This window comes from Epargyreus clarus, unplaced genomic scaffold (assembly GCF_041222505.1).
Source record: "Epargyreus clarus isolate Ecla_fem2 unplaced genomic scaffold, WU_Ecla_fem_2.2 ptg000031l, whole genome shotgun sequence".
NCBI lineage: Eukaryota > Metazoa > Arthropoda > Insecta > Lepidoptera > Hesperiidae > Epargyreus > Epargyreus clarus.
This window is the reverse complement of record NW_027332236.1, coordinates 8,719,218-8,828,273: the sequence shown is the minus strand read 5'-3', so window position 1 is coordinate 8,828,273 and position 109,056 is coordinate 8,719,218. Positions and strand designations below refer to the sequence as shown.

Here is a 109,056-nt window from a genome sequence, read left to right as displayed (position 1 = left end):
TTAATGTTTGTTTGGTGTGTGTAGTTATAAGTCGGTCTAATATATACATTATATTATGTTGGGTAAAAACGAATACCTCAGTCTTATTTATTAGAGTTGCGCAAAATGTATCACTAAAGTGAAAAGAGTGATATATATCTTTTGAACTCAGTGATATATATCACTCTTTTAGCTCAATAGCTCACTTTAGCTCAGTAGCTCTGTAAAGATACGCGACATTTTATATCAGTATATCAGAGAATCAGATCAAAATGTTTTGACAACATTTTTGATTCCTATAATTAATACAAAACTGGCAAGAAATTATATATGAATTATCACAGCCAACGCTATTTGTATATCCCGGTTTCCATGTTCTTAGCAATAAAATATTTTAATTTAGTGTTTAATACGTAACCGTAACTGTTATATATCTCAATCAACGCATTTGACTCGAATCAGGCTCACTACTCACTCTCAGTCAGTCGCTCATTTGACTCATCGCTCACTCGCGAGCTAGTATAACACTGTTGAGTTGAAGAAGATCTTATATCCGGAATCGTTTGAATCTATGAACTAAACCATGTGATGCGGATATAAAGATATAATTCAAATCCGTCGGAGTTGATGAGTGATTAGCTCTTTGGTGAAGATATATATCTTTTATATCACTCACTCGCGAGCTACACAATTCTATTATTTATGCTGCATTCGGTAACTATTTGTACGAATTAGTAAGACCCACGTGTACCAACTTTTTACTTCTACTTTTAAAATAAGTTCTATTACAGTTTTATTTTGTATTTTCAACTGAATAACGTAAAATACCTATCGTTTGTAACGTAAAATTAATAACTATCTTTAACATCTTTTATTTGACAGTTCAATTATTTGACGGATTGTTTAAGACTTTTATGCGTTTAAAGTTACACACGGCGACTTTTTGGAGCGATTCAATGCGTTTTGCCATTGCAAGTTTGCATAGTTTATGCGTAACTGTTGCGGGCGACATTAGAGCATAGTCGCGACAACATCGCGTCTGTATCGCGATCGTTTTGCGATTGAATCGCTGCAAAAAGTCGCCGCGCTACTAATTTAAAGAATAAGTTTCCTACTCGGTGTAAAGTATTTGTGTATTTTAAATTTTTATACTCAATTAATGGCTTAATTTAGCAAATATTCTATAAATGGCTTTGTTGGTACTTTCCGCGGTAATTCTAAAACAGGTTTAAAGGTCGTAAGATTAATTTTATTTAAATTTATTAACTTGATTTTTAAGTGGCCGAAAGAGAACGCTTTTCTATAATCATATGCCATATTTTCCTACCATTATATTTGTATGTACGATAATTTAAAAGAAGCTTTTTTGATTGCTTTCCTCAAAGACGTTTATAGTTGAAGCCGCTTTCTATATTTATTATATTTAATGTCACAAATCCTGATCAAAAGTGTTCACAAATAATTTCAAATGCGGACTTAGAATAGAAAATTATTCAATAAAATTTATAGTTTCAAGATGACTTAATGGTCGAGGATCGAATCCGGAACTAGTTCACGTGAAACTGAAAAATATTATGAAATTCTAATTTAAAATTCATTCAGGTGACACAAAATTAAAGTCATCAGTAGGTATTTTCAATTGGTAGCTTTCAATTGGTAGGTACCTACGTAAAATAAATATAACATTAAAAATAACACATATTTCAATTACATTTATCCAAAATACTAGTGTGGACTATAATGCTTACGAATGAAATAGACATTGGCACATGGTAACGTTAAAATAAATAATTAATGATAATGCTCTCTGCACTTTGTCCTATTTATCCTACTATTGTGTCGGGGATGCCATGTACACACAACGATGAATACATACACACCCAGACCCAGAACGTAAATCTAAATTTATCATTTAGTTATCGAACCCAGAACCCGCTGCATGTAAAACGGTAGTGTGATCACGCGGGTTCTTCTCTTAATACATCTAAATCTATATAACTCAAAGGTGACTGACTGACATAGTGATCTATCAACGCACAGTTCAAACCACTGGACTGATCGGGCTGATATTTGGCATGCAGGTAGATGTTATGACGTAGGCATCCGCTAAGAAAGGATAAAATAGGGGATGAAAGTTTGTATTGTACTTCTTAGTTAATAATGTTACTTCGTAACGCGAGCGAAGCCGCGGGCAAAAGCTCGTTCTTACTTACGTTCCCAAACATTACCTTCCGCCTTACGCAACCCCATAACAAATCTATAAATATTTCCAAATAGGTGCTAAATTTACCAAAACTATTATCGTTTAGTATATTTTTCAATGGTTGGTAAAATAATATATTTTATGTTTACTTCTCTTTCAGAATTGACATAATAAGTAGGTTATTTTTTTACTTAAATTTCCTAATTAACGTCCTGAAATATTATACTGAAAATTATTTGACGGTCAAAGCATTGAAAGCCACTGATAAATATTATAAAGTTAATATAACTGGGTACCAAAAATAAATAAACAAAATGAATATACTTACCTAATTACTAAAATATTTTCAAAAACAAATCGCAAGCCACTCTTATTGTCATCATTATTTGTACCAATTTCTTACAAAATTTAATTTATTTAAGTATTTAGTTGTATGTCTTATTTGCTTACAAAGTAGGTAAGTACTCGCAGTATCTGTGATATGCAAAAAAATTGTTAAAATTATTTTTGGATGTAATCTTTAAAAAAAAGAACACTGTTAAAAATTAAATAAAATTAAAAATCGATGTTCAATTAGTGTTAAAAGCATTTGAAAACAGTATTTAGTTTCGCAATTAAGTCGTATCTGTAAATTGTAAGTCTTACTTGGTGACTTTCCCAAACGGTTAAGGATCCTGAAAAATGAAACTCAATTATTGATTGAGACTTTGTGTAAATTGTAATTGTACTTATCTATGAACTATTTTCACTAGCAGAAGTAAAGATCCTTAGATTTATCGAAGACTAGTTTTTGCCCGCGGCTTCGCCCGCGTTTAAAAGAAAATAATATGACATACTAACACACATACCTGAAAATTCGTACCTTCATTGGAAGGAAAGTGGCGCCATCTGGCGAAAATTGGTCGTACCAACTCTGAAATCTTCGTGGGCTCATGGAGAACAACTTTGCTAAAGATCATCACTTGATCGAATGCATAATTTACGATTCAATCGTCACTAATATCGATTAAAATAATCGACTTTTTGGTCCAAAAGATCGATTCTCCGATTAATCGATCTTAGATCGCCATCCCTAGTTACCGTGGGATTTCCGGCATAAAAACTATCCTATGTCCTTTCTCGGGTCTCAGACTATCTTTGTACAAAGTTTCATTAAAATCGGTTCAGTGGTTTAGACGTGAAGAAGAGACAGACAGACAGACAGAGTTACTTTCGGATTTGTAATATTAGTAATGAAGTAAGGATAGTAAGGATTGTCAATAAGTTATTGCCTATTGGTTACGTTGGTAGGTAGATACACAAGGGTCACAAATAACCCGTTAAAAACGAAATATCAAATTGTAACTAAAGGAGACCTTTAATTATAGACGGAATTAAGTACCTATAGATCATCATCGTCATCAGACCATTAAAATTTCTGTCTTACTGCTGCCAGCGTCTTTATCACAGTGAGAAAGGCAAACTCACCCACGCTTTCTCCATCATACTTAAGTAGGTACTTAGGTACCTACAAAATCCTAATACGATTACCTAACCGATTATATAAATTCACTTTAGATTTATTACTTAAAATACGTTGTGATAACGTTAAAAAATGTTAAAAACCTACACTTAGGTAACTTTGCTTTTACTTTGAATATGTAGGAGGGAAACTAGATACTTGGCGTAGGTAAAGGCAATTCATAATAATGAATCCGATAGCAAATCACAAACATATGCCTATATTATAAAGAAATTCTTTTAAATTGTCATGTAACAAAAATACAACAGTTTTATACAATTTTTGATAAGTTTAAATCTGTAATTTTAGAAAAGTTCCTATGTAAAATAAATACACATCAAGGATTGATCTATCTAATTTAAAAGTTTCGGTACCTTTTCTAAAAGGAAATATTTTTTTATTGATTTATAACAAAAATATTGTATGTTTAAATAAAAAAATACGCTTTCTGTAACATTAAATTACAAACTAATATCAGAAATATATCCCTATACCAAAATCACACATAGAGGAGAAAAGAAAAACCGTTTTTTTATCGACCAAGTCTATATACCTATTAAGGTATACCAACGGAGACCCTCTTTAACATAGGATAATAATAAAAATCAGCCACTGTTATATTTTTGACAACATATATTTTTAATGTTTTTCTATGTAAGTCGGTCATATATTCGGATCAAAAACGTCCAAAACTAACTTCGCCTTAACACGAAAGTGAAAACTAAAGTTGTTTGCAATGTTACCTTAGTGCGAATCACCGAACACCACTTCGAAAACTTCAATTTAAACGGCTCTCACGAAGTGTTGATACCGTCGACTCTTATTAGGTACAAACTTTTTATGATCTTGCTATTAGCGATGTGCTAAATATTCGTATCCGTATTTGTGTTATCCGAAGGAGAAAAGAGATCCGTATCCCGTGAACTAGACACTAATGATCCGTATCCGTGTCCGTATCCGCGGATATTTTTTTTATGATCCGACACATCACTGTTTCCTATGTAAGGTAAGGTCACCAAATAAAGCCTACCTTAATTTGATTAACATAACTAGCAGTTTTTTAAGAAAAATGCACAGATCGTTTGAAATACTTCCATTTATTTATTAAACTTTGTAATAAAAGCGATAAAATTGTTTCAGAAACAAAAATCACACTTTTGTGAAGTCAAATAACTAAAATATCATTTTGGCCTTATCGGAAACGCTGTGTCTTAATAAAGTCTCAATAAAAACAAATAATCATTCCAACTTTTGTATAGGTTGAATCTGGCAACAAACTTAACTCATTCCACTTAACAAATTCGGTATATATTTTTGTGTAACTTTGATGATAACACATTAATGATATTATTGAGCTCTTCTGATGATAAAATAATTAGTTTTAAACCTAAAAACCTCGCTAAGATCGCACAAGAAAATTATTTAATCCTGACGATCCTGATGAGGCGAATGGGACTAAACTATTAAAATCGTGTATTGTCGGTTGTTGATAAGTGTTCAAAATTTTAAATTAATCGGGCCGTTCAAAGGGTGTAAAAATCGAGTTCAAAAATTCCCTTACATACATACAAGCTAATAAAAGCGTGGTAATAAACATTCTCATCATGTTTAGGCTGGAATCCGTTTTAAAAACTTAATAAGGCGGATGTCTATCTAAGCACTTTTAATGTGTATTAAAAGTGGTAAGGTGTGTACCTAAGACACTCGTATACATCTTATATATAAAATTTTCGTGTCACAAAGTTAGTTACCGTACTCTCGAAACGGCTTTACCGATTTTCACCAAATTTTATATGCATATTCAGTAGGTCTGAGAATCGGCTACTATCTATTTTTCATACCCCTAAATGTTAAGGGTTGTTCACCCTTAACATTTTTTATTTATATGGCAGAACAACGTTTGCCTGGTCAGCTAGCATATATTTATTAAAAAAAATGGGAAAGTGCGAGTCGAACTAGCCCATGGAGGGTTCCATACCACCAATTTTTTTTAATATTTGTTGTTATAGCAGTCATTGAAGTAAATGCATTGTGAAAATTTTAATTACGATGCCTAGATAAAGCGAAAAACGTAAAAAAATAGCGGTTTCTTGTATGGCGACCCCCGTTTATTTTTAACTTTTGTTTATTTCTAGTATTTTTTATACATATTCCGTAAAATTTCAATTGTCTATCTATTACGGTTAAGGAGAAAGAGTCCTGTGTCAGACGGTCAGACGGACAGACAGCAGAGTCTTAGAAATAGGTTTCCGTTTCGTCATGTATCTTATTAGTAATCTTATTAGACTTAGAGACATGTGTTTTTATTAACTTATATTCATAGTACTTAGTGCTGGGTCTGGGTATAAACCTAATACCTCTACCTATAAAGGCATAGATAGATACTTAGAAAATCTTTGCCTGTCTTTGTGTAAGTACTTGGCATCCAAAATACACGAAATCTAATGGACTTATGAATATAAACTGTCATTAATATTTTTACTATTTCTTAATATAATTAGTGCAATTTTGTACGCAGTTTGGCAACCAGTAGGTAAGTAATACTTTGAATCTTTTTATCTCAATCAAGTAGCTAACTAGCTACCTACACAGACACACTTCGTAAAGTCCTGATAAAAATAACGATTACTTCACGAACAGAATGCAAATTCATTTACCAGTGCACAGTTAAATACTAACTTCCTTTAAGTAATTAGTAAGTAGGTATTAAAGTAAAAGCTGTTTACTTTAAATTTAGATCAGTATAAGATGCTTAGTTTCCAAAATTCTAATTCATAAAACTGAAATTATATCATGTCAGCACATCGTAATGTCCTAAAAAGAATAACGATTACTTCACGAACAGAATGCAAATTCATTTAGCAGTGCACAGTTAAATACTAACTTCCTTTAAGTAATTAGTAAGTAGGTATTAAAGTAAAAGCTGTTTACTTTAAATTTAGATCAGTATAAGATGCTTAGTTTCCAAAATTCTAATTCATAAAACTGAAATTATATCATGTCATCGTATACGAGTAGACCTACTGCATGTATGTTTACAACCTACAAGCATAGATTAGTATAGATACTTCGCCGCCTTGAAATTGAATGAAACCACAAACAGCTTATTTTAGTAAGTTCTTTTTTTTAATCCTTGACAAATAAAAACATTTTTAGAGAAAATTTACGAATAAATAACTAATTTACGTAATAATTACGTAATTTACGTAATAACTAAATAATTATTACAAATATTTTAAGGACATTTTAGCACGGTGACGTGGCAAAACTTTTTTACGTAACTATTTCAATTCTCAAAACAGGGTACATTTCTTGTTAGGAGTGAGTAATCTTTACTAATCTATGCCTACAAGTTACACTTGAAGGTACTTTAAAGATAACGAAATCGACACGAATTGCAAACCTCTTCGTTTTATTTTTGAAGTCGGTTAAAAATATAAAATATTTTCTCTAAAATATTATTAAATAAACCTACTTACGTAGACGTAAACTGAATAATTTTAATTATGATCACAAAAGTATTACGAATCGTAAAACAAATTACAACTTAATCTTTAGTACCTACACACAATTTCCACGGCCGAAAGCCTCCATCCGAACCGCGAACCATTTCTTCATGATTAAAAAGATTTCTAAAGAAAGCCTTCGAGCACCCTTCGGTCTTAAAAACGGACCAATGACATCGAGGGGGTGCGAGTGAGACGGCGAATGGGGGGGTCATTTTTGCCAATACTTAAACGAAGATAGATAGAGACCACCCGCCTCCCTGTTTTAAGAAATTTTAACTTTTCTTTATTCAAAGCAATACCCCCGGGGGTGGGTGGCGCCCCCACGGGGGGTACCCATTTTTCTTCTACTATTCTCTTTGGCCAGTCTCAAAGGGAAATAACAGTGTGCTCTGCTACTAAAGTATTTATTAAAGCCAGCATTCGTTGAGAATTGCTAAAAAAGTGCTTCCCATTTATAACGATATTCCGCTCGCGCTTTGTTTCAAATTAAATGGGAATTAAAAGAATTTATGGTGTTGTTTGTTTGATGAATTTCTTATTTGGTTAAAGATGTTGTTATTGGGATTCTTCGTATTGAAGTAAGGTGGTAACGCATCTGGTTTGTAGGCACTTGGGTATAACATCAATGTCACTTCTTTAACTTATGAATATCCAATTATTGAGCGTGATCCGCCACCACGCTGGTCGACTTTATATTAAAATACTAGCTGGCCCGGCAAACTTTGTACCGCCTCAAAATCTATGTCATATAAAATACTAGTGGTGCCCGCGGCTTCGCCCGCATTTTAAAGATATAATATGACATACATAAAACAGAAAATTCGTACCTTCATTGGAATGACAGTGGTGCCATCTGTCGATCTTACCAACTCCCAAACCTTCGTTGGCTCTTGGACAACAACTTTGCAAAAGATCATCACTTGATCAAATATAGTTTCCGATTTTATAAAATGTATATAGACAAATATTCATTTTTATATAAATAGATAGATGATCGACTAACATGGATAAGTAAAGTAACTGTAGGTAAATTATGAAAAAATCGAATTTCGATCTTCTGGGTTGAAAGATCGATTCACTGAATCACTGGAGATCGATTAAAATAATCGATTTTTTGGTTCAAAACATCGATTCTCCGATTAATCGATCTCAGATCGCCATCCCATCCGTAGTTCCCGTGGGATTTCCGGGATAAAAACTATCCTATGTCCTTTCTCGGGTCTCAGACTATCTTTGTACAAAATTCCATTCAAATCGGTTCAGTGGTTTAGCCATGAAGAAGAGACAGACAGACAGAGTTACTTCCACATTTATAATATTAGTAAGGATTAGTAAGGATTAGTAGTAAGGATTTGCTGACGGATTTGCTGACATAATTTGTTTGATCCTGATAACCTTTTTTTTTTCGCTATCCTCGAAAAAGATCGAAGATAGAATCGATTCTTAGGGCCTCAATTTTTTTGTGAATCGATTTATTGCACTTCGATTCGAATCGATTTAAAAATCGTTCTTTTTCGGAAAGAATCGCCACCATTAGGGGTATTATAATCCAAATAATCTATATAAACAAATATAATGTGCAACCGTCTCCGATTGCAAGAATTGATATTTTTAAACTCATGGTTATTTAGAGTATGCCAAAAGACCCACAAACGTAGGTAGGATCCATTACTGGAGCCCGATTAAAAAAATCTACTTTTTTTGGTCAAAAAGATCGATTCTCTGATCTAAGACCGCTATCTGGGATAAAAACTATCCTATGTCCATTCTAGAGTCTCAGACTATCTTTGTACATAATTTCATTAAAATCGGTTCAGTGGTTTAGGCGTGAAGAAAAGACAACCAGACAGACAGACAGACAGACAGACAGAGTTACTTTCGGATTTATAATATTAGTAAGGATAGCCTATGTTACTCGTGGATAATGTAGCTTTCGCATGGTGAAAGAATTTTTAAAATCGGTCCAGTAGTTTTTGAGCCTATTCATTACAATCAAACAAACAAACAAAGGTTTCCTCTTTATAATATTAAGTATAGATAGATTACGAAACAACTATGTAGAGTCAACATACGTATTAGATGTCTTTATGATTTTTTGTTCACTATTAAAAATATAATAAGCTAAACAAAACTATATGATTCTGAATCAACGGTAAAAATCGTATCATAGATTCACTTCACATCATCATGTTTTCAGAACATAATATGAATTGAACGGTTCTAATTGAGGTCAACCTCACTATAGCATATCTTGCTCGGATTTTGGTTTGATCCCCGATGATGCAAAAGTCTAAATTCAAATTTTATATTTCTGCTCTGGATTTGTGTGTCTATTGGTTTTTTGTCATGTTTAGGCTATGAGTATTGCTTTCAGACTTATTTTCATTAATAGTTAATAAATTTTCAATGACAATATTACACACCCATGCATGTTTGCATGGGTGTGTAACATGCATCATTTTCTTCATCCATGTTTTGGCATATAATATTATTACCTAAGTATTAACGAGTGATCCTATAAGGGTTTCCATTTTTGTTATTGTCGTACGCAACCCTGAAACCCTAGAACAGTTGATGAAATTTAAATAAAACCATAGTTAAAGTATTTTTATTCCTTCACAAAAATGTTGTATTTTTTTAATAGTCTTTTGAAAAAAGTACCTACATAATAAATGTAAGCAAATCTTCATTTTTACTAGGGATTTATTTGTAACGTTGCTTTGAGAAAAAATAAAGATTTGGCTATAATTTCTTTGTGTTTTATTTATATAATATTTACCCTAAGGCCATAGATTAGTAAAGATACTTCACCGCCTTGAAATTGAATGAAGCCACAAACGGCTTATTAGTAAGTTCTTTTTTTGAATTCTTGACAAATAAAAACATTTTTAGAGAAAATTGATGAATAAATAACTAATACTGCGTAATTTACATAATAAATAAATAATTATTTCAAATATTTTAGGGACATTTTAGCACGGAGACGTTGCTAAACTTTTTTACGTAACTATTTCAATTCTTAAAACTGGGTACATTTTCTTGTTAGGAGTGAGTAATCTTTACTAATCTATGCCTAAGGCATAAGACACAAAATGACAATAACTCTGTCCTTTCAATATTATTGATTTTTATGAATGTAATTTTGAAAGCAGCTAAACAGTTTCTGATATTACTTTTACCTAAAAGCAAAGCCATATTACCTACCTGCATGCTGATATTACATAATTGTTTACTTTTATTTTAAGGTTTAATTGCAAAAATTGAAACACAAGAGTAATAAGTAGTATTATTAAAGGTGGTAGAACATTTTGTGGTTCGACTCCGGCGGCACCACCGCCACACCTATTTCTGCCTAATAACAGCAGTGTTAGGCTCTGCTGTGTTCCGTTTTGAAGGGTGTGGTAAGGCAGACAGACTTTTCCGAGGCGTTCCAGCTTAGTCCTCAGGGGTAGCGGCGCATCTGTGGCCGCCCTCAGGCAGGAATATCTAATCCCATCTGGGGTTGATTACAGTTGTCCATGGGCGACAGTAGCTACTTACCATCAGGTGGAACGCATGCTCGTCTGCTACTCCTATATTATAAAAAAAATGTACCTGTGTTAGTCCTACTCAACAAAAACTATAGTTATGTACTTTTCTATGTTACGCCGAACTATATATCTGTTAGTGGTATCAACGTCATCTGTGTTTTTATTTAAATACTATTTGAATATGTATATTAACATCATTTGATATAAGTTCAATATATTAACAACAGATGGCAGATTTCAGATGACAACATCAAAATGTTATAATAGTTATAACTTATGTCACTAGATGTCACTTCTTACACATAAAAATATATTTTGTCGTTTTGTCTTCATTCCTTTTGGTTATTAAGTTATATTCGTTTTATAAGTATTTTTCTACCATTTGTTCTAATTTTTAAATTTAAAATCGTATATTAAATTGTTCATTCTTTTTGGCAAGGGTTTGCTGATAATATTAATGGCGGAGCCACACTTGGCCCATAATTATGAAGTAGCACTGAAAGAGTTATCATTAATATAAAATAATTATTTGCTACAACTACAAGTAAAGACGTATATGGACTAAAACAAAATCATTATACAAAAATATTGAGAAAAATACAAATTTGCTCGTGTGCCCTTAAACACATAAAATAAGTATGACAAATTGGTGGATCAAAAATATATTCCTTTATTATTGACTAAATATTTTGGTAATTACTACTAATATGGATACTGCATTAAGCTATAGTACTTACACTATACTCTTTGGTACTTACTATTTATGGAAATTATACACTATATTATTATAGTACGGTAAGTGAAGAACCACCATAACTATAAATGTACATTCGTTCGTTGCAATCACTTATCACATTCATTCTTTTGAATCATTAACTCATTCATCCATCTCAATCTTCAGTTCGTCACTTCACTAACGTATGTACTTGTTTTTTATAATCTAGTTTTGTTTGATTGAATTGAAGTAATTTACATTAAGTTTTCCTCTTTAAAATTACTTCAAAAGTGTCCGAAACCATGTTTAAAATATGATTTCATCGGTAATAGTGTAAACCAACGTGATATAGTAGACAAAAGTTCCAGCAAGTACATAATCGGGTAAGTATCTGAAGTTCTCAATACATAACTGTTCTCCCATCACACATTGAAGAGCCCATATTTTATGGTTTTATGTTTTCCACCTCACTGCACAATGCACGAGACTAGATTTCTGCGTTATTCTACGTAATATTACTTGTTTTTAAATACCATACGCCTAATTTCATGTACACTAACCTTTCATGGAAACTAAAGAATTCACACGAGTGAAAGGTAAAGAAACGTGTTTATATTTGATTCCTTCCGCGATCCGCGATCTAATAAAATACAGCTTATTTTTGTCTCATTTAATCTAAATGTCATGGTAAGTGTATGACTTAGGCTCTCGCACTCATAGATAAGTACTAATCTATGCTCGCACTAAATACATTTATAACAGTACCATTTTATGCGTGGTGATTTTAAGCTATTATAATAGAAATATATAAGTAATCACAGTCTTATCGTCTGTCTTAATAAGACGCAAATGAAAAAAATGTACCATTGTACTATTCAAAATACGCCGGGCGTACATAGATAAGGGGTAGTCCACCCCGGGCCTCCAAACACACTTGCTAAAAGAGCTCATCAGACCCAAACAATCTATGAAATGTGAATCACTCAGCGAAAAAGAAAAAGGTCACCGAATTACAGGTGAATAATTCTATGACACATTGTCATTTTGTAAGGTCAAAGAAACTTTTTACAGTTTTTGAGGAAGCCCCCCATTAAACTTTCCGCCCCGGGCCTTCAACAACCTATGTCCGTCACTGCATACACTTTCATAAAGCTTTCCAACTTAGTCTTCAGGGGTAGCGGCACATCATTGGCTGAACTCAGGTAGGAATATCTAACCCTATCTGGGGTTGATTACAAATATCTGTGGGCGGCAGTAGCCACTTACCATCAGGTGGAATGCATACTCGTCTGCTACTTATATGTATGAAAAAAAAATTAACCATTATTGGACGTGACTTGTAAGCTCACTCTGTATGAACTCAATAAGAACTCTTCATTCACAGTAAACATGGAAGCCCAGGATCAAATGGAAATGAAGTACAGTTCAGGAGAAGTGGGGGGGTTAGAGCTGTGCATAGTTTGTGGGGATCGCGCCTCTGGGAGACACTATGGTGCTATTAGTTGTGAAGGTAACTTTAATTATTAAATTAATATAGTATACAGGGTGAATTTTTCAATTAGGCCTTCAGGGCCATATCCGAAACTATAAGGATTAGTGAAAAATGCTAATAGGGGTTATGAGGCTGATTATGATAAAAACTAAAACTCCATCATTAGTTTTTTAAAATATCTTTTTCTGCACGGAATTGAACAAGTTCCATTTGAAAAAAAATACATCCTCTATATTATTCCACTATCTGATAGTGTGGCTTGTAAGGATCAAATTTCGCAAGTTTGTATGGATAGCTAAATCTTAAACTATAAGGAATAGTGTACATTTCTAAAAAGAGTAACAGGACTGGTTTTGATGAAAACAAAAACTGCATTTTTTTTTTATTTCTTTGGCTAAATATTAAGTTCATTTTCAAATAAAAATATTACAATATTTTATAGAGAGTGTGTTTATATTACAATATTTAGAATTTGTGCTATTGGATGGCGTATAAGTAATAAAAAATGAGAAATGTAATGGTGCAAATTATAAATGAAAATATTTCAATCAAAATGCTCATTTATCTCTCTCCAATTCTTCTGCATTGTGATGATTTTCAATACATAGCTGTAATGTAATCTAGGTTTTAACCATCATTCAAAGCACTACCACTAATTTTACGTATTAATTCTAACCCAACCCATACCTGTAGCACTTTCCTCATTGCAGGTTGCAAAGGGTTCTTCAAGCGCTCGATCAGGAAGAAGCTAGGCTACCAGTGCCGTGGCAGCATGAACTGTGAGGTGACCAAGCACCACCGCAACAGGTGCCAGTACTGCCGCCTGCAGAAGTGCCTCGCTTGCGGCATGAGAAGTGACTGTGAGTATTGAATAGGTGTAATGTAGTTATAGTCCGCTCTGAATATAGAAATGAATGGCGTCGCCATAACAAATTGTATGACTACACCTGCTCGCAACAACTTCAGAGCGGACTAGCAGTTTGGCGCTGACTATACATGTTTATTTATTTGTATTTTGCGCTCTTATACAAACGGTATTCTACTCCCGATCGAAAGAAATTAAAAAGATCGAAAAAAAAAGAACAGCCATGTTTTTCCTAGCTTTTTTTTATTAGTTTTTTTTTAATTGTCTCCAGTAATTTTCTTAACAAATAGTATAAAAAAAAACTAACAAAAATTACATACATACATTTCAACACACATTAACTATTAGAAATTGTCATTTTCTATTTGGTATATATCGTGGTACATTTATATACTGTTATCATTTCACTCAAGTTAGAAACGTATTTCTTGAGCACATATATGTTAAATTCTCTGATCCTTGTCTTCTACAGATAGTATAAAACTTTTTATTGTTATATATAAGGTACGTATATAAGTTTATTCGCGATCTTTTCTTTCACCGTTAAAGCCAGTTGTAATTACGAAAAATCAGAAAAATGTTGTGCTTGGAATTGCTTAGTTAATTCAGTATCTTGGACACCAAATACTGAGTTAACCAAGCTACCATTGCTCAGAATATTTTAAGACCTATAATATTCAATATCGAGAATAAATCATTGCTTTCAAAATTGTCCCCTTTATAATATGATACAAACATGTAGTATGAAGTAATCCGATGAGCCATAATTCTTGCGGTGTGCCTCACCGACAGCGGTCCAACACGAGCGCAAGCCCATCGTGGACAAGGTGAAGGGCGAAGCGCGGGACGCCCACGAGCGACAGGCTGCGTACTCCAAGCTGCTGGGGTTAGCTGGACAGGCACAGTCCGCGCAGGTTGGTTGAACTATCTAGCTAGCTTTGTTTTGCTATAGTACGTATTATTGTGGTATTTTGTAATTTTTATGGTTTCATACCCAAAAGGTAAAAGCGGTACCCTATTGCTAGCGATAGCCTCCGCTGTCTGTCTGTCTATTATAGGGCTGTATCTCTTAAACTGTAATAGATATACACTTGAAATTTTACCAGAATATGTATAATGGTGGCAGCTATAACAACAAATACTATAAATAAATAAGCTTGAAAATAGAAGGGGGGCGCCATACAAGAAATCACTGTTTTTCGGCATTTTTAGTTTTATCTATTGAACCGTAATGGGTAGACACTCCTAATTTTCACAATGTACTTCATAACTGCTCTGAAGTGAGACCATGAAGGGTCAAAAAGTATTTCGGTAAAAATTATTTCTCTTATAATAATAGAGGTAAAGACTCCTGTGTTATACTTTGAATAGTGTGGTAAGGGAGAGACTCACTAGTAATGAAGGTTATTCTGAATTGTTGCATTGCATTCCAGATCAATCCTAAGGAGGAACCGAGTGATGCATTTGGAGCAGTTTCTCCAGCAGCTCCAGCGTTGAACTTAGCATTGGCTGCGGCTGTTGCTTTCAACAAAGGGAATCCAGGTAAGACACAAGTATTGTACATCCTTTATCATATATAATATATATGAAGACGCGCTAAATAATCGTGACAACAAATAGTCACAAGCAGTGATAGTGTAGTGTAGATTTCTAAACTTATGGTAAGCAAAGTTTTAAATGAATTACTAGTAATATACTTCTAATATTTTTTAGCTAATGGGTGTACGCAAAACAAAATAACCTTATTTTATTGATGATTTTGCAAAGAGATGATAGTTAATCTTGTTCTTTGTATTAAAGCAGCTTATTGATTTGCCGATTGGTACAAGATAATAATGTGTAAAGCAGCGCCATCGGAATCTAATCTTTAAATTGATTTAATTTTATTATTAATATTATTTCTTCATTCCAGTGTCTCCATACTTGAGCGCCGGTGCCCCCGCTGACGTGGAGGGCGCTCGCAGACAGCAGTTTATGTTGCAGACACAACTCGCTAAGAGTTTGTTCAAGTTTGGACAGTTCGGTAAATGCATGTTTGATATGATAAGACACTGAATGCTCAAGTTCGAACCTCCCAGAGACCTACCTCTAATACCAGTACTCAATTTTAATACAATATACAATTAAAACTGAAATCTTTTATATTTTGACAGTAAAGGAAAACATTATGAGGAAACTATATACCTGATAATACATTAAAAATTGGTTTTAAAGGTGTGTGACCTACAGTCTAAACCCTTTTTACCCTTAATCATCTAGTGCAAAGAATCAAGAAGTTTATTTACTGTTATAAATATAATATTAAGCATAATATAATTTTATAGGTACAACAATCAATGAATATCTTCAATCGGCATATGCTGCTACTCCCCCTGAAGTACCACTTGCAGCTCTGCATACAGCTGACACACAACAAACTGAAGGTAAGTTGCTGTTTATGTAATTTAAAAACTGTAACAGAACGTCGTACTATCGTCTTACGAACGCACACGCACACATTGACAATTACGATAAGAAGATGGTGGGACGAGTCTACGCACCGAACGCACACAGCGGCGACATCAAATGATATAAATAGCGCGCGCCGCTTGCCGAGATTCATTCGCTAGTTAGATAGCAACGAGTGCGATAGCCCCGCAGTCCACTCGGAGTATTCAGCTTAACTTGAGCGGTAGTCACGCAGCCCTCAAGGAAAGACAGCTAGGAGGTCAAGGGATGCGATAGCCCCGCAGTCCATCCCAGGGACAATTCATAGGATATTTCATTAGCTAAGCAGCGCTTGACTTGAGCAGTAGCCCCGCAGCCCTCAAAGAAAGCATTAGCTAGGAAACCATTTCTGTATGTTTTATGTACAAGTATGAATAAACATAGTTCTTAGTCATCTATCTGTCGTTTTTCTCATCACACGTCATCATAAAACAATATTCTATTAAACTTGAAGTAACAAGTATGCAGTCCATCTAATTGCCTACCTGATGTTCAAAATTACCATTATAAGACAGGAATAGGCATGCCGCTACCACAGTCAAGTTGCATAAGGATCTAGTTAAACTTAGCAAATACTAAGGTTTTTAAATTTAACATGCAACAATTTTTTTTTTTCATATACTATGGGAGTAGCAGACGAGCATGCAGTCCACCTGATGGTAAGTGGCTACTGCCGCCTATGGACATCTGTAAACAACCCCAAATAGGATGAGATATTCCTGCCTTAAGTCAGCCACAGATGCGCTGCTACCCGTGAAGACGAAGGTAGAACGCCTCGGGAAAGTGTGTTCTCGTTTGAAGGGTGTGTTAAGGGTACCACACCCTTTAACACTAGAAAGACGGGAGCAGTCATTTGACCGGATTTTCAATTTAAAAGTTTGTTTATTCCAAAACTTTTTGACTAAGTTTACTGATAATTTGTGACTTTTATTATTATGAAAAGAATCCTAAAAATTCATGACCAAAAGATTCTCAAGGTCTTTATTTACCTTTTAAAGTGCTGATATACCGACAAAGACGGCGACAGTCATTTGACTGCTGTAACTTAAGTATTGATTATAATTGTAATATGAGGGTGTTTTTGTAAACATGTGAATGGTTATGTTTTATTAGTCAGTCGCTAGAGTAACTGCCTTCATATAGTACGTATTATTTAGAATATTGTGAATAAATTAGTGTAAAAATGTCTCGAAGACTATATAATAACGAAATACAACCTACCAAACGATCAGTCGGAATGTGAATCTGAAATTGCAGTACTTGACAGCGATGATGACATTGTGTTACCTGCTGTTAGTTCGAACTCTGATAGTGCAGACTCTGACCCAGAAGATCAGGTACCCCTTTCGAATTTACGTTACGTTAATAACAATAAACGTGTTCGTGGCAGGGGTAGGGTAGGGTAGGGTCACCGTTTGCTTGCCTGTACTGCTCACGAGCAGGATCGCCATTACACGGCTACAGACGGGGCCACATGGGCACTTCAGACGGTATCAACTCCAACTGGTCGTCGGGCTCGACAGAATATTATTACTGAGCAAGCAGGACCTACATCATTTGCAAGAAGGAATTTCAAATGAAATGTAGCCGATGCATGGAGGGCTGTACAACAATTTTTTAACATTTTAGATCTAGTAGGAATCAATTCTTACATTATATATAAGAAATTTACAGGAATAAAAATAAAACGGAGAAAATTTATTTTGGATTTGGCGAGTGCACTTAGTGGAAATACTGAAATTGAAACAGTACTTTCCGGTTCTGATACTTTATATGTAGAACCTATGCCTTCAACTTCTCAATCTTCGTTACCGATTATCCAAGAGAACCGAAAAGGGCGAGAATGTTATATTAGTAAATGTAAAAATAAAACTAATAAAGTATGTTATTCTTTTAAAAAGCCACTTTGTGGTTCTTGTAATGAAATTAAAAAATTTTATTGTAAAAATGGCAATTAGATATGTTAAATAGTATAAATTATGAGCATTATATTACAATCATAGTAACATTCATAGTTCATAGTTCATAGTAGCATTTTTTATACAAATAAAGCATTTTCTGAAGTTTCTGAGTACTTGCAGTCATTTGACCGCCCGCCGTCTTAGTAGGTAGTTAAATTTTGCCGTCTTTCTAGTGTTAAACCAGAACATAGCAGTGCATAACACTGCAGTTATGAGGTAGAAATAGGTGTGGCGGTAGTTCCGCCGGATCGAACCATATAGGGTTCTAGCACTTTCACTTGTTCATATTCGCCAGCACGTAAACGTTGCATTACCGTTCCCAATTCTAGCGTCAGAAGCAGGCATCCTGAGCACACCGGAGTCGCTAACACTCCCCCTATCCCTACCCGGGGGAGCTGCGGTGACTGCCCCGGCGTTGCGTCTGCACACGGCGTGTGAGGCGGCGGCGCGACTACTGGCCGCGTGCGCTCGCTGGCTCCGCACCCTGCCTGTTGTAGTTGCACTGCCGTGAGTGGCTTATTTATATGAAGCAGAGCCTTTTACGCTTACTTTGTGAACAGACTATTTTTAGGATTAATTGTTTTCTAGTGCTCCCCAAAATTAGCAGTTCCGCCGATCTTCCTGAATGTCGGCAAATGAAAGTTAACACTATAACAATCATCAATGTTAACAACTGCATGAAAAGGATTAGGCCACAGTCCATCGCGCTGGCCAAGTACGAATTGGTAAACTTCACACACTTTCAAGATTTTTTTTTTAAATCTCTCGGGCTATGTAGGTTTCCTCACGATGTTTTTCTTCACTGTTAATGCAAGTGATAATTAATTTATAATACGCACTTTTTGAAAATCAGAGGTGTCCGGGATTCGAACCTTGGACCCCTCGGTTGAATGACTGCAAACAACCACTAGGCTATCACTGCTCTTCTGTACACTAATAGGGCCAAATGTGATCAATGTGCTTGCTTGGTGTTCCCAGGTTCGAGATCCAAGTGACACTGCTCCGCAAGTGCTGGCCGGAGCTGTTCGTGTTGGGGCTGGTGCGCTGGGCGGGTGCGCTAGGATTGGCCGCGTTACTGCCGGCACTGGCGCAACACCTGCAGGCCGAGCTGCGGGACCGCGCGGAGCCGAGACACCAGCACCAGCAGCAACAGCAGTCGTGTGACCTCGCGCAGCCCGAGGTATGTTTGATTCATCACACGTCACCAGCAGGTGAAGTAGCTGTGCGAAGTCATGTAACTAACACTAAACCGACGTACACCACTTTGGTACTTTTTTTAATTCACGTTTGCAATTAAAACTGAAAAATAGCTTTGAATCTTAAGGCCCATATACACCCATAGACTGACACGCACCGTTAAAAGACGTTTGGTGCTATGGTCATCAGCTATATGTGGATTTATGGACTGTCAGAAGTAAGCATGATTATTGATTTATTAACTACTAGATTAGTGACCTCATGCAGTCGAAGTGACATGTTCATTACTTGCTTGGTCTAACCTACTCTAACTGAACAATTTACTGTATTCTCGATAAGGAAAGTGATTGCTATGTAGTTGACCTTGGCCACTTTAGTTATTAGTAAGTAACTATTAAGTATAAACTATTTTATTTTCCATAGGTAACAGCTTCAGACTACTCAGACGAGCGCGTTGCCGAAGTGAGCGCCACGTTGTCGAGGCTGCACCAATTTGTTGGTCACATGGAGCAACTCAGGGTCTCCGATAGGGAGCATGCTCATCTTCGGGCGTTGTGCTTGTTCTGTCCAGGTATGTTAATATTATTTACAATAAAGGCGTTACACGAACATGTCATGTTAGCCGAACCATAAATTTGTTTATTGCTTCAGTGTTTATTTTTCAAACTAAACAACTTTTAATGTTATCCACTTAAAAATTTGTATCGCTATCGTAGTTCATTTTGTTAAATATTTCGTGACGGCATATGCCATGATACGAGGTTTGTCCCGTGACCGACTGATTTTTGCGACATTCTGTGTAACGTAATAAAATATTATATTTTCAATAATAAATAGCAATTATTAAAAAAAACACGCAAATAATAAAACATTCTCCTAAAAAAATTTCAAGTATAGTACTGCTAGTGTTTGGGTTGTATGTATGTATGTATGTATGTACGTAACAGAGTAACGGAATCTTTGAACCCGATATATATCCACTTTGAATGTTCAGTTTAATTGAAAATTTTGAAGAATTATCAAAAATCAATGACTATACACGATTTTAATAATTTTGTACCATTGTCCTTATCAACATCCTCAGGATTAACGATTTTCGAGGCGAAATTGTTCAAGCGCCTTAGAGAAAGTTCATCGCAAATAATTATTGCTTTTATGTTTCAATAAGGCGTAACTGTTATAGCGTGATTTTTAGTTTAGAAAATAATAATGTTATTTTTGTAGACGGCGCGCCAGACTTCCTAACCCGCAAGCTCCAAGAGTACCAAATGGTGGTGTTAAGGTCTCTTCGCGCGACCACTCCGGACGACGAGCGCGTGGCGGCGCTGCTGCTGCAGCTGCCCGCGCTGCGCTCCTTCACCAACACCTTCATCGAGGACGTGTTCTTCGTCGGCTTCCTCGGCGACGTCAGCATCGACGAGGTCGTGCCCTATCTGCTCAATGCGGAGCGCTGACTGTGTGGCTACTGACGGATACGATGCCATCTTCAGTATGCCCTACCGGCTTAATGTGGAACAGTGAAAACAATGTAGCTACGAGGAATGTTTCCGATATCATCATCAACATTGTCCCACAGCTGCGCATTGGTCTACTTTCAAAATGATAAGAATATTCCCCGTAACTGAAGTCGCTGTTAAATATTAAAATTACCCATAGACACACATGCAGGCACACAATACTTTAATGGTGAAGAAAAAAGTTATGTAGACATCTATGAGCCTGAGAGGTCTCTGAAAAAAATATGAATATATGGTTATTACGTGAACTTTTCTCCCACGGAGATCTGTGTCGAGCAGTGGGACAAAAATGGTTTTATGATTAACACAATTTAGGTTGTAAGAACAAACTTGTTAAAAAGATAACTATATCAAAATGTTTAAGATCACTATAACCTCAAGAATGTGCATAATAATATTATATTTTTATGACGCGCACAGACACTTGTGTACATTATTATGTATAGAAATAAGAGAGTAACACTTTATCTAATAAGGTAATGTACGTTCTTAGGTAGTCTTCCAGTGTTTTAATCTGAGTTTAAATTATTAGTTTTAAGAAAATTATACTGTACTGTAACATGTAAATATTAACTACTGCATGTTTATCGCCGAAATAAAGTGACTGTGCTATTGCATGTGGTAATATTGCTGAAAAATATATAACAGTAATAAGCCAGCAATATTCTTTATGTAATGTGTTATGGTATTGCACAGAACAAAATATATCGTCCGCTAGACATGGAATGCAGTGTGGCTACATAAAACTATAATTGCACTTACATACAGTTATTGCAGCAATAATTGCAATATATTTCGCGACGTGCACGGTTATACGACGATTATACAATTGCAGTTAGAAATTGCAAACGAGTTAGTCCCATAAAACTGCTAAAGTCGCTAAAAATCTATCACTCATTTATAAGATTATCTCAACGTTTTAATTTTATGTTTAAGCATAGGCAGCTTTGATATTTATGCCGTCCGGATATAACTTTATTGATAAATAATATTAAAATTTAAACTAGACATAAGTATCATTAGATTTAGTATTTACTATACTGAAAATATTATATTTTTAGACAAACATACTGTATACTTCATGATAAATAAATAATTAGTTTTAACACTGGTTATTTTTATTTAATTACCCAAAAATAGCTTAAGCTAATTAACATTCATAACATTCAATTTGTCTAATCTAAACTAAAGAATAGATTTGCGTCGAAGTTTAGTAATGGTATGGTAATTCCGAGTATGCTAATGTAACAAGGCCCATTACATTTTAGTATTCTACACATACTGTATAAGAAAAGAAAACACAATCAAAGGAAATTTTATTCTTTAATCACAAAATATCACAATACATTATCTTCCAACTACTCAAAAAAAAGGTTTTCAATAAAAGCTAATAAAGTAGGTGTTTTATCATATTGCCTATGTTATTAATAACATTGTTACAATTTATTTAAACATTCATCTTCATGGTGATTTGTATTTAATAGCTCATAATCTTTTTCTCATGCAAGTGAACCAAAGAAAATATTTTCATTGTAATCTATATATTCATAAATGCAGGACTACAATAAATATTACAAAAATGGAAAGTTAATATATTTGCCAATATTACATAGCTCTATACAACTTCAAAATTGAATAAATGTTATACTTATTCGCCTAACAGTTAAAATATTTGAAAATAGGCATTCTTAGTTCTTATAAGTACTTTTGATTCAACTACCTATCATATTACAAAGGCACTTATTTATAAAGAACTCTTTGTCAAGTGACAAGTATAATACAGTAGCAATTGTTCAGTATTTTGTTTACATATGATTGTCACGTAATTAAATAGCATCTTTAGTAAATAAAGCACTTAAGATAAATTTATTATGTTAAAAATATCTTTAGATATATACATACATAATATTGCTAGCGGCTTTGCCTATTTTCCTGTATCATGATCAAAGTGTATTATGAGTTATGACCTAGTATAATTTGTGCATTTTACACACACAAAAATTTAAAAACAAACAACATATTTTGTGTAGTTAACTAATAGCCTTCCATTCATTTTAAAATATACAAAAACATGCTTTAAATGTATTTTATTCTAATTTGTTACTATAAGCAATGTTGTGATATTAAATTATTGATAGCATCTTACAGGCACTCATAAAAATAATCTGCTTGCAACATATGTAAACATATGAAATTGGCTTAATCCTTATCAATATTCAAACTGTGCTTTTAACTTTAGTATTATAGTAACCAACCGAAGATTTGGTTTCAGCAAAATTTTTATTGTTTACCTAAGATTATGTTGTGTGTTTGGCTAGAAATTGGATGAACCTTTCAGTTTAAAGGAAACATATTATGTTCCTAAACTTTCTTCAGTAGAGACAATTTATCCAAATACTGCAATGATTCTGTATGCCACTAAATTTCAGGGAATTGTGTAGAATTTAAAATAAGTCTTGGTATCAGTTTAGGCCAAAACTAGTATAGAAATCGAAGGTTCTGTTTGCTATTTGTCTTAGCTGAAAACCCAATTTTGGTCGGACACTATCTTTTATACAGTTTTTAAGGTTTCTGCCCATCCCAAGCGACAATCCTCTTGTCAAACCAAACATATTGTCCCTTAACAGAGTCCGGAGCATCCAGTGCAAGGAAGAGTGGCGCTACAGCACCTTCATCAATAGTCAGGTTGCCTTTATGAGATGACATATCAGTGTCCACGTAACCTGGATGTACAGCATTCACTTTGATATCTGGAAAAGGTATTATTTTATAGTGATGATTGTGTATCTTATTTGTAAATAACTAACTTCAAGGTAACTCTTTGTGGTTGATCTCTGGAGGCACCACTGACATTCCTATATCTGTCTTATAACAATAATTTGAATTGATGTGGTGTTATTTTAAGTAAGGTGTGATAGAGGTGAGGCTTATGAGGTGTTCCAATTTAATCATCAGAGGTAGCAACACATCTACTGCTGACTTCAAGTCATTTAATCTTATTTACCCATTACTGTCCCACAGATGTCGATGTTGAATGTAGATTGGTAAACTTCACAAACAATTCCTCAGAAAGTTTTTCTTCACTGTTAAAATATTGTGTGATAATTAATTTCTTATATTTTCATAACTTTATAAACTTATTGCCCACATGTATTTAAGATAATTTATGTTTTTTTAGATGTACAGAAATTGAACATTTAAATAAAATTACCTCTATCATGAAGTTCCCTCTGTTGAATGATGGATAGTGCGGTGACTCCAACCTTAGACACAACATATGAGGAGTTGCCCCAGTCCGCAGCGTGGGTCCCTTGTTTAGCCGCATCTACGTATTGCTGCATTAGCCCAGAAAGCTCAGCCACCGTCAACTTAGGATCCTTGAGCTTTTCACGTAGCGTCTCACTGGGGATCAGGGACAGATGTCCACAAGAACTAGATATATTGACAACTCTAGCGCCGTTATTCAACAACGGGAATAGTACTTCACAGACAGAAACAAGGGAGAAGTAGTTGACGAATAGCGTTTGTTCTGCTTGCACCGCGACAGGGTCAGGCGCGTTGGATTTGAACGCAATCGCTGCGTTGTTCACTAGAACATCAATACCACCATACTTCCCTTTCAAATAATCGCGGAAAACTTCAATACTTTTCCTATCTGTGATATCTAGCTGGTGGTAACTGGGTTTGAGACCTTCTGTGGCAAGTTGAGCCACAGCTTCCTTACCACGCTCAACATCTCGCGATGTAAGGTAAACTACTCCTTCGAAACGCTTGCAAAGTCCACGAACTATCGCAAAACCTATCCCTTTGTTAGCGCCGGTCACAACAGCTACTTTTGGACTCATTTTCTATGTTGTTTCACAGAATTTCGAATTCACGATGTTATTAGTTATATGTTTGACGATAATGAAACTAAATAACTGCTCGAGTACAAGTTATACACTCTTTGAAGCACTTATATCGTTTACTTGATTGTAAAGTTTTATCTTATCAAACAAAAAATTGACATTTGACATTGACAGTAGCTTACTTATGTAGGTACAGTATAATCAGTAGGGATGTCGAATGTCGATCTGAGATTGATGAACGACAATCGATTTCTTGGACTAAAATTATCGATCTTATTAAACAATTACAAACATTACAACTTATAAACATTATACTAAGTCATTAACCAATCTCTACTACTTTATAATTAATATTCGATTTTTCTTTTGTAATTCTAATTACATAGAGAACTTATTATTTTTTCACAAAATCGATTATTTTCGTCGAAACACATCCGTAACGGACAACCGATATCTCTCCCATCGATTGCTCGCAACCTCTATAAAATAATTAATAGCCCTCATGTAACAGTACGATTTTTCCTGTGTTCTTCGAACTATGAACAAGAAGAATACAAGCCCAGAACAGAAATCTATAATTCATCATTTAGATGTCTGTCTGTTAGAAAGACCAAGTCCCCGGAACAATAAAAACTAGTTGTTTCGTGGTCATACAGATGGTACAAAGGAAAGTAATAAAACAATATTTGTTACTCCTTCCTAAAATTTATTATTACTAAACCGTTACACGTAACTTAAAAAAATTAGACATTTTTGATTTATACCACTTAAATTATACAAATACATACATTTTATGATTCGTAATCTCAAAATATATTTTTATAGTGATACTACATATAACGTAATAACATTTGGTATGTACTATCCCCGATTGTTACAATTTTTGAGGAGCATTTTATTAATAATAAAATCAATACTTTTGCTTATATACTGGGCAAACTGGATGATATGTGGATGTTTAGTATTTACAAGTTCTTAAAATCCAAATAAGATATATTGAGCGACGCATCTTATTTTGTTATTGCTTCAGTGGCTTAGTGCAGCTAGCCTGCAATGTGCGATGATACCGTGAAGAAAATATGTAAAAATAATTAAATGACTTGTAACACATAAAACTTAAACAGTAATATTTTGCATAAAAAGTAGAGTAAGAAAAAATATTACAACTCAGCATTTATGCAGCGAGCTTTGTGTCATTATACATTTAACGCTAATATAACACGTTTGAAAGCCCTATTCCAATGTCTTAAAGGGTAATCGCTACAAAATTCCATACAAAACTCCAATCAGGGGGTCTACCACCATCTTTTAAAAACCATCATATTTCAGGACAGTTTTATTTCCTCCTTAAAACAGTTAAATAGTCCGTCATACACAGTTGAACAAACTTAAACCCTTATTAATTTTTCGCTTATCCATTGTATAAAACCAACTAAAATTGTCATATTTTGCTTAAAAAGTTAAATTTCCTGCAAAAAAAAGTAAAAGTGTGATTATAATAATATTGTTTTCAGAGATGGTAGTAACCCCCCAGGGCCAAAACTCCAAATATTACCTACAATTTGGTATGAATTGGTACAAACGATTTGGTACGAAAATTTGATGTTGCGTCACATCATCCAACTTACCCAGGCTAACTAACAATAATACTAAACTAAATACTTTTCTTGCACCAGCAATTATTATAAAAATATTGACTATCATATTTTGGAAGAATTACTTCGAAGTTGGTTCAAATTTTAGTCACAAGTTGCAATACAGTTTTATTTATAGACACAAATGAATTTTAAGATTTTTCATACACATTTAGATTTTTTCCATAAAGAGGTACTTAAATAAAAAATGTGCATTTTATCCAATAGATAATACTTATAACATAACTTTGATTAACACAATTTGTTTTAAAATTACATTAGACAACACTAAAAATGTATACATTTAATATGTTAAATTTTGATTTCAAAAACTTGATTGCATCCGTGACTAAAATCCGTTACAGAAAAGCGTTCCTATGAATATCTTATAAATATTTATGTAAACATTTGCATTTGCAACTATCCCTATACTACATGAGTCCAAGTGAAAATAACCGACTACCCTCATGGAAAAAAAATATATAAACTGAAAATTTTCTAAATAATTGTGCATTGATTGCATATTTTTTTAATGAATCAGGTATAAATATAACATTACAGTGTTTAAACATATTGGGAATATGCTTGAGGAGAACTAATCCATATTTCGAGGGTAATCGGGATATTTAATAGTCGAAAGCCGTGATTCTTTAGCCAATTAAAAATCAATACATAAAGAATGTTATAATCTGACTGACAATATTAATGTACATACATCAACGCATAGTATAATACTTCATTTATACAATTCGCTTTTTCAATTATTTTTAATTCAATTTCTTCACAATACACATTACAAAGTCACAATTATTAACCAATTATTGGATCTTGAAATTCTGTACAATAATATGTTATCCTTTCAGAATTAAGTTTAAAATTCAAATTTGAAATACCTTTCACCCAAAGTGTTAAGCATTAACTTAAATTTAAATATAAAAAGAAGTACACCTTGTATGTTGCATTGAAGTAAATAGGGTAAATTGGGGAAAGTCGGCGCTCGGATAAAACCATATGAATGACATTGCAGGTAATCATACACTATGCCATTAAAATGATGTCGTTGTCATCATTACCCTATTATTTTTTCTCCCTCCTCCCATTTCAGAATGAGAGGGCTTTAGGCCTTAGACCACGCCTTTTTTACAAAACTCTAAAACCTGCAGGTTTAATTAAAGGTTGAATTTAAAATACAATTTTCATTCACACCGTTTTACCCCAAGCGCCTATTTTACCCCATCTTCCCTTACACTTTGGAATCGTTAGATATTATTGTACAAAACTTACTTTAAAATATCGATATTTATAGATCCATTTCTGGTAATCAATAAGTGAATTATCAACATTTATTTTTAAATAAACATTTCTTAATGGATTATATATTATTTATATTTATGTCCAAAAGTCAAAAAATGCCTCTCCATCGAACGTACAAGCGCTTGCAAACCTAGACAAACAAAGTCAAACTCTCTATCCACACGTTTGTATTTGTGACGGCTTGTTAAGATTTGCCAAGCGTGTGGACGCCACATAATATATTACCCATTAAGAAATGCCATACATTCAATATCTAAAGTGATATTACTTACAATGTAATTATATTTTTTAATACAAAATTGAAATAATGTACCAGTCGAGCTTCGATGTAGTTATCAATTCCTTTATTTGTCTCACCGCGAGAGTATTTGCGCAATATTCTTCATATCTTTAAAAATAATATGAATTAAGTCTGACACTTTTCGCTTTTCGAAGATATCCAAGGGATTTATTAGAGGAGTTGACATTTAATTCCTGTGATCTATATACTGTACCCTCTGTGCATTTTGGTGATCTCTAGGGTAGACCAGGCAGATAAGATAAGGACAGTTATGTATATTTTTCATATATTAGTTGGTGTACAATACAGCATTTTTGTATTGTATTGTATTGTATTGTATTGTATTGTACAGGAGAGGACTTCTGAGCTGATAGTTACTTAGTTACTTTATATAGCGGGTTATAAAGAAGAATGTTGGTATTAGAAAAGTTAATATATAGGGACACTATGAAAACAAGCAGTTTAATTATCGCGGTCGAGGTCCAAAAAATCTGTAAACATTCTATGATGTGCAAGATGTAAAATTGTGTTCTTTTTGTAATAGATTAATGTCTGTTCAGACTTACTAGTTATTATATTAAAGAGAATCATTATTTCTCAACGGTGAGACAGGTGCCTTAAAAATAAGGCTTGTGTAGACTAGCGATATAATATTAATACAATGGCGTTTCAAATTAAACCAACGCTCATTATATGCACAAATAAATTAGTGCAGTTACCTCAATCAGATCATACTACTACTAAAGATTGAGTTTAAAACTTGTTAAGATTTTATCCGGCTTGAAGGACCAGATTTACTAAATGAAAGTTTGGTCCTCCGAGCCGGATGAATGAGTGTTAATCACAAAATCGTGTTTGAGCCTGATAAAATGAAACAGGTAGGTAGATTCTAAAACATTATTAAAAGTGGGATTCCAAATTTGACGCCAAATATAGACCATATATGGCGTCAAATTTGGAATCTTCGTTTGTGAGGATGTCCTCATAACATCAAGACCATATGTCACTTGCATGCATTGAGTTGCGTTTCGTTTTATATGCATTCTCAAAATCATATCCAACGTGTTACGTCACAGACAAAAAATCTGGTCCTTCGAGCCGGACTGCGTTTTAATAACAGTATTACCTATAGTTTTAATTACAAAATCTGTTTAACATCAGTCTAATCATTTTAAGAGCTAACACGAAACAGAAATTTTTATTTTAGTTAAAAACAGCACTACAGGTAGACATTAAAAAAAGCACATAATTTAGTATGTATTAAAGTTCAAAATGTCAAAATGATTACAGATTATAGCTAGATTTAGTTAAGAGCGAGAGAAATTAATAACAATAACATACATTAGTATAATTTAGATTGAAATTGTTATACCTTAGGCTTAAAGCTTAGTGTGTAGAATAGAGATATGATTAGTACCAGTGAGGTCGTTTCGCACTATCATTCTGTCGTGGTCTATTCACACTACAGTATTTTTTATTATTTCAACCAATTTCTTTTCTTAGAATATAGAAGTAGCAGATCATGCAGTATCTGATGTCAAGTGGCTACTGCCCATGGACATCTGTAATCGATCCCAAATAGGATTTGATTCCTATCTGAAGTCGGCCACAGATACGCCGCAACCCATTAGCTAGAGGCTTACCCTTAGCTAGCTAGAGGATTAAGCTGAAACAGCTCGGAAAAATATAGTCCGCGTAAAACTGCTAGTCCGCATGAATATAGAAATGAATCGCGTCGCCATAGCAAATTGTATGACTACACCTGCTCGCAACAATTTCAGAGCGGACTAGCAATCTGACGCGGGCTATATTAACACATTGTTGCGCATGTGTCTCTCAGAGCGAGAGGGGCTTAGGCCATAGTCCACTGTGCTAGCCAAGTGCGATTTGCGTTACAACCAACACATCCTTTATAAAGTTATATTTAATACCTCTTATATAAATTGACCACGACTGAATTATAGCAGACATAGAACCCTAACTAAGTGTTGCGTGCAAACCCCTTTTCAAATAGCTTGTTATTTTTAATGACTTAATAAACGCGTTCATAATAAAATGACGCCATATTGTTTCATGCCAAACTACAAATGTACAAGAACGTTGATATATGCCGTTCCACTATCCTTTTTATTTCATAAGTTTTTTTTTACAATTTCTGACATATTCCCTGCGCAAAAATCTCTACATGATGGCAGCATTTAAGTGGAACTCAAATAGTCGTCATATCTTATAAGTGGAACGCATCTCTCTGTCAAATGTGACAGCTGTCATCATGACAAGCAACTTGAAAAGGCTTCTAACAATAAACCGCGAAATGCACTTACAAAGGCTATATGCGAAAGTTATAGAAGAAAGCTTCAATTATTATAATTAATATTTTCATACAATTTATACAATTATCATTAACATAGCCCGATGCGTCGGTGGGCGTAAATCGATATATCAAACCGTGTACAGATTAAAAAAATGTCCGTCCGTGTATAACATACAAAATCCATATATAATAAAATGTAAATGCAGGTTCGTGCGTCTCTGTTTAAATAAAAAACAGCAAAATTTGAGTCACAGTTCGTTGTTACGTCACAAAAAAGTCACCACTCATTTTTCAAACTCAATATAATCTGGAGGCAAGGCAGTGCCTCCGCCAAGTCGAGCTAGATATTTCTCAAAAGAAATCACTTCAACTCACTTTCTAAACAAACACTAACGATTGAAATTAGTATAAAAACTATTCCACTGTACCCGGTACTAATTACACAATGATTTTTAAAACTCACTCTAGGTTACTTCACTTCATTTTATTTGTATTTCAGAGCTATTCTCGATAGATGGCGCTGTTTAGCTTGTGATATTTTCGTCTAAAAACTCGACGTAGGTGAAAGGAAAATGGCCGACTTTCCCATTGAGCTCGCCTTCCCATTGGCCGTTTATGTTCATCTTTGTTACCTGTAAAAAGGAAAGTTATTAAACACCTTTAATATTATACATACAATGTCTTTTCTCCTTGTCAAACATAATCGCCTGAATTTTAAGACCTTAACCTTATTCTAGGCAAATAAAGAATTATGATTATTTATTAATTTATATAACAAATAATAATAGTAGTAAACTGTTAAGATTTTGATGTAAAGAAGAAACTTATCAAAAAAACTTATCAGGCTTGTATTTTCTTACACGAAAAGATTCTGCATAGAAGTTTCGAAACTCAGATGTGTTCGTACTTCTGAGATCTCAAAGTTAGTAATTAATATTATATGGCATTTTGGGAGATTATCCGATCCAAAAATTCTCAATTCATGTTACATAAAAAGTGAATATACGGGGAAAAGCTCAAACTTCAATGCATAATAGAAAAAGGACAAACATATAGGGCAAAAAATAACTTTATTATTAGACGTATGTACCTTGACTATATCACCTTCTTCCAGCTTGAGGGCGGTCCGGTCATACGCATTGGGCACCCGGGTTTGTCTGACTCTCGCTAACGCCGGTAGGGTACGCTGAAACGCATACAAATTCATATCGCTATTAATTTTATAAGAAATGGATATTCATATTTATTTATCCGTATTTGAGTATTGAGGTGGTAGAACCTCTTGTGGTTTGATTCTGGCAGTAACACCACTACACCTATTTCTACCTTATAAAATCGGTGTTAAGTACTGCTGTCTTTTGTTGTGGTAAGAAAGATATACTTATCCAAGGCGATCTGCCTTACTCTTCAAGGGTAGCAAGTTAGCATTGCACATGTGGACGACCCTAAGGTCAGCTAAGATTAGAGACCTTAGGAGGTCTCAGATGTCTAAGGGATGCAGAAGTCACTCTCCATCAGTTAGGTCACTTCTATATTATTTTTATTTCAAAAATCAAAAGCCATCCGTAGGAAACTTGTTTGCTCATGTAACATAAGATGTTACTTAGCAACACAACTGTTGTTGACAGTGTTGTTAAGATAATGTCACTTACTTGCATATTAGTGCGTTGTTGTTGATGTTTGTTGTTCGGAGGGCTGGGGGGGTCGCCCAGCTGGCTGAGGGCCTCCGACGGGGGGTACGGCATGCCTTGTGGGTCCAGAAGCTGGAAATATAATAACATTGATATATAATTTGATATATTCCTAGAGTTCTTTTTTTATAGCGCTATGCTTGTGGTTCTCAATCTTTTTATTATTAAGGTTTAAATATAATTGATTATTATATTTCTAATATTAGATGTGTGATATTATATCTTATAATTAAAATTTACAGCTTCAAGCAACATAATTCACAAAGAAGCCTTATTTCGCATTCAATATTGAATATTAAACACTGGCAGAAAATGCTATATAATGCTATATATCATTTTCTGCCAGTATATACCATATTTCCGCCTTTGTGCTTTTACATTTCTGTAATGTTCATAAAGAATAAATAATTCATCATCATCATCATCATCATCAATCCATTACTGTCCCACTGCTGGACACGGGTTTCCTCTCATAATGAAAAGTATTAGGCCATAGTCCACCGCACCGGCCAAATGCGTATAGATAGACTTCACATACCTTTACGATTTTTTTTTTATATTTGCAGGTATGCCATGTATGTCATATATGTGAAATAAATAAATAAAAAATAAATACCTACATTTTTATTGTAATGTACATTGTACATATAATATTTAAGAACTAAATCATTTGTGGTAGCGACAATACTTATAAGGCCTACTACGTTACGGGAGGTATAAATGTACCAACAATAGTGTAAAGGTGACTAAACAAGAACAATGTGTGAAAATCATTGTGTTTTTACCCAACATTACGCATTACCAAAGTTTTCAACCACTACAATCATACTTAACCTTCCTATTATAGTATCCTTTAACGTACATTATTGATAAACAATCTATTCAAACCTACCAAAGATCGAAAATTGACAATTTTTAGTATAAAGAAATTGTCTAATGCCGATCTTTGGTACGCGAAACATTGGAAAGATTGATTATTAATTACGGGCGTTATTCACGAGCTGACGAGATTCACGAGCACTAAATTAGAATACTCTACCAAAATAAAGAAGATTTACATTTGAACTTGAATACATCTAAAGTAACGAATGACGATGAATAAAGTTCTTGATATATAATGATATATCAAGAACTTTATTCACGTTACTTTGACTATGTTTAATAAAACATATTGGTCGTCAAGCGTTATTTTAATTAATATTTTAACTACTTGAAACTAGGAATTACTGAATAAGAACAAAACTCTACAGCTAAAAATATATCCTATATTAATCCCATAATTTAGATCAGACGAAGCCAACGACATCTCATACGTTAAAATCCGGCAAGCTGATTGCGCTGTATAGCGTACCAAAGACTGAGGTACATACATAGGTTTGAAAAAATTACCCTCCGCAGTTGGGTAAAAAGTCTTTAAACATCATATCTGTCAAGCGTTACCAATAAACTATTATTAAAAAAATACTAAACTAGAACATAAAAACATAGCTAAAATAGTACATTCAAATAACTCTAAAACCTATGAAGTTTTGTATGAAGTGGCGGAAAGAATCTGGTGGAAACACCTACAAATTTTGGATATATTTTGGATATATTTATAGGAAAAAAATTGAAAACTACGGAGTTTTATATCAAAACGTAGATAGCCTTTGAAGGTGGTAGAACCCTTTGTGGTTCGACTCCGGCGGCACCACCGCAACACCTATTACTGCCTCATAACAGCAGTGTTAGGCGCTGCTGTGTTCCGGTTTGAAGGGTGTGGTAAGGAAGACATACTTTTTCGAAGCGTTACAGCTTAGTCCTCAGGGGTAGCGGCGCATCTGTGGCCGACCTCAGGTAGGAATATCTAATCCTATCTGGGGTTGATTACAGATGTCCATGAGCGGCAGTAGCCACTTACCATCGGGTGGACTGTATGCTCGTCTGCTACTCCTATATTAAAAAAAAGCCTTATGAAAAATACTGTAACTTGTACCGTGTAAAAAATTTACACATCTATATGAAAACAAAATTTAAAGACCTCATAAAATAACAACTCACCCTTTGCACGTAAGGCACGGGTATGGAGCCGGTGTTCCCGGCGCTGTTCCTCGCCGTCCACCACTGCTCCTCGTCGCGGTTGATCACCATCAGCCGCTCGCCGCGACGGAACGGCAGGTCGTCTGCGTCCTGGGGGAAGAGAGTCACTGTTAGGAACAAACCTGACCGGTTGGGTGCATCCTGGGAATATGGTATTGTTAAGAATAGACGTGACAAGTTGGGTGCATCCTGGGAATATGGTATTGTTAAGAATAGACGTGACAAGTTGGGTGCATCCTGGGAATATGGTATTGTTAAGAATAGACGTGACAAGTTGGGTGCATCCTGGGAATATGGTATTGTTAAGAATAGACGTGACAAGTTGGGTGCGTCCTGGGAATATGGTATTGTTAAGAATAGACGTGACGGGTTGGGTGCATCCTGGGAATTGGGGAATATGGCTAATATGTCGTATTTGTTTTTAATAACATACTTTTTATATTTATAGCCACTGCCCCTGCGTGTCTGCCATTTGGATTACTTGAAGTTTAAACCATAATCCACAAGTGGATCGAGAAGAAATATCAGTTTTACTTTTTCATTACTACTGTTCCGTGATATGCCAAACACATAAAGCGAAATAACACCGATTTATCGGTAAGATTTAGATCGTCATTACCGTCCATTTAATGTCTAACAGCACACTACTCCATCCGATGTTGAAGTCAACACAACCCCCACAGATGAACATTGAAAATATGAAGTGAAGTATAAAAAACCTTGTGCAAGGGGCAAAATTTTCCCAAGAATTTGAAATATTTGATAAATGGCTCAATTTTTCATCGGTATAAGTCAAAGCGTCATAAAAACTAGTCCAGTCTAAACAATTTAAATATAGACTAGATTATTTAGGTTTTGCATTAGGATGAGTATCTCAGATTTCGGACAGTGTTCCGGAATTTCCGGGTTTATACAAAATATTTTTTGAATCATCGTTATTCACTCGTCAATCTTCAATCAATCATTGGCACTTTTAACTTATATTTTTAACTATATAAACAGGCCTCAGCTTAGATATTTTACATGGAAAACCTAACATAGATGTCTCTCGGGTGAGCACGAATTTACTCTCAGAATGAAGCAAAACAAAAAAAAACACTAAACTTAAATTTAAATGCCTCGTGTCTGAGTTGTATGTAAGTTTCGTTTTAATAAAAAATACCTTGCCTTTAAAACAAGCTATAATTAAATTGCGATATGCACTATATGATTTATAAGTGTGTGAGGTTAGGTTAGGTTAAGTTGGTCGGACCGTCAGAGTGAATTACCCAAGTTCAATACCACCATATCTACATATACAGCATGACTTGACTGAATTATTTGTAACAAAATACTGAAACATTAAATGATTGTACAAGGAAGTAAATAAAGATGTTAGGTAATAATTATGTCAAGCGGAGATTTTGAAGGTTTTCCTTTGCAAAATTTGAACCTTGAGGCGACGGTATTCGATGACGCATAATCCTGTATTTTTTAATGAATTCTTTCCATTCCGGTGAAAATAGATTAAGTTTTAAAAAAATTATGCAACTTTCAGGCTCTTTAAAAAGGCGCAAAAAGAGCTCTTCGTCAAAGCCAGCGATGCATTAGAAGACACTGGTTTTTCCAAATGTCGATAGACGATGGTGACTGCTTTCCATCAGGCAGCCTGTCTGCTTTATCGCTGGGTTTACGTATAAAAACGACACGGAATAGGCTACCCTCGGCGTATGTTTGCCGAAGGTGGCAGACTCGGTAACGAGCCATTAGCAAAGTATAACTGGTTGAACGAATGCATTGACAACGCCATTGTCAATTACTTATATATTTAGTTAATTGACTGCTTGTTCTAAAGAAGCAGATTAGATACAAAGACTGCTGTTATGAAACAAATGAGTGTGACTTTTGTATAAAAAAATAAAAAAGGCAATGCCGCACGTATACACTTGAATTCTGTGAAGTCATCTGTCATCGTGTTCATCGACCCGCGTGGCGGAGCGGTTACCATACCGGTCTGACGCGCAGAGGGTCCCGGGTTCGATCCCCGCCAGACAGAAATGTAAATGATGAATTTAGATTTCTGTTTCCGGGTCTGGGTGTTTGTGTATTTGTCTCTGTGTGTGTCCATGGTATCCATGATACAGGGAGTCCTAGTGTGGGGCTGTGAGTGTAGAAAGCGTTTGCTTTTTGTCATACCTTGTAAAAGCTGCATAAAAATCGTGCTACGTTAATTTCCCCCGGACTCATAACAAATATCTATCAGGCGATTTCTGCCTCACCTAGAATCGAACCAAGAACCTCTGCTTATCAAACTACAGGTTTCACTATGTTTCGGGTCATCTACTATTACCCCATTAATACACAAAACTCACTGTTTTTTCGACGGCTATACGGAACTCTAAAAGCGAGCCTGCATGAGCCAAAAGCATGTTCAAATCGGGCCAGCAAACTAGATTTCTAGGTCTGTTTATAGTAACGCTGACATACCGTACTGGCGAATATCTGCTTTATTTATAATTTGCAAAGCGTAGTATGGAAACAGATATGAAATAATGATCAACTTAGACGCCCACACAATATGAGGAAATCTATTTATAGTGATGCTGACTATACTATGGAGATCATTTCGAAAATATATCCGGTTTCGTAACAAGGATATAAATAAATGATAAAAGGGAATTATTTGTATGATGATATTTCGAAAGAACTGCCAATTCCTAAGTTATATTTTCTATTATCTTAAAATAACATTAAAGATTTATTACAAAAAAAAAACCCGACTGGTTAAAAATATAGCCGTTTTGAATATGAAATAATGCAACATATATAAGCTCACCTTACATGTGAAAATCCCTTTGGGCGTGCAAACAAAGAGGGGAAACTGACGCTTCCATCGAAGTCAAATTTCGCAATGACGACCTCCAACACCTGGTGTGGCTGCTGCGGTGGTGGGGCTGCAGTGTGAGCGCTCGCTTGTGGTAGGGGCGCACCAGCGGCGTGGTGTCCACGTAGTGGTGCCGGTAGAACGACAGCAGTACTGTACTACTATAGCAGGAAGAGTAAGAGAGAAACTCACGCTTCGACCTCTAGTACTTGGTGCGGCTGTTGCGGTGGTGGGGCGGCGGTGTGAGCGCTCGCTTGCGGCAGGGGGCGCACCAGCGGCGTCGTATCTAGGTAGTGGTGCCGGTAGAACCACAACAGTACTGAATAACAATAGCGAGAAGAGTAAGAGAAGAAACTCACGCTTCCATCGAAGTCAAACTTCGCGATGACGACCTCCAACACCTGGTGCGGCTGTTGCGGTGGTGGGGCTGCAGTGTGAGCGCTCGCTTGTGGTAGGGGGCGCACCAGCGGCGTGGTGTCCAGGTAGTGGTGTCGGTAGAACGACAGCAACGCCGGCATGTCCGCGAACAGCTGGTTCCCGATGCGGAAACGGGTCGTGCCGTCCGGTGACACGACCCGGTTTATTATGTAGTGGGAGACGCGGTCGTCTTCCCTGCAGACAATCGAATACACACAGTCAGTATAAGCGCGATCGCCACATAAAATTTGGGGGGAGGGGTCACAGGGGACATTTAGTTAAATTAGACCACTTTTTCTAACTTTCAAAGTTTAGTATTTATTGTATAGTCCAGCATATCCTCTCCGCTACCCTCGCAGCAGAGGGAAATCCATTCAGGGTTTTGTAATCTATTACAAGTATGATTATCTTCTTGTTATTTAGCGACCAATGTAATTTTAGTACCACTGCATTCGAACTACGAAATATCCTAAAATCACAATGCACACAAACCTGACACACAACACGTAGTCCCCATGTATCGTCCTGGAGTCCCTGACGAGAAAGATGCCGCTCTCCGTCTCGTTCAGCAGCAGCCTCGTCGCTTCAGCCCGCGACAGCACGCCGAAATACCAGCTGGAAGAAAAACAATGTATCTTTACTACCAGATTCTTTATAACATGGAAGTTGCAACTTTATATGCTCTTTTTGATAATTAAGAGTTATCATTAGGAGTTACTGTAGGCATTTTATATAAAATCAGAATCATTCATATTAAATTAAATAATTTTAAGTAAATAATTTTTCGTCCATTTGCAACTGAAACTACTACCCGATATCGATGGGAGAGATGATGAATGTTTTCTATAAAACTAACTATTGCATACCATTTTTATATGAAAACTAAGAATGGTATGCAATAGATTCCAATCAAAACCTCAAACGACCATGTAAACAATGTCTTTGGCAATGGGACATCTTTTAGCTAGTGATGGGATGCTGCTTGGAGAGGGAGTACACTACTCTAATTTCAACCCGGAGCTATACAAAATGTTTAGAAACTTACCCATGACGCCATCTTTCATCAAGTTGGGGAAAGTAGGAAAACAAAATTAAATTTGTTGGCATTGAAACTCTATCTGCCCATATTTACTAACCCGTTTTACACAACCAGTGCACAGGGAAATCTAAATATATAAAATACATAATACGTAAAATATGTATAACACAAAAAGACAAATCGAAGTATATAAAACTTTCAAGTCAATAGTTGTAAAGTTTTAAATTACAATAATTATTTGTTTTATTACAATTCAATTTTTTTATATTTGATTCGAAATAATAAAATTGACTACATTCGTTTTTGTCCGCGTAAAATATTTAATTGTTCAAGTTCGATGAGTAATTTCAATTAATTACAGTATTAATTGTAATTTATTTTCCTTAACGATACCAAACTAAACGTTTCACGAAGTGTGGCTGGCTTCATAGTAAATAGTAAATGAATCATACATAATATCACCGAACTGTTTGAATCATTTAAAAAGGTGGTCGAACTTTGCGTTCAACTGTGACCAGTGCTCAACTTTCTATCACAAAATAAAAACGTTTTTATCTTTTAACAGCAGTGTTAAGTGCTTTAAGCTGTGGTAGCGTAGTAGTTGATACTCGACCTCTCTATCGATGGGTGCGAGGATCGAATCTCAGGCACCTCTGCTATTCCAGAGTTATGAGCGTATTAAAAATATTTATCACTTATTATAATGGTTAAAGGCAACATCATGAGTAAACTTACAACCCAAAACGTTTTTCAAAATAAGTTCTCAAAAGGTGTGTGAATTCAGACTTGACCATCATGGTGGACTATGAGTTAAACCTCTTTCATACCGAGAGCAGACCTGTCCCCAGCAGTTCGGAAATAATGGGTTGACGACAAGATGTTAAGCGCTAGTGTGTTCCGATTTAAAAGAGATGGTATGGCATACATGTGGCGATCTTAACCCCTACTTTATTGCGTTACTTAATCCCTATATTAGTCGTAAGAAACGCGACTTCCATATAAATAAATTCAATTAAATTTAGTTTGTAGATAGTTACAGATATATTGCCATATTTTAACCTTTTAAGTTAATATGTAAGGTATTAAGTTAAGATTAAAACTACTTCGCAACAATCCGCTACAAATATGTATGATGGTATATATGTATGTAATATGTATATATGTATGTATGATGGTATATATACAACTATACATACTGCAGTATGTACATACTGCATGTTTTAAAATATATCATCAAAAAATAAAAAATAAAAAAAATATATACCATCATACATATTTGTACCTGACTGTTGCGAAGTAGTTTTAATCTTAACTTAATAGCATGGATTTCCGCAAAGTAACCCCTGATACAATTAACTATCTAATATGTAAGGTGCTTATTTATTTATACGTTTTTATATAGATAACTTAATCTTTTCGTATAAGACTTTTACCTAAAGTTTATATATTTGCCAGAGTAAAATAATTTTATTTTGACCTCCAAAATATCTTAAAATTCTCTTTATTTATGAAAAATCCGTGCGCAGGAGTGTCAAACAAAGCCGCTCGGGAGTTCTCGCTAACTAATAAACCCACATAAACTGGTAACATACAAATAACCGTGTTTATTAACGAGACAGTTAACCTGTCGAATCTGGGGCGGTCGTTAAAATCAAATATCTGTATTAATATTGTGAAACCGAAAGCGACTTTCTGTTTAGAATGCCACATTATTTTGATAAATGAGATTATGTATGTGACATCTTAAATTTGATCATGAATTTTAAACAAGGTAGTAAGTGTTTCGACAGGTTTGGAGGCATTAGCGCTATACTAATTTCTGCCTAATGAGGACAGTGTTAAAATGCTGTTGTGTATTGGTATGGAGTGTGGTAAGGGAGACATATTTATACAGGGTGTTCCAACCAATACAACCTGCATAGACAAAGTAATGGCATAGTTGCAGCATATAAAATATCTGAATAACCAGGTTAAATTATTGTGTATAAATAGATTTTATGGTGTCTTCAACAATTTAAATTAGGTTGAAAGTAATTGCTTTAGATATATTGCTTTCTACTATTAGTATAATTTGCATTCAGGTTTCATTCTAAACTTTCATATAAGAATTTGGATTGATTAAAAAACATAAAAGAAGTCAGCTCAAGGTGGATATATGTTCCTTTTGTAAAAAATGTCTCTGATGATTCTAGTGAGTTATAGTACAAATTGCTTGTCACCTGCATACATATGCAAGCATCGTTGGTTTTCAAGGAGAGCACTTTTTGCACCCTCTTTTGAAAAGGCCCATGTCATCGCGTAATATTGTAAGAAGTTCACTCCACATCTTGTACATTCATCGTAATAATAATGAACTGAAACATGGAGGACCCAATAACACATGGCTTCAACAAATTGCTATGTTTATAACAGGTACCACAAACAAATGGATCCTGTGATCTTGTTTAAGAGTAACTTTATTTATTAAATATTTTTATTAGGTGGAATATCAAACCATCATAATCACCTGATGGCTATTGACAGTCACCTGATGAATTATCAACATATACTAAATTTTCTTATTTCATACAGCTGCATATTACATTTTTTCCCTACAGACTTGACCGCAACCTTTGAAAGTTGTATATAATTAAATAACAGGAAGGAACAAACTGATGTACTCACAGATAAGAAATCAGGACTGATTCCAATAAAAGCCATATTTTACTTGGATTTGGAATAATTTCACATAAACCTAAAAAATCATTAACATTGCCTGGTATCTTATTATATAGATGTGCTGCTCCAAAAGTAACTGTCTTTTTTCCATAGTTTGTTCTTGCTTTTGGAAGAACAACATAGAATCATTTGTTTTATACAAATGAAAATAATGAATTAAAAATAAAAGTTTATCCATTGAATCTATTAATTCCTTTTTGATTTAGCTGAAGGTGAGAGAGAGTTAGTTTCAGGTTTTAATATTGAATATAACCCCCTCGGTTTGCATAATATGGATAGATGGTAGGATCAATATGGTTTCACTGCCATACATATTTTCAGTGAAACAGTTCTGTGTTTCCAGGGGTTTTTTTGTAATATTGGAGTAACAAATTTACATGCAGTCTACCTGATGGTAAGTGGCTACTACATCCCATGGACATCACTCAACCCCTAATAAGATTAGACTGGTTATAAGGTTGGCAACAGATGTGTCACCACTGAGGAATAAGTTTGAAAGCCCCAGATAACTACAGACTTTTCCGAGGCGTTCCAGCTTAGTCCTCAGGGGTAGCGGCGCACCTGTGGCCGACCTCTGGTAGGAATATCTTATCCTATCTGGGTTGATTACAGATGTCCATGGGCGGCAGTAGCCACTTACCATCAGGTGCACTGCATGCTCATCTGCTACTCCGATATTATAAAACAAAAAACTATGTTTCTTATGTGAATTCCACCACACCTTTCAATCTAGAATATAGCAGCGATTATCAGCTGTTAGTAGACATAGAAATAGTGGTGGATTTTTGTCAGGGTCGCACCACAGATAATTCTACCACCGTCAAATGTAAATGTCAGCTAACTTACATTATCATCAACCCATTACTTTTCACTGCTGGGCACGGGTCTCCCCTCAGAATGAGAAGGATTAGGCCATAGTCCACTGCATTGGCCAAGTGCGAATTGGTAGACTTGACATAACTTTGAAAACTGTTTAAGATTTCTCCAGTATGCAGGTTTCCTCACAATATTTTCCTTCACCATTTAGCAAGTGATAATTAATTTCTAATACGCACATAACTTCGAAAAATCAGAGGCGCTTGCCTGGGATTTGTACCTCAGACCCCTCGAGTGAGAGGCCGAGTTTCTTAACCACTAGGTTATCACTGTTTTTTTTAACTTACATATGAGGCAATAATCTTAACATCATTCCACTACAAAATTCCTATATTGTAGTAACTACTATATAAAATATGTATATTATATTATTTTCCTATGTATATCAATAGAATTATAATACCACAGAACAAGGAAAATGTTAATAGTTTTACTATTTCTAAATCAGTAGATTTTATTTAAAAAAAAATGTTAAAATTCAAAATCTTTATTTTTGAAGGTAGTACAATCCTTTTGTGGTTTGAAAAAGGTTCCATCACAATATCTTTACCTATAGTTCATCTATCTCACGAAGTTCGCCTGAGCATAGAGCGTGACGGGTTTATAATAATAATAATAAATAATTAATATACATTAGTTTATAGGGATATTGTCTAATAAATTACTTGTTTTGTTTTTGTTTCAGGGTCTAAGTATGATAGCTAGCGTTTATCAACAAAGCTTAGCTAGTTTAATTTACGAAGACATCTATGAAACCCGAGTGGACTTTGTGAGATAGAAGAACTATACTTCAGAACAACAGTTATTAACTGCTGTGTTATTATTTAAAGGGTGTGATAAGATACACTTATTTGAAGCATTACAACATAATTTTTTGAGGTAGCAACACATCTGTGGTTGAGCTAAGGTAGAGCTCTGATCCTATTTGGGATTTTTTATATAATATAGGAGTAGCAGACGAACATCCTATCTACCTGATGGCTACTGTTGCCCATGGACGTCTGTAACCAACCCTAGCTGAGGTCGCCCACAGATTCACCGTTACCCCTGAGGACTAAGATAGAATGCCTCGGTAAAGTATATCACCCTTATCACATCCTTCAAACCAGGACATAGCGCTCAAGACTGTTGTGGAAATAGGTGTGGCGGTGGTAACATGTTGTAGTTAACCTAAGGAAGAGATCTGATCCTATTTGGGGTTCATTATACATGACCACAGGCAGTTGCCACTTACTAGATAATGTGTTTGTTTTCTACTTCCATGTTATATAAACAACTTTGCTATATCTTTTGTATTACTATATAAACATTTTAAACATCACATAGTTTTTAAAATAGTCAAGAGCTCAGACATATCTATGGCTCAAATATAGGTATGTAGATTTTAGTCATATAAGACAAGATAATCCACACTGAGCCAGTCGGGAGAACTCTACCATTATACCTTAAGTCTTACCTGTCTAATATTACCTAAATGTAAATTATATATAGAAAACTGTATTCTCTATATAATATACTTTTGGAGCAAATTGGCTGTGACAGGTGGACGAATAAACACGCAAGTGTTAATATTAAGTATTCTGTTTTATGATTTTTGTGGAACCCAAAAATACCAGAATCTATAACAAATCTCATAAGAATGAAAGTTTAAGCAGGCCATCACACAAATACTGTGCAAAATTGGATTAAGAAGCAAGCATATTGAACAATATAATTTTATGCTCAAGGTATTTTCAACACTTTTGGTACTGAATAAAACTTTTTTGAAAGATTGTGTACTTTATTTTGCCACTTCACCTTGAGAAGTGATGATAGGATATTGGCGCTCAAAAATAATTCTATAATCTTTGAACAAAATATTTTGTTTTTGGTTTTTGTAACTCAATAGTAATAACTTACTGATACAGTATCATGCTGAGTACCATAAAATGCCCCATAGACCTATGAATCAAATTACTAGAGAAATCCCCAAGACTGAGTTATGTGTTAAATGGGGCTTTGACTAAGGTCTATATGAGTCAGAGTTGGGTACAAGCCAATTCATTAACCTATAAACATTGAGCATTAAATTACACATTGATCCAATTCTATTTCACATTCTTTTATTAAAGGAACAGCATATTATGAGCTATTATGATGGATTTTGTTTTATTTTGTATTGTTAAATGTTAAGGAAAATCAGTGGTCAAAGGGATCTCTGCAGGATGTGAATTTTGTGTATCTGTACTTGGTCAGCACGGTAGACTAAGTCTAAACACTTATCTCTGTGAGATTCGTGCCCAGCAGTGGGCTAGCAATGAGTGGGTGAAAGAAAATCAGTATTACCTGGATTTGTCGTTCGAGTCGAAGGAGCCCCCAATCGCAGGGTTCGCCATACCGGAGTAGGGTTCACACACACACAATTAAAACTTTATCGCTGCCCACATAGCGGCCGGAAGTGAATTCTAGGCCCTTACTCGAACGCGAATAACGGTCGCAAAATGATTCAACCACACCGGCACTATCTAACGATGTTACAGCTCTTCCCCAACAAAACCCGAACACTCTCCAGCATCCACAATCCTAAATAAATGCAATTTGTTGACATCTATCTTCTGCTAGAATCATCAATTGTCACCACGCAATATTCACATCGAAACACATGTTTCCGCATTCGTAGCGCCCCGTTACAGCGACGGTGTTCGCAGGCGCACCTTCCTTACTAACTTTGGGATGCGATAAATAAAATAAATCTATAATTAGACTGAATTATAAATAATGTTCCACGGAGTCACACACGCGAAGTTTGACGATAGGGCGTAGACAAAAGTGGGTTTTTTATTTTGACGCATAATTTTCCTGATACTTCGATGTCTGTGGTGTCTATGGTCGAATAATCGGATACTTGAATAAAATAATGATATGAAATAAAAGTTTCTTATAATGAACAATGAAAATACTTAAAATTTTGTATCATTAATACTTTTAATCTGGTATTTAAATAATTACACATTAGTGTTTAATATTCGCAAATAAAATTTCTGTACGATAAACCTCTAATAAAGAAATGAATAATATAATTTTAATTTTATTTTCATTTAAAAATGGTTCAAAAGTATTATAATTTTAAACGGTATTTTAGTTTAGCCAATGGTTTCATTTTATAATATTTTAAAAAGAGTTATTCAATATACCACTAATTTATAATTTCACAAATATTCTGATATAGTTTTATGAAATTGAATATTTTCCACTGACTACACTGATTTCATTACACATCATCTTCGAAATTTTAGTCTATGGTATGTGTCCATTGTTTTTCTACAATGTTATTTTTCTGACTGCTGCTGGTGGACGAAAAATTTGTCTCGCTGCGTCGAGTGTGAGTTTTAACTAGTGTTCGTGTTCGATACAGTGATTTATTGGAAATAGATCACGAGGATGTCGTCACCGAGCGCTGGGAAACGTCGCATGGACACAGACGTCATAAAACTGTATCCTTTGTTACCTCGCCACAGAGCACTTACTGCGTTTAGGACTACCATGTAAATAAGTAGGTAGCTGGAGGGCCATCAGCTGATTGTCACGACCCTTTGTAAAATCGATACAGCCCGTTTGTGTATTAACATTAGCTCGGAATGCACCGTAGGGAGCCCCTAGGGACAATTGGGAGTATTAATAAAATTAGTGATGGTAGGTTGCTAATCTAACTTCGAGCGTTATTCTTTGTGTAGGTCCGTGGGCCCAATATCTATATATAACACGTAGATAAACGTTCTAGCGAGCGGTGGCTTCCGTGTCTTTAGATTGTAATATTTCGTAACCATAATGTAGGCCATGGTCTCAGTTGCGTATTTTTTAACGCGCTGTAGTTTAACGCGTCGGATTATGCGCTATTCAGGCGCAAAGTATATTAATTGGGAGTGTTAGAACATTTAGATGGTCATTGTTTTTTTTCTAGGCTGCATGTACATATTCCTTTGTCATTCATTCCATTTATGAATTGTACACAGGGTCATTACAATGCTTCGATAATATTAATAGATACATTGTAATCAGGGGCCTAGTTAAAGACAATAAGAACTATTTTCGCTTGTGAATTAATGTATACAAATAATTGGAAATGTTACTTTGTCATAGATTATAAAGAAAAAGGTTAATGTTTTTAAAAATATTCACATGAAGAGTGAAGTTCAGGGCTCTTTTGGTATTATGCCAAGTATTTTACTATCTTTACAAGACATAAATAGAATAGTGTATAATATTTGCCATACAAACAACTACTTATATATGCATAAGTTATAATTATGAAAGTCATTCTTAACTTCTTTATGTTAAATCCCTTTGAAACATTTCTTTTATATAATTTAACATGTATAGAATTTATCATTCATTTATGTCTTGGTAATATTTCGTCTATATAACTATGACTGAAACAAAATCATATCAACCTTATAAAGGACATGATCTCGCTCCTGTTCTATTTTGTTCTTCTGTCTGTTTCTCATTGTTTGTCATATTCATTGTCTTTCTCCTCATTATTCTTTGTCATCAATCCGTGTTATCTGTGATATCTTTTATGTTTCATTGGTTTATATTTTGAAGGTGGTGAACCCTTTGTGGTTCACAACACTGCCACACCTATTTCTACCTAATAACAGCAGTGTTAGGCCCTGCTGTGTTCCGGTTTGAAGGGTGTGGTAAGGGAGACGGATAGGTAGTGGCACGTCTGTAGCCGACCTCAGGTAGGAATATCTAATCCTATCTGGGGTTGATTACAGATGTCCATGGGCGGCAGTAGCCACTTACCATCAGATGGACTGCATGCTCGTCTGCTACTCCTATATTATAAAAAAAATGTATCATTAAGCAGACTTAGGGATAAGTCGTAAGTAGTGGAAGGGCGTGGATGCCTGCTGACTTACATATGAGGCGATGATCATAGTCCTTAAAGGGCTTGCATGTTCATGGGAGGTAATGACCATTTTCGTTCATATAAAGTGCACACTTGTTGGCTATTTCAATCTTATTAAAAACATTGCAGTTCCAAAAAATCCAATGATCTATTTTCTTAATCAGAAATAAAAAATATAACCATTATTTTTAATTAATTAACCCCCTCATTGTTGCCTGCTCATTATGATTAATTGTAAGTATGTTGCGTTCAAGTTTGGTAATACTTGTGTTAGAACGAGTTAGTTACTACGAGTTAGAAATAATAAGTAAATTGGAAGTAAGAGATATATAAGATTTTAGTCATATGTATTCATTCATTATATTTTTTTATAAGATTGAAATAGCACACTAGATTCCAATTCACTTGATGGAAAATCAGTCAAGAGTTCAATACATTGGTAAACAACTCTATAAGGACTGGAGGTGTAACTGAAGTCAATCACAAATATGTTGCCATTTCTTAAGACCAAGGTGGCTTCTCATGTCAGCAAGGATTGGAGAATAATATTGTAGCATAAACTTTTTTTTAAAAATGAACTTATTGAATTCCCGGCTTAAGAAATAGTTTTATTGTAATTCTAATAACGCCATCCATTTTTCATTACCATAGCTCATAACTCCTTTCAGTATTTTTCGCTATTCTTACCTTATACTTTCGAATCCACGCACAAACACGATATTCTTATCGTAAGGAAACCGCACTATATCATTTATTACCGACCGGTTTCAGCGGTTTTGTTGGTCACCCGCAACCGAGCAAAACCGCTGGGCCAACAAAACCGCTGGATCGCGTGCACTTTCCTAGCAACATAATCAGTGAATCACAATAACTCTGAAGGTATGACCTCAGGGTATGACTTATAGTTTTCCGGTTTGTTTTTTGTATATTATTCGGCCTATGTTACGAAGTTCAATTTATTATTCCGTTCTGAATTTTGATTAGAGTAATCGATCTCGGTTTTCTTTTATAATCCCGTAAACTATAGCTATAAATTAAACATAAAATACAAAAAAAAAACGAAAATTGGAACACAACTGGGATTCCGATTCCGAACGTCGGGTTTTTTCCGTTCGGACTACGAACGATAGTGTGCGACAGTTAGAACATTTTATACGAAAAAAATAGCATTCAGGTTCCCGAATCCGGAAACCTAACACATAAAACGAATGTATGCGACAAGCTTTAAGCTTCAGTCAGTAGTGGGACGTCATACCCTCCGGGTCTCTCATATGCTAAGGCAATGTTAACATAAGGGCGGTGGGCATGGAATTTCGGGTCTCGAGGATACCCTCTTTGCCCGGGCAGATTCTCAGGTGGTAAATACCCCCCGGATTCCTGATATTTATTCATAATAATATAATGTTATTTAAAACATAATAGAATAATGAACAAATATTAAAAATATCTATCATCCCCCTGTTGAGGGGGTGATTCGGTACTTATTGCGTCGTCATACCGAGCGGACGATCGGCCTCCTGATGGTCGGAGGTCGCCAGTACAGGGAGTTCCCGCGGGAGCGGGCGCCCCCCAGGTGGTCGATCGTGTGCTTTAAGCTTGTTGAGGTTCGCTTCTTCTGTCAGACATCTAAATTATAAACGTATATTTCTGGCTTGGTTTGTGTGTTTGTCATTGTGCTTGGCACGGAAGTCACAGCATTCAAAATTAGCTTTTCCAACAGTTTTCATACTGTTATTATTTTTTTTCCATCCAAAAAATATTTACTTGAGTCTAATTGTGTTATATTTAAAACTAAAACGTTAAAACTGTTATCCTTAATTTGCTAAAGTTGCCCAACTAGCCGGATCATTTACAATTCGCCAATGCCACAGAGCTTACCGCGTCTATTTTAATAAATAACAACTGACTCACTAAGTACTTCCTTCATACGAACAACTTCTAGTCTTTATATATAAACATTTAGCTTCCGTATGTTAGTAGATTTGTCGAAGAATTGTCTTGAAAAAAATGTTGCAGAATAAAATTTTTTATATACTTTTTATTCAAAAGTTCCTACGGGAGTATCAGGATGGGAAAGCATGTCCGGGTTTAGATTAGCGCCCATTTACATTTACAGGCATAGAGCGTGTCAGAAGAGTTCCATTGCAGGCAAAAAGTATTCGCTATGCAATGTGTATTGACGTTTTTATCCTTAACCTAACTAATATTATAAATGCGGTTGTGAATTTGTTTGTTTGCTACACTTTCACGCCTTGACTTCATAACCGATTTGCATGAAATTTTATACTCGTCTTCTCACGGGTTTAGAAATTAGGAATTTAAATCCCGGAATACTCGCGTTATTTCACTTTATAAGAAATCGCGATTTTGCGGGAAAACTAGTGATTTTTTTTCCTAATTCCTTGAAATGGGACTCCCTGTGAAACTATCCGCATTAAATGGTGTTTGAATCATGTCGATCGGTCACGCCATCGCTAAATATCTTCTTTAGGAAGTCGGTTACAAATATTGTCTATTTGTGATATTGTCTGCTGCGGCCCGTGCCTGACACTTAAACTGTAGCCATAAACACGACTTAATTCGTTGATAACACACAAGACCGTAGATAGTGTTTGTTCATGATTTGAATACATAAACGTACAGTCATCCGTCCGTCTGTACGATAATTGTAACAATGACAATAGAATTAGGCTGGTATTTCGAAACAACTGAGTCCTTGTAGCCGAGTGACGTTAAATTGTTGTGGTTGGTTTGTCATATGAGCATATCTTATATTAATCTATCTTCTTCTATATATATAAAAATGAATGTTTGTCTATCTTCTTCTATATAAATATAAATGAATGTTTGTCTCTTTGTCCTTTAAAGAATCGTAAACTAAGGATTTTGCCTAAGCGCTCATGTTTTTTGCTTAAAGCACGTGTTAAGGAAATCATATTTTTAAACGGAGTCGTTCCAACTTAGTCTTCAAGGGTACGCGTTTGTGGTCAACCTCAGGTGGGATTCTTTCCGGGGTTGATTACAGATGTCCTTGGGCGGCAGTAGCCACATACTTTCAAGAGCACTGTATTCTAGTCTGGTATTTGAATATTATAATAAAATTAAAACCCGACTATTTAAAAATAATGCTCTAAAAAGTATTTACACATTCTTTTTTCTTTTAGTGGCATCAGCCACTAAGGGTCTTTATAATTATCCAGTTTATATTAGGGTATCCAATTTATATTATGATTATTTTATTTATTTATGACATTCGTTTGAAAGTAAATAATAATTGTTGTTATACGATAAATAAAATTGTGACACTTTGAAATATGTACCTATGTGAAAACATATTGCTACGTGCCTTTTATACAAATTTAGTTTCGCAATAAATTTTAGTTATGGTTAGGCAAGATTTGTATGCTTAATATTTCCAAATGTTGCAACCAAGTGTATGCTCGTTTTGTACTTCTATTTCAAAAACTATGTAATATTATCGTATAAAGGGGCATAGTGGAGAAAAAAGAAATTCTTCAAACAGAAAGGACATTTTTCTTTATATTTTCTTTTGCGGACATTACAGACTATTTATTAGTCGTGTGTAGTTAGCGAACGAACGAGTTCGGAAGAACGCTCCCGCAGATGAACTACGCGAACTAGATCCCCGATTTCCCGCTCCATAGTTCGTGAACTCCTAACTGAACTAGTGAAAAAATGCGGTATTCGAACTAATGTCAACACATTTTATGAATATTTTATATGAAACAATAGGTTTATCCTGTTTTAGCGCTCAAACATTTTAATTCGTGCATTCCTTAATCTCACATGATCACAGTGCGTAACATGATCTACAAAATTCAAATCTACAAATCTTTCGCTCTTTTAGTTCATCTGATCTTCAGTTCCCAACTGTTCCGTAAGCAGCTGGGAGCAGACGAAATAAAAGAGCGAACTAGTTCGTTTAGGAGCCGCGAACTAGATTGAGAATCCGAGTCGCGAACTATTACGCCCAAGACTAATAGTAGTCTTCTATTCCGGACCCCTCTTAGTATAGGATCAGAAAAAAATTCAGTGAGTAGCCGAAGTTTTACGCAACTAACACCCTCTTTCAACAAAGCCATATTAACATTGGGGCAGTACTGGTAGCGATTCCTTTTAAGTCCCACTGCTGGACGCGGATTAAGGGGTGACTGGACAGTACTAGCTACGGGACTGCTAAAAATGTTGATTTTCATACGAAATAGTGGAACTTTTCGATGATATCTAGTTTCCCACACTGTCAACCGGATTCTAATCTTATCTGCACTCGTCTGCTATCACGAATTTGCTTTAAGCGTGTTTACTATAAATTACTTATACCTACCGATTGCCTAGAAAACTATGATAACATAAAACTAGTATGGTAACATAAAACTATGTATATTGATTTTGTTATTGGTTTGTATTTTTTACCACGCTTTTATTAGCTTGACATGTATGTATGTAACGGAATCTTTGAACTCGATTTTTAGCCTCTTTGAACGGTCCGATAAATTTAAAATTTTGAAAAATTATCGAGAACCGATAACAATACACAATTTAAATAATTTTATCCCAGTCTCCTCAGGATCGTCAGGATTAACGAGTTTCCTTGTGCGATTTTACGTGGTTTTTAGTTTTTAACTATAATTATTTCAATGTGTATTTCCTTGACTTGAAGTACCCAGCATTGAAAGTAAGCATGAGGTGACGATACTCGGGGGGCTTAACGAGTTCTGCGTTAAATTCTTTGGACCTGCGGGCAGTAAGTACATTCTATATTATGTTCAGTGTTTACTTTAGACACCTTTGAGAACTATTTCAGAAGAATTTGTAGGTTTCCTCATAACAAGTTTTGATTATTGTTTAATACGCACATACATTTGAAAAATCAGTGATTTAAACCAGAATACAGCAGCTTCTAACATCACCCACAGTTGTTAAAAAGAACTATGTGACAGTGGTGTCTCCGAAGTGAAACTACGAACTACTACGAAGGGTTCCAACCACGAAATATAAATGAGGCTGTTAGAACCAGTGTAGCCTAACTACAAAAAATGATTTACAATATGGAGAAAAGTAAACATGTATAGTCCGCTTTGAAGTTGTTGCGAGGAGGTGTAGTCATACAATTTACTACGGCGAAGTGATTCATTTCTATATTCAGAGCGGACTAGCAGTTTAACGCGAACTACACAACATTTTTAAATTACGAAAATATGGATAGGTAAAAAATCATTAAAATGCAGTCATTCTGGTTCTAGCAGCCTCAAATGTTACATTTAATTCCAGCACCATACGAGGGTGGCGTGTGGCGCGTCCGTGTGCACCTGCCAGACCACTATCCCTTTAAGTCGCCGTCGATCGGGTTCATGAACAAAGTCTACCACCCCAACATCGATGAGGTTTCCGGAACTGTCTGCTTGGATGTCATCAACCAGGCGTGGACCGCGCTCTACGGTAAGATATTTGCCAACGTGTCCTTAACCCACTTGAAGCCTTGTTACTCTGTATATCATCATCAACTCATTACTGTCCTACTGCTGAGAACGAGTCTTCTCTCAGAATAAGAGGGATTAGGCCATAGTCCACCGCGCTGGCCAAGTGCGTATTGGTAGACTTCACAATTTACTTACCTTTGAATGTTTTCCTTCATTATAGCAAGTGATAATTTATTTGTAATACGCACATAAATATGAAAAATCACAGGTGTGTGCATGGGATTTGAACGTCGCACCCCTTGATTGAGAGGCCGCGTTTCAACCACTAGGTTATCACTCATGTCATGCCAATCACGATTGACGATGTACCCAAAGCTCTAGGGGTAGCAGCAGTCAGTCTACTGCCCAGTTTACTAACTAATCCTAGTCACTGGTCGATAGATAGTCGAAAACTAAATACCTTTGCCTCTAGCGGCTTAAGGGGAAGGTGGGGCGGAAGGGGCGGTCCGCCCCGAGCCTCGGACGACCTTAGTCTGCCACTGACCCTTGCCAATGACTATCGACTTTGTTCAAAATTTTGGAGGTGGCTCTACTCACCATTCAGCCAAGGCCTTTCCAGTTTGTGTCGAAAATGTTGTTCAGCAGTTTAGCAGATTGGTCAGACCAGTGTACTGGCCAATACTCTAGCCATATCATTATAAATACATTGACTAAAAATGTTCACAAGGGGTTTGGTGGTGTGTGTCCCTATCTCCCTGAGTTAGGGGTAACTGCCCCGTAATAAAAGACGTAGACTGTGTTTGAGTTGGTATTATATTAACCGAAAATTACATAAGAGTAGCGTGCGGTCGCTTTGAACGTTTAAGGGGACTCGCTGGTCGCTCGCGGATAAATGAGCTCCCGCCTCCGTCGTCTTGGTGAGGGGGGCGGAGGAAGGTGCGCCCCGCACCGCTTCCCCGCACCGCTTCCCCGCACCGCTTCCGCGCACCCGATCGCGTGCGCAGGGCTGTGGCGCGTTCAGGGTTACATGCTTTATGAACCAAATTCTGTGACAGACAAGTCTGCTAATCAGTTGGCAGACCTTTCCAATGGCAATGTGGATCCATCATCAAGAATATTCGAGAAGGAATCTAACATCAACTTTAATTCCAGATCTGTCGAACATATTCGAATCGTTCCTGCCACAGCTGCTCACGTATCCGAATCCTATCGACCCGCTGAACGGAGACGCCGCCGCCATGTATCTCCACAAGCCTGAAGAGTACAAGAAGAAGGTGTCAGGTTGGTAAACTCCGATGTTTTCTAGGTGGTGCTGGTTTGGTCGCATACCGTTGTACACACCAGACGGTGTGGCGAGCGACAAGCTCACCTGGGCGTAGCCCGACGGGGCTATGCGCTAAGAGGACTCCGGTTGCGTTCCTTTGGAGATCCCGGAGTCCTCTACGCAGCGCCGAGGACGGCCACCGGGGGGGTTTTAGTGCGGTAAAAGTCCCACATAACCCGGCGTCACTCCCATAACGTCGGGTACCTTTTGAAGGTTTCCCCCTCGTAAACAAAAAAAAAGGTGGTGCTGGTTGGTTTTTTAAGTAAGCGACAGTTATTGGTAAGCCGTATTGAAGAAGTAAACGACTAATTAGTCCACCTTATGATAAATAGTTACTGCCACACATGTACATCCGTAACCAACTCTAACTCGCTATTTAGCATTAAGTCCGCCTTTTGCACCACACTGTTTTTAACATGGGCAATAAAGAGTAAATAAATAAATAAACAACTCTATAACTCAACTCTAACAAGGGTCCTCACGGAAGCTGATCATAGATCACCATCACTACCACTTCTGAGTACTAAGATCCTTGAAAAGAAATTAGCTAGCATCACAACCCTTTCCGCCAAAAAGTAAGAACCTGAAAAAAATGTGGCAGTGATATATTATCTCCTCGATCGATCAACACCAAGTCTACTTCTTTCCTAAATCTTCTAAACATATCATCATCTTCCTCAATCAATTTTATTATCCGACTGCTGGGCAGGGGTACGATCTTCTTGAATCAGAAACACTTCGATCAGTCCACCAGAAGTTCAAAAGTCCACGAATACTTTTTGTATATTCGATATCCTTGTCCCGTCGTCAACCCGTTATGGTACCACAGCTGGCCTGTTTTTCGAATGAATGAGTATAAGGCCATAGTCCACCGCGCTTGCCAAGTGCGAATTAGTAGACTTCGCATACCTTTCCTCTCGATTTCCTGTACACTTATAGCAAGTTTCTTTTAATATAGGAGTAGCAGACGAGCATGCAGTCCACTTGATAGTAAATGGCTACTGCTGCTCATGGACATCTGTAATCAAACCCCAAATAAGATTCGTTTCCAACCTTAGGTCTTCCACAGATGCACCGCTACCCCTGAAGACTAAGCTGGATTGCCTTAAAGAGTATGTCTCGCTCACCAACCACAACACAGCAGCGATTAACACTAATGTTATTAGGCAGAGATATGTGTCGCGGTCGAACCGAGTCGAGTTTTACTTCACTATTACAGCAAATGATAATTAATTTTCTCAAACGCACATAACTTTGAAAAAAAAAATACGTGCTTGGGCAACTAACCTCGAATCCTCATCTCTTCTATCATATTACCCCACAAACTTTCAGATTACGTGCGTAGATTCGCAACCGAGGAGGCGTTACTAGAGAAGGACGCGATCACCGGCATGGGGGCGGCGTCCTCGGGCTCCAAGCCGTCCAACGGAGCGCCCAGCGACACGGAGAGCTCGCTCAGCGAGTTCAGCGACGACGAGGCCCAGGATATGGAGTTATAACGCACGTCGCACACGCCGCTCGCTCACTGCCCTACGATGTTACGTTGGAACTCTCTGTGTGATTGTAGTGTGTAGCCGCCCTTGTAGTGTTGTGTGATTTCGATGGATCAGCAAATTAAAAGGTTGGTATTTTTTTTTTGTTTCGATTTTTTGTCTGTATTGTACATTGGTGTGTGCTCCGGTTTTGGGTAATTTTTTGAGCTGTGTTTTTTTTTCTGTTCATATTTCTCCTTAAGTTTAGAAATAATATGGGTTGCGTCACTTACAAGGAGCTTGATTTTAATTCAGAAATACTTATCACTTGATTTAACAGTGAGGGAAAACATCACAAGGAAATGTAAGCCTAAGTTTTTAATTTTTTGTAAGGTATAAAAGGTACAGAGAAGACTTCATTCATATTCTGCGATACCCAGAAGTGGGACTTTAATGATACGATTTAATGCAAAAGAGATTTAGAATAATTATCTATTCCTTGTTTATTTTCTGTCTGATCGTCATTCCGGTCAATCGCATCTGGGATATTCCTAATTAGAAAGTTTATTAAATTCTCCGAATTTCATTAATGTATTTTTGAATTTTCTGTGCATGATTGATTTAAAAATCGATGAAAATTAGGACATTAGCAGCTCAAAATTGAGTTTTTAATAACCGGAGCACCTTCACTAAATATTGTATCAAAATCTATATTGCTATAACTATAACTAAAATAAACAAGAATTCTTTAAAACTTTAAACTATAACTAAAATAAACAAGAACCTTTCATACTAAACGTATTGGATGTGTGTGTGAAGGTTTTTTTCACAACTGAATTGTGACGTCATAGATGTATGAAAAATGCGGTTGTAAAATTATTTATTGTTTGATTGATGTACTTACAGACATTTTTAGATTATGTTAAATTCGTTTTTTTTTTAATGTAGCGTTGAATTGACGTCTCTTAATAAAACTATTATTCAAACTCAAAAAGGGTTCCAACAGACTAACTACTTAACGAATATTTTGTAAATATTTTCGTTAATTTTTTTTATATGGATGGATAAACTACAAGGTTATTGCACTATTTGTCCAAACATAAATAACTATTCAATTTTCCATCTTACGTACATATTAAAATATCTTTACTTCAGTTATACTCATTAATATTGTTATTTAAAGGGACGTCATTCGATGAAAATCAATGTTTTATCATTATAAAATGTAGTATTTTGAAATTGTAGATGTTCATAGAATACCTATCGTTTCCTTGTGGCTATTACATTACACAGTGTGGTTCCAACGTTATATTATTGTATCTATAAGCCAGGTTACTGTGTAATCAAGAGTTTTAAAATTATCGTATTTGCTGCCACGTGTTGTATATTTTACGGACCACATTTTGCCAATTTTAGTATATAAACTATTCTGATATTATAGATATCACGGAAATATAAATAAAATTACAAAAAAAAAATAAACGGTATAACAACGTAAGTGGCATTATAACAATATTATCTGAGATTTGTAATTAAAAATTATTTTTAAAATATTCAATTGGTGTGCAAGGAATGTTTTTTCTTAAAATATATCGCTTGTCTCTGGTCGGAAGTGAGTTACGCTTAAAAATAAAGCATTATTATCGTGTTCATATAGAATTGATGTAGATAATCGAAGTGTAATAAGTATGGAAGGTTGTAGACTTTCTAAATGAAGACTTTACACATGAGGATATGAGGTCTGTGATTAGAAGCGCCAGTGAATGTGCCATGCCATTGCAATTTTGAGTTTTTGTTGTCTTATATGCAATAGATATTTGAATTATTCTTAAAATAAGCTGTGAGATTTTTAAAAATATTTGTTGTAGCCTTATCTTACGCATATTTTCTGCGAGCAAAAAATCACTTAGACAATATCTTGCGGTTATTACTATGACCGAAATCATTTTATTTTTCTATTGTATCCACTCTGCTTCATTGTGGGACTTCTTTTTTCTCGAGGGGGAAACCTTCAAAAGGTACCCGACGACGTGGGAGCGACGCCTTTTGAAGGTTTTCCCCCGATAGAAAATTTTTTTTTTCATTGTGGGCCTTTCTTTTGTTTACATTATATCAATTGTCATGAAAAAACATTGAACCTACATTTGCGTCTCAAAAGAGAGTATTTTGTGTCCTTATCTATTACTACCAGCGATAACTTCGAGCTTACTTCCATACTTATTATATTTCCATTGGCGTAGTATTCGAAGGTGTGGATTGATGGCATATTCTCGATGGAAAATTTAATGTAGACTTTATTCAATGTAAGTAAAAATTCAAATATTATCTGTGGTATACGGAAAGGTATTATTGTCTATGGTTGAGTTTGAAATATAACGTTTTTAAATATTTTAATAAATGACAGGATAATTGCATTCAATAAACGTTTCACATTATTTATAATAATTATTCGGGACATTTAAAAGATTATAACTTTTCAATGTTTCTTGAGAAATAGTTAATTTAATGAGTAAATTAACAAAAGGGGTTCACCTCGTTAATTCATGTTTTTATAACCAGTTTATCCTTAAACATTCTATTTTTTATTCAACTAATTTTCTTAAGTGAATGTTCAAACTCAACTATATTCAAAAAAGTGCCGATCTCGCTATCCGATCGGCCCGATACCTTTCCAATTAACTCTGTAGTTTTTAATTATATGGTATGCTAACATACTCATGTGAAATTAACACTTTAGATTTACGGTATTTTACTCTGTAATTTTTACGATTCACGTACTGGCAACACAACGGAGTTGTGAGTGAGCAAGATAGCATTTTGTAAATATCTTTTTAATCTGTCCCCATAGCATAAAACCAACTTAAATCTATAAAGAGCCCGTAGTATCGGACTGCAGTCATCACTATATCTCATAGGTATTTAATTTTTTTTTATTTTAGTGTTAATTTTTAAACAAATGATGTGTCATGTATTATGTGTTTTGTTCATCTCCCTCTTATGACATGACTACAGTTTTTTTTATATGGCGACACTGTAAATTGAAACAGGCTGTTTATTTTATCAATGAAACATGCTTATGCAATCTATAATATGTATACTATCTGTGATTAATTTCTTCCGTTTGGTTTAAAAGAGAAATTTATTCATATATTATGTCAATTTGTCAAGAGGTTGAGACATGTAATCTGTACTTAGTATAATTGATTTGCTTATTTGTTTTAGCACAATCCGTCTGTTCTATGCTCGTTAACACCGCCCCGCATTTGGTGTTTTGTTCAAAAATAGTTAATTTTCTTTCATATTGTAACAGATATGTTTAAAAAACGGATTGAAAATCATTTTACGAGAACTTAAATAAAGTTTGATTGCCATGGTAACGAACATTTACTTTCTAAATACCGCACCTGTGATCAATTTCATAGAGAAAATAAAGTTTTTGGTGTCGATAAAAAATAGCTTGTAATAGTATCAGCCATTTAAGATATTTTAAATATATTATAATTAGAATTGAAAACCTTTGTATGTAGTATTCAGTTAAAAATCCGTTTTTTTACTTGTCTTAAAATCAGTAGGTGGCGGTGTTCAAAAGATTTTTTCTTATACAGTATCTGCTTACACCAAATAACTAGCATTTTTTGTATGTGTCGGATGACTCGTTGGTATCTAAAGTTGACGCTATGCTAATTCTGCCAAATATTCTTTTTGGCTTATGTTTGTGATGTTCTTTTTGATTTATAACCCTTATACACTTTATATTTTATCAACTGAGACGGGCAGACGTCCTGTCTATCTATGTATATATAAATTGAATTTTAGTAGAGCTAAAATATTCTTCATGCTCAGATGCCTTTGTATACCAATTTTTTTTTGATAATCCATTGAATGGTATACAAGTTGTCCTACGACCCCATCTACGGGCGAGTTAGAAAAAAAAACTTTACCACGAACAATTCCTAGATGTGGCAATTTACAAGTTCAGTCAAACGGTGTTGTCTATAAATCTCAAACATGTATACATTATCTTTATAATTGGAATAGAAAGAAATACGAAGCTAAATATTGCTCAAGTTACTATCAATGTTATGTAATATCTAATCAATCATTTTGATTGTATCTTTTATCCATTTGACGTTTACCCTAGTTGTTTTATGGGAGTTTTAATATCACTTTCTATATTATTATTACGAATTTATCCGTTTTCAAAAAGAACATTACAAATACGGGAATACAACACAGATCTCTTAAAATGACATGTTGCGATCCTTAAAGTGTTGCAATCGTCTCTAATGTTAAGTCTAGGCTAAAATAGATATAAAAACGAAAAAAAAATATATTAATATTATAATTATAGAAATATTATGTATCTTTGAAATGATAACTGAAGCCATAATAATATATTTTGGTATAAGGAGATAACAAGTTAAATTTCTTAGTTGTACAATTAAAGTTGGGTTGACTGGTCATTTGTTTGTATCGTTTTTCGTATTTTGGATGTTTTTTGGTAATTTTTTCGAGCTTACACACGTCCACCCAGCTTTATACCGGGTCGCACCGCAGAGTTAGATAATAAATATCGTTTGGTATCGATGTGTAGAATATTCGTATGAGTTAATCGGGCGGTTATGAACAATTGTTTTTTTGGTTTACTCGATACATACATGGATAGATACAAAACTGGTGTTATTTTTCGTCTTATTAATAGTTACTTGTAGTAATAATTACACGTGTATCTGCAATAGTGATGTCTTTTGAACCGTTAATCAAAGTCCTAGCTAATTGTACCCCGTCACTATTGTTCGTAACGTATCGAATTTGAATTTAATAGCGTTAAATTGATGTTCGGCGCCCGCGGTTGGTAACAGTTATACATGTAACAGAATAAAAGTTTATAGTATATTTTTATTTCATTACATGTAATAAACTTACGTTATTTTTAAACTACTTGTGGTTTTATTGTACAGATCCTTTATTTCATATATTGTATTTGTTTTAACTAGTGTGAACTATAACGGGTGAATGTCGCCCTTATTTATAAATTTTAGACGAAATCATTTTTATATAGGTCCTAATTTTTAAATAATAATAATTTATAATAATTACAAATGTACGTTGAAGTTGTAGTTTCGTAATTTGCAGAATTATCTAATTTGGACCTAATCTTCTAAGTTAAGACTATTTTTGGTCTACTTTTTGTAATCATATTTTTGGCACATGCATTTCATTTTTCAAAGAATAGCACGAGCTCCCCAGCCCATATTCGATTGTAAGTGATTTACAAAATTAATGTTAATTTTAAAATTTGCGATCGATCCAACACTGTTTTCAGTGTTTCGGAGAGCTCGAAACCTCTATCCGTGATGTTAACATTTGACATGAATCGTTAAAATGTACCAAATCTCCTTTAGTTGTGGGAACTTATCCATGCCCAACAATGGAACAAGATTTGAATGAACACGGAATAAAACACACAATTGATTTATTAACATAACTCTATTAAAATAAACAGTTCAACAACATTACAGGCTCTATGTACAGTTCGCCATTATCTATCTACACTCGCAGGATCGCTCAGGACGTTCAACGATTTCTGACGGTGGCCACCCTAGGTCTAAGGTATTCCTTAAATAAATACCTTAAATGCTGAAAATGTTTATGTCAAGATGGCGCTTTCAATAAAAATATTTAATTTATCCATAGACAAGACGAAGACACATAATATAAATGCAATATGCATTGACAAATATAATTCAATAAAAATATTATCGATTTGAATGCTACATTCATAATAAACGGTTTTCAAATCAGGCTAGAATCATTTTCAAAGACGATTGTATTTTAGTAAATACGCCTTAGAAAATAAAAATAAAACCTTTCACTTAAACAGCACTCTTGATACATGATGAATATTTTATACGTCACTTTTTAGTATGAAATGGCGCTATACGTATTTCTCAACAATAAAAGTGCCTTTTAATAACATAGTGCGTATATAAATAAGGCTAAAATGATATTGAATGTAGGAGTAAGACTAATCTAGGAGTTCTTGTAAAATTTACAACGTGCAGCGACCAAAGATCATGGAAAATTTTGTGTAATAACAATACCTATACAGCTTCATACTTCCCAAGTTCTCATCAAGGTAAGTTGGCTTTTTCTAGTAAAAAATGGAATAAAAGCTAGAGTGACCACCGACATTTAAATGCTATTCTGGTGCGTAGAGAATGAATGAGAAACGTCTGTTTAAACATGAAACACGCGTGGCAATAAGCTAAAAGTCTCATTTAATAATATACAGGTCATTTCCTTAGTTTGTGTTTGCGGCGCTTCGTTATTAGGTTTTTAATTAAGATCGGATATTAATCGTAGTTCTGCGATGATCAAGGCTAAAACTGAGATGGCAAGGAGAAATAAAATACTTATTTGAATACGACAATACGGTGTTGCCACATTGATGAAAACGTTATATTGTTTGTGTAACATTTTATAACAATAAGATCAATTGCACCATTCAACAAAATATTATGTTGTCATTTGTTATTATTTATTGTAATAAATTTTATAATCCTACATAATATGAAAATATTTGGTTAAGTTTCCTACAATTTGTGACATTTAGTTAATTGTCAAATGTTTAATAACGCGCTTAAAACATGTATTTAAATGCAATGTGGCAACACAACATACTTACACAACAAATAGTATGAAATGGTTTTATATTGTATCTTAACCAAGTATGGTAAAAAATATTAAACAAGCTTTAATTATGTTTTAGATGCACATAAAATGCCACACAATATTTACATACCACTCACAGAGAATCGCGTGCACAATATAATGAAATGACCTAAATTAGGTATTTACTAGTAAAGGATTCGAAATAATATTACAATGTAGTCAACTACCTAGGAATTGTGTTTTAGATACCATATAATTATTATAATGTCCATATTATTTATTAATAAATATTATAAGCTATGTCAGAGATATTATTGTGCTATGTCATAATGAGCAATGTTCGATTAAACATAAAATTATTATTATATTTTTCATTAATTATATTTGTGCAGGAAATTACTATTGAAATACATATAGTGTTTGCTATTTTTACTATAGTCTCATCACTTTACTGTAAATCTATATAATATTTTCTAAAAATATGACAACAGTAACTATATAAAATGTTAATATAAATATTTTACTCATATCATGACAGTTATTCTTCATATAACTGACATATTTTTATAGATAAATTTGTAGCAAGCAGAACCTTAATATTTTAATAAAGCCTACCCTGTAACACATAAAATTTTTATAATGCATATCTGATACATAGAATCAACAGTACAAATATTAATTCACTATAATAATATTAAAGATTTTGGGTATGGTATTTTATATTTAAACTAGCTGACCCGGCAAACGTTGTTGCCATATTAATAAAATAATGTTAAGGGTGAACAACCCTTATCGCTTAGGGGTATGAAAAATAGATAGTAGCCGATTCTCAGACTGTGAAGCGAGAATTTTATATATAAGATTATATGGTATTTAAAACACATTCAGAGACACCTCATTCACTCGTCACATTTCCTACACCCATATTTAGTTAGTGTATGGTGATATATTTTGCAGCATTCATTTTGTTAATGTATGGAGTGTATGGAATAACAATGGATAACTATATTAATGCAAAAAAATACAATTGTTTTAAAAATGTAATTATTTTTCATATAATTGGCTTAGAAAATGTCTGTATTTTGTGTTTTTGGGATCTCAGAATAATGATAAGGTATAAAGGCTTCTTAGGTAAAAGTAGGCACAAGTCAGGTCACCATTGCTATGCACGATATTTGGGTAAATAGTGAATTAGTTAATTGAGCTAATTTCGTTGTTTTAATACTATTACATATATTGTCATTCTCGTCCAATTTACTTTAAAAACGTATTGTATTTCATATCACAAATAAGCCAGTTTTAAAAAATATAGCACAACTGCTCACAATTTATACTTTCATGTAAGATCGTGGGGATATGGACATAGTATATGTTAATTATTAGTCTGAGACTTCCTCGAATTCATTATTGCACACTATAACAAAAAAGTGAAAAAATTATCGTTCCGGAATGTTCCAGAAAGAACTGGCTTGTAGAAAATTATTCATAATGCATATGTATAATAACAAATGTAATAAAAGCTTTAAGGCAACTACAATATAATCAATGAACGAACGAAACTGTATCTACACATAAATGTAATAAATAGACTCCGACAGAATAATAATAAAGTCAACTAGGTATGGAAAGTCCATTGAAAGTGTGACATGATTTTATTCAGGACAGCATATTAGTTAGAAAATAATACCACTGTTTTGAGTGAAGTAGAAGTGTTGTATTGCATAGTCTTTAAAACCACAAACTCCATTTAAATTTTGACAGTTAGAACTAATATAGTTCAACTGCAGTTATCATCACCACATCTCCTCATCGGCCTCATTGGCTGGCTCATTTACAAGTGAGGTCATTTTAATGCATAGGATAGGCAACACATCGGTTATTACCTTTAGATAAAGCCATTGTTCTACATGGAGTAAGATACTGATGTCCACAGGCAGCAATTTCCCATGGGTGTGAAGCGTGTGGCAAGGGAGACATACATTTCAGAGGCGTTCCAGTTTAGTCCTCAGGGGTAGCGGCGTATCTGTGGTCGACCTCAGGCAGGAATATCTAATCCTATCTGGCGTTGATTACAGATGTCCATGGACGCAGTAACCACTTACCATCAGGTGGACTGTATGTTCGTCTGCTACTCCTATATTATAAAAAAGAGCAATGATCATCGAAGCGTGGAACGTTTGCAACTTCACTGTTATAAAAAGAAAATTGTTATTTCACCACATACTGCATGTTAGGGCGTCCGTAAAATTGCCGCGTGTGCACGGAGCTGGTGTGCAGTGGTGGCTATCAGCTGACTTACAGTAGTGTTCGCGCCAAACTGCTAGTCCGCTCCGAATGTAGAAACGAGTCGCGTCGCAATAGCAAATTGTAGATATTAGCGGGACGAAAACAGCGCGGCACCCTCCGCTGCCCGCTCTCGCCCGCAGGTATATAGCAGTGTTAGTGTGCACTTACGTTGCTACGGAGTATATGCTTGTGGTTGTGTTCGACCTCATTGGCTCTCTGACTGACCTATGCGCATTACCTTCAGAGCGGACTTGAAGTTTGGCGCGGTCTATAACAGTCTATTGCGTGTCTATTACGCTGGTCATATTATTTTAATACAAATACACGAACATTGCACACGCGCCGGTTCTATCGGATACCCTTAATAGGAGTCCATTTAATCACATTCTATGTACCTACTACATACATAACAAAACACCGCAAACAATATAAACCATTCCCATACGAATCCACCGGACCATTACTATTCAAACACTGCTATCACTGTCACATCACCAACACTAACTAAGCACTGAGTCCTAGCCGATGATAAGGCCGCAACCAAACTTGAACTGCTGTTTGGCCTGGTTGGCCATGCCCGATAGCGCGAATGTGAAGGGCAGAGGCTGCAGCTTCTTCTCCAATACCGCTCCGATATTCCAGTTGGAGTCTACCATGCCTGGAAGAAATAGAATTTGTAGTAAAATGAAGTTGGGTTTAGTAGTAAATTTAAGAATAAAATGTATGAATAGGTATGTGGTTGCTTAGTAACAACTGCTGCTAGGATGTCTTTATATGTGAACAAGAGTGAGTTATATATATGTGATCCATTCTTCTTATTAAATGACAGGTAATCCGCCATTATAGCATTATTCTGTTTTATAGCACATTTAGTGCATACTTTCTTAAGCCCAGATCTCAAGTTAATTCATCTCAAGCAAATCCATGAAGTTCATTCAGAAAATGGTAAAGAATTGTACACAAATAACCTTTATTGTATCAATATGGCATAGAAACTGGTAAATCTAATTTTACCTCACAGCGACCCTGTATAGTATCTGTTCTAATCTGCATGGACTTCTGAAGGATAAATGAAAATGAAACCAAACATAAATAGCTTACCTCTGAAGACCAGCTCCGCCTTAGGTATAGTGACTTGGTAGCCGATCGTACCAACAGACTCCATGCCTCTGAATGATGTGTCCATTTCTGCTACCACCTGCAATGTGATAACAAAAATGAAGTTAGTCTGCAGATATTTAATATGGAAACATCACAGCTATTCTTATTCTTTCTTCTTAATAGAAATGCTATTTAAACATGCAGTATATTTCTAAACATCTCGGTGTTAAAATTTCTGTGGTACAATTACAGAATAATAACCATTTTTATATGATACAGGAATAGTAGACGAACATACAGTCCACCAGATGGTAAGTGGCTACTGCCGCCCATGGACATCTGTATTAAACCCAGATAAGAATGGTTATTCCTACGTGAGATCGGCCACAGATACACTTCTACTCTTGAGGACTGAGCCTCGAAAAAGTACCTATTACCTAAGTATTTCCTTTACCAAAACAGAACACAGCGACTAACATTGCAATTGTTGCATTGTTAATAGGCAGAAATATATGTGTAATAATAAGCTACAATTATTTTGACATAGACATTTGCAACAAACTCCATATATAACGGGCATTCTACCTGAAGCTAATCAATCACCCATGCATTGCCACTCCTGAGACTAATCCGTCAATCCGGCATCCGGCAGGCTTCCATATATGAATTACATGAGATTATGATATTAATATATTTATTACCTGCAACTGTTCACTGGCTTGCTTAAAGTAACACAAGTGGAACCCAGCTGACCCCAGTGTAGCTGACACTTCAGAGTCTGAAATTTAAAACATTAATAACACTTTAATAAATGTGTCTAGTGAAATCATATAGTATATATTTGGCAGTGTAAGTGGTATACCGAGGCTAATAAATTCGAATAAATAGTCAACCATGTCATTACTATAACTAGGTGGTAATAATGATGCCAATAGTGTTAGTGCTGATCAGTGACATTGACAATGGCATTTTTACCCGACTGTGGAAGGTAATGTTTGTCAAGCGTAAGAGTAGCTTACGTATGTATGTCAATTTTTTTTGGGATCTATAGGTTTTGTGGGCGTTGTCATAGGGTAGATGCAGGCACAAATACAATATTTATTGTTCTTTACATTTATGACTTCGGATTTACAAAATAACTATACTATGCTACTAATATTACTTTACAAACAAAGGATTTGAGCAGCAGGTTCAAGGTAGTGACTACACGCTCCAAAGCACAACGAAATAATGATCCACCTCGATCACTCACATCAGTTCTTATCTATGTTTCCCCACCGCGCCGCCACATACCTCGACTCCACTAGAGACCTCTTAAAGTCTCTGCTCTGATTCTAATACGAAAGCTATACAATGACTGTTAATTATAATTTAAATCAAATAACCCTTCGATTGATCAAGTACCAATAACATTACTAAAATACTAAAGTAACAGTATAGCTAAAGCTATATTAAATAACTCTGACTCTTCCTCCGACATATATATATCTAATTTTTTGTCTTGTCGAATTTTAACATACGGGAGGTCGTTGGATTCGTCTTAATTGTATTGTTGAGTGTAACATAAGCTATAATTTTTTTTAATCATTACTAGTTAGCACCGCTTTTTAATAATTACTAATTGTCAGGATTATGTTCGTACAGTGAGTGAGTGTGTGTGTGTGTGAATGTGTGTGTGTGTAAATGAGTGAGTCAGTTAGTGTGTGTGTAAGTCAGTGTGTAAGTCAGTGTGTGTGTGTGTGTGTGTGTGTGTGTGTGTGTGTGTGAGAGAGAGAGAGAGAGAAAGAGTGTGTGTCCCTCACCGTCCATGGTGTATCTGGCTGCGGCGGAGGCGATGGCCACCTCGCCGCCGGGCACGCGCGCGCCCGCCTGGTACACCAGCTCCGCGCCCGCTGCCAGCCGGCTCGTCACCGACTGAGAACAAACATTATTATGGCAGAGTCAAACTGCTAAGCAGCATCCAATATAGAAACTAGTCGTGTCGCAACAGCAAATTGTAGATATTAGCGGGACGAAGACAGCGCGAGACCTCCGCTGCCCGCTCTCGCCTACAGGGACATAGCGCATTTAGTGTGCCCTTATGTTGCTATGGAGTATATGTTTGTAGTTGTGTTCGATTGCATTGGCTCTTTGACTACACCTGCATGCATTAACTTCAGAACGGACTAGAAATTTGGCACAGACTATACACAACTTTACTATCAAAGCGATCACAATGTATTTAAGCACAATGCCCACTCAGCCAAAGTTAATTGGTTAATTGGCCCATTTTATTATTCGTTAATATAATAATAAAATTTGTTTCACTACATATATTTCATAAATATTTTTAAATTTATCTATTTCAACTTATGAATTATCAAACACTTTTTACTAATGTAGACTATTGTTAATATCAGGTGTACAAAAAAGAATATTTGTTTTTCTTGTTGTTTACTACCATAACTAACTGACTAAAAACATAATTAATTAATTAATGATCATAAGTAACATACAAAATACTGAACTTTAATTCCATACATAGCAATATTTACCTGTAAATAGTGTCCGACAAACACAGAGGATGTCTCGCTGAAGTCAGGCTTCCCCACGGCCATCGCAGCCGTGTAGTCTGACCCCTTGTACTCCATTGTACCTTGTGTCGCTGTTAGCTTACACTCTTGTACCTGAAATTGGGTGCAAGTTACATATTAATGTTTGATAAAAAAAAATTGTTTTAGTTATAGCTATGATACTAGAAATAAACTACTAACTAACTAACTAACTAAAAACTGTCAAAATACAACATGAATGTTTGATAAAAATAATACATTTTTAGCTATGATACTAAAAATAGAAAATATAAACTGGTTGTACCTTAATACAGATTGTCTAAGGTGGGAAAATCTTTTTAAAAAACTCCCAACAAGAAAGTTTGAACAATCATTTTAAAATATAAGTATGAAGTATGATCAGAAGTTTAAGTACCAATTTGTAGTAAATAACTTAAAGCAAATATTTACTCTATACTCATACTACTCATAGCCCATGCTAAGATTCCTGTGTCATAGATGTCTTGGACACATAAACATAAACACATAAACACCCAGAGACAATATCTAAATTCATAATTAAAATATCTGCCTTGCATTCATAATAATTTTCTTTTTTTATAATGTAGAAGTAGCAGACGAGCATGCAGTCCACCTGATGGTAAGTGGCTACTGCCGCCCATGGACATCTGTAATCAACCCCAGATAGGATTAGACATTCCTACCTGAGATCGGCCACAGATGCGCCGCTACCCCTGAGGACTAAGCTGGAACGCCTCGGAAAAGTATGTCTCCCTTACCACACCCTTCAAAACGGAACACAGCAGCGCCTAACACTGCTGTTATTAGGCAGAAATAGGTGTGGCGGTGGTGCCACCGGAGTCGAACCACAAAAGGTTCTACCACCTTCAAAATACTATCAAACCAAATTTATATATACTACAAATCCACAACACACACAACAGATTACATTTACATCACTAAACACTACTACTTACAAACCTTGTATATAAATAACACCCAAAAACTGAACTAACCTGTGCTGCCACCTTCAGCCTCACTTCCGGAGTCAGTTGGTGGATAAGGTTGAAGTTTACATTCCCTGAAGGGTCTAAGTCACCCAGGATTACAGGGAAGGCTTCTGTTGGGGAGATTTGCTTGGTGCCTATGTACGTGGCTCCAAGTTTGTAGCCATTCTGAGCTGTACTCATTGTTAGTGTGTGGGACATCTGTGGGCCAATTTAAATATTTTTTTTAAATTTCTAAGAAATATTTTGTTTTATATTTAAAGTGGGAAATGATAATCCATGTTGATGATAATTTATGGAAATTTGTAATCTAAATATATATAACTCAAAGGTGACTGACTGATGTAGTGATCTATGAACGCACAGCCCAAACCACTGGATGGATAGGGCTGAAATTTGACATGCAGGTAGATGTTATGACGTAGGCATCCGCTAAGAAAGGATTTTGATCAATTCTACCCCCAAGGGGATAAAATAGGGGATGAAAATATTACTTCGTAATGCGAGCAAAGCCGCGGGCAAAAGCTCGTAAACTTATATAATTGGAGTTCTGCCTCAACACATCTATGTATGTTACATGTTCTACCTCTGAGGTCAATTGGGAATGCCTCATCTAACAATCCCTTACCACACCCTTTAAAATAGAATGTAGCAGTTATTACTTTATAGGGCCAGTAGTAGTGGCAGTGGGACCTTTATAATTCAACATGAAGGACCAAATAAGCCCATCTATAAATTTAATTAATTTTGATGATAAACAAAAAAATCACAATCAATCACTTTATAAGGATTAAAAAACTAGTTTAAATATTTTACCTGGAAATGATTAGATATTCCCTTATTCACCATAAGCTTCCCACCTTCAAAATTCACTGGCATCACATCTGAAATAGTAAATTGAAAATCTACAATAGAAAATGACCTTTTTATTTTATTTTTACATTACATTAGAAACACATTTTATATACCATAAATTGTTGATGAAAAACTGCTATTAAAGCAGTAAATTAAAAAACAATTCAAAACTCATTTTGATAATAAATGAAAGTAAAATACATTATGTTTAGTACTGAGCAGACAATTATTTTTAAGTAATATTTAAATCTTATTAAATAAAATTTTGCACAAAACAAATATTTCAAAAACTGTGCAAAATTGTAGAGATGTCGAAAATGTAGATAGTGTGTGTAAGTAGTAAACATACATTCTTCATGTGTGAAATTTATTAGGGTCGTGTTATCTTATCACTGAGCAAACGAGGTTTCCCTCAGGATTGGCTAAACAACTTAAGATGCATTATGAATGGACCACTTCAAATTATTCTCATTTTATTATTTTCGGCAATACAGGATGAAGTTCTATTATTAAACACGTAAGTTATTTAAGTACTTACTATTATTACATCACAATGTAACCACACTTTTGGAAGGATTCATACGTAAGGATTGTTAAGTTTTCTGACTGAAAAATGGTCAAAGGTGATCGTGTTTCCTTCTAAACAGTCGTTTTAAGAGCTCGATGATGTTTCCTACACTTAAATCATCCGCAGAACTCACCTTTGGTTTTTTTATGCAATTCATCTAATGTGCCAGGGTTTTCTGTTTTGCTGGCATCTTCTATATTTTTTATGTCCGTGCTCGTGAGCGCAGAGTTAGAGACGCGGTACCTGCTCGCTATAGCACCCATTTTAATCCAGCTCTCGCGTTACTTTCGCCGAATTCCACAGAAATCGATGAACATGTGCAATGAAACACAATTTGGTGGAATAAAAGACAATCGGTGTGAAGTTGACAGCTAGTGACAACTTCTACAGGTTAAAAATATATTGACCGAGATTGCTATTTGTGACCCAGATTAAATATATTGGTGTAGTCTATGGTCTGTAGTTCATATTTTCTGAAAATCTAAAATTATATAAATTATTAGCCTTAAAATAATTAATAAATCGTCTTCCTAATTTATCTTTTTTTTATCATAATATTCATAAAATTAGCAAAAAACAAAGTTTCCAGGACAGTTAAATCGTGTTATAAAAAGTACAATTCTATCCATAAGCCACTGTCAGTGTCAGTGTCAGTCAACAGTGTCAACTATAGTCAACGTGAAATTTATCAAAACAAGATTTCTTCTTCAAAGAAAGAGAATCTCAATTCTCAATATTTTATTTAATTCTTTAAATTACTTAACAGACTCGTAAATTTGGCAATACATAAATTGCATTCACACATACTAAAATGCCGAAAGTAGTGTCAAGATCTATAGTGTGTTCAGACACGAAAGACCAAGAGGAGTATAACGAGACCAAACCGCTCCACATCTACTACTGTATTTGTGGGCAGATGTCTCTGATCCTGGACTGCACCCTGGACCGTCTGCCCCTGCGGCCGACAGATGGCGCCAGGGTCATAGATGGGTCCAAACACGCACACAAGATAACATCAGACCCAGATGAAACTGTCTACTTGAAGCGCGAGAAAGGAATTGAGAGACAGTACAGGTATGCTTAATATTTCACAGCTCTAACGTGATTTTTGTAATTTTACAATTTTAAAGTTTAGAACTAAACAAAAAAACCTTTAATTATTATTGATGGTACCAGGATTTAAACAAAACGAAAAAGTCTTTAAGGTAATATGTTTATAGTTGATTAAACATAGATATTGATCCAAGAAATCGTAACTTTTTAATTTTTATTACCATAACTATAATTTAATATACTTTTTGCTATGTATGCTAAAGAGAAAAACACACATAAAAATGACTTATAAAATACTTAACAATATGTTATCATTACAGGTTAAAATGCAAGAAATGTGCAATACCAATCTACTACAAGCACGATCACAACAACAACATCGTATTTGTTATGAGCGGAGCTCTCGTTCAGTCAGCTGGAGAGGGCGCTGTAACGGACATCTACAAGCAGGTCACATTAGCACAACCCAAGAAGATCATGGTAACGAAACATACGAAGAACATGGGGAAGTTCAGCTCCGTTACGGTTTCCACGATTGATGAAGAGGAAGATGAGATAGAGGCACGAGAGGTTGCAGACAGTTATGCTAACAACGCAAGGATTATTGAGAAGCAACTAGAAAGAAAGGGAATGAATAAAAGGCAGACGGAACAGCCATCACAGGGCACTGCGGAGAAGAGAGTTAGGGGCACTTTGATTGATAAGTAATTTTTAATAAAAATATTATTAGATTGTTAATGTAATATAATATTACATCAATTGGAGAAATTTGTGTGCTGTAGTGGGGCAGAAAGAGGTATAATTGCAGTCAATTTTTAATTGAATAAATCTTATTTAATTTTGATAACAATACATGGTTTACAGGGTGATTTCTTTAAATAGACCTTCAGGGCCAAATCTGAAACTATAAGGATTAGTGAAACCTGCTGAAAGATAAAGATTAGTATGACAGTATCCTAGTTCCGGATTTGGTGCTGAAGGCCTATTTGAAGAATTCACCCTGTATAAATAATGGAATTGCTACAGTATTCCAGTTTTAAGATTGGTGTCTACTATAAAGACCTTTAGGTTAAAGGCAAAGGAACCAAAGAGTCCTAAGCTGTTAAGATGGTTCAATTTAATACTACTTTGGTGTACTCATAACAATACACTCAGATGGTATGAAATAAAAATTTTAATCAAAATATGTATACTTTGATTTGTATTTTTTAACTCCTCTACATAATTATGCTTTTGTTCCCATATGAATTTCAAACTACTAGAGAATTGCTAGAGATTCGTGCCCTTGTAGGGTTATGTATTATATTACATAAAAAAATGCTATTATTACTTTTATAGTTTGAACGTAAAACTGAACTACTCTGAAGCACAAAATAAAAACAAATTTAGTGTCAGAAGTTAAAAAATATTTATAGAGTACAACGCCATCTGTAAATAATCTTAGAACTACATCATACACTAGTAAAACAATGCATTATAATATGACGATGGCAGTGACATCTATGTTACTCAATTTGAATTAATTGACTGAATTATGTACTTATGACTTGCTTCAATGTAGAATGAAATCCAAAATACTATTTGATCAATAAATTTTAAAAAATATCATCACGATTCTTTCTTGAGTTTTCAAACTTTATGCGAGTACTTGTAATTTGTAATATAATGTAGCATTATTTATTGCACTTATTGGCACTGATGTTAAAAGTATTTTATTTAATATCATTATTAATTAATTTTTAAAATTAAACGAATAAGCCATGAATAAGCGATCAACAGAAAAGTAACGTGCGAGCAGGATGAAAATAGTTTTTATGACGTTTCCGTACATTTTCCCGCGCTACGTTCAACAAGTGCGCGCCAGCTCTACTTCATTCCGCGCGCGAACGTTTTTGAATCGCACGCGCAGACGATTCGACGAAAAATCGAAACATATTTTTCGGTAATCAGAACCTCGCAGACCTCTGTTAAGTGTGATGATAATTAAATAACGTCTAGTGCTTCGAAATAAGTGTTTAGTGTTGTGTTATTTGTATTCAATACGTTTTGAGGTTGAAATTTAGTGAGAAGTAAGTAGCGAATTTTAATTTGCATGTTTAGTGTATTTTTACAACGCTGACGTGATATATGAGGCGAATATCACTAAAACGTGGTAAAGACGAGATTTTTCTGATAGATAAGTAGTTCGTTGCCTTTTATAGAGATGTATGGTCGCCGTTATGTCCGTGTAAGACGTGTAAGTATAAGGCCTGGCCTAGGATGATAAATGGGATTATAAGACTCGTTCGAAGCTAAGTTGAAAGTACCTACGGTATTGTGAACATTAATCTGTCTATTATTCTTTAGATAGCGAAACGACTTTCTAAATTAACTTATTTGCATAGTTATCTCGTATGTGCAAATGTTCAATTTATTTTGTAGGTATATTGTTACTCGTACCGATAGGTTTATAGCAAATCTCATTGTTTTAAAATTTGAATTGTTATGTATATTGTATATCAAAATTTTACAGCTGATAGTTAGTATTTATTCATGCTACATGAAGTACTAAGCTACTTACGATCAAGTGTGTTCAAGATTAAATATTGGTCCTACTTGGTTTGATTTCCCGCATATTAGTTACCGACTTACATTTTTAGTAATTTAAGTAGTACTACATAGTTTGAGTAGTTATTTAACTTTAATGAGACTCATTATTCAAGATAAGCCATTAGCCGGCTGTTGACTGAAGACAACGTCGGGAGTATGAAATGATGCTGACAGCAACCACTCACTGAAAAGACCGAGAATAGAGTATTTCCAAAGCGTTTACAGTTCAAAGACAAAAATAAGGCAGAAAACATGTGCTACGAATTAAAGTACAGAAAGAAAGTGAAACTAGAATTAAACCATGAAACTACGACGAATGAAATATTCAACGGTTGATAAAATCCCACTCGTGCAATTTTTTCACTCACAATAGCGTTTAAAGTACGCCCTTGTATGTAGACAGAAATATATTTAACAAGTTGTCATAAAAATTATATTATGTGTGATGAAATCATACACTTTGGAATAGAGATGAAGTCAGATTCAAGACCATTCTGTAACGTATAGCTAGTAATAATATGAGCACTGGGCGTTATAGTCATTAGACAGGCAGTAAAAAAACTAGTTAAAAGCAAGCTAAATCTGGACGTAACAAAAATGAAAATGAAAAAGTATTCTCGAAACAACATCCCAGAATGTTCATAAATGGCACGGTTGAGTTATAGTAGTCATTGGGTTTGGCCAAGATGATTATATGTTGTGCTAACTTTTGGTATTAATTAGGTCTTGTGCCGTGTTACAATAAGAATCCTTAAAAAAAATCTTTAAAAAAACTTGTGAAGCTAAAGTAATGCTAATGATAAAATAATAATAAAATGCAAGGTCAAATTATTTATGAGTACACAATAAATTGGAATTGAATAGAAACATATTAGAAGACAAGTGAGAATCTGAATAGAACAACGATATATAAAAACTATATACGAGTATAATTGCTATAGAATAAATGCCTAGATTTCATAACAGATCATGATTTTTCATAATGCGACAAAAAATAAATAAGCCAACAGCAAAGTGGCAATTACCAATATAGTGACCCAACTGCAATCATTAAAACAGTCAATTAGTTTTGTCATTGCAAATAATGGATTCGCCCGACTCGCTTTCCAAATATGGTCCAAAATTAAATCAGGATTTAGCTCCTAAAAGGACATTAAAACGACTCGTTTATTTTCTTATGAAACCAAAATATACCTTGGATAAACTTATTGTCGATGGTGGTAGCTATAAGCAATTTTCTAACATAACCTAACCTCTCCGTATTGAGCGCTTTGAACATAGAAATACGCGTGTCTTCAAGTGATGATCCTAGATCCTAGTAGGTACTTATGCTGAAATATGTATCAAATGAAAATACCAATGTTATTTAACTAATGTATTGATATGACGCAATAAAGCGGTTAAGTTTATGACCGAATACTTATATTTTATAAGCAATAGTTCCATTTACGACACTGTAAAAACAAGTGCAATGCTGATTGAATAATAATAGACTATCAAACTTAATGTTATAGAATATGCGAGTAGCTTGAGAGAATGTCTCTACTAGCGCTCTTGTTAATAAGGTGATCAATTTTGCCTATCAAAGGTCGAAAAAAAACAATGTCTTGTATGAAGAAATTGTCAAAATTCCGACTTTGGTACACGCATTGAATAGATTTATTATTAATAATGGGTGTAGTATGTAATATATATGTAATATGGGTGTAACGTAAACAGAGTTTTTGTAATGTTAAGAAGCTGAACTTATTTTTTAACTCGTAACTTTTGTGTATTTTTACCGACAAGCTATTTTTCAGAGTTAACGATTACGATATTATTATGAAGGATTTATTAATAACTAGAGATGTGGAAACAATCCAATAACGTTTTAAATGTGACTATAAATCTATGACAAATGGAATTTTAACACTTCCAGTGTTCCAATAAATCTGTCTACGTGCCAACATTTATTCAGGCTTGTTTAACTTCAAGTCTTGATAGTGTCATGTCATAAGTCATAACAATTAGAATGAATCAGTCTCTGACAAATAATTCCAGGACTTTTTGAAATCTCGCCTTGGTCTTTAAACCGATATTGCTCAGAGCTATTTCGGTAAGTATCGAATGTTTGAAATGTTGAAAACCACAAGGATTTATGCGTCAGCGCATCGCATCAGTGCGAATTTCTTAACAATGTTGCAGTTTGCTTTGGATTTTAGAGATCTTCCTCAGAATACAAAATGAACTAACAAAATAAAGCGACTGGATAAATTTTGTAGTTATAATCTAAAAGATGAATGTTTTGCTCTCTGTTTTTGCATTAATAGAGTATAAGATTTTTTGCAATAGTAACGGTTAATAAGGTTTCACGATAATGTAGTAATAAACAATAGATTTATACTTAGATGTAATACAAATAGGATATGAGATCGTTTCTATAGGACGAAAAGCATATGTCACATATCTATTCTTAAGATATAACATTTTTATAAAGTAAAAAATTACGAAATATGCAATTGTATTCCCATATTCTTCAAAGGAATCCAAGTACACATTTTTGAAAAATGATACAGCACATTAGCAGGCGTAGATTTACAGAACCATAACCAACTCGCGATCCGCTAATTTTTTGTTTCCTTTTGTTGCACGAAAGGTTTGCGGCTAAGCATTCTTGTTTTGTTACATCACAATGAATGTGTGATAAAATAAACAAAAGGAAGGAACATGAGAATTATGCGCTGTCACAATTTGTGAATGAAGTACATCGTTTAATACCTAGCGAAAAACAGACTCAATTTAAGGAAAATTAAAGTGGAATAATTATATGAATAATAAAAAAAACATTTTTAAATGAGTAACGATCATACATGAAATACTTATCTGTAATGTATGAGAAAACAATAATGTGACTAATGGTAGCCCTAAATAAACATAACATGAAATAAGTAATGGCGTTTCTTACTTTTAAATAGACACAAAACCCCAGATTGTGCCTTTTTAAAAACATTAGAGGCGGCAAGCGCAAGGAACTTTACAATGGCTGTTAAGATCAACGTAACATTAAATACATCGTTATTCATGATAAATCGCATGAATGAGATATGAATAAAAACATATAGATATATGATGTCACACTGCAGTTCTTTAATATATTCAATTTCAATATAATCGTATGTTCATGTCTAGAATAATGATTATTATTCCTAAGAATCATGTTATGGTACGATAAAACTAGTTATAAAGTTATTTTTACCTTAACAGTGACAGTAATATACTTACAAGAAACCATTTAAAGTTAAAAATGTATTAATTTATTATTGTAATGCCGAATAAAACATGCCGAAGGTAATAAGCACAATGGGAAGGACAGTCTGCTTAATAAGGAGCCTGATAAGTAGTCTGGCATTATAAGAACGGGTTTAATCAGAAATGCAAGGAAAACGTTGCTTGTCACCTTCTATGCGTCCGTGCCAAATGCAATTGGCATAGATGCAGCGGTTCCGTCAATAAAGGAAACCCGAGCTACTTTGAACGAGGTGTGATTACGACCTACGCGACTAACATTATAAATCGATTATTTCTTGAAACTAATCTGCCTAAGGTTAATGCGGCAGACAAAAGAAGTTGAAAAAATATGTCACGTTTGTACGGTTACTTTTGGAAGAACAATATGTATTTGACACCTTTTTGTGTACAGATGCGTGGGAAGCTTCTTATTTCGACTTCTTTGAACAATTTTGCATTACGCACGTGACTGCAAAGTCCGATCAAGAGTCCAAAACCGGTTCGTCCTTTCCAACCAGAAAAACAATTCGGAATCGCGTGTAAACAGTGTGGAAACGATGACATCAGCTCTCGGGTGCGCTAATATTAAAACTTGGCGCCTATCCACGGCCGGCTCCATCGACGTGGATCATAGGGAGCCGGGGAAACGGGCAAATACTCAAAAAACAGAGTTCAGAAGATTTTCGTTCATTGACACCACTTCGTCGGTTTAAAGATTAAGACACGAATTACTTATTTCTTACTTATTACTTACATTGAAATACTCAATAATTTCAGGATTGTAAATGTGAAAGGAGGATACATAAATTAGACTACGATTTTCATATGCAGATCAAAAGACAACAATCAGAATAAGCTTCACCTATTTAAAGACCGCTTTGATAATAATTTACTTAGATAATGGTTCTCGAAATCGCACAAAGCGATGGTCTTGTTTCTCTCATCTTGCCAAAATAACATTCAGTATGAGCGAAGTTCCACACACTTGGCGTACAATGATAATGCTTCACTTTCATTTGATTCCACTTGTTGCATTGCCAATAGCATTGTAGTTTTTGATAAAATTACTTTTATTATTATTAAAAATAGGCTTATCTAAAACAACAAGTGTACATTTAAATTTTCCTCAATGCTTCACAATACAGTCTAGCTGTCTAAGGTCATTTTAGGCTACCACACTTGTATACGTGGAATAAATAATGTGTCACTTATTTTGCCTACAGAAGGCCTAAAATACCAAGTTATTCATGTCAGGGTCTCAGGGCATTACGGCTAAACAAAACAAGGGGATAATATTAAATCACATTCAACTAACCGTGACTTCGGAGAAATAAAAACAAACAGCGTTAATCATTCTTATTGTGCATCATCAAACAGATGGTTGTGTCATCCTGATGTGGTCAATATTGGTCATTCATCTTAAGGTCTTGCACACTCAACATTATCAAGTTACTTGTAAATGTTCAAGTATGAATGTAGTCTATGTGGTACAAAAACCTTTATTGCTAGTGTTAGATTTTTTTTTAATTGTACTTTTTTGAGGCTTTTGGACAAAAATAGAATTAATTTACAATGTGCATGTAAACCGACATATAAAATTGACACTACGAGTATATAAAATTGGTATTAGATACATTTCGAAAGTTTTGTAGAACAACTCAGTAACTTGCTTAGTGCAATTTAATATATGTAATTGAACGAATGTTATATTTTAATTATATAAGCAAGCTACTTAAGTTAGTTACTTTAAATATAACAGTAGTTAAAATATACTTAAGTACTTAAATATAACCATACAATTTGCAAAAATGACTCACGAAACATCAGTGTTAATTGTTTCTTCAGTGTCATTGAACCTCAGAAGATGATATTAATACGTGCCACTGTAACCGACTCGTATGCTTTGTATATCCGATTGAATGTAATTGTCATTTGAAACACGTATCGATATTTGGCCATATAACAGTCGTGACTGAGCTATTAAATTGGCATGATCATTAATCATTTGTTGCAAACCTTACCATGGAAGGTAATATACCTACTATGGCATGAGGAAAGAAACAGTTACCAAAGAAGGTATACTATATAGAATATTAAAAAAATAATATGTGTCATAATCTCTATGTTTTGTCTTTGTAAATTTGCATCTTCTTACAAACTTCTAATGACTTTTTAGGGATATTAGTACATATATCATACTTGTTGATTATTATTACTTGTTATTATGTTTAATTTAACGTTTAATCATTGACTGTATTGTTATTACTGCTTCACGCGTACCACTTTTAGATATATATCTGTTATAATACTTTGTAACGTTTAAATCAAACGACCGAATTGTTTCTATGTAACTAATTTCTTACAAGAATTCGTGAGATCTAAGAATCTGAGAATTCAACAAAGATTCGTGAGAATTTCTCACGAATCTCCGCAGGTATACTCAAACCTAACATACTTGACAGTACGGTATTTGAACCTAGAGTTTATTCAGAAATCATGACTGGCTTTTCTCTACTTAATTTGATAATTACACTATTATACATATCCCTCTTTTTCTTTTATTAAAAAAAAAACTTTTTATTTGACAATTTTTCATATATTTTTTTTTAAATATGTAGGTTAGGTCAGGTTAGGTAGGAATATCTATATCGTAATTTTTACTTTAATTTGCATTAAAAAACTTTGTTCAGATTTTTAACTTTATTACAACCTGTCGATTTCATATTTATCATCATCAGTAAAAGTAAACTAAGTTATAAATATGAGGCTGATATAATAATGCCAAATTAATTTTAGCTTTCGCAGTACCGCCACTATACATTTATTTCTAACGATACCTGTTGGCCGCGCTGCCAACTGGGCTTCCTCGTCGCCGCTGACTCAGGAAGTTACATCACTGGCCTTTCAGACTAGATGAGTAGACCTTTTCTAATAATTAGTAAAATCTCAATCATAGTCTCAAATGCATTGAAGAATAATTCTATTTCTGTCGTTATTGAAAAGGTGTTCATTATACCTTCCCTACTCACTAATTATGTTCGACATGAGCTTTTTTTGTTTAGTTTGATTGTAATTTTAATTTTAAAGAGGAAGAGTAATTTTCTAATTGTCATTATTTCAATTAGCTTTCTCAATTACTTCACCTAAATCAATTTCTGAATCTTAGTTATTTCACAAACCGTTCATGTTAGTTTCTTTTCCACCTGTTGCGATATAAATGGTTTTGTTTCTGGAATAGAATTTATACCCACGTACCGATTTAAAACACTCTTGTATTTTTGTACGGCTAAAACAGACGACCCCAACCCAAAAACACGTCTGACCTGTTTCGTATGCACTAAATTTATTTTTTCGTTCGCCGAGCAGAGACAGATAACCTTGGCTTTTATTTTGTTACTCGTGTTAACGTATCTGTTGTAGGTACTGTAGATGGTGGTTTAATTGCTAAACTCATTGCCATTTTAATTTTTATCATGCTCTTTGAAATACAATTTGCGAAGAAGAGATAAAAAGCATTTACTTACACATACTCAAGTTGATTTTTCGTTCCTATTTTTTTTATCAATATTATAATTTAAGACTATTAAGATAATAAGAGATTATTAAAATATAACTTGGATGTAGGAACTTTCAAATCGTCAGTATTGCATGAGTTGCTAATAATGATATATCTACAAAACCGTTCATATTATTTTCATTTCCACCTGTTGCGATCTTAACGATTTTACTTTAATTGGAATATTTAAATTTTATTTGTAAACCTGGCCTTTTCAAACGTTGCTTTTAGGGTACTAAGACTACTAAGTATAGTAAATTTTCTACAATATTGGCAATCTAAACATCATTAAACACAGAAATATGTTTAAACCAGGTAATAATCAGCACTACTGAATGTTAATCCGAAGACAAGGCCAACACTTGTCATACGTAACGAACCTTCAATTGAAAAACATGTCTATATATTTATTCATGTATCCATTCATACTCGAGAACTAAACCTCCTTGAAATTGTGTATGTGTGAATGAAATAAATGATTTGTATTGTAGGCGAGAGGTTCCGATGTTGAATTTGATCTGAACTAACAATAAGTATAATAGTTTCCTTTAAAAGTAAAATAATTGATTAACTATGAGTAATAAAACAATTGATTAACGATGACAGAAGACCGAAATCAAACAGAGAATTTGTAAGTCAACTCTTGGACTTCTTGATTGGCAAACTATTTATAATTTTAAGAGAAACCCAAAGAGTTTCAAGGAATGATAATTTCGTATTTCTTTTTAACATTCTCTAGAAAAACATAAAAGTTCCGTTTAAACATTTCCTTATTATTAGATGTGAATCATTAAAGACATCACTGTTAGAATTCTTGGATCTATTCGATTTCTTAAGAGGAATTGGGATCGAAATAGATCGATTTTTAAGATCGGTGTCCAAGTATGACGGTTACATTGCCACGGCTTGGTATTTGTGCCAGAATATTATTGTTGATTTGTGAAGTTAAAGTATCATTATCTGTCTAACTTAGTGTAGATAACAAGATAACTAAGTACGACTATTTTTCTAAGTGAACTTTTTACGTGTTGATAAATGTCCGTTTGCAAATAATTTATATCAGGTGGTTTATTCGGGGAAATATAGGCCATTTTGCAAAATTCACGATTTTTTTTAATAATATAGAAGTAGCAGACGAGCATGCAGTCCACCTGATGGTAAATGGCTACTGCCGCCCGTGGACATCTGTAATCAACCCCAGATAGGATTAGATATATCTACCTGAGGTCGGTCACAGATGCGCCGCTACCCCTGAGGACTAAGCTGGAACGCCTCGAAAAAGTATATCTCCGTTACCACACCCTTCAAACCGGAACACAGCAGCGCCTAACACTGCTGTTATTAGGCAGAAATAGGTGTGGCGGTGGTGCCGCTGGAGTCATACCACAAAGGGTTCTACCACCTTCACAGGATTTCTGGAAATCCGTCCTTTTTAATCGAAACCATTACAAATTCTGTACAACCGTACCATTCAATGAAAACATACTTTAATAGCATAACTCGTAAAATAAAAATATAGGTTCATTGCTTGAATCCGGCAAAATCTATTCTTGACGGTATTCAACCTTCAGCTGAACCAATCTAGAGCGTATTGTGTATTACACATTCCGAATGAAAAACATCTAATATTTTCGCGGAAAAGCGGCAATTTATCTCACTAGAAAGATTCTTGAGTGCGATTTACAAATTTAAAAGTAGTCTTAATGTAAACTCCAGACGAATCAGCTTACGAAATTTTGTCGGTAATCCATCACATCATCACACCATACGATTCTTAATTCAGCGACTCAACCTTATCATATCAAATTATATGATATCAGAGGTAAGAACAGTTCTGTTAAAGTGAATTTTAGTAATTAGGACCATATTTGATTATGATACAGCATTTAATGAGTGTAAACTCATGGTCTGACCCTAGTATTACAAGTCATGGATATACGTGACTCTGATTGCGGTATTAATAATTACCAAGTTTGTTGCTTTACCGGTTATATTGCCTAATAATTCAAAATTTCGCCAACGTCTATTGAATCCAAATCCTACGCTTTTAATACATACGTCAACAGAAATCTAGCTCATATTTTGCTACCTTTGATTATCAAGTGGGAAGAAGAAATAATGTTCCAATTAGAATTAGAAAGTTTCAGGTAATAATATGTAAATCAAGCGAACAGTAAGGTACCAGGCGTTCATAAGCTATTGGAGTGGCGCCGAGTTACAAAACCAAAGTAGGCCGGAGCCTAGCGGTGGGCGGGCGGCATTCTGCAACTCATCCGCCCACGGCCACTGGACAAACTACTAATAATACTACTACGTTCGAGTCGTAAGTAACTACATACTTACTTCACCTTTGAATTACAATCCATTCCTTAGGTGATACTAACGTACTTAGCTTCCGTTCCACCCACAATTAAGTGGTATCTTATATCTGAATGTAAATTAGACATAATTAATTTTTAACCAAGTTTCTGTTTCTGGTAACACCTACATGTATATTGATTGACTAATTTGTGCGCACAATGTCAGTACAAAACCGCTAAGAAGTTTTTCATTATAAAATTACTAAGCAATAAAAAATACAAAAAGGAAAACCAGTTTGTGTCGATTATTGTTTTCCTAATAAAAGGCTATATTCCGAGAAGGATATTCCGAAAAGAATAATTGTAATTTTGTAAACAATTTGTATGTGAATAAAAGTCAACTTTATCTGATAGCATGATGCAACGTGGAAGGATAAAAATAAGCCACAATTATTAATTAGTGCATGACAAGATGCAATTATATTATCTACGCTACAAGATAAAGTTGTCACAGGACACATATTTTCCTCGCATCTTCAAGTGTAAACAACTAAATCGCTGTTATTACTTATATAATCCGTACAATTACTAAACCTACACAAAAACCCGCTACTTGATACTGCACGGCCTTGTCAACACTTGTCTGATGTCTCTGACATAATGATAGCACACCTACGGTATACACCCATCCGCAATATAACACACTATATCAAAATCTCTTTAGGCAATATTAACCAATAATCTGTTCGTCTGAAGAGTCATTCTTGCTTGAATGTTACGATAGTAGGATACTGTTCTGTGGGAATGGTTTATCAAGAGTCATTTATTAGATGTGCTATATCAGATCTTGTGCATCTGGACAAGTATACTCCAGTTCCACACATAGGCGTCAACAACAATCTGGTACTTGAGCATAATTATAGCCTTTAATTTTAAATGTGTCCATTTGCACAGTAATACATATTAAGAACTGCTTTCGGATATGTGACGGAGACCAAAGATATAATTCTGCTGTTAAATGATGTAAAAACTAATCCGTTGACCTGGATAAAATTAAGGGAAGAATATCCTGTCCTATATATGGCGGACGTCGTAAACTTTTTGCTTATTTTAATTCTTTCCAATTATATAATTGTTGACCTTGTTTGGTATTTTGCCCTATTTACCCATATTGAGACCTAATATAACACTGTTCCAGGAGATTTATGACATGATTTTCCTGGGAAGTTCTTTTTCTATCGCAAAATACGCACAATCAAGCTCGGATGCTTAATAGCGAAAATTGCTTTTCTAGTGTACTTATGATGTGTATAACATTTTAAATCTTATGTTCTTTGCTACATCATGCAGTCATGCATGCACTGCCGCTCATGGACACCTGTAAACAAATCCACATAAATCAGGGGATCCTCCTGAAATCAGATACATAGGCCTTTACGTTCCTGAGGACTTACATAATCGCCTCATTATGTAAGTTACAATTTATAAACTGCACGCATATTTACAACTTCTACAACATACAAGTTTATCAGCTTGATGATGCGCCGTCAACTCGAATTTGCCTCCATCGTGTGGGTCCGAGATCATACAAGGTTGATTGAAATTAATCGACCGATTAGTGCCCATCACTGACTGCTGCCGATTACATCATTTTGGTCATTAGCATTAGACACACGTATGACCTTTGCCATCTGCTTCCTCTTATTACAAGCTTTTTTACTCCTTATACTGGTTTGCAATCTCCTTATGTAAATACAAAATCACGTATTAGAAAGTTACACATACTCCTTTCTAATTATATAATATTGTTTTAAGTAATGAGATAAGATAGATTAATATTAGAATGGCAAAGGAAGTCCGCAGAGAAATTAAAGTGCACTAGCTTATTTATTCCTTTGATTTATTTTCTCCGAAGTTGATCCGAGCAGGTGTAGTCATACAATTTGCTATGGCGACGCGATTCATTTCTATATTCAGAGCGGACTAGCAGTTTTACGCGGACTGACTATACCAGAATTTTCTACAAACTTTTTCTTATAAATTAGTAGGTATTTAACCTATTATTCGATATTTCTAATACAAACCATGTTAAGATTCTTATAAATAAATACCAACAAGAAAATAACACGAGTTCAAGATGAAAACAGAAATCTTGTAGCTTGTAGGTACATGTAGCTCATGTTTTGCCTTATTCTGAAGGAAATAACTTATCAACGTTACATGACATTCGCAAGATAAGACATTAACGTTTTCTGCGTAAACTTGACCCGGTTCTACCTACTTAGCAACCTGTCGATTGACCTCATGATGTCATGGGACTCGAGATTTAAATTGAATCGTGCCTGATGTAGTGCATGTATTAAATTATGAGTAAGTAATTTGCTCATTGTTACGTATGCCACGTGATGAGACGACAAAGTATTGGCTTCCGGTTTGGATTCGATTATGCGCATTTCATCAGAGGAAGATGCACTTAGTCACTTATTTACATAGAATTTGTTGCAAATGTACAAGTAAAATTGTAAGAAATGTATCTGCAAAAACTTGTTTAAGATATATAGAATGTTGTACACATAACAATTATTTATTTCATTACTTTAATTACAAATTAAAGAGAATAAGGGACACACATAAAATAAACTAAAGAAGTAGAATTAAGACTGATAAATTAAACTAAAGAGGTAAGATTTAAAATAATGCCATTCTTTGCATCGACCGCACGTAAGTAATTTCATTTTATTACCGTGAATATGTTTGAATTGATGAATAAATTAAGTGTGAATAAATAAAAGTAAATGACTATGATTATAATAATTACCTAAGAAGTATTTTGAATTGGCGTAAATTTATCTGGATAATTAGTAACTGAACTAATATGTATTATTGCGTTACAATTAATTTACTTAATTAAATGAAATCTGTGAATAAATCTGTGAAAAAGAAAAAAAGATGTTTACTGGACCTTTAATTTTAATATCTTTCTATAATGTCTTCTTTGAGATGTCTGTAATATTTTGATTGAATTCAGCCGTATTCATCGTCGTATGGTCACAGTATAAGCCTCTATAGGCAGGCACTTATACTGTGGTATGGTCATACATTTTACCACAGTAGAAATATGGACCTTATACTGTGATTTTACTATCGTGTGAGAATCATGAACCAACAAGTCTTAAATCTATGAGTAGTGAATACTTTACTTCAGTATAAAATTCACTTGCGAAATGGAGGACAATGGGAAGTTGGCATTCTTGGATGTCGCATTAGAGGCCCGCCCTGATGGTACATTTAGTCACGCAGTTTACCGGAAACCTACTCACACGGATAGATACTTACACGGCACTTCACACCACCACCCCAGACACTTAGCTTCGGTTGCAAAGTCCCTCACGAACCGGGCCTATGAATTATGTGACAATGACCATTTGGCGCAGGAGTTGGAACACCTGGAGAAGGTCCTGCGTCTCAATGGCCACGCAACTATAGCCAAACGAACTGAACGGAAGCATAACACCACCAGCGTAGTAGAAAGGCATTCCGCATATTTCCCGTATGTGAAAGGTGTCACGGATAAGATAGGGAGGATTTTAGATCGAAAATATAACATAAAAAGTATATTTACGCCTTTTAAAAAGCTCGCGGCCTATCTTCGTTCCCCCAAGGATACTATTCCATACCAGTGCCCAGGGGTCTATAAGGTTGACTGTAGTTGTGGTAGCTCGTATATTGGGCAGACAAAACGAGCCATATCACAACGCATTAAGGAACATATCAGCGCAGTCAAAAATAATGACCCTAAGAAATCTGCGGTAGCCGAACACATCCTCAGTTCAGGTTGTAACCACTGGATTGAATTACACAAACCTCAGGTGATCTCCACTGAGCGTCATTACTTTCCTCGTTTAGTAAGAGAAGCAATAGAGATCAAGAAACATCCTAGGAACTTCAATAGAGAAGATGGTTTTAAATTAGCCCAAACGTGGAATCCAGTGGTTAGTTTATGCAAGTCACAAATAGTGCAAAGTACGGTGCGTAAGGATATTGTCAGTGTTGTGTGTCGTGATATGAAACCTAGAAAAGAAAAACGAACTAGACGTAGGGTAGATAGATTAATCTACCACTAGTACTTGTCAACGGTTTCTCCCCTCCACTTCAGTTTCGCCGTGACCACGATCCATGCAACTGGGTCGAAATATCGGCAATAAAAAACGCATATCGTGAGTACCCGTTACATAATAAAATGTCTCAATTCCGCGATAATTTTAGTCTAAAATCATATAGTGAATACTTTGTTAATGTTTTAAAACCGGTTGGGGCTGCATCGATTCTTTATGTCACTACTTAAGTAGTGAGTGAATAATGTTTATTAACGTGTACTTAAGTTCTATAATTATGTAGATGTAAGAGTATTGACACAATTCCTTAGTCATCTCAGAATCTGTAACGAATTGATGTTTTCTCCGATATGTTGTATATCGCGATCCGCAGATGTACCTTGACCGCTATTCGCCTTACAAGCATGACATCATCGACGTAGTTTGCTTGCCTTTTCATTTATTTTTGCACTCTTCTCCTCTCTTTCTCTCCAGCACAGTTGAAACAACCATCTCGCTTTCGCAGGCAGTAATTAAATGCAGGATTCAAAGGAACAAAGGTCCTTGGTTAAGCCACACAGGGCGCGATCATTATTATCGTGGGATGTATAAGAACCAAGGAATTTTTATGTCCTCTAGGATCATAAGGAATCCGTTTATTTACATCGTCTGCGAAGTTATATGAGGATTCATTCCAATGATATGAATAGCTTTATTTGTCGAGACAAATAGATCTGCAAGGCAATGTCCATAAATAAAACGATGACACATAATCAATATGAAGAAAAAGCGAGGAGGGCGCCGATCCAATTAACGCGATCGCAATTAACACAAATTGTTCTTTCATCTGCTAATTCGTTACTCATCAACATTGTATCAAGCGTAATGCCTCTCAAGTCCTCTTGAATACGGCCTATTATATTAACTCTTGGCTTAGTTTAAGCCAGCTAAAAGCTAAAATCTCATTATTCTCGGTATTAATGTCAAGGAAAAACTTGGAATAGTTAGCACTTTGTGATAATAATTTTAGTTTATTAAAAGAACCTATAATCCAGGAAATTCTTATCAAAGATTTCATGCTTTAGCCGCCTACTTAATTAAAACAAGAGAAATAACAGGAAAATTGTGTTATTATTTGAGGTCTTTTATTAATAAAGTACTTAAATCTGAAGCAATTGATAGCGTAGTAGGGTCTAGACCCCGGGTTTTACGCCCTTCCCGTGATGGATTTAGTAAGAATACCTACTTCATAAGTCTCTCCTTAAGTCTTAGAAATTGATTATCACTTGCTAAAACGGTGAAGGAAAACATCGTGAGGAAACCTGCAGACCTGAAAGATTTATAAAAAAAAAAAAAAATCTTAAAGGTATGTGAAGTCTGCCAATACGCACTTGGCCAGCGCGGTGGACTATGGCCTAATCCTTTTCATTCTGAGAGGAGACCCGTGCCCAGCAGTGGGACAGTAATGGGTTGATGATGAAGTCTCTCCTACATCGCATCTTTCAAATGAGAAGACAGCAGGGTTATACTGCTATAAGGCAGAGATATGTGGATACATACTAATTTCGAACAAGCAAGGGGTTTAAGCATAAATCCTTAATATCAATAGTTTCACTTTTATTATTTAATATTTAATAAGAACTAGTATATTAATCATTTAGCTACTTATTGCCACTAATATAAGTAGCCACGTCATAAACTAAGGGCATCATAAAAAAACATTTTTACGTGGTATTGAAAACTCGATCTCACTCCTACTACATCCGCGGTGAGTGTGGGTGAGCTGTTGACTGAATGGGTGATGCAACGGCGCCTACGCCGCTTACGACACCCGGTCCGAGCCTTTATTGGAAAGGCATTTTTAACCAGTGACATATAGCTTAAGGTATCCCGGGCTAATGTAAGGATAAATGAAGCGTTCTTGTGCTGTCATGTGTACTTGTAAATCTTATAACGTAATCTCTCATTTTACCAAATGCGGTATCTTCCAGACATCTTGAAGACTGCGGTAACAGATTTTCATGAAATTTATGGAGTAGTCATTTTTGCATAATAATGTACAAAATGTGAGTGATAGCCTAGTGGTTAAGAAACGCGGCATCTTGATCGAGAGGTCCGAGGTTCAAAATGTTCAAATCCCAGGCACGCACCTCTGATTTTTCAGTTATGTGCGTATTAGAAGTTAATTATCACTTGCTTAAACGGTGAAGGAAAACATCGAGAGGAAACCTGCATACCTGAGAGAAAAAAAAGTTTTCAAAAGTATGTGAAGTCTACCAATTCGCACTTGGCCAGCGCGGTGGACAAAGGCCTAACCCTTCTTATTCTGAGAGGAGACCAGTGCCCAGCAGTGGGACAATAATGGGTTGATGATGATGATGATGATGATGATGATGATGATGAATGTACAAAAAGATTGGTTTTCGTCTTTAGGATTTAAAATAGGCATTTTTTCAATAAAAGTAAGTCACAAATGTTATTTATGTCAAATTGTATAAAAATTCGCAAACACAGTGGCGAAGTCGCGAACTTATTACTATCGCCATCTATCGTCAAAGTTCATAACAATTACCTACCATAATGACATCTTTACCTTAGCTACTGCAATTGAAAGCCAAACCTTGCAACTTATTTCTCAGAAATAATAACATCATAATCTATGATAGACTTCGGTTGGAGTTTTCGACTTTTGTAATACAGAAGCAGTCACAACTTAACACTTGATAAACCATTTGCGACTTCCATTGTAATATAAACCTTAATCCCGTGAAAGTCGGTCTAATAAAGTCCCTCGATCTATTTTAAAGACAATTAAGCTTCTAACCGTCGAATTAGTTCAATCCAGATAACCCGACCGTGTCTATTACGCAAAGACTTTGATGTGGCATTCTGTCTATTTTAGATCACTTTTCATCTCACAAAAAGTAACTATAATTAGTTCATGTTACTATGGAATAGGGAATTTGTTTGGTGTTAACGAAATCGTTTGCTCATTTGTTTGGTTAAAATTCATGTATGAGATAAATATGTATGTGTGCAGGGCCGGATTTAAGGATTAAATATATATCTTTTCCTTTGATATTTTTTTTCGCTGTTTTACCTTTATCTACAGTACTTTGTACAAACATGAATACTAGAAGAATCTACCTTCGTTTCACAATAAAATATTTATTGAAAAACTCAACTGAAAAATTGTTCATTTTATTCGAAAAATAATTTGGGGCCTGAGGGCCTCCACTCCTTTGTTGCCCCAAGGCCTCTATAATTCTAAATCCGGCCCTGTATGTGTGTATGAGTGTATGATTTCATCGACCGCGGGTGTCTGGTTTAACTGTTAAACTGAAATTGCACTGTGTAAAATATAAATTTGTAATACCTGTTAAACACTGCGATGTGTGCATTTGCATAATAAATGTTCGATCCTCGAGACGGATGTTGAGTGCAAAATGAGTCATTATTATTTAAACTAGATACTTATTAATTCTTCAAAATTACAAACAAAAGAAATAATGCTTTTTTAATGATATTGAATGTCGCCGGATGATGATATTCCCGTTCAATCAATATCTAATTATTATAACCCAAGATCATTCTGGTATTTTAATCCAAGACCCTTCATTATTTTTCGAAGTTCTGAGCTCATTAGCAAATATTGTAATTATTTACTTAATTTAATGATATACGAAATATTATTGGGTCGAAAATCATTATTTATAAATTCTTCATAAGTAATATTTGGAAAGATGACTGAGCAATTTGCATTCAGTAAATGTGATTGATTAGCTTTTTTCATTTTGAAAGCAAATCTGTGATTATTGATCTTGTGATTCAGCAGTGACCAGTAATGGAGTGAATCAGGATTTATAGACAATGAAATTTAACGTAAATGAGAGAAAAAAAACAAAGATAATAGGATACATAATTAGTACTGTTTTAAAACCTATAATTACAATCGTAAACGACTCGTGAAACTGACTAATTGTTATAAATTATGATGGCACTGATTGTTATTAATTAAGACGTGATTGTCATCGTATTAATTAGAATCAATTGCTGAACAAATATAGCAACATCACGTAACTAGTATCAGACTTGCCCTTTTAAGATTCGCTCAGGGATATTTAGATAGGTACCTTCTTATATACCTACCTAGGAAGTTAAGTTATAACCAGAATAATTATTTTAACTGTTATTTGACATATATAATACATTATATTATGTATTTTCGTTAAGAAGTAAGTATTTTAAATAGTCATAAATTATATTAAACTTCTAAAGGTGGTAGAACCCTCTGTGGTGCGACTCCGACGGCACCACCGTAACACCTATTTCAGCCTAATAACAGCAGTGTTAAACGCTGCTGTGTTCTGGTTTGAAGGTTGTGTTAAAGAAAATATACTTTTTCGAGGGATTCCAGGTTAGACCTCAGGGGTAGCGTCGGATCTAATGTTATCGGGGGTTGATTACAGATGTTCATGGGCGGCAGTACCCATTCACCATTAGATGGGCTATATGCTCGCCTGCTAATCTTACCTATAGGTATTATAAAAAAAAAACTATATTTCACGGTCTACCTATACGTTCATAGATAATGGTTTATTTAAATTTAATTAAATATGGATACACCTTTATAATGTATCTGTACATCTATAAAGTATGTAACATCTAAAAAGTATGTTATTAGACTTTTCTATATAAGTTGTAAATAAAATTAGAGAAACAAAATCAAAAAGGGAGTCGAGTTAACCCGAAGGTTATGCCAGCCTATGAGGTGAAATTGAATAGGTCGGGGCCGTATTCAGAGAATGGTGCGTCACGCGACCAGTAATCGGACAAGGGTTTATCAGACCTCAGGGGATCTGCATCTGAATGTGTGCCAAATTAGACCAGCTTGGCGACTGGCTTCCCTCAAAGGAGCTGACTCCCCGATGTTACACTCGAACCATTTTATATATATGCGGAGAAACAGAAAAACTTCTAAAGCGTGATTCAGGCCTCGCGCTCTGATTGGTGGATTAAATAAAGAGGGTGCGTACCACAGACCTGTTTGTGGTGCCTACCTACATTGTTTGACAATTTGAAAAGTCAAACTCGTAACTTGTTTACTTTTAACACAGTGGCAAATTGCGCAGAACAACATTACAATTCTCAAAATATTATGTAAATTTAACCTTTTATTTTAAAAACGACAAAAGAAATAATAAAATAATGAAAAAAGAAAGAAAATTTTCTTGCTTTTGATTTAATTATATATTATCAATTATTTTTTATTCATAATCGCTGGAAAACATAAATCATATAAAATATGTTTAACAATTACGTATTTATCAAAAATATAAGATTGTCTGCAAACAGGTAAAAATATAAATACTTAGGTATGAAATATTAAAAAAGTATTGAAGTAAACAAAATAAGTGCGAAAAAATGTGCTTTGATGCGGCAAAATCTCATTATTACTTAAGTTAAAATAATCGGATTATTAGAGAATCATACAAAAAGGGAGTCGAGTTAACCCGAAGGTTATGGCCAGCCTATGAGGTGAAATTGAATAGGTCAGGGGCCGTATTCAGAGAATGGTGCATCACGCGACCAGTAATCGGACAAGGGTTTATCAGACCTCAGGGGATCTGCATCTGAATGTGTGCCAAATTAGACCAGCTTGGCGACTGGCTTCCCTCATAGGAGCTGACTCCCCGATGATATACCCGTACCATTTTATATATATGCAGAGAATCAAAAAAACTTCTAAACCGTGATTCAGGCCTCGCGCTCTGATTGGTCGATTTAATGAAGAGGGTGCCTACCACAGACCTGTTTGTTGTGTCTACCTTGTTTGACAATTTGAAAAGTCAAACTCGTAACTTGTTGTACAGAAGAAAATTTCGCACGTCAACATTATAATTCTAAAATATTGTTATAATTCTCCCACTGAGACATAAATATTATAATATTATTAAAATTTAACCTTTTATTTTAAAAAGGTCGAAAGAAATAATGAAAGTATAAAAAAGAAAGAAAATTTTCTTGCTTATGATATAATTATTTTTTATCAATTCTGTTTTTACTCATAATTGCTGGAAAAAAGAAAATAAAATAAAAATATGTTTTTATAAAAATATAATGAGGTAAAAAATATCAAAGAAAGTTAACAAAATAAGTGCAAAAAATGTGCTTCGTAGTGAAAAAAAATATTACATAAGTAAAAATATTTTTATTATTAGAAAATCGTACAAAAAGGGAGTCGAGTTAACCCGAAGGGCTATGCCGCTATATCTTTGAGGTAAAGAACAGGACGAGACCATGTTCATCAGTGGATACCTTCTACTGCCGCCAGAAATCGATTAAGTTATCATCAGATCTCGAGGATCTACATCTGAATGAGCGCCAAATTACACCAGCTTGGCAAACTGGCTTCCCTCAAAGCCGCTGACCCCCGTAATAACACGTGTAGCATTTTGTATATATGCGAAGGGTTGAAAAAACTTAAGTAGCGTGATTCAGGGCTCGCGATCTGATTGGTCAATTCCATGACAATGTTATAAAGATAACTTAAAATGTTTTTAAGAACTTTTTTATTAATGCGAAAATTACAAAAATTGAAAAGAAAACCCGTAATTAAAATACTATTTTAGTTTATTTAGTAGGCTTTTATCATAGTTTTATTTTCCCTGCAATTCGAACCCAGAACTTGAAGATTTTTATAAGTGATTATACTCGTAAGTAGTATCACAGTATAAGGATATATATATACTGTGGTAGTATGGTTGGCGTTACTCGAACATGAATAAATGTTTTAAAAGTACCCTCGTTATAAAAAGTTATTCAGTTATTTTTCTTGGTTCATAAAAATGATGTTGTTTTATGTTAATTTATTAAACGTACGTATGTAAATATATTAACGTTTACATCATAGATTAGTATGGTTACTTATTAAATTAATTGCGTTCTTATGTGACTTTAAAATCAGGTGTTTCATCCAAGTAAGTTGTATTACCCGACTGCGGAGGATAAAGTTTTCGAGTGTAGTTGTACGTTTCATTTTTTGACTGCTCAGCTCAAAAGGGCTGACAGATTTAAACACATGATGTGTCGTTAGATTCGTCTAAATTATGGGAGCGACATTGGCTATATGAAAAATTATGAGCTGTTGTCTTTTCAAAAATAATGGTAAGCATTTCATACATTTTTTTCATATACCATTTGCCATTTGAGTAAACAATACGTATCGGAAGACTTCTCGGCGTCCCCCAATTGTAAAGATCGAGATTTAGAAGGGTTGCAGCGATACATATTTATTGGTTTATGTATGTACTTTAACTAATTTGATTTTTCCTCAATATCACTAAGTTATAACGACATATGACATCACTTTGTTTCCTTCGTCCTTTTCCTCACCTTTGCGAAGTTTAAACTATTAACATACAAAGGTGTGTCTGTTTGTACGTGGTATCCATAAACATTACCGGAAACGAACGTTCGTGGGAACTTTAGGTCGAATTATTTAGTCAGTCGCTCACTTGACTGACTGATTGGATCATTACGTCATTTTCTTTTATTTTTTGAACTTGAACAGAAAATGTTTCCTCAAATTGCTTTTCTCAGTAATTCATGTTAACACTTTCGGTGCTGCAAACATACCCAACAGAGTTCATTATATGGCACATACCTGCTCCATACAAATAAAAACGACGTTTATAAACGTTCAACACTGCTCACATGTACTAAAACACACAATCTGGAACAACCGTCAGTACACGTCAACGTTATTAAACGTTCCTCACACGTGTTTTTTTTTTAAATTACTAATACAAAGTAACAATGGATTATGACGTCAACGCCTAACGGCGCGGGTGACCCTGGGTTACTCTCGACGTCTCCAGGCAACGGCGCGGGTGACCCTGGGTTACTCTCGACGTCTCCAGGCAACGGCGCGGGTGACCCTGGCTTACTCTCGACGTCTCCAGGCAACGGCGCGGGTGACCCTGGGTTACTCTCGACGTCTCCAGGCAACGGCGCGGGTGACCCTGGGTTACTCTCGACGTCTCCAGGCAAGGGCGCTGGTGACTCTGGGTTGCTCTCCACCTCCTCAGGCAACGGCGCGGGTGACCCTGGGCTATTGTCCATCTCTTCTGAGGGTGATACAGGAAATTCCGCAGAATTTAGTGAAACAGTATCCGCGTTTGCACTATTATCTCCAATGTTGTCTTGGTCCGGTGTATGCTTCCTTTTTTTACGTACTCGACTGTCAAAAATACTTTCAGAGCTGTCAGAAGACCCACCAGAATCAGTATAATCAGAATTAGAGTTATATCTGGTAGATCGCGAATGACAAGTATGAGCATTTTCATTACTCACAGAACTGTTATCGCCGTCACTGAATGATAAATTCTTGGGATCGTAGTCTTCATCGCTTCCGTATTCTCCATAATCACTAAACGGATCAGGAGTAGTTTCCCGTGATGTCGAAGCTTGTTCAAAAACTTTTATTATGGATCTAAAATAAATATCATATTAAATCATCTAAAAACATCATATTAAATCATCTAAAATAAACAAATGAATAAAAATTTTAATAAATGTAAGATTATTTGACGTAACATGTAAATCATCTAAATACCTACATTAGAAAACTAATATTTTGTACATTACTAAAGTTGTGTACTCGTATATAACCTATATTATTACACGGGTAGGTATTCTTCTTTTTCTATGTGAATAACAAGATACAAAACACAGAAAAAAAAAATAACTGTTCAAGTCAAAAGTATGTCACATATGAATACAATCAAAAGCTTGATCAATCAGTGTATAATCCACAAGTATCAACATGTTTACGTTGATTTTGGTATCGAAAATATTACTTATCAGCTTTATTCAAGTCGAAAGTTATATGTAACTAATATCTCAGATAGGGCGAATTGCACATAAATCAATTATATAACTAATATGCACAAAATATTCATAAAAAAACTTACTTTCCTCGTGAAATTGCACGTTTCAAAGCGTCAACGGCGATAGGGCCTCCCTTCAGTGACACACAAGGCGACTGAGTATGGCGAATGTTGCACGGGGAGACGTAACTAGAAGTTGTGCATGTGTGCGTAGGTAGCACAGTGCGTGATAGTCCTTCACAAATTGATCAACAGAATTTTGTAGTATGGCGGTAGTGGTCTAGGAAACTTTGGCGATACGGCGCAATGACGTAACTACCCTATAACCTTAAGAGCCGCTGGCGCTATTGGACGTAGCGTCAAAAAAATACTTTTTTTTTCTGACGTCGGTGCACGTTGTGCCATATCACATACATAGATTTTGACGTGATAAAACGTTGCACCACCGAAAGTGTTAAGGCTAATTATATCATTATAAAATCAGTGATAACCTAGTGGTTTGAAACTCGGCGTCTCCATCGGTAGGTTGCAGGTTCTAATCCAAGGCACTACTCTGATATTTCAAAGTTTTGTGCAGTTCAGATATTACTCATCACCTTCTATAGCCAAATAGAGCAATGGGTCAACACTATGTTATAACAATAGTACATTGAGTACCTTTATATAAACGCTTAGGTCTTAGTCAATTCTATTAATACATTTCTATAAACAAGTCATCAATTGATCAGAAGTGTAGAATCAGCAAATCTGACCTATTTAAGTTTACGTGCGCCGCCGCGGTCGAAGTTAGTTTATCATAAATACAGCAATATTGGCTCACCATGACACAAAACAGAACTCCAGATTTGGAGCGCCAGGGCCAAAGCTCAGCTGTTCAAATCGTAACTTACGACCTACACGGATTATTGTGAGGACTATAGAATTGGACGGTAATAATTATTACATATCTTGCCTTAGCGCCTTAATATCCTCAATATTTTTATGGTTTACATTTTGCTCTCTATTCTAACCCAGGATTCCAGCATCAGACACCCATATTTGAATTTTCAAAGTTATGTGCATTCAAAATTTAATGATAAGGATATCGGCAAAAAATAACAACGCGAAGAAACCAATATACTTATGCTTTAGAATTTGGAAAAAAAAGGAGGTGTGAAGTGTATTCGTGAGGAGATCCGTGCCCAACAGTGCAACAATAATGGGTTGATGATGTCGACAAGATGTCTTATCTGAATTGTAGAACAGTTATTTTAAATACTTATTAAATAATTTTAAATAATTATTGTTAGACATAGAATATGTGTAGGCAAAAAGTTGTACTCTTTGTGATTATACTCTTCAGACATTACCGCCACATCTATGTCGTTTTTATAATATCATCAAAATATTAACCGTTTCTTCCTTTGTTGCAGGTAGCACAGTGAAGGCACAATGGCGACCAAGTCTTACAGCAAACACAAAGAGTATAAAGAATACTCAAGCAGCAGAGGCACGGTACCCTACACTGATGAACAATTTGGTAAGCAGCTTTCGTATGCAAAAACAATGTATCTAACAAAAAATCTTCAAAGATTCGAACCTGCAGTGAACCTGATACCCTGATGGTAACGAGTCACTTGGGCATTTGGACTCTACATAGAATTGGAGTGCTGGCTGAAGTCAGAGACGAATGTTTTTGTACTCAAGTACTAAAGTACTCGAGTACTTACACGAGTACAAACAGTAAGAGCGTTTTCAGATTATCCGATCCGATATCGGTGTCGGACGACGATAGCCGACATCCGATAGCCGACACCATGTGCTATTTTCACATATTTCCGACAAAATCGTTCCGATACGGCCATTTGCTCGATAGCTTAGTGCGGACAGGTCATCATGGCAGACTATAATAGAAAACTTTATTTGCTGTATCTCTTATATTTGAGACGCAAAAAAAGATCTGTTCACAGACAGTATTGGATACATCCTATTGTGGAAGCTAGATATTCAGAGGGAGCATTTTACACTCTTTTTAGCAAGCTACAACACGCACCTAGAAAGTTTTTTAATTACTTTCGTATGAGTGAATCCACATTCAATTATTTGCTAATTCATCTCACAAACAGTATCAAACAAATGGCCGCCGCGCATCGGGCTCTACGCACACAGAGACAATTTAGATACACGTAGAGCACACATACAAACATTATCGCCCGACGGCTCACGGGCGTCCGATGGTGTCGCCAGCATATCGCTGTCGGCTCCGATATCCGATATCGGAACGGACAATGTGAAAGGCAGGTACATGTTTCATACATTTTACTTACCCCGATATCGTATCGGCGTCCGATACCGATATCGGATCGGATAATGTGAAAACGCTCTAACGCCGCGGATTTATAGACACAGAAATTGTCACACATTCTTACAATCACATCACTTTCTTCAAACTAGAACACAGTAACGATTAATATTATTATATTATCCATACATTTAGATCCTTGACCTTACCAACCTTACAGTATAATAAAATGACAGTATAACAGAGAGAATTGTTTTAATTGCAGATATGATTAAATCTGAGCTGTTGCCCAAGGGCAGCAAGCTGGACTCGCTGGGCCGCAGCGGCGCCGGCACCAGGGAATACCACTACGAATACAAGGAAGAAAAGCATCCCAGTGGAAAGTACGACAGGAAGGACTTGCATACCGTGGAGGTGAGAACATAGCTTAGAAATATTTCAAGCTCTTTTTTAGGTTCTTTCGAACTATTCTGTTCCATAAATACTCTTCAGGAATGAAAAATAAGCTGAACATTTCTTCGTTACTAAAGGTCGTATCTGGAAGTATACTGTGTACGTACAAATCCCGTAGTTTTGGCTGTAATTCGAGCATTCCCTACTCCGTATTAGATACTCAAATATGTTTGTTTTGGTTGTTTTCCAAGAAGAGTTAACAACCATTATTGACAACTAAACCCTACTTTTTGTGTCTTTAAACCAAATAACTAGTATAGTATTACTAACAAGTTATCTGATTTCAGGAATACACAGTCCCACCGAAGAGCATCCCGAAAGCGAGTGAGAGCAGCGCCTACTACTATGAGCGGGAAGAACGGGAACTACCCGCCATCACTACTGGCACCCGCACTTATAACTATGAGACAGTCGGCTCTTCTCCTGGTTGGTATCACACCTATCACCCCTATTTGCGAAGGTGGTAGAACCCTTTGTGGTTCGACTCCGGCGAAACCACCGCCACACCTATTTCTACCTAATAACAGTAGTGTTAGGCGCTGCTGTGTTCCGGTTTGAAGGGTGTGGTAAGGGAGACAGATTTTTCCGAGGCGTTCCAGCTTAGTCCTCAGGGGTAGCGGGGCATCTGTGGCCGACCTCAGGTAGGAATATCTAATCCTATCTGGGGTTGATTACAGATGTCCATGGGCGGCAGTAGCCACTTACCATCAGGTGGATTGCATGCTCGTCTGATACTCTTATATTATAAAAAAAATCAGCTGATCATAAATCTCCTCTATAAAGAATTTTAATCGTAGTTATCGCGCTAAGTGTTGGTCACCGCATTAGGCTGTCGGAAAGATTTTGTTGCCTATGTGTTTGAAGTTAATACCATAGTTGCCTACATCATACACCGGCAGAGAGAATGGTGTTATTTGAAATCACACGGCATTTTAAGATGATGTAAAATGATGACTGTGCTGAATTCTATAATAGATGCGTCGCTACCCATAAAGACTTAATAGTTCAGAAGCATATTTATCTCTAATACCTATTTTCTTTACTATCTTCAGGCTACTCCAAAGTCAAGAGTTCCAAAGTTACGAAGGAGATGACGCAGAATGTGGAGGAGCTGGACTCCCTTCTGGATGACCTCCAAAAGGATCAAGAGAGGCAGCTGTATAAGAGTAAGCGCTATTTTTAGATACTTTTACGTTAAATTATGACATTCCGGTAATCTAAGTCAATCAGGAATTCTAGGTTATCTCAAGTATTATGATAGTAGGTATACTAGATGATAATTGTAACTTAACGTCATGCTAAAAATATTAATTTAACCTGTTTAATCTAAACTTTGCGTAAAACACTTTCAAATAGGTTTATCGGACTGACATGATGGACAAAAATAAAAAAAATATATATTAATGTAGGGATTATAGTATCATTTATTTATATATTTTTTTACAGGCGGGTACACTTCTGACACAGCTGAGAGTTCATCTTTCGATTATAAGAGAGGGTAAGCGTTTCTTGTTGATAACCAAATTATATTAATGATATTATCCAAAATTTAGTTTTTTACGTGAATTTAGTTTGTTACGTTTTTTATGTTGTTAGAATTAGCGTTGTCTTAGCGTTGTCGCAATAAAAGGAAAGTATCGTATCAAACACAGCATGAATACTGATTTTAGATACTAGTACCATAGATTAGTATGATACTTATCTATGACTAGTACTAGAATATATTTCTGGTTCCTGCACTCAGCAACTTTTTGTTGTCGAGAAAATTTCTTTACTTTTTACGCGTAATTGATGTTTCATATTTTTAAATTTCTTTCAGAACACCCGCGAAGGCTCCATCAAGTGGCTACTCTACCTTGAAACATGAGGAGCGTTTGGAGTCCTCCTCATGGGGCTCCAGCCCCCCGCCCACCATCACACGCGCCGCTGAAGTACGCCAGGAGGTGTACAGGGAAGAAAAAACTGGTAGGATTCATAATATGGCCATTTTTATTTAAATTCTAAAGATGCGAGGAATACAGGATCCATTTGATATGAAATGCAAATTGGATCACTAGATCATTACATCTGTACTACTTTAAATATGATAGGTGATGGCTCCAATTATTTTTCCTATCTGAGTTCAAATATAGATGCGTACCTCTGAGGATTAAATTGGAACCCGAGTTTCTTCCTGCTGTCTTTAAAAGAAAATATGCTGCGCCACACTACTGTTATATCACATGATATTCGCCTTATTCTTTCTGCGTGCTAATGACCACAATAAAACAATAACTTTCACTGGATGACGCTTCTGCTCGTCTCCAAATTGTACCCCAAAAATAACTTTTTAAGACATTCACGAGAAGGGAAGAACGAAACCAAAGCAACACACCTATTTCCACATAATACAGAAGCAATTGTTTACAGAGTCCCGCGTGGTGCCGTCGCAGATCTCTCCCGCGCTGCCGCTGGCCGTGCCGCAGCCGGTCTGCCTGCAGTGCAGCCACCATCCAACCACTGGCACTGTAAGTTGGACTGATACTGTATCTGCGCAAATGTAATAGCTGTATTTTGCTTTGAAATGACAACTATATTTTATGTACATTTTCATATTCCACGTGTGCGACTTTCGGAATAAAAAAAAGCTATTTCTTATCCGTCTGCGGAGCTTTCATTCGATTTCTGAACTCTGAAAGTAGCTGAAAATGGAAGATACAAATACATTTTTCTTTTGTAAGTCCGTCAACGCTTTATCGAATAAATTAATTGATTTACCATCACAAACTACAGTTTCCCTACAATTATTTATTAGAAAACACAATTGTCTTTTCTATCTTTCTTTCTTTCTATCTTTTGTGTCAATAAAGTTATTATTATTATTATTATCTACCTATATCTACCCCTTATAGTAATTACTCTGAGATCTACCCTCATAAAATATATACCTTTCGCAGCTACCACGAGCCGGCACTCCTATGAACAAGGTGACAACCACGGTGAAGACTTACACATATGAGGTACCCGCCGATCAGGACCCCACCACTGTGCCCTTGCCGCCAGTGGCCGATCACCACCACACTTACGTCAGCTCCTCGGAGACATTGCGGGCGTGAGTTTTAATATCTTTATTATTCACTATCTGTGCCCCGCAGTTTCACCCGCGGTAAAAAGAAACGGGCACAGCTAGTTATAAAATATAAGTAGCCTAAGTTACTCCTTATTACATCAGCTACCTGCCAATAGAAGTCTCGTCAAAATCGGTTCAGCCATTTCAAAGATTAGCCAGAACAAACAAACAGCCAGAAAAAATTAAAAAATGTTATTTTGGTATGTACAGTATGTATGTATACATGTAGTAAAAAGCGATTTCAATATTAAAAACAGACACTCCAATTTTATTTATATGTATAGATTATTAGAGGAAATGCCAAGTCTTCCTAGATTTGAAGAGCTTTTCTGTACTTATTTCTAAAGTAGGTAGGTTACCTTTGCTAAAATGTCGTGATGAAAACATTTGTGTAAGAATGTCTTATTTGTCTCCAGCACATCCCCGGTGGCTGCACCCCCATCCCCCGGACCGGGCTGCCAGCACTGCGCGCACTGCAACTCGCGCCTCACCTACCGCGTGACCACCACCACCGACGGTACGTCACCACCGTCACCACCGTCACCACCGCCCCTCCCCACTGGCCCTCGCCGCCAGCACTGCGCCCACTGCAACTCGCGCCTCACCTACCGCGTGACCACCACCACCGACGGTACGTCACCACCGTCACCACCGTCACCACCGCCCCTCCCCACTGGCCCTCGCCGCCAGCACTGCGCCCACTGCAACTCGCGCCTCACCTACCGCGTGACCACCACCACCGACGGTACGTCACCACCGTCACCACCGCCCCTCCCCACTGACCCTCGCCGCCAGCACTGCGCGCACTGCAACTCGCGCCTCACCTACCGCGTGACCACCACCACCGACGGTACGTCACCACCGTCACCACCGTCACCACCGCCCCTCCCCACTGGCCCTCGCCGCCAGCACTGCGCCCACTGCAACTCGCGCCTCACCTACCGCGTGACCACCACCACCGACGGTACGTCACCACCGTCACCACCGTCACCACCGCCCCTCCCCACTGGCCCTCGCCGCCAGCACTGCGCCCACTGCAACTCGCGCCTCACCTACCGCGTGACCACCACCACCGACGGTACGTCACCACCGTCACCACCGCCCCTCCCCACTGACCCTCGCCGCCAGCACTGCGCGCACTGCAACTCGCGCCTCACCTACCGCGTGACCACCACCACCGACGGTACGTCACCACCGTCACCACCGCCCCTCCCCACTGACCCTCGCCGCCAGCACTGCGCGCACTGCAACTCGCGCCTCACCTACCGCGTGACCACCACCACCGACGGTACGTCACCACCGTCACCACCACCCCTCCCCACTGGCCCTCGCCGCCAGCACTGCGCGCACTGCAACTCGCGCCTCACCTACCGCGTGACCACCACCACCGACGGTACGTCACCACCGTCACCACCACCCCTCCCCACTGGCCCTCGCCGCCAGCACTGCGCGCACTGCAACTCGCGCCTCACCTACCGCGTGACCACCACCACCGACGGTACGTCACCACCGTCACCACCGCCCCTCCCCACTGACCCTCGCCGCCAGCACTGCGCGCACTGCAACTCGCGCCTCACCTACCGCGTGACCACCACCACCGACGGTACGTCACCACCGTCACCACCACCCCTCCCCACTGGCCCTCGCCGCCAGCACTGCGCGCACTGCAACTCGCGCCTCACCTACCGCGTGACCACCACCACCGACGGTACGTCACCACCGTCACCACCACCCCTCCCCACTGGCCCTCGCCGCCAGCACTGCGCGCACTGCAACTCGCGCCTCACCTACCGCGTGACCACCACCACCGACGGTACGTCACCACCGTCACCACCACCCCTCCCCACTGGCCCTCGCCGCCAGCACTGCGCGCACTGCAACTCGCGCCTCACCTACCGCGTGACCACCACCACCGACGGTACGTCACCACCGTCACCACCGCCCCTCCCCACTGGCCCTCGCCGCCAGCACTGCCACCACATCGCAAGCTGCACTTCAAGTCCTAAACTTCAGGGATCTAAACTTCATACCATTGGCTATCAATTAAAATCGAGCCACCAGCTTTAACTATTTTTTTTTTGTGTTTTCAGAGCACGCAAACGAACGAATGGTATTCCCGCCCTCCGACGGCAAGCCGCTGCCTGCCGAGCCGCACAATGGACACGGCCCATACGTAAGTACAATTATTATTGTGACTTAAACAATAAGGAAATAGATTCCCAACATCATAAACCTCCTAAATGATCATGATACAACAAGTACCTTTAGACACAGTATAAGGATATATATCCTTATATACTCCTTATATACTGTGGTATAAGCACAGTATAAATATCCTTATACTGTGGTATAAGGATCTAATATTTGTACCGTGCTTTAGACGTTGTGTTCGTTGATAGTTTTTAACTGTCGACAAGTTCATCATACAAAAATCATCAATCACAAAATGTTCGTTTATGTGTTCTTATTAGTGATCGAAGGTTCATGTAAATTTAAAATATATAACAAAATTTCATAAATCAATACGCTTTCCCAGGGTCCAACCAGCTACAAATACTCGGAGACATCATACTCCTCTCAGAACACGACGCAGCGCTTCCCCAACAACACGACGCTGTCGCCGTCGCCGTCGCCCGCGCCCTTCCCGCGCCCCGCCACCCCCTCGCACACGCAGCAACCCCCCAAGAAGCTGGATGATCTCCTCGCTGACTTCCCTGAAGCTGTAAGTTAATCTTTTTAATTGAAATGCTAAAATTAAAAAGAGATCTTGTGTCTTCGTTGAAATCAACGTCTTATCAAGTCTTTACGTATATGTATGCATGTATGATATGAATCATAAGTCATTTCTTATGAGATTCAGTCACTCAAGTATGCCAAAAAAGTGATAGGTCTGATCTGAGATCATTTATTGGTATGTTACACAGAAATTGACTAGTGGTGCCGCCACAATCCTACCACAAATTCTGCAGTTTGCGCCATTTTTACCATTAATATCACATTATTGTAATATTCAAATTGTATGAAAAACATTGGAAATGACATAAAATAAAAACTAAGATTTTCCGATTGTACGAGTACATCGCGAAAGAAATGCGAAACTGAAATAATTGCGCGTTATGATATTTAAAAATATATAATATGTGACGTCACAATAAACACTTTATGTGAAGTGATTATTTCGTCTTAAAGCATAAGACTCCGAATCTACTTTACCGTATACAAATTCCTGTTCCGTTAACAAGAACATTGTATATTAGCTGCATTAGGTTATCATTCATATCATACATAACATTCATATTAATGAATAACCTTATGTTCGTTTCCCCAGCGTTACCCCACGCAGCCGGACGGCGTGACCCGTCGCCGCGTGGAGGTATCCCACGAGAGCGCACAGGGACAAGCGCAAGTGGCGACCCCCCGCGACAGCAAGCCGGGGCCCGTCGTGCCCAGCAAGAACGTGGCCGGACCCGCCGTGTACTACCCCCCGGGACACACACCCTTCGCTAAGAAGGAGGGTGGAGGGTACGAGGCTAGTGCTAGTGTAAGTATCATTTTGATAAAGGATCGTCTGTTAGCAGTGGTTTTGAAAACTTCGATAGTGTGATTCAGAATAAGTGTCACGCCGTTTGTTGACGGAAATTTTTTGCATAAGTAACCCGTCTTATATAGAATATTAACTCCAAATAAATGTAGGATTTGTACCTAAAATTGATTACACATGGGTTAGAATTAAAGTAAAATATTAAAACAAAATATTGCAGCGTTACATATATTTCTAATCATTCAACTTTAATAAATATGTGATTGTTTTATTTTAATTATCTATCATATTTTAGGCTATGCAAGGAGGCGGCGCGTACGCATCAGGGCGCGGTATGTACGAGTACGAATCTGGCTCTAGAAGCAAAGAAAAGCACTCTGAGAAGAAAACCGCGGTACCCATCTGCCTGCCGCTCTGCTGCGCTATGCCATGCGTTATTATGTAAACAAATTAACGTAACGTAAAGTTAAATATTATTAAATAATTTTAACGTCTTTGACTAAGAAAATGTTACATCGAATTTTTGTCAATCTCTTATAACTTGGTAATTTTTATTACCTGTTGAAAAGCTTCAAGAGTAATAAATCGAATCGAGATTTAATTTTTACTTTTTAAATATACCCATAACTATTGATTTCTCTGCAAAATTGGCATAATCTGTTCAGCTTATAGCAAATATATAAAAAGATAATTTAAGATAAATATCATACTTACGTAGAAGTGTAATTTAAATATTTAGGTATGCCTAAATAATTATTTATAAGCAAGTATAAGTACATTTTTTCTTATTTCAATCTTTGTTTCTTTTAATTTGAGCACATCTAGTAAAAGGAATACTTATAGTAAATAAAATTTGGGACTTACAAAATGTGGGAGTCTCAATACTTCTTTAAAGACAGTATATATGAGAGCTTGCAAGAAAGAGTTTAACAATATACATTTGGTTAACTACTAGAAAAGAGCATTTCCGAATAAATTTATTATTTAACAGAAAACCTGTTCATCTTTGAAGCTTAAAAACTATAAGGGTATGAATAGTAAACCATGTTGAAGGATCTTAATATTGACAATGTTGATCAAATTGGGGGAAAATTCGATGACCTAAACTATAAAATTATATACACCATTTTTTATTATTAATGTCTACCTTTTATGTCACAATCTTACGAAATTACGAAGTTTTGTTAATTTGAATTGGTCGATATTTTGTCTCAAACTAGAATCAATCTACATTTTATAAAACTTGTCCTCTGGTCCTACCATAATAGATGTTTTCGCTGACATTTTTAAGTTTCAAGGATATAACACGGCAATCACAACTTAATTTTTAGCTCTTATTAATGCATTATTTTCCATAAAATTTTGTATGCGTTGGTACCATAGATATAGGATGTCATAGCGAAAAAATTCTAAGTCTATGGTTGGTACTGTTGTTTTGGTTCAATAAATTTACAGATTTTGAATTTTTAGCTAACTTTTAATGCAGGGGACAAATTGCATTTTCTATACAGTCACTTTTTACTACAGTAAAAAATGTCGCTAGAATACTACCCTCGATAAGTTGCTAATTAAAAGGAATCTTAAGATTGGCATCTAATTAAAAACAAAATGCACGTAATTATGTTTAAGAAAATAATAACACCTAACATTTGAATCTCAGTGAATTAGTAAATAAAATTTCTTTAAGAAAATATGTTTTATTCTGTTTTATAACTATTTTATTATATACATTCAAGACAGTTTTTTTTATACAAAACTTCAAACTTTTCGATACCTTGTACATAAAGTAGTGTAAAACTATTTACTTTACTTTATTTAAATTAAGTATGTTTAAGTTTTAAACAATGCTGTCTTTAGAAAATATGTTTTACAGACAAGTGTTGTGTAAAACTAAGTATGATTGTATGTATAGACCGAACGTTATGTACTCAACTAACAAACGTGCCATTATTGATAATTTAACTGTAAATTCGAGTGTCCTGTTCGTCGTGTAATGTGTATAAATGATATATTTTATTAATAAATTTTATTAACTGAGTGAATATTTCATTTTAGTTAAATATGTTTTGTGTTTATATACAGCTTTATATTAAGTGCAAACCTAGGTTTTTTAAGAGAAGTTGTGTTATATATAACTAACTATAACTACTATAACTATACATAACAAAATTATAACATAAAACAGGTTACAAGTTTTTAAAATACTTGATCAATTTTCTCTATAAATAAATATACTGCATCGAAGGCACAGAAATGATGTGGCGTTTCAGTGCGGCATTCAACAGTCAAGTAAATATTTTGGACTTGGCTTAATGGACCATTTTTATCAATACAAAAAGCGCGCCAAGAATATGGATTAGCTCAATGTCAAATTAATTACGCGTTTCGATATTTCATAGTGATTTATTAATTAATTTTAATTAGTTTCGATGTTCTAAGTGATATAACATTAGTAATGTAATTTTAAAATTAAATTTTATTATCTAGTCTAAAACTAAAATAAGATCAGTCTAGGTTAGGTCAGTCACAGTTACTTCGAGAGAGCCAGCAACCAACGTGCAAACGTGATCAAGATGCCGTCATTACCGGTAAGAAGACTGGATTTTAAGCAATGTTACTTTTATTCCAAGTTTATTTCCTAAACGGGCAAAACAAGACTGCTGAGAATTCTTCGTCCGGTAAATAATTATTTTTTTCTTTTTGATTCCCAATAATTTCGAAAATTGATTACATAATTATAGAAATTAAACTTTACTATGACCAACATATCCATACAGTGACAGAGGAATTTTGCATGTTAAGAAGTAATTAAAAATAAGATACTTTTTCCCCACATAATTATGCACGAATGAATACTTCACCTATACAAACAAGTCGTTTATTTATATAGGTGCAATAAAATGATACGAAGGGTAAATAAAACATGGTATCGTAATAAAAACACATATATTTTGCTTTTATATTTTACCAAAATTTTGGATTAAGTCCAACAAGGCAGTCTCCGGGTTACGTCGCCCATGACATCGCTTCGCGCCCGGACTCACCCGCGCTCTGCTAAGGCTTTTTGGGTCAATGGATCCGTCTTTGGAATAACGTTAACGAAAAATACAAACATTCATCAATAAATTTTACAACACAATGACTACACTGCTAATTGATATGATTTTGATAAGTTGAAATATTAGTTTTATTAACCTGTACATACTTTTACTTACATACTTGTTTTATCACCATCGAGTATGTTAATTGGTTGAAGAAAGTTTAGGTAAAAAATAACTCAATTAAAATAAAATATATTCAAATTATAAACAATTTCAGGTATGTGTGAAAATGTTAAAAATCAAGTTGTTTTAAATAACGAAAGATGGTCTTAAAAAACAGATTGCATTTTCAAAACATAAGTGTTATAATTTTTAAATCTCTATTTACATATTTTCAAGACTTCACAAAACTATAACATACCCATTTGGTGATCAAACAAGTGCTATAGACAGGTTATCCTGAAGTTTTAACTCAGATTACATTTGCTCCAAATTAACACAAATTTTAAACATATTATTTCTAACTGTACATTTCATTTATTGCACGATAATTTGCAAGCTTCATATAAGCTCGAATATTTTGTATATTTACACAAATTAATGTAAACATAACATTAACATGTAACAAATGTAATTGTTTAGGAACAAATATAAAAATTCAACAAAGATTTCTTCTA

At 35.5% G+C, this 109,056-nt stretch overlaps 8 protein-coding genes across 9 annotated transcripts; 5 read left to right on the top strand and 3 right to left on the bottom strand.

The window, feature by feature from the left end:
- The first annotated feature begins 11,623 nt into the window (after positions 1–11,623).
- On the top strand, positions 11,624–22,062 carry nhr (nuclear orphan receptor). Of its 2 annotated transcripts, none has more exons than XM_073089697.1 (11): positions 11,624–11,820; positions 12,822–12,947; positions 13,640–13,789; positions 14,587–14,708; positions 15,228–15,336; positions 15,707–15,817; positions 16,119–16,217; positions 18,572–18,749; positions 19,221–19,422; positions 19,863–20,010; positions 20,664–22,062. In XM_073089697.1, exons 2-11 carry the CDS (start codon positions 12,827–12,829, stop codon positions 20,891–20,893), a joined length of 1,470 nt encoding a protein of 489 aa, XP_072945798.1. In that variant the 5' UTR covers positions 11,624–11,820; positions 12,822–12,826; the 3' UTR covers positions 20,894–22,062. The 2 variants fall into 2 exon arrangements, with proteins under 2 accessions (XP_072945798.1, XP_072945799.1); XM_073089698.1 differs by lacking the exon at positions 11,624–11,820 and adding an exon at positions 11,829–11,946.
- Positions 22,063–22,984: 922 nt separating this feature from the next.
- LOC140754667 (carbonyl reductase [NADPH] 1) lies at positions 22,985–24,920 on the bottom strand. Its single transcript, XM_073089696.1, has 2 exons — positions 24,168–24,920; positions 22,985–23,706 (listed from the first exon to the last, which is right to left on the bottom strand). The coding sequence occupies exons 1-2, from the start codon at positions 24,799–24,801 to the stop codon at positions 23,519–23,521; spliced, it is 822 nt and encodes a 273-aa protein (XP_072945797.1). The 5' UTR covers positions 24,802–24,920; the 3' UTR covers positions 22,985–23,518.
- A 5,099-nt stretch (positions 24,921–30,019) lies between these two features.
- On the bottom strand, positions 30,020–44,857 carry Crk (Crk proto-oncogene, adaptor protein). Its single transcript, XM_073089834.1, has 7 exons — positions 44,355–44,857; positions 37,889–38,011; positions 37,339–37,591; positions 34,078–34,206; positions 31,999–32,109; positions 31,437–31,532; positions 30,020–30,978 (listed from the first exon to the last, which is right to left on the bottom strand). The coding sequence occupies exons 1-7, from the start codon at positions 44,402–44,404 to the stop codon at positions 30,871–30,873; spliced, it is 870 nt and encodes a 289-aa protein (XP_072945935.1). The 5' UTR covers positions 44,405–44,857; the 3' UTR covers positions 30,020–30,870.
- Positions 44,858–45,296: 439 nt separating this feature from the next.
- On the top strand, positions 45,297–55,903 carry UbcE2H (ubiquitin conjugating enzyme E2H). The gene is made up of 5 exons (XM_073089896.1): positions 45,297–45,502; positions 51,612–51,688; positions 52,216–52,383; positions 53,517–53,645; positions 55,021–55,903. Exons 1-5 carry the CDS (start codon positions 45,450–45,452, stop codon positions 55,185–55,187), a joined length of 594 nt encoding a protein of 197 aa, XP_072945997.1. The 5' UTR covers positions 45,297–45,449; the 3' UTR covers positions 55,188–55,903.
- Positions 55,904–64,235: 8,332 nt separating this feature from the next.
- On the bottom strand, positions 64,236–70,578 carry LOC140754675 (mitochondrial import receptor subunit TOM40 homolog 1). The gene is made up of 8 exons (XM_073089708.1): positions 70,338–70,578; positions 69,598–69,665; positions 68,791–68,982; positions 67,757–67,888; positions 67,025–67,136; positions 65,924–66,000; positions 65,223–65,319; positions 64,236–64,779 (listed from the first exon to the last, which is right to left on the bottom strand). The coding sequence occupies exons 1-8, from the start codon at positions 70,465–70,467 to the stop codon at positions 64,640–64,642; spliced, it is 948 nt and encodes a 315-aa protein (XP_072945809.1). The 5' UTR covers positions 70,468–70,578; the 3' UTR covers positions 64,236–64,639.
- Positions 70,579–70,850: 272 nt separating this feature from the next.
- On the top strand, positions 70,851–72,003 carry LOC140754796 (STING ER exit protein). Its single transcript, XM_073089904.1, has 2 exons — positions 70,851–71,278; positions 71,578–72,003. The coding sequence occupies exons 1-2, from the start codon at positions 71,016–71,018 to the stop codon at positions 71,963–71,965; spliced, it is 651 nt and encodes a 216-aa protein (XP_072946005.1). The 5' UTR covers positions 70,851–71,015; the 3' UTR covers positions 71,966–72,003.
- Positions 72,004–73,112: 1,109 nt separating this feature from the next.
- Positions 73,113–105,819, top strand: LOC140754857 (uncharacterized). The gene is made up of 14 exons (XM_073090008.1): positions 73,113–73,326; positions 97,367–97,473; positions 98,501–98,649; positions 98,976–99,114; positions 99,741–99,854; positions 100,135–100,186; positions 100,508–100,653; positions 101,098–101,195; positions 101,625–101,779; positions 102,214–102,314; positions 103,888–103,970; positions 104,334–104,519; positions 105,126–105,338; positions 105,634–105,819. The coding sequence occupies exons 2-14, from the start codon at positions 97,386–97,388 to the stop codon at positions 105,781–105,783; spliced, it is 1,674 nt and encodes a 557-aa protein (XP_072946109.1). The 5' UTR covers positions 73,113–73,326; positions 97,367–97,385; the 3' UTR covers positions 105,784–105,819.
- LOC140754897 (uncharacterized) lies at positions 86,194–87,506 on the top strand. Its single transcript, XM_073090060.1, has 2 exons — positions 86,194–86,519; positions 87,458–87,506. Exons 1-2 carry the CDS (start codon positions 86,194–86,196, stop codon positions 87,504–87,506), a joined length of 375 nt encoding a protein of 124 aa, XP_072946161.1.
- Positions 105,820–109,056: the final 3,237 nt, after the last annotated feature.

What these genes read in the sequence shown, in the direction of transcription:
- nhr (XM_073089697.1), top strand. Translation starts at nt 12,827, where the DNA reads ATGGAAGCCCAGGATCAAATGGAAATGAAGTACAGTTCAGGAGAAGTG. An exon ending in GACAGGCACAGTCCGCGCAG is followed by an intron (nt 14,709 to 15,227) that starts GTTGGTTGAACT and finishes ATTGCATTCCAG; the next exon opens with ATCAATCCTAAGGAGGAACC. An exon ending in TTTCAACAAAGGGAATCCAG is followed by an intron (nt 15,337 to 15,706) that starts GTAAGACACAAG and finishes TCTTCATTCCAG; the next exon opens with TGTCTCCATACTTGAGCGCC.
- LOC140754667 (XM_073089696.1), bottom strand. Translation starts at nt 24,801, where the DNA reads ATGAGTCCAAAAGTAGCTGTTGTGACCGGCGCTAACAAAGGGATAGGT. An exon ending in GAGGGAACTTCATGATAGAG is followed by an intron (nt 23,707 to 24,167) that starts GTAATTTTATTT and finishes TACCTTTTCCAG; the next exon opens with ATATCAAAGTGAATGCTGTA.
- Crk (XM_073089834.1), bottom strand. Translation starts at nt 44,404, where the DNA reads ATGGCGAACCCTGCGATTGGGGGCTCCTTCGACTCGAACGACAAATCC. An exon ending in GACTCGAACGACAAATCCAG is followed by an intron (nt 38,012 to 44,354) that starts GTAATACTGATT and finishes TTTTTCTTCCAG; the next exon opens with CTGGTATTTCGGCGTGCTGT. An exon ending in AGTTTGACTTCGATGGAAGC is followed by an intron (nt 34,207 to 37,338) that starts GTGAGTTTCTTC and finishes CTCTTCCCCCAG; the next exon opens with GACGCAGACGACCTGCCGTT.
- UbcE2H (XM_073089896.1), top strand. Translation starts at nt 45,450, where the DNA reads ATGTCGTCACCGAGCGCTGGGAAACGTCGCATGGACACAGACGTCATA. An exon ending in ATTCTTTGGACCTGCGGGCA is followed by an intron (nt 51,689 to 52,215) that starts GTAAGTACATTC and finishes ATTTAATTCCAG; the next exon opens with CACCATACGAGGGTGGCGTG. An exon ending in GGCGTGGACCGCGCTCTACG is followed by an intron (nt 52,384 to 53,516) that starts GTAAGATATTTG and finishes CTTTAATTCCAG; the next exon opens with ATCTGTCGAACATATTCGAA.
- LOC140754675 (XM_073089708.1), bottom strand. Translation starts at nt 70,467, where the DNA reads ATGGGTGCTATAGCGAGCAGGTACCGCGTCTCTAACTCTGCGCTCACG. An exon ending in GAATATCTAATCATTTCCAG is followed by an intron (nt 68,983 to 69,597) that starts GTAAAATATTTA and finishes ATTGGCCCACAG; the next exon opens with ATGTCCCACACACTAACAAT. An exon ending in GGCTGAAGGTGGCAGCACAG is followed by an intron (nt 67,889 to 68,790) that starts GTTAGTTCAGTT and finishes ACCCAATTTCAG; the next exon opens with GTACAAGAGTGTAAGCTAAC.
- LOC140754796 (XM_073089904.1), top strand. Translation starts at nt 71,016, where the DNA reads ATGCCGAAAGTAGTGTCAAGATCTATAGTGTGTTCAGACACGAAAGAC. An exon ending in GGAATTGAGAGACAGTACAG is followed by an intron (nt 71,279 to 71,577) that starts GTATGCTTAATA and finishes TTATCATTACAG; the next exon opens with GTTAAAATGCAAGAAATGTG.
- LOC140754897 (XM_073090060.1), top strand. Translation starts at nt 86,194, where the DNA reads ATGGAGGACAATGGGAAGTTGGCATTCTTGGATGTCGCATTAGAGGCC. An exon ending in AGGCATTCCGCATATTTCCC is followed by an intron (nt 86,520 to 87,457) that starts GTATGTGAAAGG and finishes CGCGATCCGCAG; the next exon opens with ATGTACCTTGACCGCTATTC.
- LOC140754857 (XM_073090008.1), top strand. Translation starts at nt 97,386, where the DNA reads ATGGCGACCAAGTCTTACAGCAAACACAAAGAGTATAAAGAATACTCA. An exon ending in AGGACTTGCATACCGTGGAG is followed by an intron (nt 98,650 to 98,975) that starts GTGAGAACATAG and finishes ATCTGATTTCAG; the next exon opens with GAATACACAGTCCCACCGAA. An exon ending in TCCTCGGAGACATTGCGGGC is followed by an intron (nt 101,780 to 102,213) that starts GTGAGTTTTAAT and finishes ATTTGTCTCCAG; the next exon opens with CACATCCCCGGTGGCTGCAC.